The following is a 113,807-nucleotide window of genomic DNA, read 5'->3' as shown; positions in this document are numbered from 1 at the left end:
AGGCAAAGGCTATGTATGATACAGCAGCTGTTAGGTCCATAGTCCATTGATATAATATTAAAATATTGAAGGGCTGAGATTAAATAAATCAAATGATAGAAATACCCTCTAATCCTAATTCGTTTATCCTCTTCTTCTAAGCTAGCTCTCTCGCACAATGTGTAAGTGAATGAGCAATTAATTTGAGTGGAAACATCAAGAACTAACTATGTTTCATTTGGTTATATTTCACTATAAAGTCTCATACTGTATCCGTAGTAACACATTATTATTGATTAAAGAGATTAACATGATGGAAAGATCCAACTTTTTATCAGTTTTACTTTTACGGGTCGATCTCTTAATTCAGTTGCTTTGAAAATGGTATAGGTTGTAAATTGAAAAGCAATTTAAGGGTATATTTGTCAAAGGATAAAATGCAACCTACACCACTGGCAAGGCTTATGCACCCTAGCCTGCCACCTATATACTCTAAAACTGCAAACTGTATTTCTCTGTGCTCACTACTTTCTAATTGTACCTTTGTGTGTTAGATAAAACAAAACAAAATATTGTGAAAAGGTGCTGTGTGTGGGGTAGTTAGCTGTTAGTTGTACCATTTTTTTATTTTTATACAAAATATATTGGGAGGGAAGGATATGTCGGTCTATTTGGAAAGATTGAAAACAAAATGAGTGTATCATGAAAAGTGTATACGTGTTTGTTTCACCCATGAAAATGAAAATAAATGGAAAACCGTACAATATTGCAGTGGATGCTAAATATGAAGAGTAGAAAGTGGAAAACATTAGGAATCACAACTAAATATGAAGTAGGAGTGCACATGGGCTCATTCAACACAGTGAAATCATCCGATAAGTGACGGTAAGTTGGGGGGCAAAATATATATATATATATATATATATATATATATAACATATTTGTAACTTGTTCAATTTTTAGTTGTTTTCTATATTGTGTTTTGATTTATTTACAAATAATTTTCTGTTCCATTTCATTTCTTCTCAATTTCTTTTCCTACATCTTTTCTTTTCTTATCACATTATTTATCATATCTTACATTTCTCCCTTGTCTCTTCTCATCGCTCACTTAGTCTAATGAATGTTTATCTCCTTTTGAAGTTAATTTAATAACTTATAGTCATTAACAAGGTTAGGAACTCTGTGCCCAAAAAAAGCAAGAGTTAGGAACTGAAAAGTACAGTAAAACATTTGATCAGGACATGTAATTCGAGGGAAAATATCTCACCAATTAATTGGTATTATCAAATATCTGGTATGCATGCATTTAGAAACATATACAAATTTTAGAAGGAATAAGAAGGGGTTAATACTAGATGAGAAAAAGGGAAGAGTGCTGAAGTGATGGACATGGTGTTGTATTGTTAGAGAAGAATACTATCAAATGGAAATAAGAATGAGTGATACAATGGATCGGATATACTATCAAATGGAAATTAAAGAAAACAAAAGAGTATATTACCTAGTGGAAATGATAGTGGGGGCATTTTATGTAGTCTGGGGGCAATATTACACTAGTATCCTAATATTCTGTCATACTATTAGCCTATTTTTTGGAATTCAGGTGGGGTCATTTGCCCCCATCACCCTTAACCTGCATCCAACCCAATCCGATCCAATGATAAAAATGCGGGTTGGAGTGAGCAAACGGCTCCATCAGATGAATTTTACTATGATCCAATCATCTTCGGATCGGATACCGGATTCCATAATAATTCATCCAACTCAACCCGAAATCCAATCATATAATAATAAGCTTTCCGTTTCATATCAAAAACATGACAAACACTGAACAGAACATGCATGTTCCGTTCCCTTCACACCTGTCTACCAAACACTACCTAAGCCTTACTCGTTGATTTCGACATTCTCATGTAACTGTATTGTTTTGTTCAACTACCGTAAGAGCGTCTATTACAAGATTGGGAAACACATTTATAAGAATATGAAAGTTGAAAATGCATATTTTCACGTTTATTATAAGGTTGTAAATTTGATACCGGATATAAAACATTCCACAAATCAAATAACTTTCATAATTCCCTTCATTTGACACTACTCCCAAGTTCCATCATGTTTTTTCTTTTCTTTTCATTTTTTCAATTTTAAATCAAATGAATTTTACAAATATTATTCGGGAATACTAAATACTAAACAAACGCCCCTTAGGATGATGACATTCTCAACAATCATATTTTGAGGAATATTATTCTTGATAATGTGTTTCTCACCCTTTAACAAACGCCCCTTAGTGGGCGTTTAAGGGGCGTTTGTTTCAAGGTTTGAGATCACATTCTCGGGAATGTTAATCCTAGAAATATGATTACCGGGTATATTATTCCTGGGTAAATTTTATAAATGTGTTTGGTAAGTATTTTGTATTCCCGGGAACATTTTAAAATTTTCTTAATTTAAAAATTAAAAAAACTTAAAAATAGAGGTAAAAATGATAAATTGTGGGAGAAGTGGGAAGTTACATTCATCTTTCCCATGGGAATGTAAGACTTCCAACCTTTTTCATGGGAATCAATATGAAGGAAATCATGGGAATTGTGGAAGTTATTTTATCCCGGGAATGATTGATACCCAGGAATCATAATTTCCAATCTTGTAACAAACGCAGGAATGTTCATTCCCAACGTTCATATTTCCGGGAATCTCTTTCCAAATCTTGAAACAAACGCCTCCTTAGGATTCTAAACATACACGAGCACTTGCTTGCATAGATTGCGGTCAGTTGACTGCGGTTGAGAAATTATTTACTAATACACTACAAAAAAAAACGTTATTTAGTGAGGTTTTTTTTTTTTTTGCATTTAGCGGGGGTTGAAAACCCCGAAGTTACACTCCCCACAAATTATTAGCGGCGTTTTTCAACAAACCCTGGTACCTGCATATGGATTTAGCGGTGGTTTTTAGCGGGGGTTCTAAACCTCCCTTATCCGCAAGCTTTTTTTAATGGGAGTTTTCAACCCCCTTAAATGTAAGAGATTATTTACAGCTTTAAACCTCCCTTGGCTACTAGAGTTTATTCTAGGGAAATTTTTAACCTCATTTAATTGTTGAGTTTACTTATTAACCATTTAAAGAGGCTTTCTAAACATCCTAACTATCCTAACTAGTCTTCATTTTTTCAGAAGTAAAAATGAGTAAACAAAAAAGTCTGGTATATTGGTGAAACAATAGTGATACAGGACCATACAGACAAATACAAGCATAATAAATTGCAAAGGAAATTCAGTAGAGGAAAATAACTCCAAATAGGACAAAATGGTGAAGTAAACCTGTATATAACATTGATGATAAATAATAATAAAGTTCAAGATTCCTGCCAATGCCTCAGTTTCTACATTCTTATCTGTATCATCTGATGATTACATAGAATATTGCAAAAGTGATAGATCATAGTAAAGTAGCAAGAATATTTTTGAATGACATTGATTTATTGATTTACATCTTAAGTGAACCAAGTATAGAAATGTTTTCCCTATCCTCTAGAAGTGTTGTGCTTCAGTAGATGAAGAACTCAATCAGAAGTACAACTATCAGCAATATATCTAGGTTTTCATGAATACATAGTTAATCTCAGCAGTATAGAGTAACACTTAAGAGCTAAGACCTTATCTAAAAAATTGAGGAGTCCAGAAGAATAATCTGTACTTAATTGCCTAAAGTTAATCTCCTGAATATTTGCATACCTTAGACATTGTACCAAACTGTCAGCGGCCTCAGTCTCTTGCATAGCCTCAGTTGCTGCTATCTGCGCCGCATCTCTAAGCCTCATAACTTCCTGTCACAAAGGTGAACATAGAATAAGAATGAAACGCTACAGTTACAAAATATATCATCTGAACAGAATGATTCAGTAAGCCATATATAATTTTCTGAACAATGCATCCATTGGTTGAAGGGCCTGTACGGGAACAAGAACACATAATGACATAATGTTCATCAAAGTGTGATCCAATCATATGATCCAAAACTATTATACTTGCATCATACTTATTATATTTGTATTCATGAATACTTTGACAGCCAAGAACCAAAGAAAATAAGTGTAAAAAGCCAGGGATTTTTCAATGAATATACCCTTCCAATCTTTGAAATTGATGATGGGAGTGAAGCCCATTGAACACTTGCATCTGTCACTTTTCAACTATTAAGAGAAACTTTGACCAAGTTTCCGGGAAGTCCGTGGTTAGCAACTTCTGCTGATTTCTTAATATAAACCAATGAAATAAGACTCAGAACAACTCTTAATGAGAGATAGAGACAATCACTCTGCTAACTCTTAATGAGAGATAGAAACAACTTACATGAGGTTAATGCAAGAAGCACATTTGCACAACTCACATGCAGCCTAAAAGGACAGTTTTAAATGATAGCTGCAGTGCAGTAAAATATACTATTAAATGTGCTGGGGAACTTGAAGCGCATTTCTATCATTTACTTTAAAAATGTAATATAGAAGAAGAAGCTACAAGTTTTACATGGTGAAAATCATGATCTGTAGGATGAATGATTGGTGCTTTTAACATTCAGATGGAAGACCACTATTAAAATTTTAAAAATCTGGGGCCTAATGAAGGTGAAAAAGAATGTGCAATTCATGGTTGAAAAACATAACAAATTCCATGATATGAACATATTCCAATTAGAATAAAATCAAAACAAATTACAGAGAAGACCCAAAACAGCTCAAGATCAAAGCAATTATTGAATTGCATGCAAACAAATACAAAAATTGGCCAAATGTGCTTCTGGTGATGATTATAAACAATTTTACCTTACTTGCTATGATCTTTGTGGCAAATAAATGTTCTTCACATATATGTTTGATCCCTGGAAGTTGAAACATAGCATTCAAGACAACTGAAAACATAATGGCTAGTTAAAAATAGGACAGAATGGCAAACAAGTTACCTTGTATTTCAAGATTTGTTCCTTTCTTTTCTCCTCAAATTGATGGTTCAAGATCCGCTCACGCTCAGCTTTCTTCTGCGCCCTGGCTACATACAGAATCTTCGAACCTGTTTAAGACAAATCAAAACCATGTCATGTCCCATCAAGAAATGTCAACTATGCCTGCAGAAAACCAGCACAGTAAAAGGGTGCAAAAAAAAACTACCTAGTTGTGTTCCGTTCATCACTTCCAGGGCCCTTTTAGCATCATCAGGGTTTTCCTAGTTCACAAAGCCAAAGCCCTTTGACATCCCATTCTCATCCTTTGAAATAGCCAAGCTAACGATTTTCCCAAAAGAGGAAAACCTTTCCTTCAGAAGTGCTTCTGTAATATCTAGGTCCAAATTCTTCATGTACAAATTAGTATATCTGGCATCAGGGCCAGGCAAAATGCGCTCACTTTTTTTCACAAACCTCCCAACATATCTGTGACAAGAATCAATCAATCATATATATCAAAATTGATCTCAGAAAATAACAGGCATACAGAAATTGAAGACAGCAATCAACTATAGGCTTGAAAATCAAAGAAACAATGAAAATGTTCAACATATTACTAAGAACCAATGCAGAATATTCTCACATACATCTGCTTATCATTGATAGTAGAGCCATTGAGCTTCTCAATGGCAGCATTTGCAGACTCCTCTGTTTCAAATTGAACAAACCCATATCCTTTGCTCTTCCCATCATCAGCCATGACAACTTTGCTGGACAAAATATTCCCATATTTCTTAAAGATTTCTTCCAGTCCAGCACTATCCACTGATTCTGCCAAGTTCTGCAACAATACACACACCACAAACTCAACACAATAAGAATCCTCTTCCAGAAACAACAATGAACCACACTACACTACTGGTTCACCAATATCTCAAATCAAAGCAATGTAGCTAGTTAGCACTATATACCTTAACAAAAACGTTCCCAGTGCAATTCTTCCTAATATCAGGATCACGACGCGACCACAAGACCCTTATCACTTTTCCATTCAGCGTTGAATGATTCTTCACCTCAATTGCTTGTATCGCTACTTGGCCAAAACCAAACAGAACAAAGCAGATTACGGTAAATCACACACAAAATCGCCGAAGTAAAGAGACGCCGGAGTGGCAGCGACCGATGGAGGAACCGCCATTGATTGAATCGCGCAAGATTGGAGAATGAAGAGAAGGAAAATTTGGGAGAGAAAAAAAGAGTGTGTGAAATGAGAAAAAGTGCGAGCGAGTGAGAGTTAATTAAGAAAGTTTTGCGGGGTTATTAAAACCCCCTTAACTATTAAAAGTTAACGACATTTGCGGGGGTTTTGGTTATCGAAACCCCCGCTAAAAACCCCCCACTAAATAACGTTTTTTTTGTAGTGATAAGATACTCGTGCAGTTGCTCTAGTGATGTTAATTGTTAACGACTCAATTGATTTTTTACCTTTAGTGATGGTAGCGTTGACAATTAGCGGTTCAACTATTTTTTTTTTACTTTTTCTACTAGTATTGGTAGAAAAAACTGAATGGGATAAGAAGATGTTCGAAATGAAGTAGACAAGAAACTGAATAATCACTAAAAAAATCATGTAAATTAATGGCGGTTTTGGTTTATGTCGTAATTGTATCCAACATTAACTATAAAATGGCGGTTTAGGGTTAATCTCGTGGCAACCGATATAATTCAACCGTCGGAATTTATAGTATAAACATTGATTTCAACCTCCATAATGTGTTGAAGACAAGTTAGACACCACTTTCAAGAGGTTTAAGACCTCAAGATATTGGTAGATTGTGACGGCAACTGCCGGAAAAAAATAAATACAGTAAATTATATAATATACGAGAAGGTCATTAAGAGATGTTGCTCCAACCGCACAACTCCTTTGGCCTAGGTTAACATCATCTAAATCTAAATCTAAATACAATATAAAAGAGATCTTATAAGAAGGCAGCTTTTGACACTTGGCAAGCAATGAAAAAGGTTTCAGCAATTTTTCCATGATTAAAAAAAATCAAAAAGAAAATCTTATTACCACTTTTGGAAACTTGGGAGTGACACATTTGCTAATTGTTTTTTTTTATCTAAGAGTAACCATGTAATAGCACCCACAATTTATTTTATTTTCAAAATATTTTTAACCAACATTCATTATTAATTCATATTAATTATCCACTACCTACTTCTATGCCAATCATTATTTAACGACTTAAACCATTTTAAAAATATGTTCACAATATTTAATGTCACCACTAACCTAGTCAATTCACGTTCAAAAAAATCTACTCAATTCAATGTACCTTGCAGATTGAAACAAGAGGGTTATCTCAAATTTTAAATAAACATTTAAAACCCAATTTGAATTAAAAACAAATTAAGAGAGCACAATTTTTCAAAACCTCATTATACTCTGCCTCTTTTTTAGCCGATTAGATTTTACTTTTATTTTAATGATTTTATACTAAAAATATCAGGAACAAAAAACCTTGACTTTTCCCCTCCGAAGCTATTGTTGGAAATGTAAACCTCTTTATTCTTTTTGAAAAGAAACTTCCAACCATGGAGAAAGCAAATCTCAAGCTTCCATACCCTGCTTGACCCATTAGTTAGCATAAAGCCTGGAGCCTTTCACCGAAACTAGGGATGTCAAAATTACCCACACCCATGAATACTCGTAGATAAAAACCCGTTATGGGTAAAATTACTCGCGCCCACGGCTATCCTCGAATTTATTTAATGGATATTTCTACTATCCATTTATTAATGGGGTGGGTACGAATATATATGTATCCATACACATGGATACCCACCTGATATATAAAATACTAAAATATCTTTATATATATATATATATATATAGATGTATGTTAAGTCTAATATCTAGTGAATTTGTGTTTGAGTTATAATTCTCCTTCAAGTAAACTTATACAACGGTAATTGTGAAAAAAAGTCCTTTAGACCCAAACAAGGGTAGAAAAGAAGTATTTTCTTTCACATTGATTGACTGTAAAGTCCAATCTTAAATTTTACTTTTAATATAATTTTCTTTTGAACAAATATATGTGAATTCATTTATGTTCATGAGTGTCGGGTGCCCATGGATAACCACAGATATTTTAAAATCCGGTTAAAACTCACTTAAGGGATATCTATGTGGGTATGGAGCTAGTGGGTACGAGTATAACTTTTTACATGTAGAGCGGGTGGTGAGTATATACTATCCATGCCCACATGTACTCATTGACATCCCTAACCGAAACGTTTGTCTGTTATACCCTGCCCACACAATGATCATCATCTTCTTCATATCCATGATTGGCTTATATGAATTATGAATTAAAACAGTGGCTCCTTTCCAGAAAGAAAAGATGACTTCATTATACCCAAAGTACAAAGGTAGTTGATGATGACGACGAGGTGAAAGACGTGGAGAAAGATGTAGATGATGATGACGGCGGTGAAGATGTAGAAGACGAAGTGCTTCTTGGGGAAGGCAATAATGGATGCTTCTGATGCTAACCTCTCTTTGGTATTTCTCTTATTATCATGTTCACGCAGGTTCTCTATTTTTTTACTTTACGGAGATGTTGCATGTTAAATTCTTGACAGGCCTTAGTGATGCCATTTCCCCCCGTTTTAGTGTTTACTGTTTAGACCCTTAGTGAGAAAGTGTACTTTCATGTTCAGGCTGTGCTATCAACTGCAACTTTGACTTCAAATATTACTGTACTTTGGAAAAATTTATGCTTTTGTAGAGACTGGCCTCAAATAAAGGACATATTTAAATGTCATCCTCTTGATTCATTTTCTTTTATTGTTTAATGACGGAATTTTAGTTTTTGATTTCTTATCTCAAGCCACTTGCTAAACTTGACCAGGAAATGTGGCTGAAGGATTATGTGCTTGATTTGTATCCAGATACTAAAGCTTGTTCTCCAGCTCTGGTAAGATCAAGTATAGTAGGAAAATCTAAAATTTTCACTTTAGTTCTGACAAAATGTTATTTACATAGGAGATTTTGATAAATTCCATTATCTGTAGTCTTGGTTCTCCATGTCATAATTGATTCTCTTACCTCTCATGTTGTAGGATGATTTGGCTGTTTGAAATAGGACCAAAAGCAAGTGTGAGAGATTAATCAACTTAGGAGCTTAGAGGACGTTGTTGATATTCAGGTTTCCAAATTAGTGTCCATGTTACTCACTTACTCCCTTTTCTTTATTCTGTGAGATCAAAGATGGCAACTAGCTTACTGTCATCCAAGTAGTTGGATTTTTGGAATTTCTGTTTCATTCTTTAACTACCAAGTCTTCTAATATTTTCTCATAGAACTTAATTTCAGTTTTGCTTTCATTACTTACGCTTGAAGGCCCTTACCGTCCAGTCGTCCACCATCCCCCTAACCTCCTAAACATAAAGAAGGAAGCGGATGTAAAATATTTAGATGTTGGTAATTTCATTTTAGAAGTGTTTACATCAATGGAAATAGCTCCATAGTTTTCATCTACTCATAATTCTTTTAGTCGAATTTTTGTTTCTATTATTACTTGATGTAGACCTGTGTTGTGCAGGTTAATCTTCTTGAATTTCTAATGTATTACTCACAAATAATTTTATGCTGGCATTGCATGATATGATGTGACAGTGCTTAATTTGGGCCAACAAAACAGAACAATTATTTGACTAGCTTAATTTAACATGTTTTGTGATAGCTTGAAATGGTGTTGAATTGCAATATGTATGTTTTCCTGTGATGGTCATGCATTGTGTTTATGTTTCCTCAATCAGGTGGTTGAAAAAGGTGTTCTTATGGAATAATGATCATATTGTGAACTTAATCAAACAAAACCGCAAAGTGATATTGTCTATAATCTTCCCTGCATTGGAGAAAAATACTAGAAGTCATTGGAACCAAGCGGTCCATAGTTTGACTCTAAATGTACAGAAGATTTTCCAAGATAGATCTTGATCTGTCTAGGGAGTGCTTGCAGACGTTTGAGGAAGTTGAATCATAGAAAGATGAAGTCATAAAAGGGCGTGAAAACACTTGGAAACGCTTGGAGGAGTTTGCTGTAAAGAAAGTTGCAAGTAGCGAAGCAGTGCTTATTGGTAAAAACCCCCACACACGTAGCTATGCAGGTTAAAATTGTAGCATGTATGCTGCTCCAATAGCTTTGATTTTTATAAATGAATTTCATAGTATTTTCTTTTGTATGTGATGGGTTTGCACAAGAGGGGAAATTTCTTGAACAATTGAAAGGTTATGATTAGTAGCAGATATTCTCATTTGCAAAGCAACATCCAAAGCTTAAGTTGCATTTGTGCTTTGGTACCCAGAGTTGGCGCTTGGCTCATTTGGGCACTTTTCCTTTTCAATGAATTTGCAATGAACATTTAGTTTAAGACTAGAAATTAGACACGTGACGCCAGCCTGAAGAGGAAACCAAGTAACAAGACTATGGGCTGCAAATCTATGAAAAGAATAAGATGCAAGAAAGTGCAAAGCTGTCTAAAATCTAACATGTTATTTTTCTCTTGCTCATTGACTTTACGTTGTTTGTCCTTCCTTCTATATGACTGAATTCACTTCTAGGAAATATACCCGAATTTGGAAGAACTCATTTATGCATATCTTATAGCACAATGTGATTATTTTGTGTAAGCTTATGAAAATAGCTTATGATTGTGAAAATACATAATCATTTTAATTTTAAGAGTAGATATTCATAACTCTTTTAATTTGATTGTGAAAATAGGGATTCCACAATGAAGAACATTTATATTTTATATTGAGGAATAAGGATCTTCCTGTTTTGATCAGAAAGAACTTTTAATTATTATTATTGCTGTCATGAATTTATAAAGAAACATCTTTTGCTAATTCAAATGGTGGAGTTATAATTAAATATTTTTAGAAGTAAAAATATATAAAACTATGTTAAATATGTCGAACTATTTTTCACGGTATCTATAGGTCATTTTCGATGAAATTTTCTACATAAGTTTATGTTATTTTCAGACTTTTTAAATGATTTTAAGAGAATGTATATATAGAAGCATTATAATTTAATTGTGAAAATTGGGAAGTCTGAGGGAAGAATATTTTCAGTTATATTTATTTATATTTAAGTTACATATTAAAAAACTCATACGGGAGGAACATTTTTCTTGAAAATGCTTTCAAGCTGAAACTATTAGAAAATGTTTTGTTATAATTTTAGTATTTTTCTCATACATTTTAAATAATTTGAGAGTAGATATACATAAGCATGATAATTTGATTGTGAATATAGGGCTCCCATGGGGAATTAGATTAAAATAAACATATTTAGTCTATATTTATTAATTATATAGTGAAAAGCTCATACATGAGGAACATTTTGCATGAAAATGCTTTCAAGTTGTTGGAATAACAAGTCTTTTATACATGAGAGAGAGAGAGATGGGGAGAGGGAGAGGGAGAGGGAGGGGGAGGGGGAGAGCGTGAGGGAGAGGGAGCTAGAGAGAGATTGAAAATATATAGTCTAGAATTAAAAAGCTGATACGATGAGAAACATTTTGCATGAAAATACCTTTAAGTTGAAACTAATAGAAAATGTTTTAATATAGTTTATATATTTTTTCTAGACTTTTTAAATATTTTTAGGAGTAGATATACAAAAGCATTACAATTTTATTATGAATACAAAATCCGATGGGGAAGAACGTTTACATTAAAATATTATCAATTAAAAATAAGAAAAGAGCAAATTTTATTATAATTTTATGGGTTGAGTGGGAAAGATCCTATATTATGAATTCCTAGTACTATCAGCCCAGTCTTTTGCACCATTTGTAAATCAACTATAAAGAAGTAAACTACCTAGTCTTTTTGCAGAGGAGAACTAAATTAAATATTTGATCCAAAGCTAAACTTTAACCATTGCCGAAATTCTTCAATGTGTGGAGATGAGAGCTCTTCCTCTGTTTCAGATCTCACATATGCAAACATGCTTGCAACAAACCTGAAAATTGCAAAAAGAAGATGTTCAACTTGAATGAAACACAACAACTTCATATCTGAAATTTCATGTATAGTTTTATACGCTTACCTACATTTGCAATTGCATGTCTCCGCGTAGTCATGCCCACTTTAGTATCATCTGAAAATTCAAGACCAAAAATAAGTTATAAAAAAATAAAAATGGTCTGGATTGAAGTTTTGTTGAAGGGAGCTTCACTTTTCTTACACATTTAAAAACCTCTTCTTTTAATAACCAAAAAAAACCTCTTCTTTTCCTTCTAGTGTGATTAATTTCATCCACACCATATTAAAAAAAATCACAATATGCATTATGACAATATTCAGTTCAATACACTTTGAAAAAATTTATGTGTCTAATTCAATAGACCTAGATAAATAACTCATTCACGTGTATTGAAATATGAAAGGAGTGCTCTTACCATTTCCTCTACTTTTCCAGCCAATATCCTTCCTTCAAAAGATTGGGTTGCTTGCTTCATCAGCACCTTATACGGCGAAGTTGGTCGTAATAATTAATAAAACCATTTGCAAGGAGATAACCCTTCAATCAGCCACTACTCCTAATTCTTTATCCTGAAAAGAAAAAGACACAAATTTTTTAAACTTCAAATTCTTCAAAATTAATATGTTCACATAAACGTGACCCTCTATTTTTCATTTTAAAGCAAAATGAAATATGTTCCATTTAGAATGAACTTGAAAGAAAGTATAACAATGCAGTTTCAGTACCGATAGAAAAAAAAAATTAGTTAGAGACAGAATCATGCATGGATGAGTAGTGGAATTGGATACCGAGGAAGCAAAATCACAACACAAATGTCATTTATCATTATTTCACAGTAAAAGAAATGGAATGTTTCTGATGCTATGGAAACTTCCTTTTATTCTTCCATTTCATTATGATTCCCCTCTCCTATATATCACAAACTAAAAGAAGATGATATGAGAAATGAGGCGGGAAAAGAGATCATAAAAAGACTCAAAACATTAACTAATTCGTGCCTAAACCTTTCAATTGACAGACAATACATAATTTTTTTGCAGCAGAATTGAGATATCATACTAATCTTTAACAAAATGTTACTTTGTTTAATAACTTTCTACTTACCCAAAGCATGTAATGTTTCCTCCTCTGTGGCCAATCTCCACATCACCTTAAATAAGTTCAAACTAAGATGAGCTAGAGATAAAATGAAAACAGGTGAATTTCAACCTCTTTCTGTTGTGTACCTCTATATTTTCTTAAGAACCTCGAACTTGAAAATGAAAAAAAGAAAAACACAAAAAGCAAGCAAAAAATTTTAAATTTAAAAACGACTGAATGATTGTGTATGAGACCAAACCAACCCTGCTTTCCATCACAACAATCCATACCAAACCAACCCCTTCTCTTCGAATGACTCCCTAATTATAGTTCATTACAATATTACCATTGAAGGAAAATGGCCCAGACTTAATATGGCATGGAACAAATATATACATAATTAATACGAGAAGTTGAGAATTGAAAGCCAATATATGTAATGTTAACACTACATGATTGGATCGATAAGATCATGACCTTATAATATTTACCTAAACAAAGCACGCGAATAACACAGAGCATGCAAAAGTAGTCAATGACACCTAGGAATCCCAAGATCTTGATGATTTTGGTAGAAGGCTCATTCTAATGGGCTTATGGTTATTGGGCCTTATGCACTTTACCCTTTACTATCTAAAGTTCATTAACATAGTTTTAATGTCCAAACTCTTATTAGGTATCAACTTTTAAAATATTCTCTTTATTAGGATGATGCCACTTGTTGGTAATCTAGAGAATTATGTTTAGCTATAAATTTTACCTTTTGCTCTTGAATAGATAACAAGAAAATTGATCAAGTCTTCATTTTCTATCATTTTCTTATCTTTTTCTTATTTTAGATTTTAGGGTTCTATTGTTCTCGGCTTGATAGGAACTAGCTTCCTATCAGATTTTGAGTTAAATCAATTCCTATTGAAAATATACACCTTCAAAAGTTTTCTTTAACATATTTAACAATTTCTTTTTCCGCTACTTTGAATGTTGATTGCTGCCATTTAGTGAGTTTCTTTTTACACGCCTCCACTCTCTCCATCATGTTCTTCCACTGATTTTGATCACTTATGTGGGGATTTCCCCGTGGGATCTCCCAAAGAGAGTTGCCTACCAACTGGAATTTTACTGATCACAGGAGGATTCGAACTCTCGACCTATGAGAAGGTGAGAATTAAACCTGGAACCTAAAGTCAATTGTGTCAACCCATGTAGGCAGACCCTATCTATCTTCTCGTTAGTAATGTAGTCATTCCTAGGGTTGCTCATCCATGTGAATTTGCACCTTGAGGGTCATGTCCATTATGTTTTAATTCTAGTTTTAGCTTGTACTAGTCTTAAGTTGAGATTTAAGTTAATCCCCGTTTCTTTAAGTTTTATTCCCATATCTGCACAAGAGTAAATCGGGCTATGTAACTAGCTGACCACCATCATGGGCCAAGTGGCCCATTTCAAAATTTCAATATTACAGCTTTTTATATATCCTTTTCTACCTCCATCCACACATTATATTTTGAGTTCATAGTTGGTGAAACCCTAGCCCCATTGTCGAAGACATGATGATGATCAAGCGTATGTTCCTGAAACCCTCTCATACTCAACAAACCTCCTCGTTACTGAAACCACCACCTCTGATTCGCAGCATCGCCGCCGCTATGTCCTATTCCTCTGGTGCGAAACCCCTCCACCATCCGAAAGCTGATACATCATCTTCTTCGGCTCCTGTGTCTCACATCGTCTTTACCAAGGCGTCCGCGGACAACAGTTACCCCATTCGAACCCTCTCGGCGGTCCTTGGCAGGTGAGTGCGTGCGTGCGTGATTCTATTTCTCTCCTATTCCCTTCCCGTTTGTTTAATTTCCTCAGAACAATCAACTCAAAATGTTATTGATTGCAGTGAGGAGGCTGCCAAGGAGGCTATGGTGTACGATTTTGAAGATGGAATAAATGATCACTTCTCTGCTGTAGTTACTCCTGAGAATGCTGTTCAACTTTTAAGTAAGTTTGGTTTTATGATGATGCAAGAAATTAGAGCACAGTGAATTATGGTTTCCTTGGTATCGTGAGTAGGATTAGATTAATAGGAAACCGTGCTCTTAGAGACAAATATGGATTCTTGCCCCTCTACTTGGAATTTCATTTCATAGTAATATGCTGCCAATTTGTTATTACTACTTCCCTAAGGGTTCTAAGCTAGGCTACTTCTAGAATAAGGTTCAGTCCTCCAATTTCCAACACATAGGCACCGATCCGATAAACATGACTTGAGACATCACCCATGACCATCCCCTAGTTTAACACTCATCCTTCAATGCCCATGGTTCTCTAAGCTTAATGACTTAACTAGCTTGGGAGAAATGGAATTATGTGTTACCTTTGGATTTTGACTGGGGGAGTAGCTGCACTCACAGCTCTTTTGACTGTGGATTTGATAGGAACCGAATTATATTATTTGAATAATTATACAAGCACTGGTTTTCGAGAGCCAGCCTCTCCTAATTATGGAATTTGAGAGTCCAGACCTCTCCCACCATAACACTACTTCTGAATTTCTGAATGTCTAAACTAACAGCCACAACTCCTATTTATAACCAGAAATTTAATAACCACCCCTAGGCAGTTTTGATAGAACATAACTAACATAAACTGATGTAAATAACTAATAATAACTAACCCAATAACTACCCCAACATATAATTAAATAATAACTTTCTAACTGCAATCTAACTGCTACTGCTGCTACTGTTCACGAGCACTGTTCATCCTATCAATACCCCGCCCTAAAAGATCCACCTTGTCCTCAAGGTGGGAAGTAGGCAATGCTCCTTGAATGTAGGTTGGCTGCTCCAAATGTTCTGCAGTTTTAATCAACACTTCTGGAGTTTAACTCTGAAAAATACCTCCTGGATCCCACTGTTTGAAGTTGGTCAAACCACTTAACGCGGCCCGTTTCGTTCCCGTCTTCCCCTTTTTCATCAAGGTCATCCCTGCAGATGCAAAGTGTTGCAGTCTGTTCAGCGCCTGTGGTGGAAGATGCTTGATCCCTGAAAGACATTTAACCCACATTCCATTCCTTTGTCTTGGCTCCCCTTCCTTATTTAGAGACTTGCGTCTCTTCATCGTCTTCGGTTGTTGATGGATCTTCCGATGCTTTCTCCACCGGGGTCCAAGACTCACCCCATCCCCTCTTCTTACAACCTCTGCTTCAAGATTGGGTCTTTGCATCTCAAAGGTTAAGGATTTCTCCGCCTCTACTGTGGTCTCTATCATCTCTGATTTTGATTCTACTAAATGGCCTTCTCTTGCATTCTCCAAGACTTCATTTATCCTTGGGCTTTCTTCCTCTCTAGAATCTTTAACATATACTGGTATGTCAGGATCCATTTCTGGTTGGAATTTCTTCAGTAAAGCCTTCACAAAATCCCACCATTTTGCATTCTGGTTTCTTCTTTTCCAGAAATACCACCAGAAGAAAGCATCTCCCGTCAAAGCCATCTCAGCCTCCGAGAACTTCTTCTCTTCAGCCATTTCCATGGCCTCAGAGTGCTGCTCCACTTTGATCAACCACCAGTAAGCCTCTTTACCATCAAAGGTTGGAATCGCATTACCTTCCCTCTTATTACTTGCTGTCTCCTCCTCCATTTCTTCAAGATTCAATTGCACCACAGCACCTGGATGGTGCTCTGATACCAAATTGATAGGAACCGAATTATATTATTTGAATAATTATACAAGCACTGGTTTTCGAGAGCCAGCCTCTCCTAATTCTGGAATTTGAGAGTCCAGACCTCTCCCACCATAACACTACTTCTGAATTTCTGAATGTCTAAACTAACAGCCACAACTCCTATTTATAACCAGAAATTTAATAACCACCCCTAGGCAGTTTTGATAGAACATAACTAACATAAACTGATGTAAATAACTAATAATAACTAACCCAATAACTACCCCAACATATAATTAAATAATAACTTTCTAACTGCAATCTAACTGCTACTGCTGCTACTGTTCACGAGCACTGTTCATCCTATCAGGATTAGACTTTGAATTGTGAAACACATTTTTTGCACTTCTCCCTGGAGAACTTGTTGTCATCCGTGTAGCTAATTCCACCTTTCGAGCTACTCACATGGCTTGGGGTCTTGTTTTAGGATCATGTATTTGCACCCAAATTGGAATCTCCTCCTTCAAATAGAGATCTATACGATGACTTCGACAAGAAATTACATTTGTTTCATTGTCATGAATTCAGGCATCATTATCGTGCATGATTTGCTAATCTTTCATATTTCAATGCCCCCCAATCTATGCTTAACAGTTTCTGCTTGGTGTTTTAATTTTGCAGAGCAACCAGGTGTTCTTCATGTTATTCGATCCAGGGTCAATAGGATGGAATTAAGACGAAAGTAGAACGCCCGTGATCCTAATTTGCTCCCGTTTATGTGCTGTGTTGTGTTATTTTGTTTCATCAATAGATTGTAGTTTATCTAATTAATTACTAACTCGTGTAGTGACTTGTTTGATGCTTGGGAAGATATTATATATAGTATTATTTATATAAATAATTTATAAATATTAGTTATTAAATATTCACAAAATATTATAAAAATATTAATTCATTTCTGTGCATTATATTTTTATTGTGTAATTTTATATCACTTATATTACACGTAGTTATTTTTGTATTTCGTTTTTTTTTGAAACAATATTTTTTGTATTTCTTTATCTTCGTATAATATGTTTTCATATTATTTTGCTATTTTTTAAGCATAACATTTTCTTTACACATTGCAATTATTAAAATAACAATCTAAAGATGAAGTAAGTGTAATTTTTTTTTGTCTACATACTATTACTCTGTATACGTCTGATAGTAGCATAGGGGTTAGGGGGAACAGAGTTGAACACAACCCTATTTCTCCCTTTCCAGGTAGCCCACACAGTGAGGCAGTCCATTGGTTAGGGGCCCCAAAATCAAGGCCCCTTGAGTAGCCGTTTGTTCAGTGTAATTTAGTCTCCCCAGTAGCCAATTATCAAAGCTAGACAAACCTTGTGCTGAGGCAGTCCATTGGTTAGGGGCCCCAAACCATACTGCTCTTGTCCAAGGATAGAGCAGTACTGCATGTTCAATTGTTTCCGGTGCTTCCCCACACAGCGTACACATATCTGATCTTGCAATTCTTCTTTGCGCCAAATTAGCTTGGACCGCCAGTGCATTTTGACAAGCCTTCCACATAAACATTTTCACCTTTTGTGGGAGCGTATTGTTCCATATGGTTTTCCACACCTCATTTGGAGTGGAGTAAGAGGTTGTGCTGTGTTGAGGGATCTCATTAGCCGCTGCACGCGGCAAGTGGTAGCTTGTTTTGATATTGTAAATGTCATTTGTTGTATGGGGCCAGATGAATTGGCCTCCTTCTTCTGTGAGGCCAATGGGAGTTTGGAAGATTTTTAAGGCTACATTAGGGGGAAAATCTTCCTTACCTGGTTGATGTTCCATTCCCCTAAGTGATTGTCTGTCAAAGCGCTAAGTGTCGAGCCCACTAGTACCGAGAGATCAATAGGAGAGGGAAGAATTTCTCGAGTCCATAACCATCTGTCCTCCCATATTCTAATTGACTCACCATTGCCTACAAGCACTTAAAAGTAACTTAGAGCATCTCCAATGCAAGGTTCTTAGTTCTTATTTTTGAGTTAAGAACTAAGAACTGAGTTCTTAATCACTGAAGTTGATGACGTGGAGCTAGGTTCTTATATGATGAGGAATATATTAACTCCAGGAGTCAATTAAAAAACATACTCCCAATCTTAACCATTGATTTTATTAAAATATAACGGCTGAGATTAAAACTTAATTAAACTCTTTCCTTGAGTTGTTGCAGGCTGCACATCCAAGAGAAAATTTATGTTGATCGGAGTTGTTGTCTTACTGCCCTTTATTCTCCATCAAATTACACAAAGTGGCTATTGGGTGAAAAAGTTGGCCTGCACCCAACATAGAGTATTGTCTATTGGGGATTAGACAAAGTGGTTTTATTCTTTAGGATGTTTTAAGCCAATTCGCAAGCCAATTCTCTGTTGGGTGAAAAAGTGAAACATTGTGAAACATTAATTCCCTTTCTATGTCTCTTGTGTTGTGGCCCTTTTACAAATATTTGTGATGTATTTTTGATTTCTCGACATTGGACGATGGATTGGATGTGAGAGAGGAGGAGAGGTGCAAGATTCTAATTGAGAACCATGTACGTGCTTTCTCAGGGCCGGTTCCGGCAATAGTGCAAGGAAGGTTCAGATGAGATTAATTAGGTTTTAATCTCAGCCATAATATTTTAATAAAATCAATGGTTAAGAGTGGAAGTATATTTTTTAATTGACTCCTGGAGTTAATATATCCCTCCTCTTCTTATATAAGAAGTTTTACTTTTTGAGTTCTTAACATAAAAAGTCAATTTTTTCTCTGTCATTCATTCAATTTAAGTGTTGAATTATCATTTAAATTTAAATTATATAGAAATAAAAAATATTAATATAATGGTATTGTGGGACATGATGAACAAATGAATAGTGTGAAGAACTAAAAACTCATGGTTGAAGCAAAATTGCAAAGAGTTGCTTAAACACATGTGACAGTACTTGCCCACATGAATAGTGTTAAGAACTAAAAACTAAGAACAAACATTGGAGATGCTCTTATAAGTGATAAGTCAGAAATAAGCTGAGTCAAACACTAAGAATGAAAAACTTAATAAAAATAAAATAATAACTTGTGAATATCATGGGGTCACTTTCATTCTTTGAATGCCTATCAAAAAAGAAAAACTTTCATTCTTTCAATTCTAATTGTTGGGTTGACCCAAAGCAAAAAGTATATATAAAAAAGCCCAATAGGATGACCAAACAAACAACTGAGTAAAAAAACGACATACTCTCCCTCTCTTTGTTATTCATGATTTTTGCGTAAAGCACAGTTACTTTCAAGTTTCAACCTACGAGGCTACAACAACATGCATAGCATCGCAAACACCACTCTTGCATTGTTGAACTCATGCAAAAAGCCCGCATGGTCAAGACCACTCTCAGCAAGCTTCTCTATGCTTCCATTCTCGATATGGACTATGCAACCTCCATTTTCAGCGACATTCAAACCCCCAATCTTTGTTTGTTGATGTTAAGAATACCCTTTTGCGTTTCTATTGTGCTTGTAGAAGAATTGAAGATGCACATAAGCTGTTTGATGAGTTTCCTGAAGGGAATGACTTGGTCTCTTGGAATTCGGTTTTTGATTTGTTTACGAAGATGTGTTGGAGTGGGCTTATAGCTAGTGCTGCCACCGTCTTGATCCTTTTGCCAGCAGCCGGTGATACAGGGAACTTTGTTGTTGGGAAGTCCCTCCATGGTTACTATATCCAAATTGGATTTAGTTCTCATTTAAATGTCCTTACTGCATTGATAGATATGTATGCGAAAACAGGACTTGTGCATTGGGGGCGTAAGATTTTTGATAGTCTTGTTGATAAGGATGTTGTCTTATGGAATTGTTTAATAGGAAATTATGCAAGGAATGGTCTGGTAGGAGAAGCATTGTATTTATTACAGAAAATGAGAATTCAAGGAATGAAAACTAATTCTTCTACCTTTGTGGGGCTGCTTTTAGCTTGCCCTGCATCCGAATCTATACATCTAGTTCGTCACGTTACTAGTTTTATTGAAGAGGAGAAACTACAACTGGATGCAATTCTGGGAACAGCTCTAGTTGATATGTGTGCTAAATGTGGCTTTCAAGATGAGGCTATGGGCATATTTGAGAGGATGGAAGATAAAGATGTGAAATCTTGGACAGCCATGATTTCAGGTCATGGAGTTCATGGCCAGCCAACTAAGGCCATTAAACTTTTCAATAAGATGGAGAACGGGGGGTTTAGACCAAATGTAGTCACCTTTTTGGCAATTCTGACTGCTTGTAGTCATGGAGGACTTGTAATTGATGGGATGGATATTTTTAAGCGCATGGTTCAGGAATTTGGCTTTTCACCACAGATTGAGCAATATGGATGCCTTATTGATCTCTTGGGTCGAGCAGGAATGCTACATGAAGCATATAAACTAATCAAGAGCTTGCCAATTAAGGGTGATGCTACTGCATGACGTACACTGCTTTCTGCTTGCCGAGTCTATGGAGATGTTAAATTGGCGGAATGTGTGAAAGATGTCTTAGACAACATTTATGCAGTGCATCCAACAGATTCCCTCCTCATTTCTAGCACTTATGCAGCTGCTGGAAGAATCTCAGATCTTATACCAATGCAAGAAATAAAACAAACAAATGTTATAGTAGAAAATTATGGGTTACATGAAAAAAGGGAGGAAGTACAGTAAAGGAAGCTGGACTCAGCAGGGTTGTAATTGATAATTAGGGATATAAGAATACTATAGGTTCACCAACAAGCATTATCTCTATTACACAAAATGGTGGCCTCTGTTGTGCACGAAAACTGCAAATGCAAGGTCTGATTACGATAGGTTGACTGTAATAGTCCTTTCTTCAATTGCTTTTGTTGGTTTTGACTTTTGACCATATATAAGATTTTAAACTTTATGTTGAAATTTATTCACAAGTTAGAAACTGAGAGTGAGGACAGAGGGTGAAGCACTGGTATCATTTAAGGATTTGGGCTCATCCATTGGTAGAAGCCTCTAAAAATCTGGATTCAAAAAATCCATTGAAGATACCGGCAAAAACAATTCCTCTTGTGAGGGCAGGTTAGTTTTATCTTTTTTGTTTTCAAAGATAATTGTAAATTACAAATTAAAGGACAGAGAGAAAGATTGCAAAATGATATTTGCCATACGACCTTGTTGATAATTGGATTAAGATCATGAAATTTTATATACCAATATTATAATCTTTTATTTTTGCTTCAGTTTATTGCGATTATTTTCAAGTGTTCTATTCCATGTTCCAACCACAATATTCTACCACGTCCATATTGCACGCTCTCTTAGGTTTGTTAGTCACTTAAACACCTAAACTTCATGATAATTATCTTTCTTAATCATGTGAGACATCAATTAATGTTTAGGATTAGATAGTTATTGTTATCCACTCATGCGAGACATCGATGAAGTAGGTTGAACTGGTGTATATGAATCATATTGTTAGACTTGGTTTGTATTTGAATCACTAGAATACACAGAGGTCATTCAATGAAATCTGATCCCAAATATTACACCTCTCAGAGGACGACAAAATCCGTATCTGCTTTACTATGATTGAATCTTAAGGGTTTAGTTCCAAAGCAGTGCATGGTCTTATACAAAATTTAGCTCCCTTCAATCCAAATCAAGAACATATTGGTGAAGTGAGTGAGGTGCGAACATAAAACTTACTACTGTGTTAATCTATTTATCTTATGGAAATAGCTGATAAAAAACTATATTTATATGGCAGGTTCCAAATTGTTCTCAAGCCATATACCATAATGTTGTTACCTTCTTTGAACCTTTACATGTATAACTCATTATTGTTGTCAATGTGATTATAATTTTATATAAAATCACCAACTATTTTGTCCTTGTTTTCTTTATGTAGGCACAACACCATATGGATAATCATCCATCATCATGAAGATATGATTGCCAAATACTTGGTCTGAATGATCTTGCATCATAAAAAAGCCGTGAAGAAACCACTTCTTTGAGACATGAGAGTCTTATTTTCTACTTTCAATTGCATAAATGTTGATGTCGTCAAAAGAAGAGATTACTTTTGCAACTATTTATCTTTAAGTTGTTGGCATAGAAGTCATTTTTATCATGATGATTGTTTTTAGGTTTTTATCAGATTGTTACTGTATAGGTGGTCTTGAAACCTGTTCAGATTTAGGTGTTCAAATTTGCTCCTCTTGGCAATAGCTTTGCAATGTGACTTTTAATGTGTTATGTAAAGAACAGGGTGAAGAAATATGAATATTGCTGGTTCAGATTATTACTGTTCAGATTTGGTCTTGAAACCTGTTCAGATTTGGATGTTCAAACTTGCTCCTCTTGGTAGTAGCTCATTGATGTCACTTTTAATGTGTTTTGAAAGGAAAAAGGTGGAGAATATGCATGTTGCTGGTTCAAGCATCACTTTTTTTGGGGGGGATTATTAAACTAAATTTCAACAATCTATTGACTGTTTAAGTTCGAGGTTATTTTTTTCCTTTTATGTTTTGACCTATAAGACAGGTCGTGAATGTCAGCAAATGTTTATTTTAGAAAATATATATCAACACCAAACTTTGCAAAATAATACTTGTGGATTTTTGCCAAAATGTATTGAAATGAAAGCACAACGGATGCTTTACACATGGAAAAGGCTCTCAAAATTAATCAAAGAAACTCAAAGCAGCAGCTATGCCATTGAAGTAATTTTAAAATTTAATAATATGATAAATTATTAAGTTAATTTGAAATATTTTAGATTAAATCATAAGTTTTTAATATTATTAAATTAGTTGTAATAACATTATTTATTCTAAGTAGGTGTACATGTTCCTAGACCAAGAACATAATTTTAAATTTATAACTATAATAAGTTATAACTTTAGTATCGTAAAATATTATTGAGTTTAATTATTATGCACTCATAGGGTAAAAAAAGTTTACACAATCATCCAATTAAAATTGACGTATGTGCCATGTCATAATTAAATATTAATTTAAAATAGAAAATAAAGAAATTATAATTGGATACATGTGTAAAATTCTTGACACTATAAGTTTAATTTTTTCAACTTTAGTCATAATTATTTTCCTTTATTATGCTTCCTCAAGTCATTTTTACTAATATACTAGATATAATACCCGTGCGGTGCACGAGTTTATTTACAATATTATTTAAAATTATATAAAATTATTAATAATATGAAAAATTATAAATTTAATTATAGATATTTAAATTATGAAAATAAAATTAATTAATAAGTGTTTAATGTCATGAAATAAGTTTTCATATCATTTTTTATACTTTCTGCTTGGAAAGTCATTTGCTGTGACATGTCAAGACCAAAAAGAATAAATTAATTTTAACTTTTTGAATTATAATAAGTGATAACTTTAATAGTCTTTTGACAAAAAAAAAATTGCCAAAAATATTATCTTGTGAATTTAATTTTTTTTTTCAACTTATTTGGTTTGCGAATGTTTTCTCACAGCCGATAGAAATGAGACTAATCCCTTGAGACTCTTCGATCACGTTAAGTGGATATGTAAGGCCACTCACGACAAATATTTATTCAACTTTGACTATTATTATTTTTCTCTATTATGCTTGCTCGAGTAATTTTTACTAATATATCATAGATCAAAAAATATATTTAAACATTATTTCAATAATGCACATATTTATTATATTTAATATATATTAAATACCTTTTAACGGAATTTTTCAAATTTTAAAATATTTAATCCACATATTATTAGTCAATAAATATTTTTAATTTTTAATATTTGTCAATTGCAAAACTTAAGATAATTTCAGTGTTTTTTTAAGTCAATTTTAAGTTGATGAATGTAAGTAGTTGGACATTTTTGACAATACAATTTTTTCAGTTTTTAATTATTTTTTAATATATTATTACAAATGTTGAGAGTCTTATGGTTTAATGTATTTAATGTAAAACTCAAGTCTCCTTTACATATAAACTAGAAATTAAACCCGTGCGTTGCACGAGTTCGTTTTTAATATGTATTTTTTAATTGTAATATTTAAATTTGCAGAAAGGTAAGAAAGCTATTATTTAGAAGAAGATTTAGAATATATGTATAATTAAATATAATTGAGTTATAATATTCTCACACTTTCTTTCTCTAATAAGGGAAAAAATGATCAAACAGGTAGATTTTTTTTTTTTTTGCTTCATCGGAAGAAAAAATAGGTAGATTTCTATTGAGATTGAAATGAGAGTAGTTTTTTTTTGATATAAAAGAAATCTAATTACTTAATTAGATTAGTATTGAAATGAACGTGGTAGTCTACTATTTTTTTTTCTAATATTTATTTAGTCATTGCAGTGATGTTATCAGTTGTGCTAATTTTTTTTATCAAGAATAATGTGGTTGTTTACCATTGCTGGTGACATAGAAGTTCTTTTAAAATCATTTTCACGAACATAAAAATAGATTCTATCTAACTGCAGGATGGACGTCATTTGTTCCCTTTGAATGATTAAGTTGCTATTTTTTTCCCCCCATAATATGACAATATTGAGGAGTGAAAGATTCCTATTTCTTATCAAGAATATAGTGAGTACTACATTTTACACTTATCTTTCTAGTGCAATATATAAATTTATGTGGCTCACACTTTGTTACTGATTTGTGCCATATAAATATAGAAATGATGATATATTTGTATGATTTCAATTGAATGAGAAGAGTTGTTTAGTAAATTACCATATATGTGAAACTCACAGTTTTATTTTCCAATCATCTACAACGGGGATATATCACTAAGTAATGTGTGTTTCTTGTTGTTGTTGATGATCTTTCTCCTGCAATAAAGAAATAAGAATAAGTAATTTAAAAAAGCAATTTTGAAATTAACTAAAATAATTAAAAATGACATACTTGTTGAAGTAGTTAGAGACAATTGTCATTTTTTTCTCACCAGCAGCTGAAGTCTAAGAAATATGAATAATTTGAGTTTGTGAGTGATTTCACTGGTTTGTTTATATAGAGATATAATAGATGCATGGTTCAATATAATACATTTCATTTTTTATTTATTTAATGTAGATAGTTGAATAGCCTCCTGACATTAACAATTTTATTCAGTTTTTGACACTGGTATTGCCATCATCCCACTGTTTTTAATTTAATGTTAGTTTTTCTTCGGAGTTTATGTCAAGAAATTCTAAGAGTTTGTGAGTTTAAGAAAAATAGACATATATTCCTGCAGAAAATTGGACAGCAAACTAAGACCATTGCATATCAAGATTAATTTTGGCGGAAGTATGCTTTATTGTTAATAGTTTTTTTTTATTGGACTAAATTGATATTAGTTTAAAATTAACATTAAATTTGATTTTAATTTAAGGTACTGTGCTAAAACCATTTGCAGATATAACTTTGTGGTATGTTACACTTTTGGCATGGATGTTACTTTTTTGCTTATACATTTGATATTTATTAAGTTTAAAACTGAAATCATTAGTGCACAAGTTTCCACTACCCGTTCATTCACTCATTAAGTTATCTCATTAAAACACCAGTTTTTTTACTAATGTATGTAGGTTCTCATGGGTATTTGTACTTAATACTTAGCTCAAGTGAGCTTTACTAATAGATAGATAGATAGATAAATTTTTTTTTTGGAGAAACCAAATATATATATATATATATAATTACTTTGGGAAATAAGAGCCCCAAGTACAATATAGATAGATATATATTGTTAGAAAATTTTTTATTTTAAAAGTATTTTATCTAAATTATTTATTAATAAATATTATTTTGTTTTTAATTTTGATTTTTTTAATTTGTCAAATGCAAAGCTCAAGTCAATTTTAAGTCTATGAATGTTGTTATTTAATATAAGTAGTTGAATAGGTTTTTATAATACAAATTTTTTCATTTTTTAGTTTATTAATTTTTTTTTTTAATGTATTTAATAGAAAGGTATGTGAGCTTTTATGGTTTAATACATTAATTGCATGCAAAAACACAAGTGTGCTTTACATATATATATATAGATTTTATAATACAAATTTTTTCAGTTTTTAGTTTATTAATTTTTTTATTTTTTAATGTATTTAATAGAAAGGTATGTGAGCTTTTATGGTTTAATACATTAATTGCATGCAAAAACACAAGTGTGCTTTACATATATATATAGACTAGAAATTAAACCCGTGCGGTGCACGGTTTTTTTTTTAAATAGTAATTTTTAATTGTGATATTTAAATTTATATAGAGGTAAAAGAAAATGTAAATGGAAGAAGCTTTGGAATATCAAAATACATATTAATTATAATTATATTGAAGAAGTTCATTAAAACTTTATTGTGCACTACATTTTTAGTATATTGTGCATATTTTTCATCTTTCTCAACAATAAGTATATTCAATTTGGTGGTGTTACTCTAGAAAACACAAGGTGATAACTTCACATAGTTAGTTATCACTGATATAATTTAGTTTTTCTTAATTATATTTATAATTACTATATTTATCAAATATTAAAATTTAAAATGCTTAACTATTGATTTTTTAACAAATCATTAAGTAAATGAAGCATTAGAAAAATACATAATAGAATTAGAAAACAACAGAAGCTCTAATCAAATAAAAAAGCGGAAAAACCCTCAATCAAGTGGTGGTGAGGCAGCCCATGTGAGGCATCCTGTAAAGCACGCAACTATTTGGAAGAAAAGTGTTACATGGAAGGAGAACTGAATTGCACAAGCACAATCGTCTGGAATCAAGGTGCGCATCATTTGCATCGAAGGATCCGTCTCCCACGATAGCACCCACGTCGTTATCATATCGCTCTGCTCCTCTTCATCGATTCCAAAAACCCTTCCAAACCCATCAACATGTACCTCAAATACCTTGGTGGCCCCATCATTGTCGGTTCCCTCTGCATCCATGTTAAGTTTCTCTATTCCTATTTTCCCCCAGTCTCATTTCTTACAACCCATTTTGCTGCATCCATGTTGAAAAAGGTGATTTAATAACTTCCCTTGTTAAAATGTGCCATTATTGTAACAATTTCTTTCACTCCATTGTCTTAAAAAAATAAACTCAACTAAAGTTTCTAGCTACGTTATCATTTTCTACTCTTAATTTTAGCAGGTGTAGTCAGTATAAGGATGCTACCTCTTTTCTTATTTTTTCCAGCTCCTATATTTTGGAAAGTTAAGAAAAACAACTCATATTTTAGGTGGTTGAAGAGGCATATTAAAAAGAAAAAGTAACTTGTTTGTTTCTGTTTTTCTAGTTTGCTAGGTGTGCTTGATGCCACCATCTGATGTACTGGATCTTCCTTTAATTTCTTTTATACAATTTGGATTTTTAAAAAAAAAGTAACTACTTTTGGGTTTGGGGCGTTGAGACTGGTTTTCTAATTTTATGCCAGTGGCAATCCAAGCAAGTATCTTCAGTACTTATGTAATTGGAGCCAATTTGAAGTCATATTTTTCAATTGATTGAAATCTTTAAAATTTGTTTCCTATTCTCTATTATAATTGTTCATTCATTTTATGGTCATTGCAGTTATTTATAGATCCAGATTTGGTGCTAGGGAACATTTTGAGTGGTACGTACTTCCAAATTTGGCCAATGATGTGTTGGTGGCATGAAGATCGAAGTTCTTTTAAAGTCACTTGCACCAACTTCTAAAGTATATTTCTATGTTGTTGGACATTTGTTCTCTTTGATGGATTGAATTGGGTTGCTATTTTTTTGTCCTTTTTTTTTGAAAGGAAAAATTCATATATAATAGCACAAGGGGTGCTATACCCAAGTACAAACAGTTTAAACAATAAAGAGTAACCAAGCCACTTAGCCATAATGACAAATATGTAGGACAATATTGAGGAGTGAAAGATTCCTATTCTTATGAAATCCTAAGTGAAGAGTACAGTGATGTATTATATTTTACACTTACAAATTCAGTGATCATAGAAATTTTAGTGGTTCACATTTTGTTGTTGGCTGGAAAGGTAACTTGGCAAAAGTTTGCTTTCTGTTAGGTGTTGTGTATTAGTTTTTTTTTTATGTTAATGAGTTGTGTCACATAGATACACAAATGATGATGTATTTGAATGATTCAATTGGATGAACAAAATAGTATAGAAAAGCATAAGAGAGACTATAAAGTAGTTAACTACCTGATGAAGCAGCAAACACAATTTTTTTTTCCAGCCCTTAGTCTTGCAATGATTGTCCTGTAGAGAAAGTTTTTTCTAGTACCTCCATGTCGTAAACAAAGTAGAGCCCTCCAGTATTGGTGGTTACCACGTGTATAACATGATTGTATATTTCTCTTTGCTGCTCATTTAGTAATGAGTGACACCTTTCGTGCTTCTCTTCTCTAATAAGTGTGTTGTCCAATGTTTCTATTGCTGAGTTCTGGCAATGGAATTCCATCAAAATCAATGAGATATTACTTACGATTCTTGATCAAAATCTTCTCAATTTCAATCAACTAATGTTATAAAAAATGACATACTTGTTGAAATAGCTAGTGACAGTATCCATTTTTTTCTCACTTTGATGGAGTCGATATGTATGACTTAAGTGTGTGAGTGATTTTTTTATATAGAGATACACAATAGATGCATAGTTTAATTTAATCCATTGTATTTTTTTTAATGTAGGTAGCTGAAAACTCTTTAATTTTTTTTATCAGTTTGGAAGTTGCAGTACTGCCATATAATTGTATAATGCAGGTTACGAAATCTGAGTGATTTCCTCAAGGAGGTAACTGTTAATATATGAATAGCCCGTCTCAGTTACAAAAATTGTTAAGAAATGGTTCACATCCTGTGTTCTAGAAATGTCCATCTTTTAATTAATAAGTTGAATAGCTTAGTTACTGAAGTAGTTACGAAATGGTTCACCATTCAAATCATGTGTTCTAGAAATGCATCCTTTTAATAGCATTTTATTACATAATGAAGGTTACGACCTTTTAATAGCTTTTTTTTCATAATGCAAGTTATGGAAGCTGTTATGAAATACTAAGATGAATAGCCTTTTGTTCAACTTCATTTCTTAATGTAGCATAAAAACACTTTATTGCTTAATCTATTTAATACTAAGCTACTAAGCTCAAGTGAGCTTTACATATATATATAGATAGTTTTTTAATTTAAAATTATTTTATATTTATTATTATTTGTTAATAAATATTATTTTCTTATTTTAAGTTTATAAATGTTGTTATTTAATTTAAGTGGTTGAATAGTTTTTGACAATATAAATTTTTTCAATTTTAATTCTATTATGGTTTAATATATTTATTACAATTTTTTGGGATGCTTTAAATACAATGCAAAACTTGAGTTTTGCTTAAGCATATATATATATATATATATAGAGAGAGAGAGAGAGAGATGATGATGCTGACGAACCCAGTGGGGGTCCATATTGTTCCTTTGATTTGGGTTTTGTATCACTCATGTTTTCCCTGTAAAAATTCTCTTGTTAGAAAATCTGGAAGGGAGTTACTATCTCCTTTAATATGAGTTATTTCAAAATCAAAGCAAGAAAGTAAAGATTGCCATATATATATATATATATATATATATATATATATATATATATAGAGAGAGAGAGAGAGAGAGAGACTTCCTAGTCATGGCTTTCAGACCTACTTGAACACTACCAATATGTAGGTAGTTAAAATTCTTATTGATATGATCTTTGACGCTTTTTTCAGAAAGTAGGTGAATCTCTTCATCATCTGTTCTGAGTTTATAAGTTTGTTCAACGGTTTTGATGATGAAATCTGATCTTTTGAAGAAAGATCCATTTGGTTTGTAGATCTCAGTATGAGAAATTTTTGGAATTTCCCAGCTATCGAGATCTTGATTGATGTCTTCAAAATGAATTTCTTCATATATATATATATATATATATATATAGATGATAGATCAAAAAAAGTACACATATGTTATAGTTTTTTTTTGGTACATGACGCTAAACGAAAGAAAAACTAAGGCCTCAATTGAGGAGCACCAAGGCTATCCGCTAGCAGCAAAGGAGCAAGACCCGAAGGAGACTCTATGAAGTGTTGGAGTTGCACCGAAGGAAGATCAGCACCAAGCTTTGCTGTGAAATCCGTCGGGCCATTACCCTTCCGAGGAGTATGTCGCAACTCAACTTGCCAAGATCGATGCAGCATGGACTGATAGAAAAAATAAGAGCAGCATAGACATGAAACTGAGGAACGGACCCCTTCATCATGTCAACAACTAGAGCAGAACCAAAGAAGACATGTACGTGACGATAGCCCTTGTCCCAACAAGCATGAAGGCCCTGAAGGATAGCCATCAATTCAGCGTGGAGAATCTCGGAATGCCCAATAGAGACCGCGAATCCTAGGAGGAAACCACATCCCTCATTCCTCAGCACCCCACCGAACCCCGCTGGTCTAGGATTCCCTTTGGAGCTACCACCTACGTTCAAACAGACCCAACCTTGCGCTGGAAACTGCAACGTAACCCACCAAGGGGATCGCACAAGGACATGACGCATCACACCATCCAGCACACGGAGAAGAGGAGCAACGATATCAGTAACAGAGTGGACTGAGCTAGCAGTCTCCTCAAATACAGAACAACAACGGTTCTTCCAAATACACCAAGCAAGGATGAATAATTTCTCCAAATTTACTTCTGGAACCGAGTCCACCCAGCCGCGAAAGGAGAAGCTACTCCAGAAATCCCCTGCAGAGAACCCAACGGAGAGCCACACACACTTGGAAACCTCGCAATCCCGTAAACAATGGAGCAACGTCTCCGGCTGCAATACTGCCACGCAAACAGTCTGACCTTCTCCAGAACTTTTAATCTCCAAATCTAACTCCAACCATCCCCATAAAAAGGACCTGACATAGCCCTTCTCAACCACAGATAACCATCGTTAATAGTAAAATACCTTATCGCAATATTTATCAATTGAAAAATATTTATGTTAATTATTAAAATAAAATATTATTTGATTATTAATTAATCTTAATTCTTAATGTTTATCACTAATCTAGAACTCAAGTCAAATTTTAAAGTTTATAAATTTTATTACTCCCTCCGTTTCAGAAAGTTTGTTGTTTTGGACCATCTTTCAATATTTTAAAATGTTTGTTGTTTTAGAAAACCAATGCATTTTTTGCTAATTTTTTCCACCTATACCCTCATTTAATACATTTTATCTCACTTATCACCTTTCATATTAACCAATTACAACTCTTCTCTATTAACTACATTCTTCTCTATCTAAGTATAATTTAATAGTTGCACATCATACTAGTAAAATTAAATAAGGGCAATCTAGTCAAATTATACTATCAATAATTGCTTTCTTAGTCTTTGAGCCACAACCTTAAACTGTAAACTTTCTGGAACGGAGGGAGTATTTAATTTAGAAAGTTGAATATCGTTTCACAATACAAATTTTTTCAGCTTTTAATTTTATTATTTAATATATTTATTAGAAAGTAAATTATTTATTACTTAATGTATTTTAATACAAAGTTATTTAAGTTTTTTTCTTATCTATTTAATGCTAAATCTCAAGACTCTTTTACATATGTATATATATATAAGATTCTTGTTTATTGATGTTCTTAATTTTCTAATTGATGGCAGGATAATGTTAATGAAGTCTCTCTCAGCAGCACCTATCAGTCTCACATAGTGGTGCATACTTCCATGCCATAGCTGCCTACCTTGCAAGAATGCAAGTCAAAAGCAGATGAAAAATGTGCCTAGTTTTTTTTTTCACAGGCAAATGTTAATGGTTAGTTGTTAGTAAGTTAGAAAATCCCTTCAAATTTCTATTCCAAGATTCAAACCCTGGACCTTCCCCTCTCCAACCCTTATATCCTTAGCTCTTACCACTTGAGCTAACTCTTGATGCGTGAAAAATGTGTCTCGTGGTAATTCAGCAACCAACTCAAACAATATAAGGAGAATAGAAATACCAAATAAGGAGAATAAAAGCCACTCAAAAAAAAGGAAAAAAGCTAGATATCCGAGATCTCATAAAACAACATGCTATCCAATTACTACAATTTCAATCCAGTTGAAAATACCATGAAGAAGACAAATTATTTATTTCAACTAGTACCTTCAGCTTGAAAGTTTTGGCTAAGTGAGCTTGAACCTCTTGCAAAACCCTTGGATCTGGTCCAGCAAGAATGATGTCCTCGACACGAACCAAAAGGATGACCAAAGAAGAACTTGTGCCTTTGCTAAAAAGTGAGTAATCACTAGTTGATTGCTTGAAACCATATTGCTTTACAGCAGCTATAAAATTGCAAAACCACTGCCTCGAGGCATGTCTCAATCCATATAATGATTTGTTCAACTTACAAGCCATGTTTTCAAATTGCTTAGGATAACGAAGAGGGAAAGTCATGTATTATGTATACCTCTTTCAAATAAATATCCATTCAAGAAGGCATTATTTATGTCCAATTGAATGAGATTCCAATTTTTAATTGCATCAACAGAAAGTAAGACTCTCACAGTTATAACTTGTAAATTTAGCTACAGAACTGAAGGTGTCTATAAAATCAATCCCTGGCTGTTGTGTGAAGCCTTTAGCCACCAATCGGGCCCTATACGTCTCCACTGAACCATCAGATTTATATTTCACCTTATAAATCCATCGACCACCAATAGCTTGCTTGTGTGAGGGCAGTGACACTGACAGTCTGACACGATGGTCCAAGTATTGTTCGACTCAAGAGCAGAAGGGGAAAATATCCTACTGGAACTTAACATCTCTGGAGATAGTGAACTTTCTTGTTTGCAAACTGTACACCTTGTTGCCTTTGTAACCAAAGGGATAGCTACAGGATAAAAGACAATCTATTTCGAGGTGCTTCTATAATGCTTGCAGAATTGGCAATGAAGGTTGTTTTTACTGTGGGTGTCCTGAATATAGTTCATGGAACTCATGTATACTATTTTATAATTAAACTTTTTTTCTTCACTAGTGTTAGTGATACTTTTCAAAGGAAAGGAACTCAAATGTTCATTTGCCATTTGATAATTTTATAACGTATACAAGTTTTAAATCAAGGCTTTGCATATAACTGGTGACATTGTGATGATCAATGTCGATTGTTATACTAAGTATTCTTGTTTATTGATGTTCTTAATTATCCAATTGATGGCAGGATAATGTTAATGCAGTCTCTCTCAGCAGCACCTATCAGTCTCATACAGTGGTGCAGACTTCACGGACATAGCCGCCTACCTTGCAAGAATGCAAATCAGCAGCATATGAAAAGTGTGCTCGTGGTACTTCAGCAAGCAACTTAAACAATAAAAAGGAGAATATAAATTCAAAATAAGGAGAATAAAAGCAACTCAAAAAAGGAAGGAAGCTAAATAACTGACATCTCATAAAATAACATGCTATCCAATTACTTGGAAATACCATGAAGAAGACAGCTAGCTTCAATTTCAAACATGACCAGTTGACCACCATATCATTGCCAAGAAGAACATTGTTTGGCTTTATATCACAACGAAAATTTCGATGCATCACCTGAACACTACCATTAGACATGAACTCAAAGATTAGGGTCTTGGCATTTCTTTTTTGAAGATTTAACATTTTAACTACAACAATTGATCCACCACCTGCAAGTGTTCCTTTGTAAACAGAACCAAAATACAGCAGACAGTAAAATTTGTTCTGATTTGGTACACTTCATGAGTGCAGAAGGAATTTCTGTTTTTCTAGATAATTTCTCTACGGTCATACAGTCACAGAACATGAATTTGAAATTAAATGCCTGAAACAGTAAAGCTTAAGTACTAGAACAGAATTGCCAAATGGCTTAAGTAATCATATTAATTATTACAATACGATGGAATTCACAAGGAAGCTACTTGGGGTATCTAACCGTGATAGGAGTGTTCACATCGTGCTCCCCGTCACTCCAAAGTATCCTTCCAAAGACATATTCAGTCTTTGTCTTTGCCTTCGCCTTCGCCTTCGTCTTAGGCTTCCAGGTAAATGTTACCTTAAACTCCTTTTTTTGACCTTTTTTCTTGAAGGTCAAAATGTGAGGCTTAACTACAACTTGCAATTGTGGATGTGCCTTGATTTTCACTCTATACTCGCCGGGGGACCCAACATTCGTAAAAACACGACTAACCGTCACAGAGCGTCCAAGATCAAGGTCAAGAACCACAATAGACGGATAATTAAAATTTCCGATTTTGAATGACTTTGAAGGAGTATACGGTCCCTTGTAGAACATCTCTAGATAAAAACTATCACAACCACGCTGTGATAGGTAGTCCAAGTAATCACAAACATCCAAATCATACACAAGACCTGGGTCCATAGCACGATTAGGTTGAATGTGGCCTGCGCCACAAGCAAATGGAGTTGCCTCTTCCAATTCTGAATAATCTGACTCCAACATAGGCCCTCCAGAGTTATCTTCTGTACTTGCTGCAGAAGAAGAGGTTATTTTTTATAATAAATGGTATAAGAAATTGAATGTCAATGCAATGATCTTATAGCTATAAGTGTACGTGTAAACAAACCCATTTACCTGTGGTCATTAGTGCTGACTTGATAGCAGCAACACTCCAATCAGGATGGATTGATTTAAGCAATCCAGCAATGCCGGCAACATGAGGAGCTGCCATTGAGGTGCCTGACATTTTAATGAAAGGAGTTCCCATAGACGCACCAGCACAAGCAGCGATAATGTTTACTCCCGGTGCAGTGATGTCAGGCTGAAACAGAAATAATACATGATCAATTAAGGTTTAAGATAGCCTAAAGCGTGATTTATAATCATGAAAAACAAACGCAACCTTAAGGATTGCTGGGTCAAGACGATTTGGGCCCCTTGAAGAAAATGAAGCAACATAAGGTGCGGGGTTTATGCCCAGTTTTGTTTCCACCCTTGAAATATGAGCCTTGGGCGACCTGCATCATATGTGCATAGTATAAAATTGTTAGGCATGGATAAATCAATTTCAAAAGCATGGAGCATAAGGAAGAAAACTACCTGTTGTGCTTGATGTAATTCAGAATGTAACTAGCATCTTTAGAGTTGACATGTGAAGCAGGAAGCACATGAACATCATCAGGGCATTCAGCAACTTCTAAATCCCCGTCACTAGCCAAAATCAATCCAACCGCGCCTGCACGCGCTGCTTCCACACCCTTCTCATACACCGAAAAATCACCACCTAAAAGGCAAAATAGTATTTTTCCCTTTGCCTTTTTTTCATCAATAGCTCCACCCTCGCATAACATGCTACAAGAATTAATTATATCAAGAGAATACTCACTATCATAGGTAAAAAAGAATTAAGAGGATCAACTTAATTTAAGTTCTCTTACGCATTTTCGACAGATGCATCGCGGGCTTTGACATCAACACCCCTGACCAACGGGTAGAATTTCCCAGGTGTTAAGCCAAACTTATGAAAGCTTGTTCCCTAACAATAAAAGAACAAGATCAAGCTTAGGTCTTAATGATATAGACTATTATATACAAGAATGTAAAGGTAAGGGATGATAGACAGATTAAAATACCTGAAGGACTTTCTTGTTGCCAAGGGTAATATAGCTAAAAAACTCTCTGTCTGTTGTGCTTGCAGCCACCGTGATTACCCACGGTTCCAAGTTGGTTACAGTATTAGGAGAAGGTCCTTTGTTTCCTCCAGACTTCACAACAATAATTCCATTAGCAACCGCCTTGAAGGACCCTAAGCAAGTAGCACTATAAATAAACTCCTCGGGAATCTCATCACCCATTGACATTGAAATAACATCAACGCCATCACTGATGGCCTTTTCATAAGCACTCAAAATGTCTGAATTACAAGAGATTGGTTGACCATATTTTGATCGCCATCCCACCTTATAAGAGGCCACTCGAGCTTTTGGTAATGCACCGCTCGCTGTTCCCTTGCCAAGGCCAAATACACTTGCTCCATGAACAATGTTACCTCCAGCAGTGGATAGTGTATGTGTGCCATGACCATCAAAGTCACGAGCACTTGCAAATGAACCCTTGCCACCAAAAGATTTAAACTCTTGGTAGAAGTATCTTGCGCCAATTAGCTTTCTATACAAAAATAGTGAGTGTAAATAGGAGCAACAAATATCAATTCAAATAAAAAAACAGTTAAAAAGATGAAGAATTTTTTAATCATGCAACTAATGCAAATCACAATCTTAATAAGCTCAATTTTAACTTCTACTGAAGCTATTTAAACTTTGTTGGGTACAACTGTCTATCTCCAAACATATATTGAAATATGTACAAATTTGCTTTCAATAGCCATAACAATTTTTTTTTTTGAAAGCAAACAACATAATTTTATTGAGGTACTTCAAAAAGATACACAATTACAAAATTCATCCCGCACCAACATCATGCCCCGGGCTATGGCCAACAAGAACTTTGAGTAAGGGCCTTATTAAAACATTTACTAGGAAAAACCCTATAAAAGGAAAAAGGGTACCCTAAATTCAAAGAAGCCAAAGCCCAACTATGAAAAGAATCCCAACAACCTAACAAGATTTAGCAGATACAAAAAATACATGATTCTTTCCTAAAACCACAACAGCCCTCACAACATGGAGATTAAAAAGCACTCTGCAACAAACGCATGATGGCTGCATAATTCTTTTACAACAAGAGTTAAATAAATATAATTAATATTAATAAGGACTAAATGTTTTTACTAAAATATAACCAACTTTAAATTGGAGTTGTTATGAGGACTTTGAAAGAGAAAGAATAACCTATTGCAGTGAAAATTGTCTGAATTGTTTTTGTCTGTCTGACATATTCCTTTCCACTTGGTTGGGATTGGTCTCATCCCTTCATCACTAAAACTCTTGGATTCAGGCCAAACACCTATCAATCAATATTCATAAACCATAATTTAGAAATCATTTTATTTATATATTGATAAAAAAGAATATATTATCAACGATTGTAAAGATAATGATCGATCATTCATTACCTGAGTCTATACTTCCAATTATTATATCTTCACCAAATGATTTCTGCCATAATGAGGCCTTTGGAACTTCACCGGTTTTTCCCGCTAACCCAAGGAAAAACCATGAGTGAGTTGTGTGCATTGTATGTTTTTTGCTCAAGATTACAGATATTACATTCGGATGCTCTGCATGAACCAAATACAAAGCAATGGTTAGAAAATTAAGTAAGTCCAAAATGGGCAGATATACGTAGGATAAATGCATGAAGCTCAACTACTTACTTGCAATATTCGATGCTACATTTTCATCAAATACTGCAGCAAAGCCATTAAAAAATTTATCATCATAAGAGTACAATATTGCTTCTTTGGCCTTCTCTGTGCTGCATGTACATAAGAAAATTTAACTAATCAGTTCATATTGGTTTTTCCACCACAAAATTTTATGGACTTTGTGGTTAAATTCTTCTATACCTTCCCATGTAAGGTCCAAGGAAATCATAGTGAGAGTTGGTTACTGATTCAACATCAGCAATTTGGCCAGATGAATGTGATCCTAAGCATACAAGGTAGGACTAACAAAGTAAAGACAAAAAAATGAATATTAGACCGCAATTCAAATGTCCAAAATATGAAGAATTTAACCGACACCATATATCATGAGTAACAATAATAATATCTTAAGAAATGAAACTTATAACCAATTTTGATGTTAGATATCAGATACTATAGTGGCTACTAATAGATGAAGTTTGAGACAGTACATAGGGGGAAACTATCAGGTGAATAAAAAGATTGTAAAATCAAGCTCTATAATCAGCATATGAAACAAATAAAAAGTTGATTTGACCTGCTTAGCCATGTAATCCAAGTGGCGAGCTTTGCCATGGCGAGTAGGCCGGGTGAGATCGCCAATATAAGGTTCCCGACGATGCTCCCATAACCTCAGTCGCTGCAAGAAACTCATCACATCATATTGCTTCTTCAGAGACTGTTTCTTCAGCCATAGCTCCGGAACAGACTTGTAAATGCCTGTTTGCCACATTATAAATCAACACAATTAATTTTAACATGTTTCATCATTCTGTGTCTTCTTCACTAGTGTGTAATTTTAGCAAAATAGCCAAATGCTACCAATCCAGTATAATGAACAAACATAATGAGTATATCAAAAACCAATAATGAAAATTTAATAAAAACACATGGACTAATTTAGAACCAAAAACAAAAAATGTGAATTCAACATTAAGTTTCCTACTTTGCCAGTTGCTTTTTTACTATGTTCATTCTTTTTAATAAAGGGAATGCTAGTGCTATAGTGCAAGAAACCAAAACACTCACACTTCCTAAAAAAACCTCTACAATGGACCAAACCAAACTAAGTTCCATCTTAGAAGAACCCTAACATTTATTGTGATCTAAAAATCCCTCACAAGACAATGGACAGTACTGCAAAATGCTGAATTAGAACATAAAAGTCAATGCATTTACCAACAAAAAACCTTATATCAAAGGTAAGCAACTAAATAGGGAGGTAAGGGCAGAGAAGAAATACCCATTATAGAGGGAAAAGTAGTCAAAGAAAAATCTCTCGCTGCCAAGACCAGGCCAGTACCTCACTCTTTGCCTTCACTGCAATGATATATCACCGTGAGCATGAATGAAAAATACAAGAAATTGACAGGGTGTGATGTTAGCTACTTCACTCTACCAATGAAAAATTGAGCATATATATACCTGAATAAAACCAGAACTTGACCAAGTGTACCCTCTAGCTAATCCCTCTTCTGAAGTTCCCGCACAAAGCTTCTCATCCAAAAACTTGGCAATGAAGGTCACTACTACCATGCAGAAAAAATAGGATAACACAGTCAGTTGATTTCAAATCACATGCATAATAAATCTCTCATTAAGTATAAAAAAAAGTGTTGCAAAACCAAAACTAGCATCTTAATTAGCTATTTACCTAGACCTCTCTCTCTCTGTGTTGGACATTTGCCCCCGTGTCACTTTGGGATGTCTCTCATACTATACTACGTAGTTATAATAAAAAATATTTGACTGCCCCACAAAAATTTCAAATGCCCCCACAACTCTAGCTTTACCTCCAATGCCACTAAAAAGATCAACTTTTAGTCTCATGGTCTAATTTTATGATTGCGATTTTACATTCCAATTTCAACCAGTGATGTATCATACCCATTTCTCATTCTTTTGTCAATTCCAAAGATAGAAAGTAGCTAACTGGGCGAGGTTGATATATAGATATATAGATGGTGGATGTCTATTAGGGTGTGTATAAAATGGATATATTATAAAAATATTAGTTAACAAGGTTACATGCCATGACTTTGAGCCTGTGATTTATGCCAGGGACAGTATCTATTGCCATTCACCATGGCTAATTTTTTAAAATAAATTAGTTGTAGCATACCAAAATTTAAAATTATATGAGTTCATTAAAAAAATTATTAAGAGTTATTTTATTCCTTATTTCATTAAAAGGAAAAAGGAGATAAGATACAGGGAAATAACAACCCAAAGAAGTTTGATCAAAATCCTATGACTTAAAATAGACTAATATATAATTAACGCACAGATTATTTTATTTTAGTCAAACACACAAATTTTATAGGCACATATAATATATTCACAGACATTAATACAAACTATAAGCCAAGCCCAATAACTAAACCTACCTAATTTGTTTCACATACACATGTTTAGTGAAAAAGAAAATGGTAGTGCTGCTTGGTTTAATAAAATGTTAACAGAGAAAAGAAAAGAGAAGCACCGCTTTAATTTGCAGAAACAGGGAGACGTCAAGTGAAGAGGAAGGGGACGATGGCAACTTCAGGTGTTGAATGAAGACTGAAGAAGGATCGAGATGGTGCGGTTCCGGCAAGTTGAGCAATAGATCTGGGTATGGAAGAGGTCGAGTGGTGGAGAAAGGGTTTGAAAGTGGAGAATGTTTACAGTGAAGGTGATTTGAGGAAGGAGAAGGTAATGGGAACTTAGCGTTTTAGTTGTTTTCTTTTTCTCAATCACAGTCTCTTCTCTTTTTTTTTTTAATCTTTGTTTGACCTATTTGATCCTCTTCACTGTCCTATTGTCTCAGACCCTTTTCATTTCTTGGTGCTGTCAATACCTCTGTCGACTAGGAAAGGAAATTGCAGACTGCAGGTTAACAAGTGCTGTTTGCATGCTCTCTTTCCTCTGTTTTTTTTTGGGAGCCAAAGGTGGTCTTTTAGCACCAAAACGGAAAGGTAAGCTTAGTCTGTTGTTGTTCAAAAATGAAACAAACTTGTGCAACAAGCTTTGGGAATATGTACAAAATATAGGCAAAGGCTATGTATGATACAGCAGCTGTTAGGTCCATAGTCCATTGATATAATATTAAAATATTGAAGGGCTGAGATTAAATAAATCAAATGATAGAAATACCCTCTAATCCTAATTCGTTTATCCTCTTCTTCTAAGCTAGCTCTCTCGCATAATGTGTAAGTGAATGAGCAATTAATTTGAGTGGAAACATCAAGAACTAACTAGGTTTCATTTGGTTATATTTCACTATAAAGTCTCATACTGTATCCGTAGTAACACATTATTATTGATTAAAGAGATTAACATGATGGAAAGATTCAACATTTTATCAGTTTTTACTTTTACGGGTCGATCTCTTAATTCAGTTGCTTTGAAAATGGTATAGGTTGTAAATTGAAAAGCAATTTAAGGGTATATTTGTGAAAGGATAAAATGCAACCTACACCACTGGCAAGGCTTATGCACCCTAGCCTGCCACCTATATACTCTAAAACTGCAAACTGTATTTCTCTGTGCTCACTACTTTCTAATTGTACCTTTGTGTGTTAGATAAAACAAAACAAAATATTGTGAAAAGGTGCTGTGTGTGGGGTAGTTAGCTGTTAGTTGTACCATTTTTTTATTTTTATACAAAATATATTGGGAGGGAAGGATATGTCGGTCTATTTGGAAAGATTGAAAACAAAATGAACGGATAAGTGTATCATGAAAAGTGTATGCGTGTTTGTTTCACCCATAAAAATGAAAATAAATGGAAAACCGTACAATATTGCAGTGGATGCTCATAAATCACTGCACAACAAACCGGGAAGAAAATGAAGATTAGAAAGTGGAAAACAACATTAGGAATCACAACTAAATATGAAGTAGGAGTGCACATGGGCTCAATTAACACAGTGAAATCATCCGATAAGTGACGGTAAGTTGGGGGGCAATATATACACACATATATATATATAACATATTTGTAACTTGTTCAATTTTTAGTTGTTTTCTATGTTGTGTTTTGATTTATTTACAAATAACTTTCGAGTAAATAGCCATTTTGGTCCCTGGTTGTGTATAGCGGTGACAGAATGGTCCTCAACTTTTAAAAATGGTCGTTTTTAATCCTTGAATGTGTCGACATCGGTCAAGTTGGTCCTTTGTTCAGTTTTCCGTTAGTCCCTGAGACGGAAAATGTCAAATGTCATGTTTTTTTACACATTGGCATCCTACGTGGCTCTCCAGTAGTCAGAATGAAAGTAAGTAAACACATTCAGGGACCAAAATGACGATTTACTCCAAAAAAATCACTTAACCATCATCACCAACCTCATCTTCATCTTCATCCTCAATCTCACCTTTTTGTTTCATTATTTCCAGAAAAGAAACACAAAATCCCAAATCTTCATCCTCCATCATCTTTTTCCCTATTCAACCATTAAACTTTAAAAAGTTCATCATCTAATCCCACATCCCATATATATTTTATATGATCCTATTATGGTCCTAATCTCATTGGTAGACACTGCTTATGTGCTCTATTTGCCTATCACCCCCACTCTCCCATACCTGTACATCTCAGTGAGTTCCTCAATTTCCATTATCCTTCCTTAACTCCATTTCAATCAACACCAATGCACTGCTAATCACACCCTCATACAATCACTACCTTCAACCCTTTCTTCTAATTCTAGCATCATTAGTGTATGCAATTAACCAAAACTCAAATTTAGAACCCACACTGAAAGAAACCCCCAATATGAGTTTTGTGAATCTCAACACATGGGCACGCCCAAGTTTCGTGATGAACCATGCTACCAGATCCAGATCCCCAACTTTTTACCTCTTCCATGGCCTGAGGAAGATACCCATTTCGCCAATTATCCCCGCAAAGCCCCAAAGGTACCAACTCTGTTCTTCTTCAACTGCTTCAGCGGTGATGACCAAGGAGGAGACGGTGGAGGCTGAGAAAGAAAAACCCACCTTCAATTTCAAGTCCTACATGATTCAGAAGGCGACCCAGGTTAACCAGGCCCTCGACGACGCTGTTTCGCTCCAGGACCCTCTCAAGATCCACGAGGCCATGCGCTACTCCCTCCTCGCCGGCGGGAAGAGGGTCAGGCCGGTTCTCTGCCTCGCCGCCTGTGAGCTCGTCGGAGGGACCGAGCCCATGGTGATTCCAGCGGCGTGCGCCATCGAGATGATCCAAACCATGGTATCAAGCAAAATAATGAATAAAAAGACCCAAAAATGAAGAATAAGAATATGAGTAACATGAAGTGAAGAAACTCTTTTTTTGGGTTTTTAAAGTTTAATGGTTGAATATGGAAAAAGATGATGGAGATGAAGATTTGGGGGATTTTGTCTTTGTTTTCTGGAAATGATGAAAGAAGAAGGTGAGATTGAGGATGAAGATGAAGATAATGGTTAAGTGATTTTTTTTTTGGAGTAAATCGTCATTTTGGTACCTGAATGTGTTTACTTACTTTCATTTTGACCGTTGGAGAGCCACGTAGGATGTCAAACATGTAAAAAATGTGCCATTTGACATTTTCCGTCAAGGGACCAACGGAAAATTGAAAAAAGGACTAACTTGACCGACGTCGACACATTCAAGGATTAAAAATGACCATTTTTAAAAGTTGAGGACCATTCCATCACCGCAATACACAACCAGGGACCAAAATGGCTGTTTACTCAATAACTTTATGTTCCATTTCATTTCTTCTCAATTTCTTTTCCTACATCTTTTCTTTTCTTATCTTATTATTTATCATATCTTACATTTCTCCCTTGTCTCTTCTCATCGCTCACTTAGTCTGAATGAATGTTTATCTCCTTTTGAAGTTAATTTAATAACTTATAGTCATTAACAAGGTTAGGAACTCTGTGCCAAAAAAAAGCAAGAGTTAGGAACTGAAAAGTACAGTAAAACATTTGATCAGGACATGTAATTCGAGGGAAAATGTCTAACCAATTAATTGGTATTATCAAATATCTGGTATGCATGCATTTAGAAACAGATACAAATTTTAGAAGGAATAAGAAGGGGTTAATACTGGATGAGAAAAAGGGAAGAGAGCTGAAGTGATGGACATGGTGTTGTATTGTTAGAGAAGAATACTATCAAATGGAAATAAGAATGAGTGATACAATGGATCGGATATACTATCAAATGGAAATTGAAGAGAACAAAAGAGTATATTACCTAGTGGAAATGATAGTGGGGGCATTTTATGTAGTCTGGGGGGCAATATTACACTAGTATCCTAATATTCTGTCATACTATTAGCATATTTTTTGGAATTCAGGTGGGGTCATTTTCCCCCATTGTTGAGAGGTTTTTACGACAACTACTTTCAAATCCCTTTCAAGATTCAATTGTAGTATAGTAAAGGGTTTTTATCGTCCTCAGGGAATTGGAATACAATGTCGTTCTCTAGTTAAATCACTTAAGCAAAGAGTCAAGAAATGTTTAGTTGATTGTTTTGTGCTGCGTTGCAAAATTAAAAGAAAGCAATAGTAAATGATTTGTAAACAAGCGGAGAAAACGGTTGGAATTGGAGTTCATCAATTAACTCTTCAGTGTTCTTATGATTCCATAAACAAACCATGTCCTATGTTCGATTCCATCACACCACATCTTATCTTTTTCATAGTTCCCTCATGAAAGAGATCAACAACTTACTAACTAATCATCAATTCCTTGAATAATTAAGCAAGCAAGTAGCATTAAACTTAGGTGTTATATGACTATTGAGCTAACCCTATTCCTAGGCCTTAGATTCAATAGATGATCTCATCTATCTCAGATTCAATGAATTAGTTTCCACCAATTTACCAAATCTAACATCAAGTTCTAGTTGATCACTCTAAAACTAGCATTAAGATCAAGATAGATCATTGAAATCATCACATAGAAACATGAATTTATACATGGAAATCAAGAGAAACACATCATAGTTAAAGGCTACATCCAAATCCAACAAAAAGGGTTTAGCAATCCATTTCCATGGATGCTTTAAGGCTTACAAAGAGAAACAAGAAGATGATGACAATCCGTGATGTCCGCCGAGCGTTCCCACCTCGATGGATGATCAAAGAAGTCCAAAAATATCTTCTTCTCCTCAACTCTATGAGTTCTCTGTTCTGTTTCCCTAATTTTTCGCCCCCTGCAAAATACGATGGTATGTTCTTTTTATAACAGATTTGTTCGCTCAAGCGGTCCAAAGTTCGCTCAAGCGAACTCTATCTTCAACGTGAAGGAAGAACTGGGAACCGCCTTTCAACCGCTCAAGCCACCAAATGTTCGCTTGAGCCAACTTCAGGGCCAAACACTTAAAACCTTCTGTTGCTAGATGGCTTGAGCAAACTTCTGAGCCAAGCACTCAAAACCTTCTGTTGCAAGATGGCTTGAGCGAACTTTTGAGCAAAGCACTATTCTTTGATGCTTTCTTATGATTCAAGCCTCTTTGAAGCAAATCTTCATTCCCAATTCATTCCTACACCAAAATTTGATAAATAACACTTAAATTCTACATGGAATTCTAGTAAACCATATCTTCACAATTGAGGGTAAATTTGATAGCTATTTCACATTTCTAACCTAAATAAGTGCCCAAGAATGATATGAAAATTAAGTAGATTTGACACTTATCACCCATCACCCTTAACCTGCATCCGTCGCTGCATCCAACTCAATCCGATCCAATGATAAAAATACGGGTTGGATTGAGCAAACGGGTCCATCAGATGGGTTTTACTATGATCCAATCATCTTTGGATCGGATACCAGATTCCATAATAATTCATCCAACTCAACCCGAAATCCAATCATATAATAATAAGCTTTCTGTTCCATATCAAAAACATGACAAACACTGAACAGAACATGCATGTTCCGTTCCCTTCACACTTGTCTACTAAACACTACCTAAGCCTTACTCGTTGATTTCGACATTCTCATGTAATTGCATTGTTTTGTTCAACTACCGTAAGAGCGTCTATTACAAGATTGGGAAACACATTTCTAAGAATATGAAAGTTGAAAATGAATATTTTCACGTTTATTATAAGGTTGTAAATTTGATACCGGATATAAAACATTCCACAAATCAAATAACTTTCATAATTCCCTTCATTTGACACTACTCCCAAGTTCCATCATGTTTTTTCTTTTCTTTTCATTTTTTCAATTTTAAATCAAATGAATTTTACAAATATTATTCGGGAATACTAAATACTAAACAAACGCCCCTTAGGATGATGACATTCTCAACAATCATATTTTGAGGAATATTATTCTTGATAATGTGTTTCTCACCCTTTAACAAACGCCCCTTAGTGGGCGTTTGAGGGGCGTTTGTTTCAAGGTTTGAGATCACATTCTCGGGAATGTTAATCCCAGGAATATGATTACCGGGTATATTATTCCTAGGTAAATTTTATAAATGTGTTTGGTAAGTATTTTGTATTCCCGGGAACATTTTAAAATTTTCTTAATTTAAAAATTAAAAAAACTTAAAAATAGAGGTAAAAATGATAAATTGTGGGAGAAGTGAGAAGTTACATTCATCTTTCCCATGGGAATGTAAGACTTCCAACCTTTTTCATGGGAATCAATATGAAGGAAATCATGGGAATTGTGGAAGTTATTTTATTCCCGGGAATGATTGATACCCAGGAATCATAATTTCCAATCTTGTAACAAACGCAGGAATGTTCATTCCCAACGTTCATATTTCCGGGAATCTCTTTCCAAATCTTGAAACAAACGCCTCCTTAGGATTCTAAACATACCCGAGCACTTGCTTGCATAGATTGCGGTCAGTTGACTGCGGTTGAGAAATTATTTACTAATACACTACAAAAAAAATGTTATTTAGTGGGGTTTTGTTTTTTTCATTTAGCGGGGGTTGAAAACCCCGAAGTTACACTCCCCACAAATTATTTGCGGCGTTTTTCAACAAACCCTGGTACCTGCATATGGATTTAGCGGGGGTTCTAAACCTCCCTTATCCGCAAGCTTTTATTAATGGGAGTTTTCAACCCCCTTAAATGTAAGAGATTATTTACAGCTTTAAACCTCCTTTGGCTACTAGAGTTTATTCTAGGGACATTTTTAACCTCATTTAATTGTTGAGTTTACTTATTAACCATTTAAAGAGGCTTTCTAAACATCATAACTAGTCTTCATTTTTTCAGAAGTAAAAATGAGTAAACAAAAAAGTCTGGTATATTGGTGAAACAATAGTGATACAGGACCATACAGACAAATACAAGCAGAATAAATTGCAAAGGAAATTCAGTAGAGGAAAATAACTCCAAATAGGACAAAATGGTGAAGTAAACCTGTATATAACATTGATGATAAATAATAATAAAGTTCAGGATTCCTGCCAATGCCTCAGTTTCTACATTCTTATCTGTATCATCTGATGATTACATAGAATATTGCAAAAGTGATAGATCATAGTAAAGTAGCAAGAATATTTTTGAATGACATTGATTTATTGATTTACATCTTAAGTGAACCGAGTATAGAAATGTTTTCCCTATCCTCTAGAAGTGTTGTGCTTCAGTAGATGAAGAACTCAATCAGAAGTACAACTATCAGCAATATATCTAGGTTTTCACGAATACACAGTTAATCTCAGCAGTATAGAGTAACACTTAAGAGCTAAGACCCTTATCTAAAAAATTGAGGAGTCCAGAAGAATAATATGCACTTAATTGCCCAAAGTTAATCTCCTGAATATTTGCATACCTTAGACATTGTAGCAAACTGTCAACGGCCTCAGTCTCTTGCATAGCCTCAGTTGCTGCTATCTGCGCCGCATCTCTGAGCCTCATAACTTCCTGTCACAAAGGTGAACATAGAATAAGAATGAAACGCTACAGTTACAAAATATATCATATGAACAGAATGATTCAGTAAGCCATATATAATTTTCTGAACAATGCATCCCTTGGTTGAAGGGCTTGTACGGGAACAAGAACACATAATGACATAATGTTCATCAAAGTGTAATCCAATCATATGATCCAAAACTATTATACTTGCAGCATACTTATTATATTTGTATTCATGAATACTTTGACAGCCAAGAACCAAAGAAAATAAGTGTAAAATGCCAGGGATTTTTCAATGAATATACCCTTCCAATCTTTGAAATTGATGATGGGAGTGAAGCCCATTGAACACTTGCATCTGTCACTTTTCTACTATTAAGAGAAACTTTGACTAAGTTTCCGGGAAGTCTGTGGTTAGCTGTAAGATCAAGTTTTGATCGAGTAGTACAACTCTATGTTTTGATGATTACAAGTTAACATTTTAGTAGGAACAATTATGGTACTCTAGCGTGTTTTTCTGAGTGTGCTATTTACAGGCTCTGACCTTAATATTATCTCACACAAATCAGAAGCACTGTGCTTAAAGAGTGACCCAAGCAACGCTTTCACAATCGCTATGTTCAGTCTGAACAATAGAAAAGCTTCAGAAGATCTGAAGTCAATCAAGCTCTGATAAGGACTCAGCTCACTTGAAGTTCTGATGGTCCAGACGTTTTGACAACCCAGACACTCTGAAGGTTCAGATGTTCTGATGGTGTAGAAGACTCTGAAGATCCAGAAGCTGAAAAGTGGAGACTCTGAAGTCCAGAAGCAGAATGGCTCTGAAGACCAAGTACTTCGCTCTGAATTCGGAATCAGAAGATACAACGGTCAGAGGATCCATGCTTCCCTCTGACTCTGATCAACAAGCTTCACAAGTTCCAACACAAAGCTTTCCTCTGATCAGAAGTCTACAAGGGTAACGGTCAAGTCACTATCCAAAGTACAAAAGCTAATGTACTATCCTGACGACCTACCTAACATACTCAGCCACAGCAGAAGCTGAAAATTCTAGACCTGCCCTCCAACGGTAGCATTCTCATGCAGCGTTTAAACCCTAATCCTTGGAGTATAAATAGAGGTTGAAGATTGAATAATGCGGTTGGAAGAATCTCATACGCGCAAGCTATATTCAAACTTTCTAAGCATTCTTTCATCTTGAATTCATTGTGTTTACTACAAGCTTTTTAGAAGCAATCTCTTTGTAAACAATACCTTCTTAAACAGTTGTTTAGTTTACCTTTAGGAGATCAAGGTTGATCGGATCCTAGAGAAGACTAAGAGAGTGAATCTTAGTGTGAGCTAAGTCAGTGTATTGTTAGTCACTTGTAGGTTTCAAGTGCAGTTGTAACATTTACCTTATTAGTTGATTGCCTTCATCAGAAGAAGGAAGAAATCACCTTCACGGGTGGACTGGATTAGCTTGAGCTTTTATCTCAAGTGAACCAGGATAAAATACTTGCGTGCTCCTTCTTATATTCTTTTGCACCTAGTTTTTATCTTTAAGTTTGCCAAAACTTCAAAAAGGGAAACGTTTATCAAAAACTATATTCAAACCCCCCCCCCCTTCTAGTGTTTTTCGCACCTTCATTAGCAACTTCTGCTGATTTCTTAATATAAACCAATGAAATAAGACTCAGAACAACTCTTAATGAGAGATAGAGACAATCACCCTGCTAAATCTTAATGAGAGATAGAAACAACTTACATGAGGTTAATGCAAGAAGCACATTTGCACAACTCACATGCAGCCTAAAAGGACAGTTTTAAATGATAGCTGCAGTGCAGTAAAATATACTATTAAATGTGCTGGGGAACTTGAAGCGCATTTTTATCATTTACTTTAAAAATGTAATATAGAAGAAGAAGCTACAAGTTTTACATGGTGAAAATCATAATCTGTAGGATGAATGATTGGTGCTTTTAACATTCAGATGTAAGACCACTATTAAAATTTTAAAAATCTGGGGCCTAATGAAGGTGAAAAAGAATGTGCAATTCATGGTTGAAAAACATAACAAATTCCATGATATGAACATATTCCAATTAGAATAAAATCAAAATAAATTACAGAGAAGACCCAAAACAGCTCAAGATCAAAGCAAACTATTGAATTGCATGCAGACAAATACAAAAATTGGCCAAATGTGCTTCTGGTGATGATTATAAACAATTTTACCTTACTTGCTATGATCTTTGTGGCAAATAAATGTTCTTCACATATATGTTTGATCCCTGGAAGTTAAAACATAGCATTCAAGACAACTGAAAAAAATAATGGCTAGTTAAAAATAGGATAGAATGGCAAACAAGTTACCTTGTATTTCAAGATTTGTTCCTTTCTTTTCTCCTCAAATTGATGGTTCAAGATCCGCTCACGCTCAGCTTTCTTCTGCGCCCTGGCTACATACAGAATCTTCAAACCTGTTTAAGACAAATCAAAACCATGTCATGTCCCATCAAGAAATGTCAACTATACCTGCAGAAAACCAGCACAGTAAAAGGGTGCAAAAAAAACTACCTAGTTGTGTTCCGTTCATCACTTCCAGGGCCCTTTTAGCATCATCTGGGTTTTCCTAGTTCACAAAGCCAAAGCCCTTTGACATCCCATTCTCATCCTTTGAAATAGCCAAGCTAACGATTTTCCCAAAAGAGGAAAACCTTTCCTTCAGAAGTGCTTCTGTAATATCTAGGTCCAAATTCTTCATGTACAAATTAGTATATCTGGCATCAGAGCCAGGCAAAATGCGCTCACTTTTTTTCACAAACCTCCCAACATATCTGTGACAAGAATCAATGAATCATATATATCAAAATTGATCTCAGAAAATAACATGCATACAGAAATTGAATACAACAATCAACTATAGGCTTGAAAATCAAAGAAACAATGAAAATGTTCAACATATTACTAAGAACCAATGCAGAATATTCTCACATACATCTGCTTATCATTGATAGTAGAGCCATTGAGCTTCTCAATGGCAGCATTTGCAAACTCCTCTGTTTCAAATTGAACAAACCCATATCCTTTGCTCTTCCCATCATCAGCCATGACAACTTTGTTGGACAAAATATTCCCATATTTCTTAAAGATTTCTTCCAGTCCAGCACTATCCACTAATTCTGCCAAGTTCTGCAACAATACACACACCACAAACTCAACACAATAAGAATCCTCTTCCAGAAACAACAATGAACCACACTACACTACTGGTTCACCAATATCTCAAATCAAAGCAATGTAGCTAGTTAGCACTATATACCTTAACAAAAACGTTCCCAGTGCAATTCTTCCTAATATCAGGATCACGACGCGACCACAAGACCCTTATCACTTTTCCATTCAGCGTTGAATGATTCTTCACCTCAATTGCTTGCATCGCTACTTGGCCAAAACCAAACAGAACAAAGCAGATTACGGTAAATCACACACAAAATCTTAATCAATACAATTCACATTGATATTCCAATTTCATCTAAATCGAAGCAAGCAAGAAATTACGAAAACGATTAAAGACACATTGCAATGCAGTAACGAATCAAAGAAAAGTGAGCACATAACAGCAACACGGTTCATGATTCATCATGTAGAAGAACGAATTAACGATGCATGGTTCAAGAAAACTGAATCTGGAAGGAAATTGACATAGCCATAACAGAGTGACCTGCCGGTGGAGGAGTCTCTGCAAACGCGGACGGAGGTGAGGTTCTTGAATTCAGCGAAGGCGCCGTGGAGCTGGGCGTCGGAGATGTCAGGGTGGAGGTCGCCGAAGTAAAGAGACGCCGGAGTGGCAGCGACCGATGGAGGAACCGCCATTGATTGAATCGCGCAAGATTGGAGAATGAAGAGAAGGAAAATTTGGGAGAGAAAAAAAGAGTGTGTGAAATGAGAAAACGTGCGAGCGAGTGAGAGTTAATTAAGAAAGTTTTGCGGGGTTATTAAAACCCCCTTAACTATTAAAAATTAACGACATTTGTGGGGGTTTTGGTTATCGAAACCCCCGCTAAAAAACCCCCACTAAATAACATTTTTTTTGTAGTGATAAGATACTCGTGCAGTTGCACTAGTGATGTTAATTGTTAACGACTCAATTGATTTTTTACCTTTAGTGATGGTAGCGTTGACAGTTAGCGGTTCAACTATTTTTTTTTACTTTTTCTACTAGTATTGGTAGAAAAAACTGAATGGGATAAGAAGATGTTTGAAATGAAGTAGATAAGAAACTAAATAATCACTAAAAAAATCATGTAAATTAATGGCAGTTTTGGTTTATGTCGTAATTGTATCCAACATTAACTATAAAATGGCGGTTTAGGGTTAATCTCGTGGCAACCGATATAATTCAACCGTCGTAATTTATAGTATAAACATTGATTTCAACCTCCATAATGTGTTGAAGACAAGTTAGACACCACTTTCAAGAGGTTTAAGACCTCAAGATATTGGTAGATTGTGACGGCAACTGCCAGAAAAAAATAAATATAGTAAATTATATAATATACGGGAAGGTCATTAAGAGATGTTGCTCCAACCGCACATCTCCTTTGGCCCCAGGTTAACATCATCTAAATCTAAATCTAAATACAATATAAAAGAGACCTTATAAGAAGGCAGCTTTTGACACTTGGCAAGCAATGAAAGAGGTTTCAGCAATTTTTCCATGATTAAAAAAATCAAAAAGAAAATCTTATTACTCCTTTTGGAAACTTGGGAGTGGCACATTTGCTAATTGTTTTTTTTATCTAAGGGTAGCCATGTAATAGCACCCACAATTTATTTTATTTTCAAAATATTTTTAACCAACATTCATTATTAATTCATATTAATTATCCACTACCTACTTCTAAGCCAATCATTATTTAACGACTTAAACCATTTTAAAAATATGTTCACAATATTTAATGTCACCACTAACCTAGTCAATTCACGTTCAAAAAAATCTACTCAATTCAATATACCTTGCAGATTGAAACAAGAGGGTTATCTCAAGTTTTAAATAAACATTTAAAACCCAATTTGAATTAAAAAGAAATTAAGAGAGCACAATTTTTCAAAACCTCATTATACTCTGCCTCTTTTTTAGCCGATTAGATTTTACTTTTATTTTAATGATTTTATAATAAAAATATCAGGAACAAAAAACCCTGACTTTTCCCCTCCTAAGCTATTGTTGGAAACGTAAACCTCTTTATTCTTTTTGAAAAGAAACTTCCAACCATGGAGAAAGCAAATCTCAAGCTTCCATACCCTGCTTGACCCAATAGTTAGCATAAAGCCTGGAGCCTTTCACCGAAACTAGGGATGTCAAAATTACCCACACCCGTGAATACCCGCGGATAAAAACCCGTTATGGGTAAAATTACTCGCGCCCACGGGCATCCACGAATTTATTTAATGGATATTTCTACTATCCATTTATTAATGGGGTGGGTACGAATATATATGTATACATACACATGGATACCCACCCGATATATAAAATACTAAAATATCTTTATATATATATAAATATACACATAGATGTATGTTAAGTCTAATATCTAGTGAATTTGTGTTTGAGTTATAATTCTCCTTCAAGTAAACTTATACAACGGTAATTGTGAAAAAAAGTCCTTTAGACCCAAACAAGGGTAGAAAAGAAGTATTTTCTTTCACATTGATTGACTGTAAAGTCCAATCTTAAATTTTACTTTTAATATAATTTTCTTTTGAACAAATATATGTGAATTCATTTATGTTCTCGAGTGTCGGGTGCCCATGGATATCCACAGATATTTTAAAATCCGGTTAAAACTCACTTAAGAGATATCTATGTGGGTATGGAGCTAGCGGGTACGAGTATAACTTTTTACATGTAGAGCGGGTGATGAGTATATACTATCCATGCCCACATGTACTCATTGACATCCCTAACCGAAACGTTTGTCTGTTATACCCTGCCCACACAATGACCATCATCTTCTTCATATCCATGATTGGCTTATATGAATTATGAATTAAAACAGTGGCTCCTTTCCAGAAAGAAAAGATGACTTCATTATACCCAAAGTACAAAGGTAGTTGATGATGACGACGAGGTGAAAGACGTGGAGAAAGATGTAGATGATGATGACGGCGGTGAAGATGTAGAAGACGAAGTGCTTCTTGGGGAAGGCAATAATGGATGCTTATGATGCTAACCCCTCTTTGGTATTTCTCTTATTATCATGTCCACGCAGGTTCTCTATTTTTTTACTTTACGGAGATGTTGCATGTTAAATTCTTGACAGGCCTTAGTGATGCCATTTCTCCCCGTTTTAGTGTTTACTGTTTAGACCCTTAGTGAGAAAGTGTACTTTCATGTTCAGGTTGTGCTATCAACTGCAACTTTGACTTCAAATATTACTGTACTTTGGAAAAACTTATGCTTTTGTAGAGACTGGCCTCAAATAAAGGACATGTTTAAATGTCATCCTCTTGATTCATTTTCTTTTATTGTTTAATGACGGAATTTTAGTTTTTGATTTCTTATCTCAAGTCACTTGCTAAACTTGACCAGGAAATGTGGCTGAAGGATTATGTGCTTGTTTTTTATCCAGATACTAAGGCCCGTTTGGAAAAACAGCTTAATTAAGCGCTTATGGTCCTAAGCGCTTATGATATAAGCGCTTATTCATAAGCTATTTTTAAAAAATTATTGAAATAAATTAAAATTAAGCTGTATATAATCATAAGCTGTTTTTCATAAGCCATCCTGAGTAGCTTATGAAAATAAGCTGAAAATAGCTTATGGCAGACCATAAGCTGTTCGCATAAGCTCTCCCAAATACTGGCATAAGAGCTTATGCTGTCAGATATGCTTAAATAAGCTCTTCCAAACTGGGCCTAAAGCTTGTTCTCCAGCTATGGTAAGATCAAGTATAGTAGGAAAATCTAAAATTTTCACTTTAGTTCTGACAAAATGTTATTTACATAGGAGATTTTGATAAATTCCATTATATGTAGTCTTGGTTCTCCATGTCATAATTGATTCTCTTACCTCTCATGTTGTAGGATGATTTGGCTGTTTGAAATAGGACCAAAAGCAAGTGTGAGAGATTAATCAACTTAGGAGCCGAGGATTAGAGGACGTTGTTGATATTCAGGTTTCCAAATTAGTGTCCATGTTACTCACTTACTCCCTTTTCTTTATTCTGTGAGATCAAAGATGGCAACTAGCTTACTGTCATCCAAGTAGTTGGATTTTTGGAACTTCTGTTTCATTCTTTAACGACCAAGTCTTCTAATATTTTCTCATAGAACTTAATTTCAGTTTTGCTTTCATTACTTACGCTTGAAGGCCCTTACCGTCCACCATCCCCCTAACCTCCTAAACATAAAGAAGGAAGCGGATGTAAAATATTTAGATGTTGGTAATTTCATTTTAGAAGTGTTTACATCAATGGAAATAGCTCCATAGTTTTCATCTATTCATAATTTTTTTAGTCGAATTTTTGTTTCTATTATTACTTGATGTAGACCTGTGTTGTGCAGGTTAATCTTCTTGAATCTATATATATATGTAAAGCTCACTTGAGCTATAAGTATTAAATACATTAAACAATGAAGTTAACCAAATTAAATTTCTATTTAACATTCAATATAATGTAACTTTTGAAACATGTCAATCTTTTTATTTTTTGACTTTACACATGCCAATATAATGTAACCTTTGAATTAAATTATGTAATAATTTTTTATTAAATAAATTAAATATAAAGATTAATTTAGCTACCTATACTAAATAATAAAATTATAAACTAAATTTTGAGTTTTTTTTTACATTACCCATTTATTATTTCTTTATTTCAAGAAAACAATCATCAACTATAAAAAAAACTACATTAAATCATATGGTTGTACTATATATTAAATAGTAAAAATAGAAAATATATTAAATAATAAAAAACTCCCATTTTTTAATTGTATTAACTATTAATTATACATTTCAGTTACTTATAAAAAAATATTTATAAGTATTAATTAAAAAATGTTAGAATATTAATTATCAATCATAAATTGAAGGGGAGAAAGTTAAAATAAAACTATGTAATATCTTGATACACAAAAAAATATTGAGAGTTAAAATTAAATATAATAAAATAATATTTATTAAAAAATAATTAAGAAAATGTTGTCTTTAAAAAAAAAAGTGGTGCTCTATAGGTATTTACCATTAATTATAATATGTGTGTATTCGTTGAAAAAATTCTTTAAATATAATATTTGGTCTATTATATATTAGTAGAAATTACTTGAAAAAGAATAACGGAGAAAAATAACTATGACCAAAGTTTAATAAGTTTAAATTTAATAAATAATTCTTTACACTAATAAAATCATTTCTTATTATAATTTTAAAAGTTAAAATTAATTTATTGTGGATATAATGTGTAAAAATATGTCTTTATAACTTATTTAAGATATTAAAATTTATTACTTGATTTCATATCTTTCAAATTCACATAATGATTTTCTATATTTTTTAAATGAATAAAATTTTAAGTCTACTTCAGTGCTAATTATTTAATATCAATTACTACAAAGAAATGCATGCGTATTTAATAATAAAGTTGTTTGTGTTGAACATATATGAGACTATTGCTTGGTTTGTGTGTTTGGTGGGTCAAGGGGAAGTGGAATGATTGTCCATATAATTTGGAATAGTTTGCTAGAGGCTTTGAGCGTATCGAATGGCCACGAAAACAAAAGATGCCAGGAACAGTGTATTGGGAGCAACCGCCAGCCACTATTTTGAAGTTTAATGTGGATGAGGCGCGAAAGGGAACCCAATGGTAAGTGGTATTGGCGGGGTTTTGTGGTTACTTTGCAAAAGGAACTGGATTGTTGTGAGCTTTTGACGAAGGTTCAAGTAGTGTTACATGCTTTGTTATTTTTTCAGCAATTTAAATTTTCAAATGTGGTGGTTGAGAGTGATTCCTCCTTAGTGGTTGGGTGAGTGTCTAGGGGAGATAGGAGGTCATGGAAATTGAAAAATGTATTTAATCATATAGATCATCTGATTTTTGTAATTCAGTGTGTTGGTGTGGTGCATGTATTGCGTGAGGGAAACACTGTGACGAACTTTTTGGTAAATCAAGGGTGTGGTAGAGAACAACAGATAAGGTTTGTTGTGATCCAATGTAATTATCTAAATGAGAAGATTGTTCTCATTTTTATTGCGTTTCAATATTTTTTTAAAATATCAATTATTAATTTGAGTAATATTAATTATTTAGATCTAGAGAACTCTAATTCTATTCAATGAATGTCTCACATCCATTATTATTTAATTTATTATATTTTATAATTAAACATATTTTATATTTAGATTTATCAAAACTATAATAATTATATATAATTTTAAAAATATTATAAATCAACCCGTGCAACGCACGGGTATTATTTCTAGTTTCTAATGTATTACTCACAAATAATTTTATGCTGGCATTGCATGATATGATGTGACAGTGCTTAATTTGGGCCAACAAAACAGAACAATTATTTGACTAGCTTAATTTAACATGTTTTGTGATAGCTTGAAATGGTGTTGAATTGCAATATGTATGTTTTCCTGTGATGATTATGCATTGTGTTTATGTTTCCTCAGGTGGTTGAAAAAGGTGTTCTAATGGAATAATGATCATATTGTGAACTTAATCAAACAAAACCGCAAAGTGATATTGTCTATAATCTTCCCTGCATTGGAGAGAAATACTAGAAGTCATTGGAACCAAGCGGTCCATAGTTTGACTCTAAATGTACAGAAGATTTTCCAAGATAGATCTTGATCTGTCTAGGGAGTGCTTGCAGACGTTTGAGGAAGTTGAATCATAGAAAGATGAAGTCATAAAAGGGCGTGAAAACACTTGGAAACGCTTGGAGGAGTTTGCTGTAAAGAAAGTTGCAAGTAGCGAAGCAATGCTTATTGGTAAAAGCCCCCACACACGTAGCTATGCAGGTTAAAATTGTAGCATGTATGCTGCTCCAATAGCTTTGATTTTTATAAATGAATTTCATAGTATTTTCTTTTGTATGTGATGGATTTGCACAAGAGGGGAAATTTCTTGAACAATTGAAAGGTTATGATTAGTAGCAGATATTCTCATTTGCAAAGCAACATCCAAAGCTTAAGTTGCATTTGTGCTTTGGTACCCAGAGTTGGCGCTTGGCTCATTTGGGCACTTTTCCTTTTCAATGAATTTGCAATGAACATTTAGTTTAAGACTAGAAATTAGACACGTGACGCCAGCCTGAAGAGGAAACCAAGTAACAAGACTATGGGCTGCAAATCTATGAAAAGAATAAGATGCAAGAAAGTGCAAAGCTGTCTAAAATCTAACATGTTATTTTTCTCTTGCTCATTGACTTTACGTTGTTTGTCCTTCCTTCTATATGACTGAATTCACTTCTAGGAAATATACCCGAATTTGGAAGAACTCATTTATGCATATCTTATAGCACAATGTGATTGTTTTGTGTAAGCTTATGAAAATAGCTTATGATTGTGAAAATACATAATCATTTTAATTTTAAGAGTAGATATTCATAACTCTTTTAATTTGATTGTGAAAATAGGGATTCCACAATGAAGAACATTTATATTTTATATTGAGGAATAAGGATCTTCCTGTTTTGATCAGAAAGAATTTTTAATTATTATTATTGCTGTCATGAATTTATAAAGAAACATCTTTTGCTAATTCAAATGGTGGAGTTATAATTAAATATTTTTAGAAGTAAAAATATATAAAACTATGATAAATATGTCGAACTATTTTTCACGGTATCTATAGGTCATTTTCGATGAAATTTTCTACATAAGTTTATGTTATTTTCAGACTTTTTAAATGATTTTAAGAGAATGTATATATAGAAGCATTATAATTTAATTGTGAAAATTGGGAAGTCTGAGGGAAGAATATTTTCAGTTATATTTATTTATATTTAAGTTACATATTAAAAAACTCATACGGGAGGAACATTTTGCTTGAAAATGCTTTCAAGCTGAAACTATTAGAAAATGTTTTGTTATAATTTTAGTATTTTTCTCATACATTTTAAATAATTTGAGAGTAGATATACATAAGCATGATAATTTAATTGTGAATATAGGGCTCCCATGGGGAATTAGATTAAAATAAACATATTTAGTCTATATTTATTAATTATATAGTGAAAAGCTCATACATGAGGAACATTTTGCATGAAAATGCTTTCAAGTTGTTGGAATAACAAGTCTTTTATACATGAGAGAGAGAGAGATGGGGAGAGGGAGATGGAGAGGGAGGGGGAGAGCGTGAGGGAGAGGGAGCTAGAGAGAGATTGAAAATATATAGTCTAGAATTAAAAAGCTGATACGATGATAAACATTTTGCATGAAAATACCTTTAAGTTGAAACTAATAGAAATTTTTTTAATATAGTTTATATATTTTTTCTAGACTTTTTAAATATTTTTAGGAGTAGATATACAAAAGCATTACAATTTTATTATGAATACAAAATCCGATGGGGAAGAACGTTTACATTAAAATATTATCAATTAAAAATAAGAAAAGAGCAAATTTTATTGTAATTTTATGGGTTGAGTGGGAGAGATCCTATATTATGAATTCCTAGTACTATCAGCCCAGTCTTTTGCACCATTTGTAAATCAACTATAAAGAAGTAAACTACCTAGTCTTTTTGCAGAGGAAAACTAAATTAAATATTTGATCCAAAGCTAAACTTTAACCATTGTCGAAATTCGTCAATGTGTGGAGATGAGAGCTCTTCCTCTGTTTCAGATCTCACATATGCAAACATGCTTGCAACAAACCTGAAAATTGCAAAAAGAAGATGTTTAACTTGAATGAAACACAACAACTTCATATCTGAAATTTCATGTATAGTTTTATACGCTTACCTACATTTGCAATTGCATATCTCCGCGTAGTCATGCCCACTTTAGTATCATCTGAAAATTCAAGACCAAAAATAAGTTATAAAAAAATAAAAATGGTCTGGATTGAAGTTTTGTTGAAGGGAGCTGAACTTTTCTTACACATTTAAAAACCTCTTCTTTTAATAACCAAAAAAAACCTCTTCTTTTTCTTCTAGTGTGATTAATTTCATCCACACCATATTAAAAAAATCACAATATGCATTATGACAATATTCAGTTCAATACACTTTGAAAAAATTTATGTGTCTAATTCAATAGACCTAGATAAATAACTCATTCACGTGTTTTGAAATATGAAAGGAGTGCTCTTACCATTTCCTCTACTTTTCCAGCCAATATCCTTCCCTCAAAAGATTGGGTTGCTTGCTTCATCAGCACCTTACACGGCGAAGTTGGTCGTAATAATTAATAAAACCATTTGCAAGGAGATAACCCTTCAATCAGCCACTACTCCTAATTCTTTATCCTGAAAAGAAAAAGACACAAATTTTTTAAACTTCAAATTCTTCAAAATTAATATGTTCACATAAACGTGACCCTCTATTTTTCATTTTAAAGCAAAATGAAATATGTTCCATTTAGAATGAACTTGAAAGAAAGTATAACAATGCAGTTTCAGTACCGATAGAAAAAAAAAATTAGTTAGAGACAGAATCATGCATGGATGAGTAGTGGAATTGGATACCGAGGAAGCAAAATCACAACACAAATGTCATTTATCATTATTTCACAGTAAAAGAAATGGAATGTTTCTGATGCTATGGAAACTTCCTTTTATTCTTCCATTTCATTATGATTCCCCTCTCCTATATATCACAAACTAAAAGAAGATGATATGAGAAATGAGGCGGGAAAAGAGATCATAAAAAGACTCAAAACATTAACTAACTCGTGCCTAAACCTTTCAATTGACAGACAATACATAATTTTTTTGCAGCAGAATTGAGATATCATACTAATCTTTAACAAAATGTTACTTTGTTTAATAACTTTCTACTTACTCAAAGCATGTAACGTTTCCTCCTCTGTGGCCAATCTCCACATCACCTGAAATAAGTTCAAACTAAGATGAGCTAGAGATAAAATGAAAACAGGTGAATTTCAACCTCTTTCTGTTGTGTACCTCTATATTTTCTTAAGAACCTCGAACTTGAAAATGAAAAAAAGAAAAACACAAAAAGCAAGCAAAAAAAATTTAAATTTAAAATGACTGAATGATTGTGTATGAGACCGAACCAACCCTGCTTTCCATCACAACAATCCATACCAAACCAACCCCTTCTCTTCGAATGACTCCCTAATTATAGTTCATTACAATATTACCATTGAAGGAAAATGGCCCAGACTTAATATGGCATGGAACAAATATATACATAATTAATACGAGAAGTTGAGAATTGAAAGCCAATATATGTAATGTTAACACTACATGATTGGATCGATAAGATTATGACCTTATAATATTTACCTAAACAAAGCACGCGAATAACACAGAGCATGCAGAAGTAGTAAATGACACCTAGGAATCCCAAGATCTTGATGATTTTGGTAGAAGGCTCATCCTAATGGGCTTATGGTTATTGGGCCTTATGCACTTTACCCTTTACTATTTATAGTTCATTAACATAGTTTTAATGTCCAAACTCTTATTAGGTATCAACTTTTAAAATATTCTCTTTATTAGGATGATGCCACTTGTTGGTAATCTAGAGAATTATGTTTAGCTATAAATTTTACCTTTTGCTCTTGAATTATGATGATGCAAGAAATTAGAGCACAGTGAATTCTGGTTTCCTAGGATTAGATTAATAGGAAACCGTGCTCTTAGAGACAAATATGGATTCTTGCCCCTCTACTTGGAATTTCATTTCATAGTAATACTAGTATGTATACCCGTGCCGATGCACGGGGACATATTTCCAAGTATATAATAATTTGCTTTTAATATATAAAATTATTTATTTTATATGAATGAACAAAAAAATCTAAATATAATTATTGTGTTTTTAATTTGTTTATGATATAATAATACAATAATGTGTATGATTTTTGTTTTTATCCTTTTATTTTTGTTTCTCATATCTCCGAATAAAATGATAGAAAATATGACTTACATATTAAATTACATTTTTTTACACTATATCATTGTGATTCCCTAAATAATTATACACAATTTATAACGTACGGAAAGTACGATAGAAAAAATTGATCACATTAAATTACATTTTTTTACACTATATAATTTTGATTTCATAATCCCGAAATAAATACGGACATTTAAAAAAATATATAAAGAATGAAACATATAGCTCATTCGGAGCATTTGAAACGAAGGCTTTGAAATGAGGATATGCGGAAAAAGATGTAGAAGTTTTCATGTAATTTGTGAATTGCTCTTTCTCTCTCCCTCTCCTCTCCCCCTCCCCCTCCCCCCTCCTCCTCTCTCTCTCTCATTCAACGTATTAAACTATAATAAATTTTTTTTTTGTTTATTTTAATTAGAAATAAGTTAATGTAAATGTTCTTCCTCGACGGATCCTATTTTCACAATCAAATTGTAATGCTTCTGTATATATACTCTTAAAAATATTTAAAAAGTCTAGAAAAAAATATAAAAATTATATTAAAATATTTTCTATTAGTTTTAACTTGAAAGTATTTTCTTGCAAAATGGTTCTCATCGTATCAACATTTTACCATGTAACCTACACCAATAAAAAGAGACTATATATTTTCAATCCCTGTGTGACTATATATTTATATATATTTACTTCTTAAAATTTAATTTTGATTATTTTTAACTTGAAAATATTTTAATGTAAATGTCCTTCCCTGTGAGATCCTCATTTTCACAATCAAATTGCAACGCTTCTGTATATCTACTCTTAAAATTATTTAAAAAGTCTGAAAAAAGTACTAAAATTATAACAAAATAATATTTATATTAATTTTAACTTGAAAGTATTTTCATGAAAAAATTTCCTCCCATATGAGCTTCTTAAAATATAACTTAAACATAAAAAATTTAAACTATATATCTTCATTTATTCCAATTCTCGTCGAAATTTCATTATATATATATATATATATATATACACACATATATACCTTCAAACTTATGAAAAAAATTCTAAAATTACACTTTTTGTTATTTTCAAACTTAAAAATAGTTTAATATTTTGATTGTGAAAAATAGTTTAGTATAAATGTTCATCTCGTGAGATCTATATTTTCACAATCAAATTAAAATGGTTTTGTATATCTACTCTTAAAATTATTTAAAAATATGGATTAAGTACTAAAATTTTACTATAACATTTTCTATTAGTTTCAATTTAAAGTATTTTATGCAAAATGTTCCTCATGTAGGAATTTTCTACTATATAATTAATAAGTATAGACTAAATATGTTTATTTTTCTCTAATTCCCCGTGGGAGCCCTATATTCAGAATCAAATTATAGTGTTTATGTAAATCAAACCGTTTTTAAAGTATTTTCATGCAAAATGTTCTCATGTAGGAGACTTTTATTATATAATTAATAAATATATAGTAAATATGTTTATTTTTCTCTAATTCCTCGTGGGAGCCCTATAATCACAATCAAATTATAATGCTTATGTATATCTGCTCTTAAATTATTTAAAAACGTATGAAAAATTACTAAAATTATATAAAACATTTTATATTAATTCTAACTTGATAGTATTTTTAGATTCAAAAAAAAAACTTCATAGTATTTTCATGCAAAATGTTCTTCATGTAGGAGCTTTTTACGATATAATTAATAAATATAGACTAAATATGTTTATTCTACTCTAATTCCCCGTGGGAGCCCTATATTCACAATCAAATTATAATGTTTTAAATTATTTTAAAGGGAATGAAAAATTACTAAAATTATATTAAAACATTCTCTATTAGTTTCAACTTGAAAGTATTTTCATGCAAATTGTTCCTCATGTAGAAAGAGTTTTTAAATTGTTCCTCCTTTAATACAACCGTTGCAATTCCTACCAAGAAAACATTTTAAATTTAAATTTCCTTATTTAAAAAAAACGTGTAGACAAACAGAGTAATATTCTTCTATATTCAAATGATGTGCAATGGAGACAATTATACCATATAATTATGCTATTTTAAATCATCAGCACCATTTCTTATATTTTAATGGACTTAACCCAACACCTTACAGCATGGGCTGACAACACCTATGTCCGAGTTCTCGAAGGCACCCCTCTCTTTCAAGAGGATTCTAAAACTAATTTCCATTGTGAAACCCAATCAAGTTTATAACTTGAAAGTATGTTCATGCAAAATGTTTCTCATGTAGGAGCTTTTATCATATAATTAATAAATATAGACTAAATATGTTTATTTTTCTCTAATTCCCCGTGGAAGTCCTATATTCACAATCAAATTATAATGTTTTTGTATATCAACTATTAAATTATTTAAAAAGTATGGAAAATTTATTAAAATTATATTAAAACATTTTTATTAGTTTCAACTTGAAAGTATTTTCATGCAAAATGTTCCTCATGTAGGAGCTTTTTACTAAATATGTTTATTTTTCTCTAATTCCTCGTGCAAGCCATATATACACAATCAAATTATAATGTTTCTGTATATCTACTCTTGAATTATTTAAAAAGTATGAGAAAAGTACTAAAATTAAAATAATACATATTTTCTATTAATTCCAATTGTAAAGTATTTTCATGTAAAATGTTCCTTCCCATATGAGTTTTTTACTACGTAGCTTAAACATAAACAATATAGACTATATATGTTAGTTTATTTCAATTCCTGTGACAAATTTTTAGTATCAAAATTTTATATTTTTATATATATTTACTTTTAAACATACGAAAAATACTCTAAAATTGTGTTAAAATATTTTTTAATTTTAACTTTAAAATATTTTAATGTAAATGTGTTCTTCCCCATGAGAGCCCTATTTTCACAATCAAATTGTAATGCTTTGGTATTCACTTAAAATTATTTAAAATGTATTGAAAAAGTACTAAAACTCAACACTTTCTTTTAGTTTCCACTTGAAAGTATTTTCATAAAAAATATCCATCTCGATAAGGATTTTCTACATTCGTAAAAAAAAATTATATTTTTATAGACATATTTAGTATTTTAAAAAATTGGTCCATTCCGAAGTTTAAAATAATGATAAGTTGCAATTCTAAAGGGTCTTGCCCATAATTCAACATAAGCTTCTTGATTTATAAAACTGGAATTCCAGCAAAATATTTTTAAACAGATCAAAACGATTGTTATTATTTTCCAATTTCAACTACTTGTGTTATTAACTGGCACAATTCTACCCAAAAAAACTTTCTCCATTAATATAACATCGTGTTATTTGAAATATATAAACATATAACTTTCAAAAAAAATATAAATATATAGCACTGTGTTTTGTACAACTTTTATTGCATTTTGTTTCAAAAGACTGGCTTCCCAAAAAATTAGTATCTCTAATTACTTCAAAGAGTTTAATTCCAATCTCTTTTCAAGACCAAGAAGAGTGGAGAATAATGAAAAGAACAATAATATATATATTAAAAAATCAACATTGGTTATATTTTAACTGTCTAGACAGTCTAGTCGTACCAACCAAGACACAATGGTGTATTTCTTCAAGAGAAATGACTAAACATAAAGACAAAAGTATGTCGAATTGACATAAGAGCTATATTTTCACTTATAAGGATACATTGGAAATTTTGTTACTGACTTCATTTCAACAACTTTGGAAAATTATTTTCTGCCAATGCGCGTCTCTGGAGCTTTTCTAGCAAAACAGAAATTGAAAGGTTATGATACTTTTAATTAATTTATTCATTTTAATCTCTAACATGCATATTTTTGTCTTTAGTGTCTTGAAATCCTCAAGCTTCAATGTACTTATCCCAAGACTTCTTTGCACTGTTATTATGTAAAAAGAAAGTCAGTTACTCATAAATTAGTTCATAGTCCATGACTCAAAATGTAAAAAATAAAAAAACTACAGGGGTTCAAATATGTTCTTTTGGATGCAATCAGTTCAGTTCCATTGAAATTAAATCAGCTAGAACAAATTGGTGGCCAACCATCATACTCAATCCTCATATGCTCGAGCAAGCATTTTAAACTACAACAGGGTGCAAATACAAATATCAGGTTTGGATTCACTTGGCCGCTCGTTCTTATCACTGTAGAATTAAAATTCCTAAAAGAATGTAGGTAATAGTTCCAAACAATTTGTGAATATTTGCAAAGTAGCTTAGACAAAGGCAGTAAAGAAACAAAAAGGGTGCAGAGCTGTAGCAGAAACACCAGCACCAAAGGAGTCCTAACACACCAGGACCTTTTCACGAACACTGAAGCGCCCAAGCAAGTCACGAACCACATAGACCTTCGAACAGAATCAGAAAGAGGTGGAAGCACCGTAGTGATCTGAAAGTGCAATTAAAAAATATGAGAAGGATAGAACTTATGAGAAACAAAGAGTAAATTTAGAATTTGAAGAAAAAAAAGATAAAAGCGGAAAAGAACGCAGAAAATGAAAAGAGCTTTTCCAGATTCATAAAGGAACAGTCTGATGCAGGGAGAAGCTAATAATTCAAAACAACAAATTCAGAACATGTAGCACATGTTCTTGTTGGTAGATTTGATGAGCAACTCCGATCCAGAGTGGCATTCATAAAGTATAATAATGCAAAAACTTCTCTTTTTCAACTTCACTTCATGTAGATCACTGCATCATTTACTTTAAAAAAATGGTGAGAAAGAATACACAAACCTCTTTAGCTCGTAACTGACTTTAACTGCTTAACCAAAATAAGAAAAAAAATACATGAACAGGCATAATCAATCCAAGGAGATCAACTATGACAATAAAATAGTAATGGATACACAATTGATAGATGATTCCGTGAATGTCCTATAAAATATATAAAAGTCTCTAGAAAATATACTGAATTCCAAAATGAAAGTAAGTTTCTCTCATCTTTTTTAGCAGAACTGTAGAGCTATCTTCAAAGTAAGTGTGAAAGTACCAAGAAGCAATATAAAGAATAAAACTTAATAAGAACCTGGGTGTAACCGTAGGAATTTGAAATTGCCAAGAGCCTAAAATCCTAGCAGCAAACTTTCATATCTCTTTCCATGCAATGACTTCACTCATCCTATCATACAAATTCACCATTAGATTAGGGTTACTATGAATAAGAGAGTGATAGAACCCTTAGTGAAAGTTGGGCTGCAGCTCATGAGTCTAGGCCCAAAATATGGAAAGTTTATGTTAGAAAGAATAAGAGAGGAGGGGAATCTTTTGAGGAGTGAGCTGGCACAGTTAGTTACGCCTTTTGCGGGTAGGAAGGTGCAAAAGAGTGAGAGAAGGTTTCCTATATAAGTTTCTGTTAGGATGAGGGTTGGGGTATGATGAGAAATAGGTTGTTAAGAGTAGAGTGAAGAGAGTCTCTTCTTCTACAGGAGTCTTACTCTGGGACAATAGCAGTAGCTATTGTATTTCTGTTTCTTCTATTTCAGTATTAATCAAAGTATTTTTCTTATTCTCATACCTTGTACTCTATTTCTGTATTCTGGTTCTCATCAAATTGGTCCGACCTACCGGATACTCGCGTGACGGAAACCAGCGTTCATAATCGTTTGCTTTGACAACGTATGCCACCGAAGAAGAAGATGGAAGCGAAGGTAGCAGCACTGGAAACGGAAGTCGCGAATCTCCGATCAACGCTTGTCACGATGCAAGAACAAGCAGAAAGCAATCAGGCACGCTTGATTGACCTTCTAACCCAGAAATTATCCAAGCCGACCCAGGAAGCAGATGATTCGGGAAGTGCTCTTCATCAGAGTACACCTGCACGATCTGAAGCAGAGAAAGGAGGTACACCTGGTACGTCTGGAGCAGAGAGAGGAGTTACATCTGGAGCTTCTGGCTGGACAAGACTCGATGGAGGCCAACTGGATGAGTTTCGAAAATCTGCCAAGAAGGTGGAGCTGCCACTTTTCAATGGAGAAGACCCAGCGGGATGGATAGCTCACGCAGAGGTCTATTTCCATGTCATGGGTACAAGCCCAGAGGTCAAGGTTAACTTGGCTCACCTATGCATGGAGGGATCAACGATCCACTACTTCAACTCACTTCTGCATCTGGATCCAGGTTTAACCTGGGAACGCCTCACCAACGAGCTTCTGGAACGGTACGGTACCGCTAGCAAAGGGGATGTTTTCGAACAGCTTTCAGATCTACAGCAACAGGGAACCATTGACGAATACGTGGTGGAATTCGAACGATTGTTATCACAGGCTCCGAATCTGCCTGATGAGCAATTCTTTGGATACTTCATCCATGGATTGCGTGAAGATATACGAGCACGCGTTCGCAGTATGCGAGCGTTGACAACACTACCACGTTCGCGATTGATTCCTCTGGCTCGGGCAATAGAGACGGAGCTTCATGGGCCGGGTCGACGCTCTTTCGGGTCAAAAACCGGCGGAAATCGATTTGGGCCAGGAACCGGGTCCTTTACCCGACCCGCCCACCAAACGGCTCCTGTCCCAGTCCCAACGGGTCGTGAGTCCACCCAAGGCTGGGTCATGGTGAAAAACGGCGATGACAAAAAGGAAAAACGCGACGACACAGGCCCTACGCGTTCCAACCATCGCGATAGAGGAATCAGACACTTGCCCTACCAAGAGTTCCTTGACCGGCGGCAGAAGGGGCTCTGTTTCAAGTGTGGTGGCAAATACCACCCCCTCCACCAATGTCCCGATAGACAGCTCCGCATCATGTTGATTGACGAGGGCGGCGACGGCGAGGAAGGAAGTTCTCTACTGGAAGTTGGAGAAGAAGAAGCAGCCGAAATTGATGGAGAATTAAGTATTATGAAACTAGGAGTTGAGCCCATCCAAGCCCACACGATGAAGCTACAAGGGGAAATTCAGGGCGTGCCGATCTTGATTCTAGTCGATAGCGGGGCTACGCATAACTTCTTGTCCAAACGTGTGGCGACAGCTATGGGATGGGAGGTACAGAACACCCCAGAAATGCGAATCCTCTTGGGAGATGGGAGCAAGGTGATGGCCATGGGTAAGGTGGAACAGGTTGGAATTGAAATTGGTGATTATACTGCTTCTGTGGATACAATCCTGTTTGATTTGGATGGAATTGATCTGGTTCTGGGCATAGCCTGGTTAATGACTCTGGGAGATATGTTAGTCAATTGGGAAAAACAAACTATGCGGTTCCAACTCGCAGACAAGAGTTTCTTCTTGCAGGGACAGAAGGGAATGCAGCTTGACCGGTGGGCTTTGCAGAGGTTGGTTGATCTGAACGAGGAACATGAAGGGGGGTGTAGAGGATCACTGGAAGAATATTCTACACAGAAACCCCATGAAGTCTCAGAGCTCTCAATGGGACAGCAACATCAATTGGAATCTCTCCTCAAGCAATTTGGAGACATTTTCACTGAAAAGAGCGGGTTACCTCCAAAGAGACAGAAAGACCATCAAATTAATCTCATAGCAGGTCAAGGACCGGTGAATGTGAGACCTTACAGGTACTCTCATCACCACAAGGATGAGATCGAGAAGCAAGTTATGGAAATGTTGAAATCAGGGATTATTCGACATAGTCAAAGCGCTTTTTCCAGTCCCGTGATCCTGGTGAAAAAGAAGGATGGGACATGGCGGATGTGTGTGGATTATCGTGAACTTAACAAGGCGACGATTCCCGACAAGTTCCCAATTCCAGTGATTGATGAGCTATTGGATGAGTTACATGGAGCTAGATATTTCTCCAAACTCGATCTCAAATCGGGATATCATCAAGTATTGGTGAAAGAGGAAGATGTGCATAAAACTGCATTTCGCACTCATGAGGGGCATTATGAATACCTCGTAATGCCTTTCGGTTTGATGAATGCTCCCTCCACTTTCCAGGCCTTAATGAATGAAGTTTTCTGAGATCTTTTGCGTCGAAGTGTGCTAGTTTTCTTCAACGACATCTTGGTGTACAGCTCAAATTGGGAATTGCATTTGCAGCATCTGACCACAGTTTTTGAGAGATTGCGAGCACAAAGCTTGGTTGCCAACCGTAAGAAGTGTAATTTTGCTCAGAATTCTGTGGAGTATTTGGGTCATGTAGTTTCACAGAAGGGGGTAGCCATGGATCCAAGCAAAATTCAGAGCATTACTTCATGGCCTGTACCGAAGAACACTAAGGGAGTTCGTGGTTTTCTTGGATTAACTGAGTACTATCGCAAATTTGTACAGGACTATGACAAGATTGCTCGTCCTTTGACTGACCTTACCAAGAAAGAGGGTTTCAAATGGACTCCCCAAGCCCAGCAAGCCTTCGAGACCCTCAAAGCATACATGGTAACAGAACCAGTGCTCGCGTTGCCTGACTTTTCTAAACCTTTCTCCATAGAAAGTGATGCTTCTGGAAATGGAGTTGGAGCCATATTACTCCAGCAGGGCAGACCCATAGCTTATTTCAGTAAAGCTTTGAGTCCCAGGAATTTGTCTAAGTCTGCATATGAGAAGGAACTAATGGCCATAGTGTTGGCTGTGCAACATTGGCGCCCTTACTTGCTCGGAAGGGAATTTACTGTGTATACTGACCAGAAAAGTTTGCGTCAATTACTCCATCAACGCATTACAACGGTGGACCAGCAAAATTGGGCTGCCAAACTCCTGGGATATCGCTTTGATATCATATACAAGCCTGGCCCAACTAACAAAGGGGCTGATGCCTTGTCTCGGCGATTTGAGGAGGGTGAGTTCCAATCCATAATTTCTTATCCTCATTGGTCGGAAGGGAAAGAGTTGGTTCAAGAAGCTCATCAGGATGAGAAGCTGGCTGCAATTATTGCAGCACTACAAAAAGATCCATCCAGTAAACCAGGGTTCACCTATGAACAAGGTGTGTTGTACTATGCACAACGTATAGTGATTTCTGCTTCATCTCGCTGGATTCCTCAGCTCCTCAAGGAGTTTCATGCAACCCCACAGGGTGGACACTCGGGATTTTATCGCACATATCGAAGACTTGCTGCGAACGTGTACTGGATCGGAATGAAGGGACGGGTTCAACAATTCGTGCAATCCTGTGATGTGTGTCAAAGGCAGAAATACTTGGCAACATCGCCAGGGGGCTTGCTCCAACCATTGCCAATTCCAGACAAAATTTGGGATGAGCTTTCCATGGATTTCATAACTGGGTTGCCCAAGGTAAAAGGCACTGATACTGTTTTTGTGGTGGTGGATCGGTTGTCCAAATACGCGCATTTCATTCCCTTACGTCATCCTTTCTCTGCCAGAGGAGTAGCTGAAGCTTTTGCTAAAGAAATAGTGCGTTTGCATGGAGTTCCACGCTCCATAGTCAGTGATCGAGATCCTATATTTGTGAGCAATTTCTGGGTGGAACTCTTTAAGCTCCAAGGGACACATCTGACCATGAGCACGGCATATCATCCTGAAACGGATGGCCAAACTGAAGTCATTAATCGATGTTTGGAAACATATCTGCGTTGTTTTATCGCGGACCAGCCACGCACATGGCTCCATTGGCTTCCTTGGGCGGAGTACTGGTACAACACTACCTATCACTCTTCCACAGGAGTCACGCCTTTTGAGGTGGTCTACGGTCGCGTTCCTCCTACCTTGCTTCGTTTCACTGTTGGAGAGACAAAGGCTGAAGCTGTAGCTCGTGAGTTGATAGACAGAGATGAAGCGTTGCGACAGCTACGAAGCCATCTCCTTCGTGCTCAGGGTTACATGAAATCGCAGGCAGATAAGAAGCGCAAGGATAAGCATTTTGAGGTAGGTGAATGGGTTTTTGTGAAACTCCGTCCCCACCGCCAGCAATCAGTGGCACAAAGGATCAACCCAAAGCTTTCTCCACGATTTTATGGTCCTTTTGAAGTGCTGGAACGTATAGGCGCAGTGGCGTATAAACTTCGTCTTCCCGACACTTCTCGCATCCATCCCGTCTTCCATGTTTCACTCTTGAAGAAGGCAGTCGGGAATTACCAAGTAGAGAAGGAATTGCCAGAGGGACTTGCAGGGGAGCTTCCTCCATCAGTACAACCAAGTACAGTGTTAGCTACTCGCATGATCCACCAACACGGAGCACCCGTGAAACAATTTCTTATTCAGTGGACTGACAAGTCAGCAGATGAAGCCACTTGGGAAGAGGAGTCAACCATTTTAAATCAATTTCCGGCTTTCAACCTTGAGGACAAGGTTGCTTCTCCAGCGGGTGGCATTGATAGAACCCTTAGTGAAAGTTGGGCTGCTCATGAGTCTAGGCCCAAAATATGGAAAGTTTATGTTAGAAAGAATAAGAGAGGAGGGGAATCTTTTGAGGAGTGAGCTGGCACAGTTAGTTACGCCTTTTGCGGGTAGGAAGGTGCAAAAGAGTGAGAGAAGGTTTCCTATATAAGTTTCTGTTAGGATGAGGGTTGGGGTATGATGAGAAATAGGTTGTTAAGAGTAGAGTGAAGAGAGTCTCTTCTTCTACAGGAGTCTTACTCTGGGACAATAGCAGTAGCTATTGTATTTCTGTTTCTTCTATTTCAGTATTAATCAAAGTATTTTTCTTATTCTCATACCTTGTACTCTATTTCTGTATTCTGGTTCTCATCGGAGAGGGGAAAGGAAAAATACGCAGTACAGAAGCTGGATAGTAATTGACTCAGATTTAAGTGTGGACTGTGGATGGAATAAAGATTATTAGAAGCAATTTATAGTAAGAGATAAAATTGATTGAGTAATTGAGCATTTAACCTGGAACCTTCACTCAGACCAATCAGAGGAAGATGAATTTGAAATCTTCAAGCACAACATAGAAATCGAAGAGACTATAGCAGCTATCAAGAATACTATCGTTGGAGATAGGAAAAATGTTCATGCATATTTGTCTAACCTAGAAGGCAACGTGGGAAAAAACAAATCAATCAAATGAGCTGTCAAATATTGAAAAGAGAATTTGGGCTTTAAATGAGATTTTGAAAAGAGTAATTAACGTTTAAAAATGATTGGGTATCAAAGAGGTGAGATTTAAAATTATAAAAAAGTAAGATAAGAATGTTGTAATCTGTTTTAAAAAAAACAAAAAAAAAACTGTTTTAAAAGAAAAAAAAAGATGATTGGCTATAAATATGGTAGTGGTAGACAAATTGTGTTTAACCATTAATATGGGATATAATGCAAGATTGAAAAGATATCCCATTAATTTTTTTGTAAACAGATATCTCATTAATAAACGTGCATGAACAATTTTAGCTATCAGATATTAATAATTAAGAAAGTTTGAATTAATAATTAAGAATTTTTTTAAATGATTTAAGTTGTTAAATAGTGATTGGCTTAAAAGTAGGTAATGGATAATTAATGTGAAGTAATAATCAATGTTAGTCAAATTTAAGATTAAAAATATTTCAAAAATAAAATAAATTACACGTGCTATTACATGGCTACCCTTAGATAAAAAAACAATTAGCAAAGATGCCACTCCCAAGTTTCCAAAAGTGGTAATAAGATTTTCTTTTGATTTTTTTTTAATCATGGAAAAATTGCTGAAACCTCCTTCATTGCTTGCCAAGTGTCAAAACTTGCCATCTTTTAGGTTCTCTTTTATATACTATTTAGATTAGATGCTGCCAATTTGTTATTACTACTTCCCTAAGGGTTCTAAGCTAGGCTACTTCTAGAATAAGTTCAGTCCTCCAATTTCCAACACATAGGCACCGATCCAATAAACATGACTTGAGGTATCACCCATGACCATCCCCTAGTTTAACACTCATCCTTCAATGCCCATGGTTCTCTAAGCTTAATGACTTAACTAGCTTGGGAGAAATGGAATTATGTGTTACCTTTGGATTTTGACTGGGGGAGTAGCTGCACTCACAGCTCTTTTGACTGTGGATTAGACTTTGAATTGTGAAACACATTTTTTGCACTTCTCCCTGGAGAACTTGTTGTCATCCGTGTAGCTAATTCCACCTTTCGAGCTACTCACATGGCTTGGGGTCTAGTTTTAGGATCATGTATTTGCACCCAAATTGGAATCTCCTCCTTCAAATAGAGATCTATACGATGACTTCGACAAGAAATTACATTTGTTTCATTGTCATGAATTCAGGCATCATTATCGTGCATGATTTGCTAATCTTTCATATTTCAATGCCCCCCAATCTATGCTTAACAGTTTCTGCTTGGTGTTTTAATTTTGCAGAGCAACCAGGTGTTCGTCGTGTTATTCGATCCAGGGGCAGTAAGATAATAAAGTAGGACGAAAGTAGGACGTCCGTGATCCTAATTTGCTCCAGTTTATGTGCTGTGTTGTGTTATTTTGTTTCATCAATAGATTGTAGTTTATCTAATTAATTACTAACTCATGTAGTGAGTTGTTTGATGCTTGGGAAGATATTATATATAGTATTATTTATATAAATAATTTATAAATATTAGTTATTAAATATTCACAAAATATTATAAAAATATTATTTCATTTCTGTGCATTATATTTTTATTGTGTAATTTTATATCACTTATATTACACGTAGTTTTTTTTGTATTTCTTTTTTTTTTGAAACAATATTTTTGTATTTCTCTATCTTCGTGTAATATGTTTTCATTCTCTTCAGGTATTATTTTGCTATTTTTTAAGCGTAACATTTTCTTTACACATTGCAATTATTAAAATAATAATCTAAAGATGAAATAAGTGTAATTTTTTTTTTGTCTACATACCATTACTCTGTATATGTCTGATAGTAGCATAGGAGTTAGGGGGAACAAAGTTGAACACAACCCTGTTTCTCCCTTTCCAGGTAGCCCACACAGGGAGGCTCAGAGCTGCAAATTTTAAGGCCCCCTTGAGTAGCGGTTTATTCAGTGTAATTTAGTCTTCCCAGTAGCCAATTATCAAAGCTAGACAAACCTTGTGCTGAGGCAGTCCATTGCTTAGGGGCCCCAAACCATACTGCTCTTGTCCAAGGACAGAGTAGTACTGCATGTTCAATCGTTTCCAGTGCTTCCCCACACAGCGTACACATATCTGATCTTGCAATTCTTCTTTGGGCCAAATTAGCTTGAACCTCCACTGCATTTTGACAGGCCTTCCACAGAAACATAAAATAATTTTTTTAATAAAAAATAACTCTGATCCGACGGGTTGGCTCGCTTGACCCGCGGGTTGGCCCGTCTAACCCGCGGGTTAAAGGAGCCGGGTTGCACTAACCCAAGTTTTTTCCGAGCTAGAATTTAACCAACCCAACCCGGCTCATTTAGCCACCCGCGGGTTCGAACCCATATTATTATTGACAGCTCTAGGTTGTGCTGTGTTGAGGGATCTCATTAGCCGCTGCACGCTGCAAGTGGTAGCTTGTTTTGATATTGTAAATGTCATTTGTTGTATAGGGCAGGTCTAAATCAAAAAGCAATAAAACTCATAAAAGCTTGAAGTGTTTTCATTGCCACCAGCCTGGACATATTCGAAAAAATTGTCCGAAACGGAAGGGAAAGCAGGTTGTAAACGTTGCAACAGAAGTTTCTGTTGATGTTGATGACGTTGGTAGTTCGGATGATGCTGAAGGTGAAGCGTATACAGTATCCTTGGGATGTTCCAGGGAGGATTGGATCCTAGATACTGGAGCCTCGTTCCACATGACACCACATCGGCACCTTTTCTCTACCTACCAAAAGAAAGATGGAAAGGTTGAGGTGGGAGATGATTGGGTACTAGAAGTTGTTGGTGTTGGAATCGTACGACTCAAATCAGAAGAGGGTGATGTTACAGAGCTTCAAGCTTGGCATGTGCCGATGCTAGGAAAGAACCTGATTTCTTTGTGTACCTTACAGACACAAGGATACAAATATTCAGGGGATGATGAAGAGAACGTGTATGTCAGAAAAGGAAACAAGGTGGTGATGAAAGCAAAGGTGTATCATGGAATTGCTAGGATGACTGGTGCTGCAGTAGTAAACACAGTTACTGCATCTTCTTCAAAGGAGTCAGAAATGACTACTACTGCAAGGTTGTGGCATATGAGGCTTGGACACATGAGTGAGAAAGGGATGGCGATACTAGCAAATCGCGGTCTTCTAGGTGGCATGAAGAATTGCAAACTTCAATTCTGTGAAGAATGCGTGTATGGTAAGCAGAAGCGAGTTAGCTTCAGTGCTGGAAATCATACAAGTAAATGTGTTCTTGATTATGTTCACTCAGATGTGTGGGGACCAGCAACAACCCCATCTCTGGGAGGTTGCTTATATTTTCTCACTCTGATTGATGATTATTCAAGAAAAGTTTGGTTGTACTTCCTGAAACAAAAAGGTGAAGTGTTTGTCAAATTCAAGCAGTGGAAGGCCATGGTTGAGAAGCAGGCTGGACGATCAATGAAGACACTGAGAACAGATAATGGTGGCGAATTCTGCAGCAAAGAATTTGACGAGTTCTGCAAAGCTGAAGGCATAGTGAGGCATCATACTGTGCCAAGAACACCGCAGCAAAATGGGGTTGCAGAACGGATGAATAGAACTTTACTAGAGCGTGCAAGATGCATGCGTATACAGGCTGATCTTCCGAAAAAGTTCTGGGCTGAGGCTGTCAATACAGCAGTCTACCTGGTGAATCGATCTCCATCAGCTGCAATAAATCAGCAGATTCCGCAAGAGGTGTGGTCCGGTCAACCTATAAACTACTCTGGTTTGAAGGTATTTGGATGCCCTGCATATGCTCATAGTGGGTTTTATCAAATAACCGTTGTTGATTCAAAAAGCACTTTAAGATCAACGGCTGAAAATTAAAGATAGATAGTAACAGTAAAATACACAAATCACACACAGGAGATAAGCATATCTACACACAATCATAACAGACTGTCACACGGGCACAAGGAACTATGCATCAGAAATTCTGACACACGTGTTGTTGTCTCAGCTTCAGAGTCAGTACCAGTGGGCACACACACTCTGATTGAGTTACCTTCTGGACTAGACATCTTCTGATCAAGAAGTATCATAGTCAGAGGTTCTGATCCATCTTCACTCTGGACAAAAGTCCATGTTTAGATTTTTCAGAATAAAATTAAATCTATCCTCTGCTAAGGGCTTTGTAAAGATATCTGCCCATTGATGGTCAGTATCAACAAACTTCAGAAGAAGTACGCCCTTCTGTACATAATCTCTAATAAAGTGATACTTTACCTCAATGTGCTTTGCCCTTGAATGTAGGATAGGATTCTTACTCAATGAGATTGCAGCAGTGTTATCACAATAGATTGGGATATTGCTCTCAAGGATCTGATAATCCTCCAGCTGATGTTTCATCCAGAGCATCTGAGTGCTGCATATTGCTGCTGAGATATATTCTGCCTCTGCAGTTGATAGTGCAATGGTTGATTGCCTCTTGCTTGCCCATGAGACTAGATTGCTTCCCAGAAATTGACAATTTCCGGAAGTACTTTTTCTCTCTGTTCTATCTCCAGCATAATCAGCATCACAATAACCTGAAAGCTTATACTCTAATGTTTTCTTATACATCAAGCCAAGGTTAGTGGTGCCTTTCAGATACCTTAGGATCCTCTTAACAGCAGTTAAGTGGGTTTCCCTTGGATCTGATTGGAATCGAGCACATAAATGAACACTAAATAGTATGTCTGGCCTAGATGCAGTTAAGTATAGAAGTGAACCTATCATGCCACGATAGAGCTTCTGACATACTTTACCACTTATATCTTCTTTCTCCAGAATGCATGTTGGATGCATTGGAGTCTTGGCCACTGTAGATTCCAGCATATTGAACTTCTTCAGAAGTTCTTTAGTGTACTTGCTCTGATGGATATATGTTCCTTCTGGTGTTTGATCAACTTGTATTCCCAGAAAGTACTTTAATTTTCCCATCATACTCATCTCAAATTCAGCCTGCATCATCTCAGAAAATTCTTTGCATAGAGATTGATTAGCAGAACCAAATATAATATCATCAACATAAATTTGCACAATTAAGATATCATCTTTATAAGTCTTGCAAAAAAGAGTTGTATCTACTTTACCCCTTACAAACTCATTCTCCAGAAGGAATGAGCTAAGTCTCTCATACCATGCTCTGGGAGCTTGCTTCAGACCGTAGAGTGATTTCTTCAATTTGAACACATGGTCTGGTTTCTTTTCATCTTCAAAACCTGGGGGTTGATGAACATAGACTTCCTCTGAGATATAACCATTTAGGAAGGCACTCTTTACGTCCATCTGATGTAGAACTATGTTGTGATTTACTGAGAAAGAGATCAACAGTCTGATTGCTTCCAGTCTTGCTACTGGAGCAAATGTTTCAGTGTAGTCTATTCCTTCCTGCTGGCTGTAGCCTTGAGCAACTAGCCTTGCCTTATTTCTGACTACATCTCCTTTCTCATTCAGCTTGTTTCTGAATACCCATTTCGTTCCAATAACATGGACACTCTCAGGCTTCTTCACTAAGCTCCAAACATCGTTCTTGGAAAATTGATTCAATTCTTCTTCCATGGCCAGAATCCAATCCTTGTCCTGAAGAGCTTCATCTATGGACTTGGGTTCAATTAAGGACACCAATCCTTTCAGACTCAGCAAGGTCTCTTCAGAGGGTCTGAAGGCAGATCTGGTTCTGACTGGTTCGTCTTTGTTGCCTAGAATCAATTCCTTAGGGTGAGCTGCAGTGATTCTGCTCTTCTTCAGAGTTTGTGAGTTAGAGGGACCAGCTTCTTCCTCTGGTTCATCTTCCTCTGGCTCAACTTCCTCTGGAGCTTTGCCTTTGTCAGAAACATTAATGCTTAAATCTGCAAACTTTTCAACTAGCTTTGACTGGTCAGAGTCAAGCTTATCATCAAATCTAACATGAATAGATTCTTCAATAGTCGTAGCATCAGTATTATAAAATCTAAAACCTTTAGATCTATCAGAATAACCAAGTAATAGACACTTAGAAGACTTAGCATCAAATTTATGCAATCTATCCTTAGTATTGAGAACATAACAAACACAGCCAAAAGGATGAAAATAAGAAATGTTGGGTTTTATGTTCTTCCACAATTCATAAGGAGTCTTATTCAGAATTGGTCTCACAGAGATTCTGTTCTGAATGTAACATGTTGTATTTACTGCCTCTGCCCAAAAATGCTTAGCCATGCCAGTTTCTTGGAGCATGGTTCTAGCCATCTCCTGAAGAGTTCTGTTCTTCCTCTCAACAACACCATTTTGTTGAGGAGTTCTGGGACAAGAGAAATCATGTGCAATTCCATAGGAATCAAACAGACTCTCAAACTTGTCATTCTCAAACTCTCCACCATGGTCACTTCTGACACGCACAATCCTACAAGCCTTCTCGTTTTGCACTTGAGCAATGAAGGTAGAGAACACAGCATGAGACTCATCCTTGCGGGTTAGAAACTTTACCCATGTCCAGCGGCTATAGTCATCAACGATAACCATCCCATATCTCTTGCCACCTATAGACTCAGTTTTCACTGGTCCAAAAAGGTCGATATGCAGAAGTTCCAACGGCCTTGAGGTTGAGACAACATTCTTTGCCTTGAAAGGGACTTTTGTGAATTTGCCTTTCTGACATGCTTCACAAAGAGCGTCTGAAGCGAACTTCAGATTGGGTAAGCCCCTGACAAGGTTTAGCTTGCTCAGCTGAGAAATCTTTCTCATACTGGCATGCCCTAACCGTCTATGCCATACCCACTGCTCTTCATTAACAGACAGAAGGCACTTCACATTCTGAGCCTCCAACTCAGATAATCTGATCTTATAGATGTTGTTCTTCCTCTTGCGGTTAAATAGAACAGAGCCATCGATCTGACTTACAGCCCGGCAGGACTTTTGATTGAATATAACATCATAACCCTTGTCAGCTAATTGACTTATAGACAATAAGTTATGTGTTAAGCCGTCTACCAATAAAACATTATCAATGCATGGGCTACTATCTACACAAATAGTACCAGTACCAACAATTTTACCCTTTTCATTTCCTCCGAAGCCAACTTCGCCTCCAGGCTTAAGTTTCAGCTCTCGGAACATACGCTTTTCTCCCGTCATGTGACGCGAGCATCCACTGTCCAGATACCATGATTGGTGTTTCAGTGGAGCTGTCAAGGATATCTGCAACATAGATAATCTTGTCCTTAGGTACCCACTTTCTGGGTCCTCTTTTGTTAGTTACCCCAGAGGTTCTGATCACCTTGGGTGTCTCAACATAATATTTTAAAGGAATATTTGCATGATATTTAGTCATAGAGAAAGATCCCTTTTTAAGAGGATGTTTAGCAACTTTAGCAGGTACAGGATCAGGCAATATGGTACCAGAGGGAACAAAGCATTCATACAAGGATTTAGCTTTAGAGACAGAAGGCTCATTTCTAATTGGTTTAGAATAGCCAATGTCATGCATTCCATTTCTGCTTACGCCATAGATCATTGAAGCCATTAAGCTTCTATCCACGCTTTTAGCTAGGAATCTTTGAAAAGACTTTTCATACTTAGATTCATTTCTACAATCAGAGGCATCACAGGCAACAATTTCTTCTAACTTAGCAATCTGGTTCTTAAGCACAGAGTTAGAATTTACCAAAGCATGATTTTCATTTTTCAAATCAGAAATAATTTTCTCATGTTCATAAGGAGTCTTGGAGACAGCAGATAAGTTCTTTTTCAACTTTTTATGCTTAGACAATAAAGAGTTATACTTATCCATGATATCAGACAAAGCATGTTTCAGTTCAGAGGTAGAGAAAGAAGCAAATACCTCATTTTCATCGTCTGAGTTAGGATCTCCTTCTGATTCTGAGTCAGAGTCAACAGCTTCCTTTGACTCTGCTCCTTTGTCTTTGACAATGGCCATGAGTCCTTGGACTTCACCATCAGAGTCAACATCCTCTGACTCTGATTCATCGAATGTCACCATCAGACTCTTCTTGGTCTTGAAGTGCTTCTTTGGCTTCTTGTCTTTCTTCAACTTTGGACAATCACTTTTGTAGTGCCCAGATTCTTTGCACTCAAAACATGTGACTTCCTTGATTGAAGACTTCTTCTGGCCTGAGGACTCATACTTTCCTTTTGCCTTTCCAGAGCCTTTGAACTTGCTCTGCCTGTGCTTCCAGATGCGGTTGAGTCTCTTGGAGATCAGAGTCAGCTCATCTTCATCAGAATCTTCTGATGCTTCTTCAGATTCTTCTTCTTCAGCTTGAAGAGCCTTTGACTTCTCAACCTTAGCCTTTTCAGATTTGGATTTCAAGGCTATGGACTTTTTCCTCAGATCTTGCATCTCTGAGCGCTTCAGCTCATGGCATTTCAAAATGCTGATGAGTTCTTCTAAACTCATATTCTCAACGTCTCTCGTGAGCTCTATTGAAGTCACCAAAGGCATCCAACTTTCAGGAAGACACCTGATGACCCTTATGACATGATCTTTTGTTGTGTAGCTCTTGTTGAGAGGTCGTATGCCAGCTACAAGCAATTGAAATCTGGAGAACATTTCTTCAATGGATTCATTTGGCTCCATGATGAAGGATTCATACTTTTGGATCAAAGACAGTGCCTTTGATTCTTTGACTTTCTTGTTTCCTTCATGAGACATCTTCAGAGATTCAAAAATGCCTTTAGCAAACTCACGATCTGTAATCTTCTGGTACTCTTCATAGGAAATAGCACTTAGAAGAATTGCTCTTGCTTTGTGATGTTGTGAGTACAGCTTCTTTTGATCTGCAGTCATCTCTGACCTTGGGATCTTCTTGCCATCTGCATCAACTGGACGCTCGTAGCCATCCACAATAATATCCCAGAGATCTGCATCGAAACCCAGAAAGAAACTTTCCAGTCTATCTTTCCAATATTCGAACCTTTGACCGTCGAACATAGGAGGCTTTGCATTGTAACCATCTCTTTGAGTTTCACTGGTGGTGGCAGCCATTGTTTTTCACACCGGCCCGGATCACTGAACACTGTTAGGTGTGGTAATCAGAACTTGCGCTCTGATACCAATTGAAGGTATGAAAAACGGTAGAAAGGGGGGGTTTGAATAACGTTTTCAGTACAAAACTTCCACCTTAAAGATTTTGACAAATCTTTCGAGAACTTAAGTGCTAAAGATAAGAGATAGAGAAGCACACAAGGATTTTATCCTGGTTCACTTGATAAATCACTCAAGCTACTCCAGTCCACCCGTTAAGGTGATTTCTTCCTTCTTAGAATGAAGGCAATCCACTAATCAGGTAAGAGTTACAACTGCACTTGAAACCTACAAGTGACTAACAATTACACTGACTTAGCTCACACTAAGATTCACTCTCTTAGTCTTCTTTAGGATCCGATCAACCTTGATCTCCTAAAGGAACTAAACAAACTGTTTATCAAAGAAATGTTTACAAGAGATTTGCTTCTAAAAAGCTAATAGTAAACTCAATGAATTTCAGATGAAAGAAAGCTTAGAATATTTTGAATATGTCTTGCGCGTATGTGTTACTTCTACACCGCTTCTTTCAATCTTCAGCCTCTATATATACTCCAAGGATTAGGGTTGAGCGTTGCATGGGAAATGCTACCGTTGGAGGGCAGTTCTGGAAAATCCAGCTTCTGCTGTGGCTGAGAACGTTAGGTAGGTCGTCAGGAAGGTACACTTGCTTTTGTACTTGGATAGCGACTTGACCTTTTAACCTAGGAGACTTCTGATCAGGGGAATACTTCATATTGGAACTTGTGAAGCCGGTTGATCAGAGTCAGAGGGAAAGCACAGATCCTCTGACCATTGTATCTTCTGATTCTGAACTCAGAGGGAAGAACATGGCCTTCAGAGTTTCTTGCTTCTGGACTTCAGAGTTTCCACTATTCAGCTTCTGGATCTTCAGAGTCTTCTACACAATCAGAACATCTGAACCTTCAGTGTTTCTTGGTTATCAGAACTTCTGGATCTTCAGAGCTTCTAGCGACTGAGTCCACATCAGAGTTTGTATAGCTTCAGAACTTCTGAAGCTTTTCCACTGTTCATACTGAACATGGTGAATGCGAAAGCGTTGCTTGGGTTACTCTTTATACACAGTGCTTCTGATTTGTGTGAGATTGAGTTGAGGTCAGAGCCTGTAAATAGCACACTCAGAAAAACACGTTAGAGTACCACAATTGTTCATATCAAAAGGTTAACTTGTAATCATCAAAACATAGAGTTGTACTACTAGATCAAAACTTGATCTTACATGTGGATGATATGTTGATTGCAGCACGTGACAAAGCTGAAATCAACATGTTAAAATCTCAGTTGAGTAGAGAATTTGAGATGAAGGACTTAGGCGCAGCGAAGAAAATTTTAGGGATGGAGATTCATCGTGATAGAAGCTGTTGCAAACTGACGTTATCCCAAAAGGGCTATGTAGAAAAAGTGCTTCAACGCTTTGGAATGAATCAAGCCAAACCCGTAAGTACACCGCTAGCAGCGCACTTTAAGCTTTCTCTTAAAGATACACCAGAAACTGAGATTGAGGTGGAGCAGATGTCAAAAGTTCCATATGCAAATGTTGTTGGAAGTCTGATGTATGCTATGGTGTGCACGAGACCAGACATTTCACACGCTGTAAGTGTTGTGAGCAGGTATATGAGTAATCCTGGGAAAGGACATTGGGAAGCTGTGAAATGGATTATGCGGTACTTGAGAGGCTCTACAGATGTTAGCTTAATATATGATGGAAATCAAGCATCTGAAAGTGTGGTAGGCTATGTTGATTCTGATTATGCAGGTGACTTGGACAAAAGGCGTTCAATGACAGGTTACGTCTTTACAATTTCTGGATGCACAGTAAGTTGGAAGGCAACATTGCAATCCACAATTGCATTGTCAACCACTGAAGCTGAATACATGGCACTAACAGAAGCTGTAAAAGAAAGTAAATGGTTGCATGGTTTGTTGGATAGCTTAGGAGTGAATGCACAAGTTCCAGAAGTGCATTGTGATAGCCATAGTGCAATACACCTGGCTAAAAATCCTGTTTATCATGAACGAACCAAGCACATTGATGTCAGAATGTACTTTGTCAGAGAAAGTATTGCAGATGGGCAAGTTGCAGTACAGAAGATAGCTACCGCAGATAATCCAGCTGACATGATGACAAAATCTTTGCCTACAGAAAAATTTAGGCATTGCCTAAATTGGTTAAATGTAAGCAAAGGTTGTTAATGTCCTTATGGACATGTTTGCATGAAGACTATGATGAAAGGTTGGACTTGGTAAATTAGAGTCAAGGTGGAGAATTATTAGTTGGTGACTCAAATTAACCAAAGCATCTAATTGGTTAAGGAGTTGCAGAATTCAATTTGGTTTTTACTACCTCAAGTTAGTGGTAAAAATCAAATTGAAAACTTCAATTTGATCTTTGCTTCCTAAAAGTCCATGGCAAAATCCAACTTGTGCAAGCTGTATGGTGTTGGAAAATTCAAGGCTTGAGTTGTATAACAACTCATGAAAGGTTGGTCTTTCCTTAACCATGAAGCATGTTAGGTGGCAATATTTCCTATATAAGGAGAAGCTCATATCAAGATTATGTGTGTAAGTTTTGTGAACTTTTCTTAGCAAGCTTTGTAAGAGAGCTTAGTGTGTGTGATTATTATACCATAAAAATCCATAGTAGAGTTCTGTGTGAGCAACTGGGTGTACTGGGATTTTGGGTATAGAGAGTGCTTGTATCTCTTAAATTCTTCAGAAATAAACCTTTGCATAGTCTTGGCAAATTATTGTGTGTTTCTTTTGTCTTATTATTATTTGTCCATTGTCTAATTTCGGCTTCCGCGCGTACCAAAATCCTAACAGCATTGTCTTCAGATTTTTGTGAAACGCTATCAATATGTTTGTTGATGCTCTGATAACTTGTCAAACGGGGTGTTCTGTTTGCACCGAAATCCTTTTCCAGATTCCACCGAAAAGAGCTCTGAAGTTGTTACATTGGAATCATAGAAATCTGAATATTATGATGATGCAAGAAATTAGAGTACGTTTCATTTAGTGAATTCTGGTTTCATTGGTATCGTGTGTAGGATTAGATCAAGGCAAGAATACAATTTCTGATCTTTTATAATAGGAAACTGTGCTCTTACTAATAGAGACAAATATGGATTCTTGCGGTCTTGCCCCTCTGTACTTGAAATTTCATAGTCATATGCTGCTAATTGGTTGTTCTAAGCTAGGTGTTTTAATTTTGCAGAGCAACCAGGTGTTCTTCATGTTTTTCCATCCAAGGGCTTTACGACAAAGAGAGTAGGACGCCCGTGATCCTAATTTGCTTCAGTATGTAAGGTCATAGTATTATATATATTGTGGCTGATTTACTCTCTTATTTTTACCTGTTAAGTAGATGATCATTTGTATTTATAATCAATGTTTTTTTAGTAACCATTATATTTTCATTTTTAATTAATAGATGGAAATAGTAAAAATTATATTTTGATTAACTAAATTGTGGGTAATAAGTATGAGTACGAGCATATAAGTACTCGGAGGGTACGAGGACGGGGAATCAAGTATCTACCCATGGGGGTATGGGACGAATATGAGTTATTGCAAACGCAAGTACTAGGATGTTATAGTAGATCTTACCCATTGTCATCTTTATTTTGAGGTGCTGTTATAATGCTTGCAGAATTGGCAATGGAGGTTTTTCTTTTCTTTTCTAAGGGTGTCCTGAATATAGTTCATGGAACCATGTATGCTATCACTTTTTTTATAATTAAACTTTAGTTCTTCACTAGTGTCCTGTGATACTTTCAAAATAAAGGAACTCAAATGTTCATTTGCCATTTGGTAATTTCATAACATATTCAAGATTTAAATCTTGGCTTTGTATACAACTGGTGACATTGTGATGATCAATGCCGTTTGCTGTACTATGTATTCTTGTTTATTGATGTTCTTAACTATCCAATTGATGATCAAGGCTAGAATTAATACAATTTCTGATCTTTTATAAGTGCTCTTACTAATAGAGATAAATATGGATTCTTGCCCCTGTACTTAAAATTTCATTGTCATATGCTGCCAATTGGTTGTTCTAAGCTAGGCTACTTCTAGAATAAGGTTCAGTCCACCAATGCCCAACACGTGTCATAAGCACGTATCCAACAAACGTTACTTCCCCTTGTACCTTCAATTTCTAGCACATTATCATGCATGATTTGCTAATCTTTAACAGTTTCTGCTTCGTGTTTAAATTTTCCAGAGCAACCGGGTGTTGTTAAAGTTTTTCCGAGCAGGACCATTGTGCTAAAGAAGGTAGGACGCCGGTGAACTTAATTGCACCCGTTTATGTGCTGTGTTGTGTTATTTTGTTACATCAATAGATTGTAGTTTATCTGACTTGGAATTAATCACTTAGTCATCGATAGACACCCGCCCTCGTTGTCATCCCTACCCTAAGGCCATCTTCTGTTTTTCTATATATGTGCTGAAATATTCAAAACAAACAAAAATGTATACAAGTTTTAATTGATGAATCACATATTCACAGTAACCTTGCTCGTCCTTCTGTCTAGGAAAACCGAGTCATGTTTCGCCATGTGCGCATATTTCAATGCTTGCAAGTACAGCTTCCAAATTAAGCCAAGCAACGCAAGATATAGCAACACAGAAGCACAGGAACTTTTATGGGTGAAAATGAATATTACTAATGTCCTGGATGTACTCAAAACTTTATAGGGACACGCTTGGCAGGTTAGCCTTCATTGACATGATAAAACATTAAAAAAAGCATTGGTGTTGAGCTCAACCCTAAATTAAGTCTTTCTTGTAATGTGTTTGAATGACATTCTACACTCCGCCGTGCATTCAACAATCAGCATACTTGAATGATAGATGTTCTTGAAGAATTAGTATTAATATCACCCCTTTTTAATTTTCTCATCATCCAAATTTACTATACTTATGAGTGTGGGGAACTAATTACACCTCGTAAGTGTGAAACACAAAATTTACATTTCACATTTATAATGAATTGAAAGTGTGGAAGAAAATAATATAAAAGGGTGATGTTAAAATCAATTTTCTACGCTTTGCTCACTTTTTTAAAGAACACAAATGTTCATCTTTTAGCATGAGTGGGCTGGGTATGTAAAAGTGTTAGAAATATGACCGTACAAGTCCTTGCAAACAGTAGGATAATTCTTAAGGCATTGCTCCAGTAGTCTCTGAGAATGAGAGGGCCGGTTTAATACCCTGTAGTTCATTTTTTAGACATTAAAGAACTAAGTTGCAATTTTAAGAGATTTAAGACCATGGTAAGTCAAAGCAAAAGATATGAAATTCTCCTATTTTAAAAGGGTATCAAAGAAATTTTCTAATTCTTATTAGCATGCTGTATTTAAAGGAGCTGCCAGAAATCACAATAAAGAAAATTAATTTCCATGTAGATTATATATATAAATATTTACTTTTATTATTTATATTTTTGTCATCATTCTTAGTTAGTCCGAAGCAAATACTTTAAGACTTTTAAGTGATGCGTCTACGACATTCTTTTTCTAAAATAAATGTAGTTTTGACTTTTATCAGAATATTAAGCAAATACTTTTATTAAAATATCAAATGTCCTTCTCTCTCCGGGGAAGAATATGCTACTTTTATAATTCGAAACTCAGCTTCCTTTTTCTTTCTTTCTTTAATTTTGGTACATGAACCCTTCATTTTCATGCTTTATGATATTACTTGGTATATAAAATAGAAAAAAAAAAAACTTGGTATATATTATTCGTGTTGTTAAAAAGACTAGCAGTAATCTTGCGTATTGTCAATCATGAAAGAACATGTTTGATTTTTGGAAGTCTTTCATTAGTTTTAGCACTTAAGCCCAATTTGTCATCACTGAGGCATCTCGAATATCAATTTTCAACAATGAATTGTATTAGATAATAGAGGGGAGTAGTCTTTTGCTTTTGTTCCGAACGTGAACGCCTGCATGATCCATTGAAAAATAAAAAGAGAAGGGGCATGATGCATGAAGAAAAGGTTCTTGGTTCTCCTTCATCACTTTTAGATTAGAGTAGAGTAATTTTACACTATGTAATTTAACTGATCATAAGAGATCAACACATTTTAATCATTAAAAATTTATTATGTATTACCTTTTTAAAAAAATGATGTACTGAACTTGCTATGACAATCAAAGCACATTGTGCAAATTTACATCACTTTAAAAGTTGTGCATATTAAATTGACCTCAAGAAAATTGAGTATTTGCTCTACAACTTGTTGTTTTGTTTAGTTAGATTCTGATTCTAGACTTCCTACAATATTTACCTTGGTAAAAAATCATCTTCCTACCTCTATACTTAAATGTTGTTTGATATATAATCAGATTTATAAATGCAAAATAGATTAATTTTACTATTTATCAATCGTAAGTTGTTATTGTTAACTTAAAATTATTTAATTACCCATATAAATTTCATTAAGAATTGACTAGTTTATAAACGGTGAAAACAATACTAATGAGTGGTTGGTTGGTTTAAGTTGTACATGTTTGATTCATTTTAAGTAAGGTTTTGAGTTCGAATCTTATGAATGAGAAAACTCTTACATGTTCAGTTAGCTCTATCATGATATGCATGTTCCCGACACGAATAAGATTGCCTCCACAGAGGATATTGCAAACACATAAAAAATCGTGAATACTGGTTTTACTCATAAAAGTAGATATACGTGCTCCCGAATACCCTTCCTCTATGTGATGTTACTAAACACATCCCTATTGAAAAATTACAAGAAAATCATTTGTTTAGAAGGACATAACAGTCATAATAATCCGAACAATTTTACAACTGTTAAAGGGAAAGAAAATAAAAATGATCCACGGTTAGGCAAAGATGACTAACAATTATAGGACTCCACAATTATACTCATTTAATCCATCACTGCGTTCCTTTAAACATTGTCCTTTCCTCTTTCTTTTCTTTTTTTCTTTTCCTTTTCATTTCTTTTTTTCCACTCTCTTGTACACTTTCTTAAATGAAAAGGATCTGCTAAAAGTGGGTATTCACATTTATTATGACATATGTAATCAATAATTCATAAAATTAAACATCAATATGATTCATCAATTTCGTGGAAAGGTGGGGGGACGGCTGCGAAAAGCTAGCATTAGCTCATTTTCATTTATATTCTAAACACAATTTAAGAAAAAGAATTAAAAGTCAGCTGCCCCAATAATTAAAAAGAATGCAGTTTCTCCCGTACTATAATTATAAAATTCAAGCTAATTCTTCATATGAAAGAGTTTCAATTCTTTTTTTTTATCTTGATTGACCTATAATACAAAAATCTTTTATAATTCAATAATTTAGTTATAATATTTAAAATAGTTCACTAAAAAGTACTGAACACTCTTATTTTAAAATAGTAGCACAACAATATCCTAAAAGAAAAGGATTATGAAGTAACAGAGAAAAAAGTAACACAAGTGATCCTGGTCCCAAGTGCATATGTTGCAAAACTTTTCCACCGATTCCCACGTAACAAAATCTAAAGACAAAGATATCTTCGGTCATATGTCTGCTACTACAAGTTATACACGGCGGTATCCATTTTTTATTTACAACATTTAAGATTTTATTAAGAAAAATCTCATAAAGTCAACAAGGGTCACTTTATTTGGTTTAAGAAGGACATAGAAAAGAATGAAAAAAAAAAAAAAGGCCACTATTACTATGTATGTACCCATTGAGCTATTACTTGTAAGAGCATCTCCAATGCATAGTTGCTAGTTGGGTTGCTTAAAAACTATTTCGGTGGGTCCAGACTGACACATAAGATTTAAGCAACCCAAGCAGAATTCGCTCCAACCACGGTTGCTTAGTTTACTTTTAGTTGGGTCCCATTATACCTCTTATATTTATATTATTTCAAGGTAATGACACTGTACAAGTACATGAATGAAAGAGAAAATATGATTTTTTAGTCAAAAAGTAAGGAGAGAGAAAATAAGCAACCCTTGCTTAAATAAGCAACCCTTGCTTAAATTTAAGCAACCCAACTGCCACATCATGTTGCTCCAGTGGTGCTTCAAAATAAGCAACGTTGCTTAAGTTGTCAACTGGATTTAAGCAACCCCCATTGGAGATGCTCTCAGTCTTATTTGAAGAAGGGTCTTATCGACAAGTCTATTAAGTTAATGTTTAGGATTTTGAGGTTTGGGTATCTACCGAGTTATCATCTATGATAATCTTGTCTAAATGACGACTCTAGTACTATGAGAGAGAGTTTGTTTAACTCTACACACGTATTATGATATCTAGATTGAGGCTCACATCACACGATCATAAATTTAATTATTTTTAACCGTGTAATTATTAAACCCCTAAATTAACTAGTTAAAAATGATGTGCCTGTTTAGTTTTAAGTTGAATCCAAACAGGGGTAAGGTTCCTTTCATGTTTTGCGTGTTACGAGGTCTATCGCAGACTCAAATTTCACTACATTGAATGTGATTTTCAACTAAAACCTAACATGTCTGCCACTATTCAGTGATTAAGTAATAAAATAATAAAAGTTAAACGTCCAATTCCAACATTATTAAAGACCTTAAAAGACCATGTATCAAGTATCCTTACACTAATGCTAATGTTGGACGACATGGTTGTCACTATATATGATCCCTTGAAGTTCGGATAGAACAATATGTAAAATAAAAATCTCAGGCATTATAAAACACACTTTCTAATATGGCTAAGATCGGCCGCTTGAGCTACGGGTAAAAATGAAAGAAAAAAATTCGCACGTGTATCATCTCTTTTCTTCTCGATTTGGGAAGACCCTAAAAGATGATGATTCTGAGTGACAAAACTCTTGATCCCTTATCTCCAACTAAATAAGGTTATCCATCCTCTCTTTTAGTCTCTCATCTAATTCTCTGCATACCTTTATGGCTTTATCTCTTCACAAACTTACCTCAACAAACCAGAGTGCAAATGCTTAAAATTACTTTTATAATTAATTCTAAACCAAAAACTAATTCGAACATGTTATAAATTTTTAGATTTAATTTAACCTTTTTTAATATTGGAAAGATAAATTACTCCCATTACATTTTGATTTCTGGATCGCCCAACCCCATCCTATATATTCCCTAGCTTTTACAACTTAAGTTATCATTCGAGGATCGTTTTTAATTTTAGTACTCCCTCCGTTCCTTATTATAAGGTCATTTTTTAGTGTTTTTCTTGTTCCTAAATATAAGTCCATTTACAATATTAATGGAGCATTAATTATTTTTTCCCAAAACTATCCTCATATTTAATATGAAAGAGACAATGAGATTTTGAAATAATAACTTGGAGAGAGAAATTTATAAGAAATTAAATAAGGGTAATCTAGGAAAGTGAGTAAATTCGTTTACAAATTTATTGCTTGTAACTACTTTTCTTAATCTAAGAAAATTGGGTAAAATGGACTTATAAATAGGAACGGAGGGAGTATGTCATAAGTGTTACCTATAATTCATTTATCAATAAATAATAACACATTTTAAAAGTATTTTTAACCAACAAAGTGTTAACCCGGTGAGAAAAAATAAAGTTTAAACACTAAAAAATGTCATTTATTTGAAGAGATAACTACAAATTTTCAAATATAAAAAGTCTACTATTAATAAACTGAGTTAATAAATCTTGAGAGACACTGATAATTTACACTCCTTATGTATAAGTGTCCATTTAGAATAAAAATATTTGTTTCATAATAATTGTTCACTTAAAATTTCAATGTTGCATTAATTAATGTTTGGTTTAATAGCACTTTTGCTCCCTTAAGTATCACCGTTGTGAGCCGTTAAAACGAGCGATTTGCCTCCCTTATGTATTAATTTGTGCCAAATTGGTCATTCCGTTAATCTGTCATCCAATTACTAACGGAGGAAGCTTACATGGCCTTCATTAAATGACGTGTCTCTGACATATACGCACTTAGATGCCATGTCAATTTTTTCTTTCAATTAATCTTTTTCTTTTAATCTTCATACCACCACCACCACCACCACAGCAGCACCACCACCATTCCTTTCTTCCCCACTCCAAACCCTCCTCATCCTCCTCTTCCAACCTTAATCTTTCTTCTCTCCTCCATCTTTACCTCTTGAAAATCCACTACTAGGTTCAGAAAAGAAGATAGAAACAACGAAATATATTACAACAATTATAGAATATACCAAGTTGTTTGATTTAATCAAGTAGTGGCAGCTCCACCCCGTCCCCAAATCAATTTTCCAAAAAACACAAGCAGAAAAAAATGAAGATGAATGAGAGGGTGAAAACAGAGAACAGAACCCAGAAATCCAGAAACAAAACCCCAACCCACCTCACAACCTCCGCCACACTTTCCTTGCTGGGTGCAGAAGAGGAATGATCGTGAAGAAGAGAAGAGGAAGAAGATGGGCTCGAAAAAAAGAGGAAGTGAAAAAGAATAAGAAGAAGAAAGAAGAGAGCATATAAAGAACGAAGAAGAAGAAAGAAGATTCTGGAAAAAGGCTTAATTTGGGGGAAGAGAAGAATGAAGAAGATGATGATCTAATTTGGGGGAATCACGTGTTAGGTTTTTATTTTTATTTTTTTTGGTTTATCTTTTAAAAATAGGGGGTGGTATGCAAGAGGGGTGCAAATAGGAATCCACATCAGCAACTTCCGTTAGCTTTCAAACGGCTACCTAACGGAAGGGGGCAATTTTCACAAATTAATACATGAGTGAGGAAATTCGCTCATTTTAAACCTGGGAGAGGAACTTCGCACAATGGTGAAAAATGAGGGAGTAAATATGCAATTAAGTCTTAATGTTTTTCCATATACAGTAATACCTCTATGAGAACAATAAATGATGAGAGAACACTTATTGCAATAAGTTAACAATATTAATTGCACATTTTATTATGTGTACATTTTCTCTAAATGAACACTTATTGCAATTCCACTGTATGTAATTCCTAACATTTTGACTTTCCATTCTCAGTTGCTTAAAGTTCATAGTGAACATCAGATTACAAGATGTGACTAGACTTGCTTTGCATAAACAATATAAGGGCATCATTGACTGTTCCATTTCTTTGATTAAGCAAGAGAAATTAAGAACAAAACTAAAAAAAGGAAGAAAACAATCAAAACATGATAAATAACCTATTCATTTTCTATATATGTCAACAAGTAGAAACAACTGTTTGAATCCCAGACACGCAAACCAAAAAAACTAAAAAAACGTGTCAACAAAAATGCATTGCAGAGTAGAATGTCGACACATCATCATCATGATCATCATTTTTTCTCAAAAGGGCCAAGCCTATTATCACCCAGTCTTGAACTGTACGCAGCCTTCTTGTACTCACTCCATGTGAACTCTTTGTACAAACTCTGTTCTCCTTTTGACATGAGTGATTCCAGTGGTGCTATCTTTTCACTCAACGATGCTCCTCCAAAGTAGATCATTGATAACCTTGACTTTGTAGTGTCAGCCATTACCCTGTGCTTCACACTTTTGAACCTCCCATTAGTCATCACCTGCATCATCATTAATAACACAACATTAACCAAGTTACAGTATTTCAATAATAACACCTTAAAATGCTCTATAATCAATATTAATTAAAACTAATTATTCTTAGCTTTTGAGTAAAGATGCTACAATAAAACATACCACCTGAGATATAAAAAGCATGTTTAGATACTAATTTGAAAATCACAATAAAATTAAAATCATGATAAACAGAAGTTAAATTAAGAAAAGTTGAATCTCTTTAATGTAATTTTGGTTTCACTACCTTGCTTTTCAAATGAGTTTCGAATTTGAAACCATATATGTACCTCTTTGGTAGCAAAAATACAATACCATAAATGAAAAGATTTGTCAGGACAGGATGTCTTTGTAACAAAAAAGGATGAGTGAGTCTTTTAGTGACACGTCATTCAGATAGAGTGAAACAGTTGATGTGGTAATAATGATGATAATAGCCATAGGGAAAGAAAACAAAGAAACAATCTCGTCCATGATTCCATCCATCATCATCATTCATCATCATCAAATCAAAAATGAATGTGTTATTAAATTGGTAGTATACCTGAAGGGTGTCACCAACATTGATGAAAAAGGAAGTGTGATCAGGTGGGACTGAAACCCAGGTGCCATCTGTGAGACAGATTTGCAATCCTGATGTGGTGTTGGATCTCAGCACAGAGATTATCTGAGGGTCAGTGTGTTCCCCAAAACCAATCAAATTGCGCCCATTCAATGCTTGCAAATCGGTGCACGGTGGGTAGTGGTTAAGCCTGAAGCAAGAATCACTTTTTTCATCTTTCAGAAACTTGCTCAGCACATTCCTCTGCTCAATCCCCAACCCTTCCGCCATTAGTTCCAGCACCTCAAAGCACATGTTCTTCACTGCAGCAGTATAATCTTCCACCGCAGAGCTTCAAAAATTAACAAAAATGTTGTTGTCAATCAAAACACAACACGATTTTTTGAAACAGAGTTAAAAACAGGGGACTCTGTTTTGTTAAGAACAGGGGAAACAGGGGACTCTGTTTTGTTGAAAACAGAGAGAATTATACCGGAAATTTTGTGAGTTTTCCCGGAAAATGGAAAGGGATTTGGAGGAGTTGATGTCAGGGTTGGTGTTGAGGAGGAGATATTCAACCCAACCCACATCACCGTTGGAGCCAATCTTCTTGCTTCCATAGCCAAAAGGATCAGGGGGACCTGCTCTGTCTTTCTCTGTTTGAGGCTTTCTGAAGAATCTGACAGCTTCGTTTTCCAAATTGGACATGAGGTCTAATGGAACACCATGGTTGATGAGCTTGAAGAAGCCGAATTCTTTGCAGGCCTGAACTATGAGCGATTTGGCCTCTGGGTCGGAGAGGTCAACCACCGGAATTCCAGTGAAAAAGGTGGTGGGTTTGCATGGTTTGACGTGGAAAAACTGGTTCAGTGGTGGCTGAGACAGAACAACCATGGTTGTTGCTGGTTACTTGCTATCAAAAGGGGAAGAGGTGAAGAGGGGGTGGTGTGTGAGGGAGAGTGGAGAGGGTGGTGTATAAATGGGGGAGAGAATGAATTGGAATTGGTATTAGAAATGCATGAGATGAGACTGAGAGCTGATGCAGGAGGCGTTACGAACTATATAGATGAGCCATCTGGCTCTCATTGTCTCTTTGGCATCCACATTTATAGTATCGAGAGACAGTGGGGTACATGTATATTCGCGTTTAAATTTCCGCTAAACTGAAAATCATATTTCTTTTATTCTCTTTTAGTATCTTGAGATATATAAAATTATCTATTAGTATCTTGAGATATGTCAAATGAAATTTTACTTGTACGTCAAATTAAACATACGTTAAATTAGCATTAGCATTAGTTTAAATGTAAATGTTATTTCACATATGTTAAATTATTAATTGAGAAACTAGAATAGAATTTGACATATGTGATTATGGTTAGAAAGTCAAATTGTCAAATTTATATTGAGCTTAACAAAAATTTCACACATGCATCATTTCTCCCCTTTTGCTTTCACATATGCATACACTTTTTCTAGATATGCTTTATAAAGCAACTTTCTAAGAATTGCGACTATACATTAGCTCCCACATTGCTTCATCTCCTCTGTACTTCACATTTGACATTTATGTTAGTGAGAAATTTTCATTGTATTCACACCATACATTCACACTAAATTTATTTTTCAGTACAATTTCACTTTTTCTTCTTCTTCTTCATATTTCTTTATTATTTTCATATTATATCACTAATCATATTTTTAATTGCTTATTTCTCATTCTAGTTGTGTGTGGAATTGTGGAAATGAGGTGCTAATATGGCATTAGTGTTATCTGCAATAGAATTTTTTTTTCAAATATTGACTGAATTCTTCTATTTTTATCATTTAGTCTTCAAACATTAATTTAGTCTTCAAACATTAATTCTTCTATTGCAAATAATTGTATTAGGAAGATAATAAAACCAAATTTCCTCCTGTAACAAAAAAAAGGAAGATAATAAAACCAATTAATAGTGCAATAAAGTAATTAAATTATACTAGTATTGAGTTGATTCTTCCAATTTTATTATTTAGTCTTCGGGCTAGTCCCTCCAAATAACAAAAAAAAATCATTTAGTCTTCAAACATTAACTAAATTAGTTGACTTTGATTGCAATTACTTTTATTAGGAGAACTAATAAAACCAATTAACAGTGCAATAAATTAACTTAATTGATTCATTTTGTCTGTATATTGTATATATTGAGTTATTTCTTCCGTTTTTATCATTTAGTCTTCAGAAATTAATTGATTTTGATTGCAAATACTATTTGCTACTACCAGCAGTGTATAACCTTCGGAGAAGTTGAATGTCTTTCTGTGTGTCTTGTATTATTTAACAGTGAAATTAATGAATTACTTAAATTATGTGCCAATTTTGTTTTTAATTAAATTGATTTATTTGAGTTAATTCTTCCATTTTTATCATTTAGTCTTTGAACATTGACTATATTAATTGATTTTGATTTGAAATACTTTTATTAGGAAAATGAACATAACAAATTAATTGCGCAATTAATTAATAAACTAATTAAATAATCACTTAAATGAAAAATTTCTCAATTAAATGACAAGTTTACTTTGAGTTTATGCATTCGTATTTACTAGTATTGATCACGCTTCATGCACGGATGGAATAGAAGTATTTTGTCGGCATACATCAGATATTTCCGTATTTTCTCTCTTGTTTTTCTTTTTTAAAATATGTATATCACGTATTTAAGTTTTTTTTTAATCCTAATTACATTTTAATTCATTTTTTTCCAATTTGTCATGCTTTAAATCAATATATCAAAACTATTTTAATCTTATTGATGTTTATACACATAAAATACAAAAAAATTAAGTTAATTTCCAAATAAATTCTTTAAAATTTAATATCAATTTTTTTATATAAAAAATAACAATAACCATTAAAAATTACCATAATCATTAAAAAAAACTTTGTCAACACACATCTTAATTGTATAAAAGTCACAATTGACTTTTATTAATTATTCTAATTTCGTTACAAACTATTAAATGTCAAATTAATCCAGTAGTTATTTTTTAAAGAGTACTTTGTTTTTTTTATTATTTATGTTCATGAAAATATAATAATTTTTTGAGTTTAATTACTGTGTAAAAAATGTTTTAAACATCTAATTATATTTTATCAATTCGTCATGTCATAATTAAATTTAAATTTAAAATGTAAAATTTAAGACTATGATTGCATGTATAAAGTTCTTTATATTATCAATGCATCTAAAGCAAATCCTATTTTTTTTTTTACCTTTTATTAAATAATTTTCAGTCACTTGTTCTCTCACCCGGCCTCTGTTCAGCTTTTCTTCGTGAACCACTATCCACCACACTAGGGTCATAAATTATGAATTAATAAAAATGATTTCATGATCGACTTATAATTTGTCTCTAACATTCATGTGTTTATTAGACACCTAAAAGTATCTTCTCGCAATAATAATTTTAAATGTAAGAGATAAGATTTGACCACATTTTTTTAAAAAATTATCAGCAACAATATTCCTCGTTAATTTTATATCTATAGGATTATATATATATATGTTTATCGATTTTATGATATAATTAAATTTTCAAAACAGTGTTGGTTTAAATATTCCTTAATAATTTTTAATGCTAGAATTAAAATGATGATGTAAATTTTTTTTGAAACAGATGACGTAATTATTCATGCAATAAATGATAGGAATATTTATTCATCAAATAGTTATATGAAAAAAATAAGATATTCTACATTTGTTAATTAATGAATTTATGTACTTATGGAGAAAATTAAGCAAAATAACGTCATACGAATCTTGAAAAATAAAAAAAACTGGCAAATTACTTACTTAAGCATGATAAGGTGCACTATCAAATAGGAGAACCTTAAGTCATTCATTATGTAACCAAAAATAGGAGAGCCTTAAGGAAATGAGTTGGCGTAGTAGTTGAATAATTCGTTTCTAAAACAAGTCTCCAAGTGATTTAGAATTTGATTCCCAACTTTTATACATGAAAAAAAAAATGGATCTGTTTTTATTACTTAGAGCATCTTCAATGGGGTTGCTTAAATCCATTTGGCAACTTAAGCAACGTTGCTTATTTTAAAGCACCACTGGAGCAACATGACGTGGCAGTTGAGTTGCTTAAATTTAAGCAACGGTTGCTTATTTTCTCTATCCTTACTTTTTGACTAAAAAATCATATTTTCTCTTTCATTCGTGTACCTGTATAGTGTCATTACCTTGAAATAATATAAATATAAGAGGTATAATGAGACCCAACTAAAAGTAAACTAAGCAACCGTGGTTGGAGCAAATTCTGCTTGGGTTGCTTAAATCCTATGTGTCAGTCTGGACCCACCGAAATAGTTTTTAAGCAACCCAACTAGCAACTATACATTGAAGATGCTCTTAGGAGTTGTTTGTTAGGAGAGAGTTAAAGAAGAGAGAAAGAGAGAAGAGAGAGTTAGGGGAGAGATGATGAATGCAACCTTGTTTGGTTTGACATGAGTGAGGGGAGAGAGAGAGAAAAACGTGGGTCCCACTTGGAGAGAATTTGAACAGTAGCCGTGTGGTTCCCAAATCAGATTATTTTTTCATTTATTTCAACATTTCTGGCGGTCCACGGTCCTAGAAATGTCTTCAAATTATTATTTTATATAAAAAATAACTTTTTCTCTTTCCTCCACCTCGTTCTCTCTTCTTTATCTTTCTTCTCTTTTTATCATACCAAACAATCTCTATCTCTACTCTATTTCTCATCTCTTTCTCTCTACTCAACTTCTCTTTTCTCTATTTCTCGCTTCTCTACCAAACAAAGCATTAGTGTATTGATCGTGGCAAGAATAATTAATCTCAGAGCTATCAGACTTGCTTAACCACAAAATGTTGGTTTGGTGCAAGTTTATGTCTATTATTTCAGTTTAGAATAATAGTCTGACTTCTTACCTCAGTGAAGGTTTGTAAGCTTAAATCTGACTACCTCTTATTTATAATATAAAAAATATTTGAGAACCCGAAGCACCTAAACATCTTATGTATAAGAATCTTAATTATTCCTAAAAAATAATATTTTTTAATATAAGATTGATGTTTGCGCATTAAAAAATTTAGTGATTCTTTTTAATACAATAATAATTGCTTTAGGTGAATAAGAACTCAAATAATTAATTATCTCAAAAGATTAAGTTATTGGATAAGAGTCAAATAAATACCTTTATAACCTAAGAGGGACAGCTTAGTTGACAATGCAGACAGAGGTGTGGGAAGGGCTCTCGGGTTCGATCCCCACACAATACATTATGTGGAGGGATGATGAGCCTTAACTGTGACTAAATCCCAAATTTGACGACATCCAAAGGGTGACCGGTACCGGATGTTTATACCCAAAAAAATGAATATTTTTATATTATTTTAAGATTCATTTAGGCTTGAAGCGTGGATAATTCACAGGCCCACCTACTATATGCTTTAATTTTTTTATTGGAAGAATTGAGGGCGGCATGGATCAAATTCTAGACCGCTTGGTCATTTAAGATCTGATACTTTGTCAAGCAACCAAATCCAAAAGCTTAAGTTGTTGGTAAGAGCCAATTTATATTATATTCTAACAAAGCACAATAAAATTAAGTACCTTGTAAATACATATTTTTTTATGTACATCATAAAGATAAATTGCATCCTCCAGGATTGATCCCTGGACCTTCCCCTCTCAACCCATATGTCTCCTAGCTTTAACAACATGAGCTATCCTTCAGGGACACATTGGAAATACATATTTGAACAAACACATTTTTTATTTATTTCGTGCACAAAATAAAAATGCAAATGTGATTATCAATCATAATAATTTCATAATTTTGGTTGGGGTACCAAATGTAAAGCCCTTATATTTTAATTGATGCTTTTTTTTTGCACTTTGACGTAATTTTGTACAGAATTAAGTACATAATAGAGGAGGCCACAAGGAAGGGTGATTAAGCTAAACTTTGATGCTTCTTTTGTGGATGGCAAGGGAGCGGGGTTGGGGATGGTTGTCCGCAACCGTCTTGGGGAGATCATGGCTGCTGCGACCTCCCATCCGATCCCAGTTCTTTCGTCTCTACTGGCAGAAGCGAGCGGGTTGAGGTGGACTTTACGGCTGGCGAGAGAGCTTGGTTTCCGTCGTGTCTGTTTAAAGACGATTGTCTTCAGTTATATCAGTGGTGACAGAACGGTACTGTGGGGAGATCTTACTTGGACACCATTATTAGAGATTGTTGTTCTTTGTTCCTTTCTTTGATGTTTTTTCTTTGTCGTTTGTTAGACGTTCTGGTAATTCAGTTGCAGACTTTCTGGCTAAGAACGCTTCCACTTATGCGGATTGTGTATGGGTGGAAGAGGTTCCTGATGCCGTTTCTGGTTTGGTTGATTTGGATGTAATTGTTTCTAGGCCGGTTGGCCCTTAATATTATTTCAGTTCACTTTGAAAAAAAAACATCTTGTTTCTTGTTGTTGTTATGTTTGAATTAAATACCGTTTAAAAAAGAGAGTGGTTGGCTGAAAATTAAAAAGGAAAGACAAAGATAACAATATATTTTTTTGAAATTTTTAAAAAAACTTGCCGAAACTTTGATTCGGTAATAACTATAAATTAATATACGGATATGTCATAATCTAAGTTAGGAACGTAGCCATTTGGATAAAAGGAGAAGCCTTAATTATTTGGGTCCTAAATGACTAATTGTATGACAATTGCATGTGATGTAGACGTCCTTAAACAAAAGGTTTCTTTCACGATCCTATTTTTAACCAAGTCGTGCCCTAAGAGAAATGTTTTGATAGCAAATTTGCATGGTCAAAAGGGGAGGGGAAAAAAGGAAGACAAAATAAGGTTGCTTCATAATTTTAGGGGAGGGGAAAAAAACAAGTCTTCATATTTTTCAAGGGGCTTTCAAAAAGATACTTGAAGAAGATTGAAGACACTTGCATGTGACTCTATTCAAGCTTTAATACGAGCAATTTTTTCTAGGTCATTCATTCTTTCTCTCAAGCATCGTAAAGTCTTTGTCTAGTGTTTGTTCTTAAACACTTGGTAAAAAACTAAGAGTTCCTAGAGCTTACTTAGTCCACTATAATCTCTTAAGGAGAATCTAACGTAGAAAACCACTTCCATTTTGTAAAGGGTGTTGAGCCTTAAGAGGCTCGGTAAAAGATTATTTATAATATGAGAAGTCTTGTTAAATATTTATTAAAGTCAGTAGGTAAGCCGTGGTGACAATTGAAGGTAGTCAAAGTCGACCTTGAGGGTGAACCAGGATAAATCTTTTATTCTTTATCTCAACCCTTTACTTACTTGTTGTTATTTACGCTGCAACTAATAAGGTTTTATTGAAAGGATTTTAAAAGAAATTTTAATTTATTTTTAAATTCCACAAAAAAATGTGATAAAAAACAGCCTCAATTTGTTTAAAGCATAACTTTTAAGTTTTAATATTTTTTTTACAGTGGTGCTGATTGGTGTAAATCATTTTTTTACAACTGGTGATCGTTTTATATCGTCCCAATTAATTCCCAAACTGCAGAGTATAAAACTTACAATTTGTGGCTGTAAAAAATCACCACAAATTGCAATTGCATGTGTTATTGATGTAAAAAAAACGGTGTACATGATTTTGATTTTGATTTTTTTTTTCATAGACTCAGGACTGATCAAGGACCCAAACAGATACAAAAGAAGTACTACAACATAGAACCAAATAGTGAATTGGAGCCTTTCTTATCCCTTTGAGATTCTTTAATTTTCTTATGCCAATCTTTTCGCACTATATCGAGTCTACATTTCCTTTCATTCTTGTCATCAACATGTCTTAGTACACGAGCAGGACAACTTTTCTTGGACTTTTTACAGCATTTCTTCATAGCACTCAATACCATGGCTGACCTTACAAAGAACAAACTTCGAAAAATTAAGATCAAGAGCATGTCTTATTCGTGAAGACAAAACGGGCCGAAATTAAGATAATTTGTTCTAAATAACCCAACAAAGATCTTTGAAAGAGTTCACTGTGAGACGATAAAATAAATGATCTTAGACAAAACATTATTATATTTAATTACAAGTGTTTTTCTTCAAAAATGTAAACCATATTTTGGAAACTAATCTATATATCTCTAAGACTTTAACCATGATAAGCCCTTTCTTTGCTAGGTAGCTACTTGTATGATGACAAAAATAGACCATGATGGGAATAATAATAGTCAATAATTTCTTCACATACCTTAATTACTTTAGTTCTCTCTTGTACTAATCAATATTTAATTACATCATAAATGTGCTTTAATTTCTTCCCCTATGTTAGGCTAGATCACACCTCTTGTTTCAATCTTTGTCTCGCCCCATCCGTATTGTGATGCGGTCCATATTCATTGGTACACGACAGAGAGTCTCAAATTCTCGGAAGGATGCATATCGTGTGTGGTGATTCAGTCATCCCATCTCCTTAAAAAGGGAAAAATTGATCTCTTCATGACCTAATCTCCTCATGTGCCCAAACCAACCAAATGGTTGGGCCGGACTAGTCCAATTTCTAATCTCTCCTAAAGCGCTTTAATAGAAATAGCTCCAAAATATACAAATTGGCATTTTTCATCAAATAATTAAATGTTCTTTTCTTATTTCTCTTTCATTTTTTCGCACCAATTATTTACCATGTAGTATTTTATTTCTATCTCTCTATCACGCGTGAGTGGAACGAGTGTCACATGCTTTTGTAGTTTTGTTTTCAACAAAATTTAAATATTGTTCATTATGCTAATTGTTATAAATATAATTATTCATGTATATTTTACTCAATAGTCTGAGTTTAATTTTGAGAAAATTGGTTCATTATTGCATGATTTCGAAGCCTTTATGACTAAGACCATTTACAGTGGTTCAACACTCTCAACACAACTTTTGCTCTTCCCAACACTCGACATCATTTTCTCTCTCTAATTCAACACTCATTCAACTTTTACCCACTCTAATGGTTTTTCATTCAACACTCTACCCTACCACTTTTTTATTTCATATTTTTATTTAATTTTATATTTTTGTTTTTATGATTACAGACAACCAATCAGAAAAGGCCACACGTCCTTATCTGTTTGCAACACCACTTTCTCTTTCCTCCATCTGACGCTTCACGCGCCTTGTCCCCCGTGTCCTGCACGCGCCTGCCGCGATGAACCAGAACCCGCCAAGTGTCCCTCCTGCTTCAGATTCAACATGTTGAAGCAATTCATCACCTCTCTCCCCCACATCATCTTTGAACAATATTCAACACACCATTGCACTCTCTCAACTCTGATTTCCTCCCATTTCAACACACCATTGCACATGGTCTAAGTAGTTTAGAGTTCAATCATTGCCGTCTCTAATTCCTCTAATAAAAAGTTGAATTTCAATACATGATGATGAACTTGTGTAGTAATATTGTCCAGCTTAGCTTCAAGCCCAAGTAAACTTTTGCTTGAGGAAGCGTGTTAGAAAAATGATCATTCATGTATTCTTTACGCAATAGATTAAACTTAGAATAATTGGTTGTTTGATAAGTGGAAAGCATCATATATATATATATATATATATATATATATATATATATATATATATATAGACACACATATATATTATATAATTAGCTTGCTAAACTAAAATATTAAAATGTTGTCAACACATCGACAACTGGGTTTGTTGCAGGCCATTTCTTTAAGTAATGTTTTGGTACATGTCCGAGTAACATATGTAAATATAGAAACAACACATGCACAAACAAGACAAGCAAAAGGAAATAAATGAAAATTTGGCTTGGTCAAAGAAGAGACCTGTGTCTGTCTGAAAATTTGGCTTGGTCAAAGAAGAGACCTGTGTCTGTCTGTGTGTGACCCTTGTAAATGAACAATTCCAATATGCCTAAAATCAAACGCGTTAGGACAAAAGCTAAAGGAAAATTAATGGGAATCGCTATCTTGATCTATAGTGACAATGATGCTTCTCAGAACATCATTGAATTGATGAACACAGCTTTTGTTGCCCGGTTGAACAGTCTAGTTATTATGCCCGTGCGGTATATTTAAGATTAAGACATTTTTCTAGGTTCAAAGTTTGAACCATTATTTCAGTCAATGCCAAACTCATTACGTTTGAGGTAACTTCAAAAGCAGTACCAACACATTAGCGCCCACAATGCAACTTGTGATGCCTAATTCTGGAGTACATTCTAATCACCAACTTAAGCCCGGCAATTTATAAAGGCTATAATCATCATCTTCAAGATAAGACTAGCAATAATTTGAATTTGAATTGATTCATAGAAGGGATAACATTGTATTCCCCATCTTATCTATCTGTCATGTATCAATCATTTTATTCGCCTAGCATCCACTGGTAAAGTAAAATAGGTTAGTCAATCATAGTTTAGATAGTTATCTAAAATAATGCTACTACATATGTTCCTATTTTAAGTAACTTTTAAAGTTGTTAAAAAAATGTAACTTTAAAAGTTTGTTAATTTTTTTTTATCTGCCAAAAAAAAATAATTACAAAAATGCCAGTAATACTTTTTTTTAACAATTTGTAATTAATTATGAGCGGTGCTATATAGTACGAGAGCCAAAGCACGAAGACGCATGAGAGTAGTGAAACACACCGTTTTGGCCTTTTTTCTCCTCTCGCACTTCCCTCTACTTTCTCTCCACACTGTTGAATCCTCTCCTTCAAGCGGTGAAGACATCGCCGAACCGAACCAGCGCCACCGCGAGCCAGAATCCTCTAAAGAGAAACCACCAACCTCCAAATCTAACGCCATTGCCGCGCGTTCGAACCTTTACTGTCGCACTGTTCCTCCACTTCCACCTACGATTTCCACTATGCAGAACCACCACTGCATCATCAAAATCAACACACGCACCGCACATCAAAACAGGGGAGACATAAGCTAGAATCGGTTTCCCACTTTGGAGATTGAGAATATCTTTGGTTGAACTTGAATCTTCTATGAAATACCCAGTTGGGGCCAAACCCAACAGTAAAGAGGTGGTTGGATAAATTCCCAATGTTGGTTTGAGATCCTTAGAAGGTGCAATGGTGAATGTCATGCAATGCCCACCTAGATTTGGATACTCAATAACTCAAGGACAATATCCAAAGCAAAAGAGGAAGAAAAGGGAGAAAGTTTTACTATTCTCGTTCTTAAATTGAAAGGGGTTGGGTGAAAAGCATGACCTTACTTTTCTCATTTTTCATCCATGGTCAATTGACGGGGAAGGGCAAGAGGAAGACACCTGTTTCGGGTTATACAACTTTTTTCATTTTTTTTTAAATTAAACATGGTTTTTGATACTCGTGCTGGCTCGTACACTAAAACTCTCGTGCCTTTAAGCATTATTCATTAATTATTTTAAATTTTAAAATTAAAGTGGGGTTCATTAAAAGTATGCAGCTAACATAAATATTTCAACCAATTAATGAAAGAGTATTGTTAATTAGCACTCATCCTTCATAGCATTATTGCACCACCTCATAGTAAGTGATGAATCTCTTCATATAGAAACATTTGATACCTTGAATTCATTGTAAAATATCGGTGTGTTTAAAATTGTGAAGACTTTCACCTTGTATGCCCATTTTTATGGTATTGAATTCGAAAAACAACCTAGAAGACTTTCACCTAGGAGTATTACCATTTATCAACACTCTTCTGATGCCACTAGCCCGCTAACTCACTTGTATACGACTGTGCCAGAGAACTGTGGTGTTTGATCAACATTCTAGTTTGATGGTGAGAGCATAGCCCAGGTCGTTTAATTACGGATAATGCCCTAGTGGTGTTTGAATGCTTTCACTACATGAAGAAAAAAAAATGTGGCCGTAATGGCGTGATGGCTCTCAAACTAGACATGTCAAAAGCATACGATCGAGTGGAATGGCCTTTTTTGGCGAGTGTTCTGTAACAAATGGGTTTCCCTACCCATTGGGTTAATCTAATCATGTCCTGTGTAACCACTGTTAACTTTTCTATTATGCTGAATGGTGCACCTCAGGAGGCCTTCTCCCCTAATAGAGGCTTAAGGCAGGGGGACCCTCTCTCTTCTTATCTCTTTATTTTGTGTGGTGAAGTGTTCTCTGCTTTGATAAACCAAGCTGTTTCCTCAGCATCTTTGCATGGCATTAAGATTGCGCGTTCTGCTCCTGTTATTTCACACTTGCTGTTTGCGGATGATAGTGTTATCTTTGCTCATGCTACGCCGCAAGAAGCACTGTCAATTAAGGCTATCCTAGCCTCCTATGAGCAAGCTTCTGGACAAGTCATTAATCTTGACAAGTCTATGCTCTCCTGTAACCGAAATGTGCCAGAGAACTGTTTTCATGAGCTTAAGCAGCTATTGAATGTAAAGGTCGTGGAGTGTTATGACGAGTATCTGGGTCTTCCTACCATTATAGGTAAGTCTAAAACTCAGATCTTCTCTTTTGTCAAGGACCGAGTTTGGAAGAAGCTCAAGGGTTGGAAGGAAAAGTCTCTTTCCCGGGCAGGTAGGGAGGTACTGGTAAAGGTTGTGGCCCAATCCATCCCTTCTTATGTCATGTCATGCTTCTTATTACCTGATGGCCTTTGCTCGGATATTGAGGGTATGATCAGTCGGTTTTATTGGGGTGGTGATGTTACCAAGCGTGGTATGCATTGGTTGAGCTGGAAATCTCTTTGTAAACCAAAAGCTTGCGGTGGGCTTGACTTTTGTGATTTTAAAAAATTTAATATGGCTTTGATAGCCAAGAATTGGTGGCGTTTGATCAATTGCCCAGACTCTTTGCTTGGGAATTTTTTTAAAGCGGTGTACTATCCAAGGAACTCTATCTTTAGTGCAAAGAAGAGATGTCGCCCGAGCTATGCTTGGTCTAGCATCCTATGCTCGGGGATAGCTCTTGAGAAGGGGGGGATGTGGAAGGTTGGTGATGGTAGAAACGTAAGAGCTTGGGCAGATAAGTGGGTGCCTGGGAATTCCCCCTTGGTGTATAGTGAGTCTCTCGCAGAGGAGCTAAACATAAAGCTTGTTGCAGATTTGATGATGCTGGGTACTATTTCTTGGAATAAGGATTTAATTGAATTCATGTGTTGCCCTCCTACAACTAAGTCCATTTTGGCAATTCATTTGCCCCTGGTGGCTCATCATGACATCTTCTTGTGGCCCTTGACTGTTGATGGGTTTTACACCACAAAGTCTGGGTACCAATTCTTACAGCTGCAGGAGCAAGCTTCTGTTTCTATGGCCTCCACGGTGCCCTCTATGCCAGCTGCTGCTTGGAAGAAAATTTGGACAGCTCCAACGCTTCCTAGATGTAGAGAAACGGGGTGGCGAGCATATCTTGGAGCCCTCCCGGTCCGAGAAGTGCTTCACGCTCGCGGTCTGGACCTTGAGCCCACATGCCCCCGCTGTCATGCAGCCCCTGAGTCGATGTATCACGCACTTCTGTTCTGTCCTATTGTGCGAGCAACATGGTTTGCGAGTAGCTTGGGGTTACGGTTGGAGCAAGAGCGCTCCTTTAGTGATTTTATGTTTGACTTCTTGCATGTTATTGATGATGAAGGGCTGGGAGTTTTCTTGAAACTTTGTATGTGGTGTGGAACTCGCGGAATGACTTGGTGTTCAATGACGCAACCTCTACGGTAGATCAGATGCTGCGCCACTGCTCTCTCCTCCATCCGGGACCAGCTATGGTGGAGTCCATTGCCCGTTCGCACCAGGCCCATCCCTCAAAGTGGTCTCGGCCAGCTCCAGGAACTTTCAAGATCAATTTTGACGCTTCGGTCAACCAAGAAGGCTACGGTGGATTTGGGTTCATTGCTCGGAACAGCCATGGTGAAGTCCTTGCATCAACATGTTGGCGATATGGCCCTGTCACCTCTCCAACGGTTGCGGCTCTATGCGTTGGTCCATGATGCTGGCTAGGGACCTTGGCTTCAGACGGGTTGTTTTTGAAACGGATTGCTCCCTCTTGGTTCAAGCTTGGAATCAGAAGGGGGGTGGTTGCTCTTTTTTAGATACTATTGTTCGGGATTGTATTTTTTTGCTTTCAGACTTTGATGTCTTCTCCTTACTGTTTGTCCGTCGTACAGGTAACTGTGCGGCCGACTCTTTAGCGTCTTTATCGTTTTCGCAGGGTGAGTTTGTGTGAATTGATGATGTCCCTCCTCAGCTTATTGGCATTGTCCAATCTGATGTACTGGCCTCAGTGCCTCCTACTTCTTCTTAATTGAATGAGCTTTGATTTCAAAAAAAAAATGCTTCAGAATTGGTTCCTTCTCCACGTCATGAGAGTTGCAGCTTTATAGCAACCTTTTACTACCAGTTTTTTCATATATACTAATGTATAAGATAAATCTTGTCCAACAATGATATATACACACTTCAATTTTATTTTATTTTTGGTTAATACACACCTCAATTTTTAAACACTTCATTTTCACTTATTTTTATTTTAATCTCTCTCTTCTTATCATCTATCATATCTCATACTTATTCTCTCTTATTTTTCTTTTCTTTCTATCTCTTTCCCCATTCCACCTCAAAAAAAGGTGTGTAAGTAACATTATTGCTAAATGTTGTCTAGTCTAGCAATAGATAACTCTCTTGGGTTTATTATTGAATAAAATTACGCTTGAATAAAATGAAGTTTGATAATAATTAATTAAGTTGAAAATAAATAGATTTGTGTTTGAATGATGTGTAAAAGTAATGAAGTTGAGAATGATAAATGTTATTTGGATTTATGTAAAAATAAGTTTCAAAATGAATAATGCTGTAAATTAAATTTAACACATTTTTTTAATGAAAAAGTATCTAAAGACATTTTTTCAGATATGAAAACATTTAAATTGACAGAAAATTAAACAAATAAGATGACACATATATATTAGGATGCATACATTAACAAACTTATTTTAAAAATGAGAGTGACCAATGAGGCTGATATAAAAAAGTGGTGAAGCTATCTATGCATCCAACTATTAATGACTAGGCCAACAAACGTGTGCTGCTGTTAGAGGCAAGCAGAGCTGACAATAAAATGCAGATTGAGTGGTCTCTGCAGAATGAAATAGACTTCTCTATTTGTTACAGTTTCAGATGTGTTGGAGTAATGGAGTGAGTCACAGCTTTCCCATCTGTTTGGATAATGAGCTGTCTGTGGTCCATGTCATACGTGTACCTTTTATGCAGAATCATTTCTTTTACCCCAAGGATATCCTATTCCCATTGTGATGGAGTGTTACCAATTATCACCTAATTAACCACACTTGCAATGTCTGGTTAGGTCAAGCGGTTATGTATTACAGTTTAAGTGTGTGTTTGGATTTCAATTTGCAAAATTGAGTTTGAGTGAACGTGGGTTTGCAAAATAAAGTTTGGATCAAAGTGAGTTGGTTATAATGTGCTTTATGTTTGGAACATTTTATTTCAAAATAGAGTATGAGGTTGAAAGTATGTTGAATGAATGTAGAAGTTACAATTTGAAAAGTTGAGATGAAAGTTGGTTTGGGCTAAAAGTGTGTTGAGTGAATGTAGTTTTGAATTTGTCAAACATAGTGGCACAAAGTTACATAAGACTCGAAAGTACTTTTGAATGCCCCAATTGAAAAACAAACACACCCTAATTTGGTATGATGAGAAAGTAGTCATTGTAATACGTCTAACTATTAGAGTTATGATATATACACACTTCTCCACTCATTTTCTATCTTCTATTTATTTCTCTTTTCTCTATCAATCAAATCACATATCACATCTTTAATTACTTTCTCTCTCATTTCTTCCTATCTTTCTCTTCCTCCACCTCTCCACACCTTAAAAATGAGTCTAATTATTATGTTATATGGTATAATATTTGACACTAACTTAAACTTTGCATAGGGGTTCACATGATGATGACTCACCACCATTCATATTTTTATTTGGCTTAGCACTATTAATTGGACCCACCTAGTTACAAAACTCTCACCTTGCAGTTAAATTTTGGAGTATAATACATTTACATCTCTTAATTTTTGTCAAAATGACACACTCCACATTATTCTTATTTAGAATACTTACCCTATAACCCACCCTTTTTTATATTTTGCAACAGAATATCATAATTTGTCACAAAATTATTGGACAATGAATAATAAAAACAAATTAGTGACAAAATTTATAAATAGATGATTTTTGCAAAAAAACGTCAACTAATTTATATTTTTCTATCTAAATGACTAAATTTTCTTCCATATCTTAAATTTGTGACTAAATTACTATAATGGTGGTATCACCTATATGACAGATTTTGATATTTTGTCGTAGAAGTTGAAAAAGGTAGAGTGAAATGTATATTTTATAGAAAAATAAAGTTGAGTGACTGTATTTTAACAAATCTTGAAACATTGCGTGTATTTTATTCTAAATTTTGCTTATGTTCCTGGCATATATTTTTTATGTGCGAAGTCTAGTACGTTGATGCTGAATTGTGTAAACTTGAACCATGTGTTTAAGCTTTTAATTAATAAATTCGGTGGTAATGCATTTAATTTGAAAGAAATAGAGAAGGAAGTGTAAAGAGAAAAAGAAAGAAGGAAATGAAATAAACACTCTCCCATCATTTCATTTCAATATTTGCTGATCTCTCTACTAACAATTGCATAAAGTGTACTAGAAGGAAGGATCTTTGAAGATGAATTTGAGAGTAGAAGAGGTCATACGATTGTTGTGATTCTACCACGAATATATGTGTCACTGTCACATGACAGACATATATGATTTAAAATCAATCGAAGGTGGTTTGGTCCTCTTTATATATCCGACAGCGAGACAAGTATGTACATGTTACTGGACATTTGACGGCCCTTATTTAGGAGCACATCAAGGTGCAGTGCGCGCAGTTGTTGTCTCAGCACATATATTCAAACCCATTCCACTTCAACCCACACACTCGCACTTTTTCATTGCACTGCGTGGGGTGGGTGTCCTCTCTTTCAATCATTTTTCTCCCTCCTCCTTTTCTATTATTTCCTGCAGCACATGGAAAGAAGGTTTTGACTCTTCACAATTTCTTTCTTGAGAATTCAAATGTGACTTCAAATCTCATATTGGTAAGAAGATTTATAAGAAATGTGACCAACAAATTAACTCAATGTGTTTTAAGGTTTTGAGAAAATGTGTTGTGTTTAAATTTTTTGATAGTCTTCAACGTTAGTCTATTGACGCATGGTTTCATGTTGGACTCTCTCCAACAAAATCCACATTCTCTTCTAAGTAATAATTATAATTTAATACATTTGCTTTTATGTGAAAATTCAATTAACATAAGATTTAATAGCGGTTTTTAATTAGAAAACTACCACAAACTGCATATTGATTGATGTCGCTAAAATATATATGTCCAACATTTTACTCATTACATTTTTATTTATCTCAAAATGTAGGTTTAAATAAAATGTCAATTGAAGACCCTTACGAAGGGATAAGTCTAGTCTTAGTAGAATGCGCACACAATGACGCATGAGAAACTTTGGCGGCGTTTATTTTGTGGCAGTCCTAAACGTCACAACAATATAATTTATTCAATATTTTTCTTATGGACTTTTTCCTCTTAATATGAGTTTATAAATGAATTCCTTCGAATTTTGACGTGATCGGTTTTTTTTAGAAAAATCTACAAGAAAGTTAATGTTAAGTGGTGTGTTGTGCGCAACTCATATGGTTTGTGTATCGAGAACAATTTATCTGCAGACCGAGTATTCTATAGTTATTTCATTCAAATCATCTTGATGCATATTTATATAGGATTGATTTTTTTTTTTTCATTACACATTACTAGTTTTTCACACTACTTGATTTTTTAATACAATTCTAAAAGGTTCATAATCTTCAACCAATTTTACAAAGGATAAGTATTGAGTGTTGTTCTGGGAGGGTCTAAGACTGACCATCCCGTGGGCCGGTCACATGGGGGCCCCGACCGAGGACCTTGGCCGATCGATCTAGCCCAACCATATCGCGGACCTTTCAAACCAAATCGGGAAAGCACCAATCGAATATAAGATCCGGTTCACCTCAACCATCCCATCATTGACCCTAGGGGCTAGCTGCAGAATCTAGGGATGAGGCTCGAGGGTTAGCCACAACTAATTAGGAACCTTGACCATCATATCTCTACTAGCAGCAGGAACTCTAGGAGAAGCCAACGACGAAGATGCACCTGGAAGGCTGTAACTTAGGCACTCATGACGTTGCCTGAGGCAACTCTCACCCCCCCGGTACAAGTATATGAGGCCCTCTCACTGAAGGCTCATCTCAGGTATTCACAAATCTTAACTTAGGGTTTTATAGGATTGGTTCCTCTGCTAACTTAGGTATCATAATGCCTTTGCAGGGATCCCTCCCAGGCTCACCCACGGTGTTTGGTCAAGATACTTCCTTCCATCCAGCTCCAGACTTACCCCCCTTCTTCCTGTCATCTACTCGGCTCATCACTTCCACCTTTTCTTCTTCAATCAACATCTCTCTCGGTGATTTGGTTGGCTCCCCCCTGTTCTCTTTAATTTTTGAGTCCCTTCATTAATTCCTTGAGTCACACTTTGGTTAGAGCCTCCCCTCAACACGTGGCCGGCCGTGAATGCAAAGTATGTTGATCAGTTGATGCAGTCCTCAGCTGAGGTGCTTACACGTCAACACGTAACGCAGGGTCACTTAACTTCCCATTACAATCTTTGATCAATCGATGTTGAGTTGAGGTATCTGCTATTTTTCAACTTTCAAACTGATGATGGGGGCCATATTTAGTACATGCTTTGGAATTTGGTCCTCCCTGTCCCGGTTTATTTGGGTCTTGTGGTTTCGACACATACTCTCGTGGGTACAACTTATTTTTCTTCTTCTTCATGGATGGGTCACCCTTAATAAATGGTTTATACACCCTCTTAATATCTTGAAAAGTTGAAATTTGAATACCACCATTATTGAATTATGGTGATGAATTATTGTAATTAGATTCGATTTTCGCTTTCATGTGAAGTGATGAACATCATGACAGTGTGCCCAATCGACATTGACATGTACATCCACTCCAAGGATATACACATCACGCGTATGCACCCACTACAGATTCATTACTACATATGATGTATATGACTTCATATATAATATTTTTCACTTTAAAAAAAAAATTTATTTTTCACCTACGAATTAAATCAGAAACACTTTCATTATTCCATATAGGCAAGAATTGCTCATAATACCATCACCATCCATCGCTGCTAACAAAAGCGTATCATTATTGTCTAGGTTATTATCATCTCACCGTCATGACCTAAAACTAGTTCTGTCAGTCACTCTCAACTTTGCTCAAAAGAGAATGTGTTTAATTGAGCAAGATATTAACCACCAAAACATATATCGTGTTGATTTGTGGTATAAAAAAAGGTTCTGACTTTATCAAATTGTAATTCAGTAATTTGATAAGTTTGTGCCTTTAAAGGGAAAAAATACTAACACGAATGAAAAACATATAATTTGCGGAGGAAAATGTAGGAAAACTGATAGAATAGGATATTAACGGCAAAGCAGAACGGAAAATTCGCACCATTAACAACATGATCCGCACCCTCCTCGCTCATTCGTCAGTTCCTCCTTCATTTTGGCATCATGCCCTTCAAATGGCAACATATCTTCTGAACATTTTGCCACGCAAGACTCTTCAGAAT

General features: G+C 34.9%; 4 protein-coding genes, 1 long non-coding RNA gene and 1 pseudogene across 5 annotated transcripts; 3 read left to right on the top strand and 3 right to left on the bottom strand.

The window, feature by feature from the left end:
* Positions 1-5,204: 5,204 nt before the first annotated feature.
* On the bottom strand, positions 5,205-51,791 carry LOC130725751 (polyadenylate-binding protein 7-like; annotated as a pseudogene).
* On the top strand, positions 14,560-17,654 carry LOC130723642 (uncharacterized). The gene is made up of 3 exons (XM_057574749.1): positions 14,560-14,865; positions 14,962-15,062; positions 17,413-17,654. Exons 1-3 carry the CDS (start codon positions 14,621-14,623, stop codon positions 17,475-17,477), a joined length of 411 nt encoding a protein of 136 aa, XP_057430732.1. The 5' UTR covers positions 14,560-14,620; the 3' UTR covers positions 17,478-17,654.
* LOC130723644 (pentatricopeptide repeat-containing protein At1g26900, mitochondrial-like) lies at positions 20,019-21,671 on the top strand. The gene has a single exon (XM_057574752.1). It carries the CDS (start codon positions 20,364-20,366, stop codon positions 21,210-21,212), a length of 849 nt encoding a protein of 282 aa, XP_057430735.1. The 5' UTR covers positions 20,019-20,363; the 3' UTR covers positions 21,213-21,671.
* On the bottom strand, positions 34,434-38,633 carry LOC130722760 (subtilisin-like protease SBT5.4). The gene is made up of 11 exons (XM_057573587.1): positions 38,622-38,633; positions 38,246-38,346; positions 38,054-38,154; positions 37,793-37,957; positions 37,569-37,683; positions 36,351-36,885; positions 36,156-36,253; positions 35,818-36,069; positions 35,621-35,735; positions 35,353-35,539; positions 34,434-35,249 (listed from the first exon to the last, which is right to left on the bottom strand). Exons 1-11 carry the CDS (start codon positions 38,631-38,633, stop codon positions 34,675-34,677), a joined length of 2,256 nt encoding a protein of 751 aa, XP_057429570.1. The 3' UTR covers positions 34,434-34,674.
* Positions 51,792-84,541: 32,750 nt separating the features above from the next.
* Positions 84,542-88,274, top strand: LOC130723046 (uncharacterized). The gene is made up of 3 exons (XR_009014147.1): positions 84,542-84,982; positions 85,196-86,259; positions 86,520-88,274. It is a non-coding gene; the product is annotated as an uncharacterized LOC130723046 (long non-coding RNA).
* Positions 88,275-92,937: 4,663 nt separating this feature from the next.
* On the bottom strand, positions 92,938-95,158 carry LOC130723045 (gibberellin 2-beta-dioxygenase). Its single transcript, XM_057573969.1, has 3 exons — positions 94,563-95,158; positions 94,073-94,421; positions 92,938-93,515 (listed from the first exon to the last, which is right to left on the bottom strand). The coding sequence occupies exons 1-3, from the start codon at positions 94,961-94,963 to the stop codon at positions 93,273-93,275; spliced, it is 993 nt and encodes a 330-aa protein (XP_057429952.1). The 5' UTR covers positions 94,964-95,158; the 3' UTR covers positions 92,938-93,272.
* Between the last annotated feature and the right edge of the window lie 18,649 nt (positions 95,159-113,807).

Source organism: Lotus japonicus, chromosome 6, assembly GCF_012489685.1.
Source record: "Lotus japonicus ecotype B-129 chromosome 6, LjGifu_v1.2".
Classification (NCBI taxonomy): domain Eukaryota; kingdom Viridiplantae; phylum Streptophyta; class Magnoliopsida; order Fabales; family Fabaceae; genus Lotus; species Lotus japonicus.
Note: the sequence above shows the minus strand (reverse complement) of the source record. Positions and strands in the feature narration are given on the sequence as shown.

Coding starts and splice junctions, on each gene's coding strand:
- LOC130722760 (XM_057573587.1), bottom strand. Junction 37,958..38,053: donor TGTAGCATCGAATATTGCAA/GTAAGTAGTTGA, acceptor TGGTTCATGCAG/AGCATCCGAATGTAATATCT. Junction 35,736..35,817: donor AATTACATCAAGCACAACAG/GTAGTTTTCTTC, acceptor CATATGATGCAG/GTCGCCCAAGGCTCATATTT.
- LOC130723045 (XM_057573969.1), bottom strand. CDS start 94,963: ATGGTTGTTCTGTCTCAGCCACCACTGAACCAGTTTTTCCACGTCAAA. Junction 94,422..94,562: donor GAAAACTCACAAAATTTCCG/GTATAATTCTCT, acceptor TAATTTTTGAAG/CTCTGCGGTGGAAGATTATA. Junction 93,516..94,072: donor ATGTTGGTGACACCCTTCAG/GTATACTACCAA, acceptor ATGATGATGCAG/GTGATGACTAATGGGAGGTT.
- LOC130723642 (XM_057574749.1), top strand. CDS start 14,621: ATGATGATGATCAAGCGTATGTTCCTGAAACCCTCTCATACTCAACAA. Junction 14,866..14,961: donor CTCTCGGCGGTCCTTGGCAG/GTGAGTGCGTGC, acceptor TATTGATTGCAG/TGAGGAGGCTGCCAAGGAGG. Junction 15,063..17,412: donor GAATGCTGTTCAACTTTTAA/GTAAGTTTGGTT, acceptor TTAATTTTGCAG/AGCAACCAGGTGTTCTTCAT.
- LOC130723644 (XM_057574752.1), top strand. CDS start 20,364: ATGTGTTGGAGTGGGCTTATAGCTAGTGCTGCCACCGTCTTGATCCTT.